Raw genomic sequence first — 144,179 nt, 5'->3', positions numbered from 1 at the left:
TGAGCCAACCGGCCAGGGCCAAAAATTCGGTATTTTATGACCAGAAGGTTATAGCTCTTCTTCCTTTTGACTTTTTTTTTTGCCCAGCAACACCTCACTCCCTTTTCCCTTGGCAACCATTAATCCATTCTCCGTATCTAAGAGTCTGTTTCTGTTCTTGGTGTTCACTTAGTGTGTTCTTTAGACTCTACGTATAAGTGAAATCACCAGGTATTTGTCGTTCTCTGTGTGACTCAATCCACGGAGCGGAACACCTTCAAGTTTCATCTCCGTCGTTGCAGAGGGCACAGTTTTTATTCTTTCATATGACCAGCATGCCATCGTAGGCAGGACACACATCTTTTATCCACGTGTCCATGGATGGGCACTTCGATGGCTCCCATGTCTGCTGGTTGTAAATGACACTGCAGCGAACACGGGGGACGCTGCTTATGTCGTTTCAAGTTTACTGCTTTTATTTCCTTCAGAGACATAACCAGAGGTGGAATTGCTGGATTGTACAACCATTCTATTTTTAATTTTCTTGAGAAATGTTCGTGCTGTCTGCCACAGTGGCTGCACCTGCCTGTGTTCCCACCAGCAGTGCAGGAGGGTCCCCTTTTCTCCACACCTTCGCCAGCCCTTGCTGGTGGTTGATTGATCGTTGAGAGCCATTCTGACGGGAGATGCCTCCTTCTGCTGTTCATTTGCATTTCTCGGATGATGGGTGATGTTGAACATCTTTTCATATTTCTCTTTACATCTGTATGTCCTCTTTGGAGGGCTGTCTGTTCAGGTCCTCTCCCCATTTTTAAATGGAATTTTTTTTTTTTGATGTTGAGTTGTATGAGTTTTTTTTTTTTTTTTTATAGAAACAGAGGGAGAGTCAGAGAGAGGGACAGACAAGGACAGACAGACAGGAATGAAGACAGATGAGAAGTATCAATCACCAGTGTTTTCTTGCGACACCTTAGTTGTTCATTGATTGTTTTCTCATATGTGCCTTGACCGGAGTCCTTCAGCTGAGGCTGTGACCCCTTGCTCAAGCCAGCGACCTTGGGTCCAAGCTGATGAGCTTTGCTCAAACCGCGCTCAAGTTGGCGACCTTGGAGTCTCGAACCTGGGTTTTCCGCATCCCAGTCTAATGCTCTATTCATTGCGCCACCGCCTGGTCAAGCGTGTGAGTTTTTTATATATTTTGGATACTAATCTGTTGTTGGCCATGTCATTTAAAAATATCTCTTGCCATAAAGCAGATTGGCTTTTTGTTCTATTTCCTCCCCTATGCAAAACCTTTTTAGCCTAATCTTGTCCCAATTTTCTTTCAATTGCTCTTGCCTGAGGGGACATACCCTCCCCCCAAAGAATAGTGCTAGGAGATGGCAAAATGTTACTACTTATACTGTTTCCTCGGATTTTTACGGTGTTATGTTCTATATTTTAAGTCTTGAACTCACGTTGAGTTTATTTTTGTGATGTAAGGAAGGGGTGTAGCTTCCCGACTGTGCATGTCTTTGCCAAGTTTTCCAAACACTCTTTATGAAAGCGACTGTCTTCGGGAGACTGAAAACGTGGTCACAGAATGCTTTGGGGGTGCTGGGGATTTACTGCCTCCTCATAGAGCAGTGGGCAGAAAGGGGAGGAGCTGATTTTTGGGCGGGGGGTTTGCATGTGGGAAAGGTCAGGATTTCGGGGCTTGGACCAAGGAGCGTGGCTGGACTTCCTCTGAGCGCAGGGAGGGAACGGAGCACTACAGACACACACAGGCTTGGAAAATAGGGTGGATAAGAGATCACAGCTCTTTTATAAGCATCTGGAGGGGGGGTGTGGGCGCATGCACCCGCCCAACTGCTGGAAATGTCCTTGTCGGTGTCATGCAAGCTGAGAGGGCAGGGGCTTACCCAGAACCTTGTGGCAACTGACTAGGGAAGGGCACGTGAGAAAACCAACGATCTGAGGCGAACCCCAAGAAGGAGCTGCCCAGCCCACCCCCCACCTCTGGTCTGGGAGTCTTGCACACACAGGGTGCGGAGTGTCCAAGACTGGCATTGGAAGTGAGTGGCAGTTTCTCGGGGTGCTTATAAAAGCGTATCATGCACAATAAACAATGAGAAATGCGGCTCACCGTGGGCAGGGGCACACAGCACCGGGGGCTCCGGCCCCTCTGCGAGGTATCGGCTCGTGATCCGGATTCGGTTCGGGTTCACAGGCGTTGACCTCCAAGGGCAGGAACACCTGGGCTGTCCTCACATGGGAAGGGGGGTCCCACAGAGGCTTTGATTTCAAAGGAATCACCCAGAGCTCCCATAGGGATAAGCAGCCCTCACCTCTTACCGCGGAATCCCACCAGCTGAGACAGGGGGCGGGGACCTTTCAGCTGAGAGAGCCATGAATGCCACATAGTTTAAAATGTCATTCCATGAGAGCCATTAAAAAAACCCGTGTACGTGATACATTATCCAATAAAAATGTGGTGTTGTCCCGGAGGACAGCTGTGATTGGCTCCAGCCACCCACAACCATGAACATGAGCGGTAGGAAATGAGTGGATTGTAATACATGAGAATGTTCTCTATTTTTAACGTTATCATTTTTTGTATTAAAGATTTGTCTGCGAGCCAGATGCAGCCATCGAAAGAGCCACATCTGGCTGGCGAGCCATAGGTTCCCGACCCCTGAGCTAAGAATTAGTTGGTGCAAAGTGTGAAAATAGTACACGTGTCTGACATGCCTTGAAGCTTTTAGACCCATGACGGCGTGACGTTGGTGTGTTCCCCAGTCGGTTGTGCTGTGGGCACCACTGCAGTTGGAGGCAAGGCAGCCAAATACAGTCGTCTGGAAACTGGGTGTTTCTTTCTGTCATGTTGAAAGACACCCCGTTTCTCTTTCCCCTTGCAGGAAACCGAAACAAATATTGTGAAGCCTTGGCGGTCACCCTCAGAGCACCGGCAGACGAACAGCCCATGAGCAAACGCATTCCGTTGGTTAATGCGACGGAAAGAGAGAGAAGGCCGTCTGTGTGTCCGAGTGGTGCTGAGAGAGGCGTGTCTGTCAGGGTCAATCTTCAGATACACAGACTCTGACTTTCAGCCGTGTTTTCTTTCACGTAACGCACCTAAGGGCGGATCGTCATTTTAATCGTGTGTGTCACGGAAGCAGGGCAGCGCTGGCGATGTAGAAACAGCGCTGTCCCCGAGTCTGTAGCCGTTTCGGAAGGTTCGCTTAGGAACAGCTACCCGGGGACAGAGCAGTGCAGAACGGAAAACAAACAATAAATGATCTGATAAAATGGTTTTGTGTCCTTGAGATGCCGTGATCCTTGGATGAGTTATGGCACCTTCCGAAGACGATGACTGGAAAAGAGGGAGGTGTCCTTTAACACCGGATTGAACAAAAGCTCTAGCAAGCCATCCACGCGCGTGAATCTTACCTTCACACGCCCGTGAGATGATGCAGACATGTCCATATTTATCGACACGTGCTCATCTGTGTGTTATCACGGTGCATGCCTGTGTCTGTGTGTGTATGTCTGGACGCTTGACCTGTCAGCCTGTGGAGACCTGGCTCTGTCGTCCCTTGTCCCAGGATGAGAGGGCATGTGTTCTCTGTATGAAGAGAGCCCCAGGGACATGCCACTGTCCGTGAGTTCCTGTTTAAAAGACGGTAGCTGAAACCATCCCAGGTTAAGAGCCAGTGAAGAATAGAAAATCCTCCTCCACTAAATCACATGCGTGACAGGATCCACAAGTCTGCGGTTTTCTTACAGCGAAGGCAGAAAGGGAACTGGGTCGCAGTACGTGATTTTCATTATCTGATTGAAAATAGAACGAAACAGGTTTTCTCCGAGGTGGTTCCTTTCCAGTGGTGCTCCCTTCAATGTCAAATCTGGTGGGATATTGCACATTTTGGAGCGCTGATAGATGAAACAGGTGCAGACGTACTGGGAGGTGTTGCTGAGTTCAGTCCCAGAAGCAAACACCCCGCGGACCAGCTGCGAGGTAGCAAATTCATCAGGTCACCCCACCCAGTGATTCCTGTGCATGCTTCTCCACACAAAACCCAGCTCCGTGCTCTGGAATGACAGACACCAGAGACAGCTTCCCTGCGGAAGTGGGCTGCGAGCTACACTTCCCACCGTGAGAACCGGGGAGACGGGGTGGCCTCTGATGAAACTGGGACAGCAGATGGGCCACCCAGGACACCCCTGGTCATGAGTCACTCCTCACAGTGGAAAGCACGGGATGGGCTTCCTACGAGAGATGCCCTAACGGGAGCCAGGGATTTTCTAGGCAGCGGCCCCTGTGCACATGTGAGGGCTGCCCTCTGTCTACGGGTCGGCGTCTGTGTTGTCCTTACAGGCTCCTGCGTCCCTCGTCCATCGCGTATTTCTTGAAAGTTGATGGAGAGGTTAAAGGTTGACAGTGCTGCTGTGTTATTGATTACTACCCTCTCCTACACAAACATCAGCTCGATAGATTTTTTTGTTGTTGTTATTTGGCATTCTGTATACTTTTTAAAAATTTTTTTTAGTTTTTTATTTAAATTAATTTTTTTTTTGCTTTATTGTGTTAACATGGATTCAGGTGTCCCGCTCAATATAACACCCTAACCCCCCCCCAAAAAAAAAGTGCGACCAACTATACCCCCTCCCTCCTGATTCACTCCTCCCTTCCCTCTGGGACCTGCTGTCCTGGTATCTGTATCTCTGTCTGGTGTATATATAATTTCCCTAATTCCTTCACCTTCTCTGCTTCCATCCCCTCCTCTCCCTTCACCCTTGACAGCTGTGCCTCTGCTCCTCGTGACCCCAAGTCTGCCTCCATTCCGCCCCTCAGTTCGCCATGTTCATACGGTTCCACATATAAGTGAGGTCACACGATGACACTTGTCCTTCTCTGCCTGGCTCCGTTCACTCAGCGTCATCATATCCAGGTCCAGCTCACAGACACTTTATTTCCATTTATTTCCAAATCCCTGTCTTCGATCCAGAATCCACGCTTCAGATATAAGCTCTCAGGTCATTCAAGGGAATGGTGATAATTGCTTTGGCCAGAGTACTGAGGTGTTTGATTGGTTTTTTTTAGGCGTTGACCTGTGGAAAAGGGAGGTAGGCTCAGAGTGCACACAGTGTGACTTACAAATGAATCAACCAGCTGCTAATTTTGTACATCATCCCCTTAATTTTTAGTAATGCCTACGGCTGGTTTTCTGGGGATTTATTTTGTTTTTTTGTTTGTTTTTTTGGCAGTTGCTAGTTAAACAAGTCGGAAGGCCCCCTTTGTGCTTCTTAGTGGAACTTGAAAATGGTGTTTGTCTGTGGGACAGAAGGACAGGGATCATGTCAGGTCAGCCTCTGTTGGTGAACCGGCACTGGGATTGCTGGCTTTCATCGGCTCCTGTAAATCAGAACTCAATCAGCTCAGATGATCCCACCACCTTTCAGGGGGAGGGTTAGGCGTCCCGAGAGAGTGGTTTTTCTCTCCCTCCCTCCACAGGAACGACCAGCTATGGTCAAACAGTTCCGTTAACTTTCAGTTAATATATTTTTTTTTCTTTTCTTTTTTTAACAAAGACAGAGAGAGAGTCAGAGAGAGGGATAGATAGGGACAGACAGACAGGAACGAAGATAGATGAGAAGCATCAATCATCAGTTTTTCATTGCGGCACCTTAGTTGTTCATTAATTGCTTTCTCATGTGTGCCTTGACCGGGGGGCTACAGCAAACCGAGTGACCCCTTGCTTGATCCAGTGACCTTCGGTCCAAGCTGGTGAGCTTTTGCTCAAACCAGATGAGCCCGCGCTCAAGCTGGCGACCTCATGGTCTTGAACCTGGGTCCTCCGCATCCCAGTCTGATGCTCTATCCACTGCGCCGATGTCTAGTCAGGCTCAGTTAATATTTTTTTACCAGTGGACTCTCTGAGTCAGAGACGTTCTCGCCTTCCAGGCATATGTGAAGAAATGAACTCTTGTGTTTTTAAAGAAAATAGCAACATAGAAATCCATCCTTTTCTCATGTCTCCTCGGACAGCAAGGGAGCATTATCTTTTACCATGACCGTTACGGTGTAACTTGTCACCATTAAACGATGACACTGACATGACCACTGATCATGATTACAATGTGTGAGGATTGTAATTAACAGGTGTGACGTCTGTCTTTGCTTCTATGCGTACTATTTCCTCTGCTTTTCCTGTTTCCTTTTTGAAGACCGTTCTTGTCAAAGCTTCCCCACCTAACCTCTCCACGGACACCTGGTTATGACCAGAGCCACTGCGTACACAGATGTTTGTGACAGACGTTGCGCTGAGTCTCTCATATATATTCCTGGAGCACCTTGGGGTTGTCCGTGCTGCAGGGACTCGACAAAGTGTATAAACACAGCACCAGAGTCACACCTGTGTCTTGTCTGCCCCCCCAAAACAGTTCATTTCTCCACCACTAGTCAGGGTTTCACCCAAGATTATGTTTTCTGCCCCTTGGCCCAAAATGGTGCCTTATTTTCTTAGTGTATGAAAAGCAGGAGCTGATTTATTATTTCCGGAATTCCTCGTGTTGACGGAAACAACCCGGATTGAGCAGGAACAATGAGAAGGGATTTGCACTCCCCCCCACACACATGTCATGGCAGTAAATCTATCGAGAAAGAGGGAGATGACAGCTTGATGCTTTCCGGGGGGCGTGACGGCAGGTGCCATGCGTTCTGACATTTTACTGAAGAAAGAAAGAATAGGTGATGGAGTGATACATCTCCTAGTGTTTTGTTTTGTTTTGGTTTTTGCTGGGCAGGAAGAGAAATTTGATGGAGCCATAATTAACTGCACGGGTGTGTTTTACAACATAGGATGTTATAAAGATTGTTTCCCGGAGCATAGATAAAGAATGCCACCATGGTGCATTCTCCTTTGAGCAACGAGAGGCGTGGGTTAATGGCTCCATCATTCACGAGGATGTCTGCCCCTGTGCTGCACCCTCACGGCCGGAGAAGCCATGCGGCCCCGTCCACGATGGTTTTGCAAGCGGTCCATGGCGTTCTGGTGAACGGCTGGCTCAGATTTGAGAACCTCTCACTTGTGCCAGTGTGGGAGGTGATGCTGTACAGCAGTGGTCCCCAACCTTTTTTTGGCAACAGACCAGTTTAATGTCAGAAAATATTTTCACGGACCGGCCTTTAGGGTGGGACGGATAAATATATCACGTGACCGAGACAAGCGGCAAGAGTGAGTCTTAGACGGATGGAACAGAGGGAATCTGGTCATTTTTTTAAAATAAAACATCATTAAGACTTAAATATAAATAAAATGGAAATAATGTAAGTTATTTATTCTTTCTCTGCGGACCGGTACCAAATGGCCCGTGGACCAGTACCGGTCTGCGGCCCGGGGGTTGGGGACCACTGGTCTACGGGGCATCAGAACACGCTCCCATTCTCCGTTTCTATTTCCCAGACAATTCGCGTCACCACGACTGTGAAATCTTTGCGAGGTGTCGCTCAGGCAGATTAAAGAAACTTCCTGATTCGGAGATAATCTCAGGGCATATCAGTGAGTTTACGGGTTGATGGTGAAGCATGTCACTGAAGAACTGAGACTAAGATGCTGGCAGGGTGGGTTCCCCCTGTAGCTCAGAAAAGGGCCCTGTGCCCCTGAGGTCCTGGTGCTCTCCTGGCATGGCCACGTGCCTCTGGGCTTATTAGTGAGTTTAAGGGTCGAAGGTGAAGCATGTCACTGAACTTGGTGGACAGCCGCTATCCTACGTGTCAGATGACTAGAGGGGTGTGGACTTAGGGAAGTCAATGACTTGGGGGCCTGAGCAGAGAACTCCTCATCTATTGAGAGAGTCACCAGACCACCCCCGCCCCCCTGATGCTGGGACATCGTGGGGGTGGGGGAGTCACCGAAACCCCGCCCCTGGCCGGACAGAACGTGAGTAGAGCTCGTCTGTGTACATAATACTTCATCAGGGTCACTAAAGTTGTTGACCTTCAGTGACTGTTTCAGTATGAAAAAAAAAAAAAAAAACATTAAATAACCGTAGTTTCTAGAAAAAGACTGAGTCGTGACTGCAAACTCTGAATGCTGTGGGTGCAACAACGAGTGCATTTCTCCCGCGGAGTCCCGTCACGCGAGCCCGAGCAATGATCAGTGCGGTTGCTTTCTGGCCCAAATTAAATGCAAAAAAAGTTCCGCAGCCTGACCTGTGGTGGCGCAGTGGATAAAGCGTCGAACTGGAAATCCTGAGGTCGCGGGTTCGAAACCCTGGTCTTGCCTGGTCAAGGCACATATGGGAGTTGATGCTTCCAGCTCCTTCTCCCTTCTCTCTCTCTGTTTCTCTCTCCTCTCTCTCCCTCTCTGTGTCTCTCCCTCTCTCTCTCTCCTCTCTAAAATGAATAAATAAAGTTTAAAAAAAAGTTCCGTCTCGGTCCAATTCGCTCGCTATTTTTTAATTGTTGTTTTTTTTTTATTTGAATTGCCGTTGGCGTTCAGTATTATTTTAAGATTGTTTCAGGGGCACATACAGCATGATGGTTAGATGTTGACGTACCTTACGGAGTGCGGTCTCCCTGTTAAGTCCGGGGCCCACCTGGCACCAGACGTCGTGATGACCATATTGTCGACTGCACTCGCCACGCTGGACGGGACATCCTGCTGACTCTTTGTAACCAGCAGCGTGTATTTCTCAGTTTGGTGCTGTGGGTTCATTGGAGGCCCCTGAGAGGCTGTGAGGACGTCCTAGGCCCTGGAGCCTGTGCCTGGGGGTCTCAGTTTGAAATGCCCTCAGGCGGATGTGTTCGGACAGAAGTGAACTCCCGCTGGACTAGAGTGACCGCTGAGCCAGTGCCTTGGACGCAGAGGGAGACTTGGGCGCACAGACGCGGAGAGAAGGGGCCACACGCAGGGGTTGGACTGCTGCGCCTCCAAGCCCAGACGCACGTGGGCATGCCAGTGGAACCCCAGGACCTTAGAGACACGGGGGTCTTTCCTGAGCCTCAGGGGGACCCCACCCTGCTAGCTAACATCTTGGTCTCAGACCTCTGGCCTCTGGAACTGCGGAAGGATACATTGAGGTCACTGGATGCCTCCGCGTAAACGCGCCTGGGTTCAGCTGCCGCGGGACTCGAACAGTCATCTCTCTGAATCTCAGCTCCACCTTCCTGCCGGGGTGCCTGTCCTATGCTGGGGATGCCGCGGGGGTCCCCTCGGCTATCCCCCACCCCCGTGTGCCCATGTGCGTTGAAGGGACCATGGTCATTCCACTTACACTCTGATGCCAGGAGTTTCTTTGCATTGGGCGCGCACAGTGTGGGACCGGCACGCAAAAGCTGGTGTCCGCAGGTGGCACGTGGCAGGGCCCTGCCCCCACCTCCTCACCCTGCAGAATGCCGGGCACGGTCCCCCTGGAGACAGCTGGGGACCAGTCTGGGGCAGCAGGACAGCAGGAGCGATCTCACCTCACGTCTGACACCCCGGAGCGTGAGGTTAAGGTGACCGTCCTTCTGAGACGCGTTCATCCATCTAGTCCAGATGAAAGTCAGGAGCGAATCGAACCCTTTCCTGATAGACAAGTAAGCAAAGTCAGCCGTTCACTCAAGACTTGGATGTTGTGACCAAGCAGAAGGGACGGAGAAGCACAGGTGGGCCGTCACGGAATAGTCAGAGGACGTCACGGCCAGCACGGGGAATAGAGTCAGTCATATGGTCATCACTACCTGAGGTTCCAGGTGGGAATTAGACTTCTGTGGACGCTGTGTTCCCAGGCCATAGAAACGTCTTAACCACGATGCTGGACACCTGCAAGGAATAGAAAATAATTTTAAATGTCAGCTATAATTGTAAAATAAAAAAAAGAGAAAAGTGGGTAAGCATCTGTCATTTTTCACATTAAAATTTTTTTTTGCCCTGGCCTGTTGGCTCAGTGGTAGAGAGCCAGCCTGGCTTGCAGGAATACCGGGTTCGATTCCCGGCCAGGGCACACAGGAGAAGCGCCCATCTGCTTCTCCACCCCTCCCCCTCTCCTTCCTCTCTGTCTCTCTCTTCCCCTCCTGCAGCCGAGCTCCATTGGAGCAAAGTTGGCCCGGGTGCTGAGGATGGCTCTGTGGCCTCTGTCTCAGGCGCTAGAATGGCTCTGGTTGTAACTGAGCAATGCTCCGGATGGGCAGAGCATCACCCCCTGGTGGGCATGCTGGGTGGATCCCGGTTGGGCGCATGCGGGAGTCTGTCTGACTGCCTCCCCGTTTCTAACTTCAGAAAAATACACACATACACACACAAAAATTTTTTTGCATTCAAGCCAAGGAACAATATTATGTTAGTTCCAGGTGTACACAGGCATCCCTGTTTTTAGTTGATGGATACATCTGAGTATTTAGAGAAGCCCACGCCCGTGGGTTGCGATGGAAGTTTTGTAAAGTCTAGAGCACATCCCAGTTTCCCTTAAAATCACGGAAGATTAGACCTGTCACTGGTGAGGCCGAGGGTGAAGTTATTACCCGGCGCTTCAGGGGTTGATAAATGTGTTTACGTTTTTTAAAAAACACACCGTGCCATATTTCTTCCTAATAGAATCTGGATAGCTGCGGCCCCAGGAGGGGGTGACCACATATCACCTGATGGTTTAATGAACTGCAGAGCATGTCCAAGGGGTGGCTGTAAATCCCCCCCAAAATTGGGCAGTGCCAGCAGAGAGTTGGCATCTACTTGGAGATAATTGCAGAAGAGAATGCCGCCCCCCCCTGCCCCCTCCCCGAGTTCAAGCGTGCCCCTTACCAAAAGCGGGAGTGACCGTCGTGGGCGGTTGGACTGTGTGACCTCCTCTCCGGAGGACGTGGGGGTTCACAGAGAGGCTCACCCCGGATTTGATGTGCGTGATGCACTGATTGGCTGCCCCACAATGGGATGTCGGCTTCACGTCAGACTCCCCGATGGTCTGGTTGGAAAGGTGCTTCTAAGTGACACACGGGAAGCCCCGGGCATCGGGCGGGTGCACCAGGGAACATAGGTCACATTGACAAATAATGCACTCACATACCCATCACGTTGTAAGACTGTTCTAACTGGGAGTAGTAATTCTCCAAATCACATAGAGGGGGGGAAACATATCACAACGGGTTTTAAGTATTGCTGGAAATTTTAGGAATTATTAAGTCTGATCTAAACTTAGCCAAATGCTCTGGTCGGATGGCTGGATTGTTTAGAGCAGGGGTCCCCAAACTACGGCCCGCGGGCCACATGCGGCCCCCTGAGGCCATTTATCGGGCCCCCACCGCACTTCCGGAAGGGGCACCTCTTTCATTGGTGATCAGTGAGAGGAGCACATTGACCATCATTAGCCAAAAGCAGGCCCATAGTTCCCATTGAAATACTGGTCAGTTAGTTTATTTAAATTTACTTGTTCTTTATTTTAAATATTGTATTTGTTCCCATTTTTTTTTTACTTTGAAATAAGATATGTGCAGTGTACATAGGGATTTGTTCATAGTTTTTGTTATAGTCCGGCCCTCCAATGGTCTGAGGAACAGTAAACTGGCCCCCTGTGTAAAAAGTTTGGGGACCCCTGGTTTAGAGTGTCCTCCCAAAGCACAGAGGTTGCCGGTTCGATTCCCGGTCAGGGCACCTACAGGAAGAGATCGATGTTCCTCTCTCTCTCTCTCTTTCTCTCTCCCTCTCTCCCTTCCTTGCTTTCTTCCTCTCTCTAAAATCAATACAATAAACATTAAAAAAAATAAACCTAACTTAACCAATATAATTAATATTTGGGGATTAGCAGCTAGAATCATATTGTCTCCACATATTTTCAAGTATTATTTCTATTATATTGGAAGGACAAATAAAATTGGAGTCAAATGGGTTTGTTTGTTTTTTGCCCCCAAATAGGAATTTCTAAGCAGGCTATTGATTATTCTCATTTTTCCCCCCATGTAAAACAGGTCAGTTGCTTCTGCTTCATTACTAGTGGGGCTATTTTGCCATCTTAAGTGGAGATGGTTAGATCTGTTGGGATCCTTTTGTTTATTGATCAAATGATTTCAGTGTTGATGGATTGTATTTAGAAGTGTTCATAGGAACCTGACAACCGTGATGTCTAGACAGGATAGATTAAAAGGGACTTACACTAGAATGGGAGTCAACACCTTTCTTATTCACGGTAGTTAACAGCGAAGACATTCAAAGTGAGATTTATGCCTGCTTTTCCCGATAGTATATCTAATGAAAATAATTTGGAAAATGCCCCAGATTCTCGCAAAATGCAGCTGCTTTTTATCCTGGGTCGATTTCACATATAAGGGGATAACTTTAGACACTGAAATGGCCTAATTTATATGTGCTTAGTATGACTGAAAATTCCTAGTGTACCTAAATGTTCTCCTTATGCGTGGGGGGGCGGAGGGCACTGATTCCTGACCTGTGCCGGCTGTTGGGAATATTTCAACACCATTCACTCCAGTGCGCGTGGAACTCTTTGGTGTGCAATGTTGTTCTCTGTGCAAATAGGAGAGTGATACAACCCTTTCCTGGTTTACCACGAGTAAACACATTAGCTAAACAAACACAGAGAAAGGGTTGCCACAGTGAAACGCAGGTAACAGAGGAAACACTTAGAGACCAGAGAAGGAGACCAGCGCCCCATCCTGGCGATCTGGGCGTTTGCTCTTCCTCCATGAAAAATAAGTGTGAAAATGATATTTCACATCCCTCTTGAGGTCAAGATGAATGAACTTTTTGAGGAGTGAGGTTTTTTTTTCATGCTCACTGACCCCCAGGAGTGAGTTATTATTTTTTTCAAAACATGAAATTATAGTTCCAGTTATAGTTTTATGAACATAAAATCATGTGTATTTGATAACCAATTTGTGGAAACAAAAGGAACATACATTTGCCTTTTTTTCATATTGCCTTACGCAGGTAGGACCGTACTCTGGAAGGCCAGAAGGCACAAGGACGTACATGAATGTTCGTACTACTCAAAAGGTTAGGGTCCTGACGGAATCTTCCATGATCTGTTTTCCCTAACATAGAATGATTCTTGGGATTTCAGTCTGTGGTGGGTCATTGTAGTGCCTGGCACATAGTGACTTTGAAGAGGCCGAGAAGTCCGGCCACAGTGAGACCCCAGGGAGAGGAAGAAGTAAGAAGATTTTTTTATATGTCCGTTGGCCATCTGTCTGTCCTCTTTGGAGAAGCGTCCACTGAGATCCTCTGCCCGTTTTGTAATTGGATTATTTGTCTTCCCGGGGTTGAGTTTTATCAGTTCCTTATAAATTTTGGATAGCCAGCCTTTATCAGAGGTATCGGCAAATATGTTCTCTCATTCAGGGGGTGGTCTTTTCATTTTGTTGAGGGATTCCTTTGCTGTGCAAAAAAACCCAAACCAAACAATAAGTAAAACCCCTCAAACAGCATGGTCGTTACCAGAGGGAAAGAGGGTAAGGAGAGGTAGTAGAGAGAAAAGGGAGACAGATGGTGATGGAGGGAAACGTGTCTTGCGGTGCGGAACACACAACACACAACACAGATGATGTCTTATAGGATTGTCCACCTGACACCTGTATACAATTATATTAACTCATGTCACCCTAGTCAATTCAATGAATAAAATAAATATTATTCATTGTATCTTGCCCACTGTACTTTGCTATGGACTAAGAGCCCCCATAAGAGATGCCTGGTGTTTGTGAAGATGTAACTGATTGGTGGAAATGGAATAAAAATTGAAGTACGTGGTTTGGAGTCAGAGATTTCTTCCTTTTTTTTTTTTTTTTTTTTTTTTTTTTTTTTTTTTTTTACAGAGACAGAAAGTCAGAGAGAGGGATAGATAGGGACAGACAGACAGGAACGGAGAGAGATGGAAAGCATCAATCATCACTTTTTTCTTGCAATACCTTAGTTGTTCATTGATTGCTTTCTCATATGTGTCTTGACTGGGGGCCTTCAATAGACCGAGTGACCCCTTGCTCAAGCCAAGACCTTGGGTCCAAGCTGGTGAGCTTTGCTCAAACCAGATGAGCCCGCGCTCAAGATGGCGACCTCAGGGTCTCGAACCTGGGTCCTCCGCATCCCAGTCTGACTCTCTATCCACTGAGCCACCGCCTGGTCATGCGACACACCTAGGGTGTTAAGGAGGAAAATAAGAAAAAAAAATTCTGTACCTAATGGTGTCTTAAAATATTGAATAAAACTATAAATACTTTGCATCTGTAATTACACATTGGCATGTAACTATATACAAAATTATGCATGATGTAGACATAGGATACATTTTATATTATAATACACATATAGATACACATGACATGTAAAGTGTATACAGTGATATAAATATATATATTTATATATATATATATAACATGTTACATAGAATATAATTTTTTTAATTGGCAAATCCAAACTGATAATTATATTTTCAGAAACCAGAAGAATTCAGGGTAGTAGTGGCTTATAGAATACACATATGAATAGCGATAGCTTTTTTATATATCAATAAAAGCTCCGATATTTCTTAAATAGTAAAATCCTATTTCCATTAGCAACAACAAAACATAAAATAGCCAAAATAACAAAAAATATGCATGTCATATAGAGAAATATATAAAATTTTATCATAATTTTTTTATGTTTGTGTAATTTTTTTTATTTACAATTTTAATTTGTGTTTACATAGATTCAAGTGTGCCACCGAATATATCTCCCCCCACTTCCCTTATTCCCCTCGCCCCCTCCCCCTGGTATATAATTTGTCACTGAAAAAATAGGAGTAAAATATACAAACGGTGTTTGAGATGACTTTGACCTTGGCTAGACATATGCGCAGCCAAGAGGCCATCTGTTCAGAGGCAACCCTCAATTCTGGTATCACTAACCCCCAGGAAGCGAGGAATTTAGAAGCCCGGTGAGCTAAGGAAATGTGGCGGCCCCAAGGGCCCAGCCTGTGACCCCATATCCACCCCGCCATGAGCTGTTGTTCCCCACTGCGGCCCTGTGACTGCAAAGACCCCGCTCTGAAGAAGGTCACGTTTCCAAAGTAACGGCAGCCCAGCCTCGGCCAGCTCAAGATTGGAGAGTTCAAGGTTCAGCGAGATCCACGCTGAGAAAGGGGACGAGAAATAAAACCCAGCCAGCAACGTCAAACCCGTGCACAAGACAGGACCTGGGGTCCGGTTTCCAGAACCGGGGTGCGGGGTGGGGACTTGCTCTCACGGCTCAGGCGAGCTCTCTACTAGGAACCCCCCCCCCACATCATCACAGCCGGGGGAGCAGAAATATTAAATTATGAGAAGGTGGAGAATGGCCTGGGACGTTAGAGCGTAACTCCACAGTGCGTTGTGTCAGAGCGGAAAATACTGTCTGTCCTTCTAGCAAACTCCATTTCAAATGCAGCTGCATTCACGGGGATTGTTTCTTAGTTTCCTCTGAGGATGAAATATTCTTTTGTCCCGGTTGGTCTCTGATACATGCTGTGAGTTTTGTGTTTCAGTTTCAAGAGAAAGAAGCACTTGGACAGAGAAAAGACCCCACCCTCCCCCGCAGTCACTGGAAAGGACTGAGAATGTTTCTCGTCACATAACTCATCAACTTTTTTAAACAGCAGTTATGTTGAAGGTTATTTCCGCTTTCACCATCATGACGACTCACCCAATCTTGCCTTCAATGTTTCTGCACAGTAGACAATGGAAAATTACAGAAAGCTGCCCTGGTTGGATACCTCGGTTGGTTAGAGCACCGCCCCGAAGAGGAGAGGTTGCGAGTTCGATCCCCGGTCAGGACACATACAGGAACAGGTCTACGTCCCTGTCTGTCTCTGTCTGTGTCTCTCTCGCCCTTCCTCTGTCTCTCCCAAATCAATAAAATAAACATTAAAAAATATTATAGACAGTAAAGTAACCTACATGTGATACTCTTTTATATTCTAATCTTGCACAGAATTAATTGGACTTATTCATTCTATACAGGAGTAGGCGCAGTGATTGTTTCCAGATGCCCATGTGGCCTGGATACTGGAACCTCCCTACTGACTGTTTTAATCTCACCATGGAGCAGAATGTTATCTAGTAACCTTTCAGTATCTGCTTCTCCTTTTTCCCCCACACGCGGTGACTTGTGCTAACTGCCACTCAGCGCCAAGGCAGGACTCCTCCTGTGGGGCCATCTCCTCACACAGCTGCTCCGATTCTCTAGAATTTAAGAGTCTGTAGAGGCATCTCATTTTCTGTCTGTCGTGTTGAGGAGGGACATCGGGTAATGTCGGGTCCCCACAGAATAGATGACATTTTCCTACAACGTTTAAAACTTCACCCTGAAAGAGAAGAGAGCTACAACTATGCCCAAGAGATTTACTCTTTTACATTTCTTTTTTTTAAAGTGAGAGTAGGGAAGATAGAGAGACAGATTCCCACATGAATCCCGACCAGGAGGCACCTGGCATCCCCACCTGGGTCCGATGCTCAAATCAACAGAGCTATTCTCAGTGCCTGAGGCCAATGCTTTACCCAATTGAGCCACTCTCTGTGGGAGGGGAACAGAGAGAGAAAGGGGAGATGGAGGGGAGGAGAAGTAGATGGTTGCTTCTCCTATGTGCCCTGACCGGATGCACTTGGGTCGGCCTCACACCAGGCCTACGCTCTACCCACTGACCTAAATGGCCAGGGCCATGTGCTTTTAATTTTAGCATTTTTTTCTTTTGAAATGTTATAATGTGTGTGCAATTTCATTTTGTATGCTTTTAGTACAAATAACGTTGAATATGTTATGTGCTTAGTTGTCAAACATTTATATATCTTTTGGTCATGTCTATGTTGAAATTTTTTTCTTCATTGGATGTTACATTGTCTTTTATTGAATATTAAGGGTTCTTATTGGATTTCGAATCCCAGTCCTTTATCAGATGGGTGTTTTTTAAATATCATGTCCCGATCCCTACCTCCCTTATTTTGTTTTCATAACATTTTTTTCTTTTGAGGATAATACCTTTTTCTTTTTTGGTTGTGTTTAGGAACTATTTGTCTAATTAATTTATGCATATAATTAGATACACTTAGGTGTGAATATCTCTGTGTGTATGTGCATGTATACATATATGAGTGTATATATATATGGGTACATGTGTTTATTATTTTTAATATATACATTTTATTCAATACATGTTTATGTATTTTGTAGTGTGTGTGTATATATATATATGATATATATATATCATATATATGCTCCAACATAGTATGCAGACACACAGATACAATATATTAAACCTTGTATATATTATATGTCCAGAACTTGAATACGAATGAGGATATACCGTTTCTGGAAAAGACAGGAACAGTGCAGCCCCCCCTGATATACTGGTTCTGCTGCACAGCTGTAATTAAAGCTTTTACAGTTTCACACGACCTCACAGGATTGCCTATATCGTACGAGTACAACCGAAATCAGAAGCCGGTATCAGACGGAAAAATAAAGAATGACAGTGGGAATTATTAAGAGCCAAAGAATAAAAATAAAGGCATCCCCCCCCCAACCCAGACGAATGCTAGCATGAACGTGACAAGCCGCTCGGTGAGATCACACACGCGGAGGAAAGGTCTGGGTTCATTCTCTATGTGACACATGCGGTCGTTCCTGAGAACAAAGGGACAATAGTCAAACTGGTCACTCAGAGCCCTTGGGGGCCACGACCTCCCCTCCTAATTTCCTCTGAGCACCGAAGCCTGCCGCCCATTAGCTACAAGTACCCCGCCCCACAGTGAAGATAAAACAAACAAATGGCCTCATTCGTCATGGACAGGACTCTCCACTCAGGGGGGACTGGCTTTAATAGCACAACAGAGCCACTTGGACCTTACTGAAGAAAACAGGGTCACCACCATGCTCCTCTCTCTCACCGTATCCCTCAGCCAATTTATCACTCTTGACCGCAGAAGACAAACCTATTTTTCTTCCCCGCCCGCCGTCTCCTGTGAAGACAACCTCTCCAATTCTTTTCATGAGCCAAGTGGTTTTCTGTTGGAGAATAATTCATACTGAGCCACTGCTTTGCATTGGGCAGTGTTACTATTATTACCAACCCCAACGCCCGCCCGAAGGCAGAGGTGATGCTAATATGGATAACGTTTTAAATGAGAGGAGGGAAGATAGAGAGACAGATTCCCACATGTGTCCTGACCAGGATGCACCTGGCAACCTCACCTGGGTCTGATGCTTGAATCAATGGAGCTATTCTCAGTGCCTGAGGCTGACGCTTTACCCAATGGAGCCACTGTCTGTGGGACAGAGACTTTATTCCTGATTGTGGTGGAGTCCACGGGGCAGAAAGGACAACCAAGCTTCCCTGCAAGTGCCTATAAACCATGAATGTCCAAGTTGTGCCTGTTTCACAACACACTTGCAAGACCATACAGTAAAAATGCTATTCTGTTGTTGCTGTTTCTATGGCATCGTTTCTTCACACGTACACTATAACTAACTTGCTTTCTGATCAACATCTTGCTTCTCTCTTGCTGCTGTTGCATGTCTCAGTGACAGAGGCTGGTGACATATGCAAAGCCTCAGGTGTGAACATAGTTGTCACAATACCTCTCGTAGAGACCCGCCCTCCTTTCTGTACCCTTCCCGCCGATGTGCACAAGTGTCATTTGCAGAACAGTTTCCATCCGTGCATAGACTTCAATAACCAGAGCGCACACCGGAAATTAAAAACTCCACGCCTCGCCAACATAATTGGTTTGTCATTAGGCAATGTGGCCGGAGGCTGTTTGGTTCTCTGAGTACCTCAGACTTTATTTTCATCTGCGACAGCAAATTGAACTGTTTGCTGAGACCTGCCCAGGGTTAAAATATTCAAGCTGCAAGTGATTCTTTTTTTTAAAATTTCTTTGTGGAATAAAAATGCTTTGCAGAGTGCTCATACAGGACCTTAGGAACATTTAAGACTTTCTTCTTCAAGCTGTGTCCTCCAAACACGTAGCACAAGGACCTGCATTTGAGATAGGCGTCTTACCTGTTTGTTAACTGTGGGAGTGGATGAGCTTGTAGAAACTGTCAAGATGTCATGCAAAAAATGTTACAAAAATGACACCTTTGTTGCATTTAGGAGCCATGCTCTGGCTTAATGAGGCTGAGATTTAGAAATGCATTCTCGGCCTGACCTGTGGTGGTGCAGTGGATAACACGTCGACCTGGAAATCCTGAGGTCGCCGGTTCGAAACCCTGGGCTTGCCTGGTCCAGGCACATATGGGAGTTGATGCTTCCAGCTCCTCCCCCCTTCTCTCTCTCTCTGTCTCTCTCTCTCCCTCTCTCTCTCTCCTCTCTAAAAATGAATAAAGAACAAAAGAAAACAAAATAAAATTTAGAAATGCATTCTCTCTGTACTATTCTGCGATTCATATTGACTATAAGCATGGTGGTTTGAGTTATGGAACCCTCATTTTTATAAGTCAGAAAAAGAGCATTCCATGGGGTTCAAGTAGATAGTTAATATTCAAGTAGAGTCAGACATTCGTTGAGCTGAGTAATATCTCCTTCTCGGTGGTGGGGAAGCAGGGATCGGTTTTAGAATTCTTTAATCAGTGTTGTCGAGCATTTTCAGGTTCTGTTATGCATTCTCAGGGACTCCTGAGAGATGGGCCAACACCCCCAAACATCCCTGTGAGGTAACAAAACAAAACATAAACCCACTGGATAGGAGAATATATTTGCCAACCTTACCTATGGGCAGAGGAGCTGAATAGACACTTCTCCAGACAGGACTCACAGATGGCCAGGAGATGTATGAAAAGATACTCAGTGTCACTCACCATCAAAGAAATGCGAAGTGAAACCATCATGAGATACCGCCTCAGACATGTCAGAACGGCTGGCGAGGGTGTGGAGAAAAGGGGACCCGGCTGCACTGCTGGTGGGAATGCACACGGGTGCAGCCACAGTGGACGGCAGTATGGAGATTCCTCAAAAGTTTAAAAATGGAGCTGCCTTATGACCCACAGGTTCCATTTTGGAAATTTATCTAAAGAAAACCAAAACACTGATTTGAAAGATTACAGGCACCCCTATGTTTCATGCAGTGTTGTGTACAAGAGCCAAGCTCTGGAAGCAGCTCACGTGTCCATCAGTGGATGAGCGGATAAAAAAGCTGCGGTCTGTTTACCTAATGGAATACTACACGGCTGTCAAAAAGGAGGAAATCTTACCATTTGTGATGGCGTGGATGGACCGGGACAGCATTATGCTCAGTGGAATACGCCAGGCAGAGAAAGACAAGGACACTGTGATTTCGGTTATATTTGGAATCTGATGAACAAAGGAAACAGAGAGAGACTCGTAGACTCGGGGAACAGAGTGACAGCTGTCTGAAGGGTGGGCGACTAGGGGAGTGGGTGAAACAGGTGAGGGGAATAAGCAAAGCAAGAAACAAAACCCACAGACACAGACAGCGGTGTGGGGGTCACCAGAGGATAAGGGGTGGGGGGTTGAAGAGAGTGAAGGGGGGACAGATGGTGTTGGACGCAGACGTGACCTGGGGCGGTGAACACACACTGCGCTATCCAGATGATGTGTCACATGCAATTGTACACCCGACACCTGCATGATTTGATCAACCAATGTCACCCCAATACGTTCAATACAATTTTAAGAAATGGAAGAAGTCATGTGATTTTCCCAGTACATGGGTGGACGCGATGGACATGCAGCAGACTGGAGTTAAGCCAGACGCAGACACCCAGATGCCGTTTGATCTCACTTCTACGTGAACCCAGAAGTCATCAGCCTCGTAGAAGCAGAGAGAGGACGGCTGGCCGGCCAGAGCGGGCGGCGTGGGCGCCTAGCAGCAATGACGGGGGAAGGGCACAAAGTCTCACTGACAGACGCAGAATAAGTGCTGGAGGTCCGCTCTATGCAAAAGAAAACCCCACCAAAGGCAGGTGTTTATTCTGATAAATATGTATTAGTTCTCAGGTCTTAGAGAAAACAGATCCTAGCTCCAAGAAATACTTAAATATATTATAGAATATATGTTATATAATATATTAAATATATTATATATTTATTATATATTTAAATATATAATATAAAATATATAAATATAATATATTTAATAAATAATAAATATATAATAAATATATTAAATATATAATATATTATATAACTATATAATAAATAAAAATATATAATATAAAAGATATAAATATAAAATATATTATAATATATAATAATAAATATATAATATAAATACATAATATATTAAATATATAATAAAATATATAATATATACAATAAATAATAATAAATATATAATATAATAAATGTCTTATATAATAAATATATAATAAATATAAAATATTATATATATATATGACAGGAATTTGAAGATGACATTGTCGGAGAAAAGGATGGGGCATTATGAAAACTCCCAGTATTTCTTCATCTATCACACAATCCCGTTTTTTAATTAGAGTTGAGCTGGAGTCCAAGCCATAGGCGTGACCCCTGGAGAACAGCGTGGCAGCTGGTTTTATCTACAGCCTGACACCATGGATTTTATTATTAAACCCATGGAAACGCCGGGGCCTCAGGGCGCGACAGTATTGTACGCATGTGAGTGACAGGCTCTGGAGGACTTCTCCACACCCCTTTGTACCCAGGCATTAGGGGGAAACCAGGGAGGGAGGACACAGCAGGGTGGGCAGGTGGCCACCGGGCACGGACTCCCCTGTGACCAGGTCCTGGACATCTTGTCCATCTCTCCTTCTGCCTGCATCTCAGAGCTCAGTGCTCTGCAGTAAAGATACTCCTTCAGGCAGGACGGAACACCTCTGGGTTTAACATTTCCCGTTGCCTCCTTAGCTGTTCTTTAATTTTTATTTATTGATTTTTAGAGAGAGAGAGAGAGCAAGGGAGAAAAAGAGAGGGAAATTGATTTGCTTTTCCGCTCATCCACGCATTCATTGATTGATAGATATCTCATGCTCAGACTGGGGATCAAACTTCACAAAGTTGGCTTGTGGGTCCGATGCTGTAACCACCTGAGCACCAGGCCAGGTCCCTCCCAAAATGTAAAAGACATCGTTTTAGCCCCAATTGGAATGGTACTGGAATGGAACACTGATGTAACCATTTTAGTCGGTACCTTTCAGGGATTCATGGGGCAGCATAGAGCTGAATGTCTAATGTCTGTGTGCCTTTCCCAGTTTGTCTTTAAATGAGTCAGAATTTATTTTATTATTAAAAAGAGGTGTTTATACATACCAGAAAGTTCCCACGTCATGAAAGGGATCTCATCTGCTTTATATACAAAAGATTTGACATCAACCATGTCACTCTTGTGCAGAGGTATTTCATGGTCACACAGTCACAGAAAACATAAAAAAAAAGGTCCAGGTACAAAATGAACATAAGTCCTGTGTGATCTCATGTGTATGTGGACTCTAACATACACAGCAATACTAATACAGAGAATAACTTGTAGTTCTTCACTCTGGCCAGTATGGCTCAGTGGGTAGAGCATCAGCCCGGCGTGTGGATGTCCTGAGTTTGATTCTGTCGGGGCACACAGGAGAAGCAACCATCTGCTTCTTTCCACCTCCTTCTCCTTCTTCTCTCTCTTTTCCCCTCCGACAGCCAGTGACTCGATTGGTTTGAACATTGGTCCGGGCACTGAGGACAGTTTTATGGATCTGATCGTGTCTGCTCAGGTGCTAAAAGTAGCTCGGTATTCAAGCATCAGCCCCAAGTAAGGTTGCCAGGTGGATCCCAGTTGAGGTGCATGTGGGAATCTGCCTCACTGTCTTTCTCCCTCTCATCTAAAAAAAAAATGTACTTCCTGATCATAATTCTCTTCTACCCAGAGTCACTGGCTTCTAGAAACTCTGGCTTTGCTCTCATCAATCATGTCCTGCTGGCATTATGTAAGCAATTTGGATGACCTTACCATGACCTTCATCACCGATGTACCTGTATACTGAAGACACTTTATATATATTCTACTGCTCACTAATTCTACTAACAACACACACACACACACATATCAATATCCAATGTGAATATGTTGTGGACCATAAATCGCAAAAAGCCGTTGTAGATTTCGAGGTTTGGCAAAAGGCTAAGTTCTCTCTCCTCCATCTCCATATTTGGCTTTGATGCTGAGTATTTGCACCCACTCCACTTGCTTCCTTGGGCTGCTGAAAGCAATATACATGTCCTTCCTCTGACTCTTTGTTTGTTTCGGATGATGGTAGATTTCACTAATGCATCCTGTTTTTGCTTTGGGAGAATTCCTGTCTTCGCCTTGGATGTGCAACTTTGTATCAGGGTCCTTGATTTGCATAGGACTATATAATAAAGCGAACTGGGGCTATGGGGCACTCAGATACTACCAGGCATGTTGAAGAGTCCTCCCGGTCCCATCGTTTTTGTTTTGATAAGTGTGTTTCCTTAATTGCGCACCATTATTAGGAGCTGCACTGGTCTGCAGCATGAAGACATGTTGGAATTATTGGGAATGGCCCCACTGGGCCATGAAAAAATAGCGCTTCATTTGTAGCCCGATCTATTTGGCATTGTAGAAATGTTCCATCATTAATCACAGATTATTTTCATCGATTGGTGTTTTATCCAATTGCCAGACACAGGGTGGGGCCTCTTCCAGGCCTGTCTGTTCACTTTGTGATTAAATTCTCCAAGTCAGGAGTAGGTGTTTTGGGATTTGACACTATGCAAAGAGAATAAGATGCCCTTTCTGCCACTTTTTTTCTTTTTTAACCTCAAGACGGGCAGGAAGCTGGACACCTCTCCCCAACAATGGCATTCACAATGTATCCCAGTTTTATATTCTGAATGATTTTAGACAGGGGACAAGGTGGTGAAAGTCACTATTGCATTTCCCCGGATGCCATAATAAAACTTTCACTGGAACACATCTATGTATAGATAAATGACATCAGCACGCACGTAGATAGCTGTTAAGATGCTGCTCTGCACTTTAATGAACTATGACTCAGAAGATGAATGGTTTACCATCATGTGGCAGAGGTGCCTGGATGGCATAGAACACATCTTCTGCTCTCTCTCGTTCTGATGCCCATGTGTTATCCCTGTGCCCAGGGGACCATTAGGCTTCTGCCGTCCATTCTGCCGTCATATACACAGTTGACATTAACGTCCCATAAAGGAGCTTGAACCATGCCCTGAGTCCTCATTTGGCCAGGTCTCAGTTTCTCTCTGTGGCTTCTCTCTGCAACTGGTCTCCTCCTGGGACTCAGTAAGACCCGTCCCCATGGATGTGACACAGCAGGAAGCATCCTACCACATTTACTCAGAGATACATTCCAAGGGAAACTTTTTACTGATACATGCTAGTGTTATTTAATCAAAATTACAATGTTGTGTGGTGAGAGGTCGGACATGGCTGATTATTAAAATAATGAATCCAGAAGAAAAAGAGACACATGCTCACGTTGGGAGCTAGGGTTCACATCACGGAAGAAAAACTTCAAATAAATCACCTTATAAGTGCCTGACTAGGCGGTGGCACAGTGGATAGAGCATCAGAATGGGACATGGAGGATCCATGTTTGAGACCCCAAGGTCTCCAGCTTGAATGCGGGCTCATTTGGTTTGAGCAAAGGCTCACAAACTTGGACCCAAGGTCGCTGGCTTGAGCAAGGGGTCACTCAGTCTGCTATAGCCCCACAGTCAAGGCACATATGAGAAATCAATCAATGAACAACTAAGGTGCCATAAAAATGAATGGATGCTTCTCATCTCTCTCCTTCCTGTCTGTCTGTCCCTATCTGTTCCTCTCTCTGTCTCTCTCTGTCTCTGTTCCCTCCATCCCTGCATACCTTCAACCATCTACCCACCCATCATCCATCCATCATCCATCCATCCATCATACACCATCCACCCATCTTCCATCCACCCACCCATCCACCATCTATCCATCATCTATCCATCCATCCACCCATCATCCATCCATCCATCCATCCCTCCAACCATCTACCCACTCATCATCCATCCATCATCCATCTATCATCCACCCATCCACCCATCATCCATCCATTCAACCATCCCTCCATTCATCCATCCACCCATCATCCATCCATCTGTTCATCCATCCATCCATCCATCCAGTCAACCATCATTTGTCCATCCACCCATCCACTATCCATCCACCACCCATCCATCCATCCATCCATCCTTCCATCCATCCATCCACCCATCACCCATCCATACATCTATTCACCACCACCTATCCATTCATCATCCATCCATCTATCCACCCATCCAACATGCATCCATCCATCCGCCCATTTGTCCATCCATATATGCATCTATTTGCACCCAACTATCTCATCTTTATGCTCCTCATAACGCTTTCATTCTTTCCCACAGCTGTTACCCGAAAATCTTATAATACAATCTGCAAGTTTAAATACCATCCCAGAGTTTAAAAAACATCCCAGATAAACCAACCTACGCATCATCCCAAATTCAAGGGACATGTTCTTTGAATTCTACAGGGTGGTCTAATAAAAAAAATAATAAATAAATCATCCACTTATTTTTATACTTACTAATTATGTCTCAAGCCTTGCTGAGTCCTGAGTTTTCCTCACCGTGGCGCTGGTGTTGTCAATGTAAAGCCCAGTCTTTGCACTCAGAGCTCTCAGAAGATAGAAGACAAAGTAAGAAAATCACAGTTTGTAATGCGATCTCCTGAGGACTTTGGAAATGAGCTGCTAGAACCATCGGAAAGGTGGGATGTTCTGTTTTACCCAGAATCGCAGTCGGATTCCTGACCTCTTCAGCTTTTACCTTTGATCAAGGCACTTAAATGGACAAGTCCAATAAGCTGGATGAGTACTTTTACTTTTTTTTTTTTTTTTTTTTTTTTTTTTTTTTTTTTGCATTTTTCTGAAGCTGGAAACAGGGAGAGACAGTCAGACAGACTCCCGCATGCGCCCGACCGGGATCCACCCGGCACGCCCACCAGGGGCGACGCTCTGCCCACCAGGGGGCGATGCTCTGCCCATCCTGGGTGTCGCCATGTTGCGACCAGAGCCACTCTAGCGCGTGGGGCAGAGGCCACAGAGCCATCCCCAGCGCCCGGGCCATCTTTGCTCCAATGGAGCCTTGGCTGCGGGAGGGGAAGAGAGAGACAGAGAGGAAGGCGCGGCAGAGGGGTGGAGAAGCAAATGGGCGCTTCTCCTGTGTGCCCTGGCCGGGAATCGAACCCGGGTCCTCCGCACGCTAGGCCGACGCTCTACCGCTGAGCCAACCAGCCAGGGCCGAGTACTTTTACTTTTAATAAAAATAAAAAAGGCCCAGGCGGTTTGGCTCAGTGGTACAGTGTGGCCTGGGGTGTGGAAGTCCCAGATTTGATTTCCAGCCAGGGCACAGAGGAGAAGCGCCCATCTGCTTCTCCACCCTTTCCCCTCTCCTTTCTCTCTGTCTCTCTCTTCCTCTCCCACAGCCAAGGCTCCATTGAAGCAAAGTTGGCCCAGGCACTGAGGACGGCTCCATGGCCTCTGCCTCAGGTGCTAGAATGGCTCTGGTTGCAACAGAGCAACGTCCCAGTTGGGCAGAGCATTGCCCCTGGTGGACATGCCAGGTGGATCCCGGTCGGGTGCATGCGGGAGTCTATCTCTTTGCCTCTCAGCTTCTCACTTCAGAAAAATACAAAATAACTAACTAACTAACTAACTAAATAAATAAATAAATAATAAAAATAAAAAAGAAAATGGGATTCGAAGTAAGGCGAGGGAAAGAAAAAGGTGGAGCAAGAAGCAAAAGGCACAGAAGGAGAAAACTGGTGATGTGAAAGGCAGCTTGCAAGGTTAAAATCCTCCAAAATAGCTCAGCTAAGTGTTATTTTAACCAATCAAAAATCTTTCAAATCAATCTCCATCTCTCCGTGTCCCAGGAAGTCATGCAACAGCTCTTTTATAAATAACTAATCAATGCATGAACAACACACGAAACAGGAAGTGATTTTTTTAACCACACAATGTGGAGGTTATATGAAATTAGGTAGCATTTGTTATTTGAGAATTGATGATTTAATAAAATCAGGTCCCTTTTGTAGAATCAATTTTGCATGCTCTCTTAAAACTGTTTATTTGTAGAAATGGAGCATTTTAATACATGAATAAATGACTTGCTCTCTGGTAAAAATATGTATTCGGCACAAGAGAATGCTTTGCCCAAATGTAATGAGATGTATATATATTTGTGAAGTCTATATTTTACACACACACACACACACATGTATGAAAAATGTGTATCCTATGTGACACTTGAAATGGTCACAAGTACTAGGTGGTTGTGTGTGCTTCTCTAAGCAGCTCCGTCTCAGAATGGGCCAGCACACAGAAAAATCAAAATATTAAAAGTTGTCATCACAACCCTCCCAGGGGTTTGCATTCGATGCCCATGGTAGTCATGGAAATTCCACTCAGAAATCACAACGCTTAAGACGACCCAGGGACTCTCGCTCCGCTCCTCACAATCATTTTCTTTCTTTTCTTTTCTTTGTTTCGATCTCTTTCTACAACTTTGAATTGGAACAGAAACTTCGCGAATAACGTGTGTAAAACCCAGTCTGCTGTGAGTCTGGTTCAGAGAGAGCGGCTTAGTACTCACGGCGGAGTTCATTTACGGGACACGGGGCTCACGTTGATGAACGTATTTTCAAAAGGTTCTCAGCACTTTTCCTCTTGACGTCTGAAAGGTGCGGGATTATAACGTTTATGCCTTGAATATATTTTGGGGATGAATGGAGGGAAAGAAGGGTATTTCTGTTAAGCGAGAAAGAATGTCTATGGAGACAAAGGATTCTATTAGAAACTCTTAGAGTGAGTAACCATCTTACTATATTTTTATATATATATATACTGTTTTGCCCATATTTAAGGCTACATCTATATATATATGTGTGCGTGTATATATATATTTTTTTCTGCAATGCTTATATAGAATTATATATAATTTTCAGCCTACAAAATGGACATTGTGGAAGAAAATGCACACACCAACCATTGGCTAAGTAATCTCAGGGCGTGAACGTGAATTCATTTACATTTTCAAAGTGTTTCTGGGCTCACGCTCACTGTACGGTGTTTCTCTCTTTCACGACCTGCCTGTTTTTTCTGTTGACTTTTCTTTTCAAATGCTGTGCCCCAGCCATTTTCGAACACTCGCAGCTTCTGACACAAGCTCAGGAGTTTTCATTTCTTTGGTGTATTTATCTGTCTTGTTCATTCTCATAAAAAATAGGATTGTATATGTGCATATATGTGTGCGAAAATGCATATAATAAATATACATACATATTTAAATCATAAACACACACACACACACACACACACACACACACACATATATATATACCTGCACACTTGTTTTATTATCTCTTGTTTTTATTTGAAATGAATGTCTACCTTTCCATCTCGAATTATATGCAAATATTCCAGTTTTGAATAATCTTCCATTCTGGGGTGAGATAAGAAACATGGCTTCTCCTCTGTGCCCTGACCGGGAATCGAACCCAGGACATCCACATGCTGGGCTGACGCTGAGCCAACTGGACAGGGCCATACATTAAAAAAAATTAAACTGTAAGTGGAATAAAGAAGTCTATCTGCAGAACTTGAAAATAAGAGTTCAGTTGCTCTTTTAACAACTGGATTTTGGGCAGTGGAATGTATTATGTATTTATATGGTTAGAAAGGACCTAAAAAACCATGTAGCATTCAAACAGTTTACAGTGATAAAAAAAAATTTGATAATTAAGCTGTCCTAAACATTATCTATTACTCATCTATTATTCATGGGTTGTATTTTTGGGGGGTTTGTTTCTAAAATTCAAGAGATTTAAACATAGACTATCACTGTAATCCATTTCCTTTAAATTTTTATTATGCTTGGAGAGCTGTGATAATCTATTTTATAGCCCTTGCTGTTTAATGTGTTCAAAATTTCATGTAACAAAATGAATGCCCATAAATACACATTTAATTATTCAAAAATCTGACACAGTAGCAATAGGAATGGATAACCCTCTTGTGTATTGATCAGGCTTAACCCTCAGATAAAACTGACTGGCAGACGATGGGGTTTACTGCCTGAGTTCTCTTTTGGGGGAGGATCCCAATTCCTCAATTTATCATGGGGACACATCTGTAAAGACAGGAGACTGGCCTGACCAGGCGGTGGAGCAGTGGATAGAGCATCGGACTGGGATGCTGAGGACCCAGGTTTGAGACCCCGAGGTCACCAGCTTGAGTGTGGGCGCATCTGGTTTGAGCAAAAAATAAAAGCTCACCAGCTTGGACCCAAGATCGCTGGCCCGAGCAAGGGGTTACTCGCTGTGCTGTAGCCCCCTGGTCAAGGCACATATGATAAATCAATCAATGAACAGCTAAGGCGTAGCAACAAAACCTAACGATTGATGTTTTTCATCTCTCTGTGTCTGTCTGTCCCTATCTATCCCTCTCTCTGACTCTCTCTCTGTCGCTGTAAAAACAAACAAACAAACAAAAAAACAGGAGACTGACCCAAATCATGTTCACACAAATGGGAGAATTACCATAGGATCTTCTTAAGTCAGATAATAATAGATATATCCAATCATGCCTTGCCTAACCATGTGGTGGGAGACCAGTATACATTGCTGGTAGTTAAACTATCGGTAAACTTAGATATGTGGACAAAAAAAAAAAGAGAGAGAAAGTAAGAAAAGACGGAATGTGTCTAAATGCTGGAGAAGAATGTAAAAGGATCTTTTGTGTTTGTGATTTTCTGAAGTGAGAAGCAGGGAGGCAGACAGACAGACTCCCCCATGCACCTGAGCAGGATCCACCTGGCATGCCCACCACAGGGTTATGCTCTGCCCATCTGGGGCATTGCTCTGTTGCAACCAGAGCCATTCTAGCACCTGAGGAGAGAGCATGGAGCCATCCTCAGTGCCCGGGCCAACTTTGCTGCAATGGAGCCTTGGCTGCAGGAGGAGAAGAGAGAGACAGAGAGAAAGGAGAGGGGGAAGGGTGGAGAAGCAGATGGGCACTTCTCCTGTGTGCCCTGGCTGAGAATTGAACCAAGGACTTCCACACGCCAGGCCGACGCTCTACCACTGAGCCAACCAGTCAGGGCCAAGGATTTTTTTTTTTTAATTCAAAGCAAAATTCTGAAAGGCCATTGGAGTAAATAAATTTACCCTGGATGAATTAATTGACTGTTGCAATGTATCACGTGCATGTCCAAGTGTCCCCTCTGTGGTCAGTCGAATGGCAGGAATGGGAGAAGTTTGCAAGGAGATTGTGCATTAGACGGTTAGATAGGACTTGGATGAGGTTTGAATAAAAGAGTAAGAACTCTCACAAGACACGTTTACTGGTAATCATCTATTCTGCATAAGGAAATCCATGGTCTTACGGACTCGAAATGCACGTCGAAACATCTGTGATACCAGTCAGACAACGTTGAGCACATATAACCTTCTTAGAAAACTGGCGACCGATTACAACCCTCCAGTAAAATTGAGAATCAGGCAGTGGTGCAATCTCCGAATTTCATCGGTTTTGTATTTTGCCATCGAATTTAAAATTCACTGGTTACTTTTCGTTGGCGTTTTTATTCCCAGAAATTAATGAAAGTGTGTGGTTTCAAATGTTTCACTGGCTTCACTCATGATCCCCTTTTATTTATTGAAAGCCACTGACTGGGGACCCATGTCAGCCACCAGCTTCCCAGGCATTCAGAGACGCCCCGATAAATACGATCTCCTCCGGGAATCGGCAGAAAGAACCCTCACCGCGTCCATTTCTACCTCAGCCACGTTCGGGACTCCAAACGTTGTTCCCAGGTGATCAATGTGTTCCCTTGGTAGCCGTCGAAACGCGCGTTGACCTGGTGTCGTGACCAAGAGAGACACGCAAGGTTGACTCCGCTGGGGGAAATGCCATCATGTTTACGAGTGAACGCAGGGCACCCTGCAGCAAAACAGTAAAAATGATAGCACCCTCCGTCACCCACAAACGAGGTCTGCTGACCAGAGGTGACAGAACCTGTGTGTCCCTAAGCCTTATTTATTTATTTATTTAATCCCTTTTTGATAAGTAAATGGAAGGGGGGCAAAAAATAGGAAAATCAACCATGAGGATTTTAAGGATGTTCCTGAATTTTCAACAAAAAGTCAACGTGAGAAAACCGAAACACACTTCTATGTATAAATCATGCAGTGCCTGTCTGCAGTAAAGTTTCTGAACCTTGAACAGGGAGATATGGAGTTTTCAAGTGTCTTCTCCAAGCTTATGGCTGTTTTTTCTTTTCCAATGTCTTTTGTTTATGAAAGCTCTTTTTTTTTTTTTTTCTTGTGGGAGAGACAGGGAGAGTCAGAGAGACACATAGACAGGGACAGACAGACAGGAACAGAGACAGATGAGAAGTAACAGTCATTAGTTTTTCGTTGCGACACCTTAGTTGTTCATTGATTGCTTTCTCATATGTGCCTTGACCGTGCGCTTTCAGCAGACAGAGTAACCCCAAGCTTGAGCCAGTGATCTTGGGTCCAAGCTGGTACACTTGCTCAAACCAGTTGAGCCCGTGCTCAAGCTGGCGACCTCGGGGTCTCAAACCTGGGTCCTCTACATCCCAGTCCGATGCTCTATCCACTGCACCACCGCCTGGTCAGATGCTTAATAAAACTCTTGATTTTAATCTGATTAAATGCGTCCCTGCTTCTCTTGATGATGATGAGTACTTTTAGGGTTGTTTTCAGGAATTCCTTCAAGGGGAGAAGTGATAATGCCCTCGGCTTTGAATAGCTAGTGCTTCAGGGTAATAGTAACAGTTACAACCCTGAGTGACATGAGCTACTTTAAAACAGAGTGGGTATCTCCTGAACTGTGGCCTGTTCTGATCAAATCATAATAACAACAACAACAAAAATACTGTAACATTTTGAGACACCAAAAATAGTTGGATAACAATATTATATGCTGTGTTAATTATAATTCACACTGATCGTGCTCATAAAGCCACAGGGTTCAGCAAAGTAGCCTTACGGTCGTAATACCAAATAAATAATACAGTAATTATTAAAGAAACAATGCAAGTAGAAACAGTGTTTTGCATACTTACAACTGTGAACCTACTGTTTTCTCCTATACAGGAGGCAAATAAATATCTATTTTTACTTTGTTATTTTTCTGCAGCGAGCATGTATCACTTCTGTTACACAAAATGCCATGCATGTTAAGTTAAGGAAAGCTAACATAGAAATGCAAACTATAATCCACTTGTAATTCCAGCCCGGGTCCTAGAAATCACCACACACTTACATTTAAGGACTACAAACTTATTTACACCTTTTCTCTTTAAAAACTTGCTGTAGGAACTTACCTAATCAACTCTGAGATAATAAAAGTTTATAGAAAGTGTAATTAAATGCCAGATTGAACTGAGACTAACCTACTCTACTCACGAGAATGTAGGCGGGGATAAATACATAAAATACAGCTGTTTTGAGAGGTAGAAAGCTAGCCACAGAGCATATAACCTTTTGTTCAAAATATTGCAGGAGGAAAAAAATATATAAAAAGTAAGAAAATATTCCACCATGTGTTATAAAGTACCATATGCTGTATTTTCAGAAAATAACCCTAAAAAGTTAATGACAGTATACAATAAATCTAACTCTTATAAAGTCAATGAGAAGTTTTATGCTGTAATATTTTACACATAAAATATTTACTTAAGCCTGACCAGGTGGTGGCGCAGTGGATAGAGCGTTGGACTTGGATGCCTAGGACCTAGGTTTGATACCCCGAGGTTGACAGCTTGAGCACAGGCTCATTTGGTTTGAGTAAAAAGCTCACCAGCTTGAACCCAGGGCGCTGGCTCGAGTGAGGGGTTACTCGGTTTGCTGAAGGCCCACAGTCAAGGCACATCTGAGAAAGCAATCAATGAACAACTAAGGTGTCGCAATGTGCAATGAAAAAATTATGATTGATGCTTCCCATCTCTCTGTTCCTGTCTGTCTGTCCCTGTCTCTCCCTCTCTCACTGTCTCTGTAAAAAAAAAAAAATTTACTTAAGACAGAAGTATCCTGTATTTATAAGACTATATATGGATTGTGAAAAACTCGCTAAATGTTTTATAATTACCATAAATCAACAAGGGAAACAGAATAAAAAAGTAAAGTGGACAATAAGGGCTTCTTTTTATCTACATTCTAAACCTAACAGTGTCTCTTGTGGTAGGACATTTAAATTTCACCAAAAAAGTGAATTGCTAATTTATTTTCGTTATATTATTTACGTTACGGTTTGGGAACCTATGGCTCGCGATCCAGATGTGGCTCTTTTGATGGCTGCATCTGGCTTGCAGCTAAATCTTTCATAAAAAAATAATTACATTAAGAATAAAGAACATTCTCATGTATTACAATCCATTCATTTCCTACCACTCATGGTCATGGTTGCGGGTGGCTGGAGCCAATCACAGCTGTCCTCCGGGACAACACCAAATTTTTATTGGATAATGCGTCATGTACACAGGTCGTTGTATGGCTCTCAAGGAATTACATTTTAAAATATGTGGCATTCATGGCTCTCTCAGCAAAAAAGTTTCCCGACCTCTGACTCACGTTATTGCCAGAAATACGTGATTTTGAAATCCATATGCAGAAGAATGTTGGTTGTTCTTGAAAACAAAAGCTATTTTAAGCTGCAAACTCTCCAGATCTGGCAGAAAAGCTTGGTGTGATGCCTGCAACTATGTGAAGAAGAGAAAAAAAGTGTGCTGAGCTTGTAATTCAGTGCCCACGGGAATGCGTGACGACTCGTATAGAATTTGCTCAAGCAGACTGAGTCTCTTGTTCCGTATTAGTCTGAGAAGATCACAGTAGCAGCAGATCTAGGAATAATGAAGATAAAAGGACACAAATAATTTCTAGGAAGCAGTCCTCTCCCTCCATGGAAATCATTGTGAAATCAGATTCCGACGTCGGCGTGGCTTATGTCGGAAACAGGATTGGGACTGGAAGAATTGTCTCTTCTGCTTGCTCTGTGGTCCGAACGCAGAAACATCAGCATCAGATATACTTTGCTCAAGTCCTATGACATCCCTACCTGGTGGACAGATTCCTGTGCTTTGGAGGGCCACCATGATCACACCGTCGTCTCTAACACGCAGGTCAGGTTCCCTAACTAACAAGTGCATGTCCGCAGTCAGGAGTGATTTATAGATCAAGACCCTCATGTCTGTCTGGCGTTGCTGAAGTCGTGTTTATTGTCATGATCTTCAGTGTCTGTTCTAGTTTGATGTCCCTGTCGGTATCGTCACCCTGTGCACAGGCTTGTTGTGTCGACAGAGCTCAGCGATCTAATCTTCCTTCTCCTTAATGACCATGTTTTTTGCTCTGTGAGATGCACCTGACCATGAGACACACTGAGGGTTTTAAGGAGGAAAGTAAGAAAAAATATATATTCTGAACCAAAGGGTGTGTTAAAATATTTAATGGAATACCTTATTTTTCACTGCCTAAGATGCACGGGCATTTTCCCCTCCACTTTTGGGGGAAAAAACTGTCTTATGAAGGGAAAAATATGTTGTTCTTGTTTTTTTGTTTTAGTTATTTGTTTGTGTGTTTTCTTGGTCAGTAACTTTTACTTTAAAAACTCAATTTCTTAACAGAGAAATTAGAAAGCTCAAATTCAGACATAAAACGGATGAACAGCTGCTATTGTCCATTTTTTTTCAAAAGTTGATGGAATTATTTTTTGTAGGAACAGGAACAACCATGGAAATTCAAAATAAATACGTTGCTGAATTCAAGGAAATAAAAATTATAGAGTATACCATGATTTTAGAATAAAAAAGCTTTTATGGCATGTAGGTGTTATATTATCCTAGTCCACGTACCTCAAATTTCAGTTTATTTGAAAAATCATTAAGGCGTTGAATGGTTATTTTCGGTGGATGGGAAAATCTATTATGCACTTGCACCATTAATATCTGCATTTAAAGGTTTATTAAGAAAAACATATCAATCTTTCTCGAATTTATCTCTGGACTCAATAAAAACAAAATCAAAGTAAATGCAACTCTGTGTGTGTGTGTGTGTGTGTGTGTAAATCAATGGTGCTGATAAACTATAATGGAAACGGCTCGTGCGATAAATTGGTAAGACGATCGTGATAAAAAGGGAGACAGAATTTACACCACTGGTCATGGCCGCAGTCACTCGCCCGCGTGTGGCAGACTCACAGGTCAATGGAAAATAACAGAGTTCAAGAGAAAGAAGGAGAGATGGATTGTCACTCAACTCACGACCACGATGGCATCTCAGGGGGAGAATCGTGGTCTAGAAGCATCACAGAAGGACACAGACTGGCGTCTCCCTCACCGTGCTCACACCTCAGTGTGTTGTATCGTAGACCTCGGAGAGAAACGTCTCACGGGACAGCCGTTCTGACTCGGACAACAGTCAGGGAACAGCTGTGAGAGCCACGCGGTCACTGACCACCCAGAATCAGCCTGGACGTGGCCAGCACTCCCTCTGCTCACAGTGACTTAACTAGCTCATGGGTCAAATCGAATTCCCCCATTTACATGAATGGGAATGCAACTAATCCGCTCCAGTTCCCAAAAACCACCAAACTTTTTGTCTTACCTGCTTTTAAATAAGAAAATGTACTTTATAAATAACAAATACATACATATACACACACAAATATATATGTATATATATGTACATATATATACATATATACACACACATATGTTTATAAATAAAATAGTAAAGTGGACAATAAGGGCTTCTTTTTATCTACATTCTAAATTTAACAGTGTCTCTTGTGGTAGGACATTTAAATTTCACCAAAAAAGTGAAGTATTAATTTATATGTTTATGTGTGTGTATATATACAGTGATACCTCGGTTCTCGAACGCCTTGACTTTCGACCAAATCGGTATTCGACCAGGAAATTCGAGAAAATTTTGTCTTGGAATCCGAACAAATATTTGGAACTCGAACGTCCGAGATTAGCCGAGTTGAGCTGAATGGCGTTCATTCGGCCGAGCGCGCCTTGCCTGCGTCATCAGTGTGAGTCACGCTTTGTCACGCTTTGTGGAGAGAGAGAATCACGTTTTTGTGGAGAGAGTCACGCTTTGTGGTGAGAGTCACGCTTTGTGGTGAGACTCACGCTTTGTGGTGAGAGTCACGCTTTGTGGTGAGACTCACGCTTTGTGGTGAGACTCACGCTTTGTGGAGAGACTCACGCTTTGTGCACGCTTTGTACACTGAATTTAACCCTTAGACATGGGTCCAAAGAAAGCCAGAAGTGGTAATGCAGACAAAGGTAAGCGGAAAGCTGTGAGAACAACGATTGAGCTGAAAAAAGAAATCATTGCCAAATATGAACAGGGCACACGTGTTTCAGATCTGTCTGCTGAGTATGGCATGCCAAGATCTACTATCTCAACTTTCCTTAAGAATAAAGCTGTTATAAAGGCTGCCAATGTTGCCAAAGGTGTTACATTGTTAACAAAGCAAAGGCCTCAGATAATGGAGGAAATGGAGAAGCTGCTTCTTATTTTCATTAAAGAAAAAGAGTTAGCAGGTGACAGCATCAATGAAGTCGTTATTTGTGAGAAAGCACCAGTAAATAGGCATATTTTTGGGGCTTGGAACAAATTAATCCCGTTTCCATTATTTCCTATGGGTTTCATTGTTTCGGTTCTCGAACAATTTGGTTCTCGACCATTCTCCCGGAACGAACTATGTTCGAGAACCGAGGTATCACTGTATACATATATATATAAATATACATATATATATACACACACACACATACACACACACATAAGAAGAGAGAATGTAAGGAAATAAACTGGCTTATGAAGTGTATTTACCTTCAAGGTCAGGTGAAGGTGATGGCAGAGGGGAGGAGACATTACCATAACATTAGCGGGAAGGTCATCAGCAACTTCACAGACAAGCTGCCTGGTGGAACTAGGGACTGATACTGTTCACGATGGGACAGCAGCACACAGAAACATGGAGAGGTGAGGATGGATGTCTGCATGCACGGAAGAAATCCACTTTCCAATGAGATGGGGGAGGTTTGATCTGCTGCTCTCTGCTGACATCTGCTGCATCTGATTCGTGCTAATAGCACCCTGGCCCAATGCATTCACACGCTGACCCCAATCTGGGATGACTGACAGTCTGGACGGCGCCTGATTTCTTCCCCAAATTGACCTTAGATGGATGCTTTTTCATAGCCTGATGTTGAATTCAGGCAACATTGTGGCTGGTTTTCATCTGAAATCTGGCTTCTGAGAAAGGCAGTAACGGAGAGATGAATGGTCAGAGCCTGTGGCTGTCATCACGACTGTGCCTTTGAAAATGCAAAAAAATAAAATAAAAATAAAAAATCCATTCTGTATTGATCTGAGGAGGAGTCAAATGCCGTTTGCACACATTTCATAAAAATTTGAAGATTCTGAGTCATCTGCCAGTTATGTTCCCATCTGCAGTTCCCGCCTGGCATACGGCTTTTTAAGTAACTATGCCTCAGCCCTCGCTACCTAAACACAGAACCTTTTTCTTTATAACAAAGTTACTTATAAATGAGAAAAAGAAGGTAGAAATATAATGAGGATCAATTCTTCTGTTTCAGGGATCTAGTGTGGCCATTACTGACTTGTTATTGAACACATTTCTCTTTTAAACATCATGGATTTTTTTTGTTTGTTTCAGATTCTCACTGAATTCTTTTATCTCCATTCAGAAAAAACGTGTGACATTTTACAGGAAGGTAAACGCTTCTTTTCTGGACATTAGTGGGGTAACCCAATAGAGTCTGTCTTGAGTTATGTCTCTGTAGATAAAGAAAATATCTGAGAAGTATCTGTTATTTTTTTTAAATCAGTTTCTTTATTCTCAGGTTGGATTTTTTACAATTGCCTGTCAAAATGTCCATGAAACGGAGCACTGTGTTTTATGAAAATGTGTTTTGCAGACTAAGAACCTATTTAATAGAAAAGATGACCCTGCACATAGAGCTCAGAGCTTTCCCCACGAAGTTCCACATAAAAATATCATCCTCCACTGACGGACACTTGGGCCATTTCCAGATCTTTGTTACTGTGAACAATGCTGCCATAAACATGGGGGTGCATTTCTCCTTTTGAAAGTGTTATGGTGTTCTTGGGGTATATTCCTAAAAGTGGGATAGCTGGGTCAAAACATCAGTGGACAAGTGGATTAAAAAGCTTTGGTCCATATATACTATGGAATACTACTCAGCCATAAGAAATGATGACATCGGATCATTTACAATAACATGGATGGACCTTGATAACATTATACAGAGTGAAATAAGTAAATCAGAAAAAACTAAGAACTATATGAATCAATACAACAATGGGACATAAAAATGAGACTCAGAGACGTGGACAAGAATGTGATGGTAACCGTAGGGGGGTGTTGGGGGAGTGGGGAGGAAGGAGAGACAGGGGGAGGGGGAGGGGAAGGGGCACAAAGAAAACCAGATAGAAGGCGACAGAAGACAATTTGACTTTGAGTGAGGGGTATGCAACATAATCAAATGTCAAAATAATCTGGAGATGTTTTCTCTGAACCTATGTACCCTGATTTATCAATGTCACCAGATTAAAATTAGTAAATTAAAAAAAATATCTTACATATAAATTATAAATTTTAAAAAATACCATCCTCCATCGAGATGGTGTTACATTTAGTGACACAGTACATTTTGGGCACCCAGTAATGACAGCGGAAAACAGTGGCATTGGCATAAGCTTCTTGACCAGGACGCAAGGAAGAAGACACAGAGACTAACACGTCTGTCAGACAAAGAGATTAGAAGTGGAAGTGTCCAAGCAGTGAGCTCCGTGAGAAAAAGGGGACTTCTGTGATTGATTCATGGGTGGCCGGGTTCTTCTTTCATTAACGAGCATCCTCCGTGCAATGCGTCAGGTGACAATCACAATTAGCAGCATCACGAGTCCGAACTCTTGCAGAATCCATTCTACTGGCGAGATCCCTTCAACGGGACCAAATTCACAAACACGAAGAGGGCCAGTGGCTCGATTTTACGATGGCCTGTCCCCTGCCCTACATAGGTCTGCCTCAGCAGGAGAAAGGGTCATATATCCACTTCCTAGGCAGGAAAAGAGGTCCCAGTGGAAAGAACTGAACTTAGGGACACGTCCTGTCTACCTGGCTCGAGATGAAGAAGGCAGGCATTCGGCTTCCAAGCACACAGTGACTGTCACCAGCCATGTTTCCTCCAGGGAACAGTGAGCTGAGAGAGGCGGTTTACATGCCGGAGAAAGAGTAACTTACATCGGAGTGTCTGTTACTTACAGAGGGGGTGTGAGGCCACGGCGCTCGGTTATTTCTGGGTCTGCCATGGCTCTCCCGAGTTGCACGGGCCACAAATGCTGGTGGACCGACTGTGTGGCCATGCCCCAAACCTTCCAGCACTGGGGTCTGCAGGCAGTGGGCTGATTTGGTTCTTTCTGGCCTTAATTCATCCATCTGAGCTCATGTCCTGATCACAGAAGACGCTTCAGAACGCCCACAGCCTCCTCGCATACACAGGAGTAGAAAACAGTAAGGTGACCGATCGGCCATCCTCCGTTAGGGAAGACAGTCCTTCTTTTGTAAGTCCTGTCCTTCCTCATAAAGTGTCCTCCTCCGTGTCCTCCTTTTTGATATTGGTAGACTCATCTGTCAATGTCTGTATTTGATCGACGCTGAGTCGATCCCTTGCGTGGGATGTGACGTATTTCTATCTAAAATGAGTACTTTTTCTGACAATGATTATTAAAGATGAACAGGCATGTAAACGTAATGACAATATAAAGTGTAACAAATGTTTTTATTCTGCATGGATCATATTCTAGCGTATTCTTGTTGCAATGAATACAATGTTTCTTTTATTGATGATACTGTTGTTTTTTTTTCATTTATTTTTTGTCCTCCTTTTCCTTGTAGAAAAGTTGGTCACCTTACCAATAGGGATGTGGGAATCTAGACGGGTGAGAGTTATAGAGGTGCCCCTGGCCACAGGACCAGACACAGGGTGTGGAGAAGCAGGTGCATTTATTGATACGTACCTGGCCAATTCTCTCCCCTGTCCTTATGGTCCACAGCTTTCTGGTGCTCCAGAGTCTCATGTCTTCCCAGGGACCCTCTCTAGAGTGTCCCTTTGTGAGACCTGCTACCCTTATGTCCTCACTGTCCAGCAGAGCCCGAAACTCACTGAGTCATCTACCAACTGCGGAATAAGCCCATTCATTCCGATCACGCCTGCAGAAAGTTGGGGAGGGGTGATCCCCACCTACATTGCTCTGTTATATTATGGCTGATTTCTTTTTATTCGCTCTTATGACATCGTAAGTGGTGTCTACCGTGTTGTGGTCTCTGTTGGGATAAAGTCGATCAACACCCGACGGTTGCCTCTCCCATGATGGCCAAAGACAGGGATATCAGAGGACAGGTTTGAAGGGCCTTTTTTTTTTTTTTTTTTTTTTTTGTGGTGGCAGAGACAGAGACAGTTAGAGAGAGGGACAGATAGGGACAGATAGACAGGAACAAAGAGAAATGAGAAACATCAGATCAGTTCTTCACTGCAGCTCCTTAGTTGTTCATTGATTGCTTTCTCATATGTGCCTTGACCGCGGGCCTTCAGCAGACTGAGTAACCCCTTGCTTGAGCCAGCGACCTTGGGCTCAATCTGGTGAGCTTTGCTCAAACCAGATGAGCCTGCGCTGAAGTTGGCGACCTCAGGGTCTCGAACCTGGGTCCTCTGCATCCCAGTCCAACGCTCTATCCACTTCACCACCACCTGGTCAGGCAGGTTTGAAGTGCTTTTGACCTTGATCACAGCATTCGAGGTCACCCCTGCTACTGGACGAAGTGCCCCTTGCAGGAAAATAGAAAGAGTGTGTGCCGTTCATCCCTCCTGAGAAGGAAAAACCACAGCAGTCCTAAGTCACAACCCCCCAACAAGGAATGTTATTTTCATGAGTCAAAATGGCATTTCCCTCTCCTCTTTTGAGCAGCTGATTTGGAGAGCAACCATCACAACGAGAGGTGTTGGGAGGAACCAATGACAGCATGAAACGGACTGGGTCTCAGGATTCCCAGGGTCCAACCTCTTCCTCCTCCCCTGGTCTCCTCTCTGCCCACCTCCGCTGAGCTCTGAGGACCTTGGAGGCAGGGAGTAGCCACCCTGTCTCTGAAGTCCGCGGACCCGGGCGGCATCCATGTCACCTTGGCATGAATTGAGACAAATGGCTAGGCTCTTTCCACCGTGAGGAATGGTGATTGCTCTAAATGAAATGCAGATGAGGAGACATTTGCTGCCTGACACTATAAATCTGAATTTAAACAGCTTCATTATACTTAGTGAAAACCTAGGATTCTCGCTCTGCCTAATGAGATATACTTTGCATAGTAAAATAATTATGGCCTCATGAATTGATTGAGAGCTTCACGTTAAAAAAAGAAAAAAATTTCTGAACATAATTTTTTTGGTTTAAGTCATTGTGTTGGTGACTGTTTCCTGTGTACTTACCCTGGCAAGAGAAAGCCATAACCTGTTAGTACCAGATTCTTTGAGCGTATGGAAGAGAAAACGACATAAATAGATGTTAACCCCCCGCCGCTCTGTAGTAAAAACTTATGATTTCATTTAAAACATCAGCCCGAGATTGCTGCCCAGACAGAAAGACGTACAAATCACAGATGTAGCGCCCGGCAATTTGGCGAAACGCAGCCTGGCTTGAGTTTGGACTCCGGGAACACGGGGCTCTGAGGACGTGCCTCCCCCAGACGTCTGACGTTGGCATCGATGTCACCCCGCTATGCTTCTCAAAACGAGGACTTTGAATTGAGTGTGATGCTCTTAACTGAGCCACGCCATTATTTTAACTTCTATCGTTAATTTAAATCAGTGTCTTTTTTTTTCCCCCCAGTTTGGGCTAGCCCAGAGCCACTAGGAGCCCAGAATATATTGCCACTAATTCATGTTTTCTGTTGTGTCAGTGGCTGCCTGTTCTTCCTGCCCAGTGGGTAGAAAGCCCTGTAGCCTCCAGCCTCCCTACCCCACGCCTGGCTGGGCAGCTGGATACCAGGGTGCCCCGTGGGGGCTGCTGTCACTCTCAGTGCAGGGGACTTTCATCCCAACTCGGCTTCCACTCCGCATTCATCCAATATTCATTGAGTTTCTGCTGCAGTGCGGGCGGCGGGCATACAGATGAGATCGTGGATGGAACCACTGTGTAGAGAGAACGAGACGTCCCCAGGGGATGTGGACATCTTGCTCTTCAGACTCCCCCATCCCCAAGAGGGCGCTGCAGACACAGCCGGCTGGCCAGAACATGCTGGACGGAAGGGTGACCGTGTCTCATAGTCACAGGGAGCCCTCAGTTAGGAGGTAGGTGACTGACAGCAAGTGCCAGGCCCCCTTCCAAGTCAAGGGAGCGGACCAGGGCAGCCTCTTCCCTGTCGCACCATGACCAGCGTCTCCTACAGGGGTCCCCAAACTTTTTACACAGGGGGCCAGTTCACTGTCCCTCAGACCGTTGGAGGGTCTGGCACATACAGTTGTGGATGCATCCTGTGCTCCTCTCACTGACCACCAGTGAAAGAGGTGCCCCTTCCGGAAGTGCGGCGGGGGCCAGATAAATGGCCTCAGGGGGTTGCATGCAGCCTGTGGGCCGTAGTTTGGGGACACCTGCCTTAGAAGGACCCTGAGATGGATGACCAGAGTCCCCTTGCATTTGGCCAAGGCAAATCCATTCAGCAATTACACATGGACTCATGCCCTGCAGAGTCTGAGCCCCCTTGCACAGTGGGGTGGGGGACCCCTCATCTGGCATTGACCCGCTCCACTCCTCTTCCAGTAGATCTTTTTTTTAAAAGACTTTTTTATATATTTTAGAGAAAGAAAGCGCACATGTGCATGAGCAAGACAGAGAAAGAGAGACAGAAAGAGAAAGAGAGAAGGGGGAAGGAAGAGGATGCATCAACTCCCATATGTGCCTGGACCAGGCAAGTCCGGGGTTTTGAACCAGTGACCTCAGCATTCCAGGTCTACGCTTTTACCCACTGCGCCACCTCAGGTCAGGCTCAGTAGAGCTTTGACTGCAGATCGGTGCCCAGGCGTGAAAAGGGAATTGGTACAGACAGGAGACTGTGGCACGTCATGCTGTATTTCACCTGCGTTGTTGATGACTAGAGCTCATATCATTTTCTTAAAGGAATGTTTATTTGCTCCGAAATGTTGCGGGAAGATAATTTTTTATCTTATTCACTTATTTTTACTTTCATGTCACTTATTGGGGTGACACTGGGTAACAAGATCACGTAGGTGTCAGGTGTAGCATTCTCTAACACATCATCTGTATATGGTATTATGTGGTCACACACCCCAAATCACGTCTTCTTCCATCACCATCTGTCTCCCCTCTCCCCTCTCCTACCTCCCCACCCCTTTTCCTCTGGTCAGCACCACACTGTTGTCTCTGTCTGTTAGCTTTTTATTTTAATTGTTTGCTGAATTCCTTCCCCTTGTTCACCCAGCCTCCCGACTGCCCTCCCTGCCGACAGCTCTCAGTCTGTTCTCTGTATCTATCATCTCTTTCTGTTTTCTGTGTTCATTTATTTTCTTCATTGTTTTAAGTATCTTTGAATACACCTCTTCACAGGGGTATCTTTCCCACCGAACAGGACATCCGAGAAAATTACAGCTTTAGCGATGCTAACTGATATTTGACTCTTATCGCCTGTTGCTTAGATAGGCAGGTTTTTACTTTATTTATTTACTTTTTAAAGCCAGAAATATCATACTATCTGATTTTATTTTTTATTTTTTTTTACAGACACAGAGAGAGACTCAGATAGGGTTAGACAGAAATGCAGAGAGATGAGAAGCATCAATCATCAGTTTTTTGTTGTGACACCTTAGGTGTTCATTGATTGCTTTCTCATATGTGCCTTGATCGTGGGCCTTCAGCAGACCAAGTAACCCCTTGCTCAAGTCAGTGACCTTGGGTCCAAGCTGGTGAGCTTTGCTTAAACCAGATGAGCCCGTGCTCAAGCTGGTGACCTCAGGGTCTCAAACTTGGGTCCTTCGCTTCCCAGTCTGACTCTCTATCCACTGCACCACCACCTGGTCAGGTGATAGGCAGGTTTTTAAAAACAAAACATGGCCACTCTGAATCTTTCCAATAAACTTTCACATCTCCAACCTCGTGGAAGTAATCATTTCCTTACAATCTGACCAATCCAGTATTTTTTAGAGTTGTCCTAACTGTGGATATAATCATTTGGGTCGGGTACGTCTTGAATTTCTTTTCCCTAAAATCAACTCACAATGCTCTAAATGAATTGGAAAGTAACAGGACAAAGAGGGGTACAAGTTATCCAGATTCCTGAGCCGTCTTCCTGTGGGATTTCTCCGGGCGTGATGGCTTCCCAGGGGGCGAGAGTTCATCCCAGGTTCAATGCTTCGTCCCTGAAGGTCTCATGCGGGACTTCTGTCTCCCTCCGAGTTCCGAGGACAGGTGACTTGAATGGCACATTATAAACATATATTGAAATAACGGCAGCAGCTTGGCGGTGACCCTGGCACACAAAGACGTTCTGTTTGTGGCCTGAACGTACTCACACATTATTTCATCGACTCTGAGCAACAGGGAGGCAGCTGACCCTTCAAGGGTTGGCCGGTTTCTTTTCTGGACGTTGAGCCAGTGGCATCATTTTCTGTTCACTACAAAGGTCATCTTTCCATGCAGGGTCTTCTCAATGCAGGACTCTTTAGATGGAGAATTCTATGAACAAGGCTTGAAGTGACACGTTTCGCCTTCCCTTCCACCCACCTCCTGTTCATCCTTACATACAAAAAAGAACTTTATTCTGAGTGTCACCAGGAATTATTGGAATGACAGCATGGATTGGACTGCTGATGGAGAAACTCATTTGTGACATCAAAAGTCAGAAACGTGCTGTAGAAACAGTGGGAGACAGACTGTGTCAATGATACCTCCTGACCAGTCATCACCTCCTGTACACCATGTTCCTCCTGCCATAGATCCTTAAACACCTTTTAGGGTGTCATTTTGAGATGAACTCGCTTCATTTAAGAGGCTTTGAGTGTAGCAATGAGTCAGTCCTTTCTAGTTCTGAGCCGAGGTCTCAGAATCTCCGCAGAACGGCCAGAACGTGGCCACTGCGTCCCCGTCCCCTGCATGTTTCCGAAAGAGGGTTTCTGCATCTGGAGGTTACAATAAATTCTTTAAAAGTTACTGTTTCATCTACTGTGGCAGCAGACATGTCTGTATATGTTACTATATTAATGTTACTATATTAATGTTATTATATTAATGTTACTATATTATTGATACTATATTAATGTTACTATATTAATGACACTATATTATTGATACTATATTAATGTTACTGTATTAATGTTACTATATCAATGTTACTATGTCAATGTTACTATATTAATGTTACTATATTGTTACTGTATCAATGTTACTATATTAACGTTACTATATTATTGATACTATGTTAATATTACCATGTTAATGTTACTATATTAATGTTACCGTATTAGTGTTACAGTATTTATGTTACTATATTAATGTTACTATATTATCGATACTATATTAATGTTACCGTATTAGTGTTACAGTATTTATGTTACTATATTAATGTTACTATATTATCGATACTATATTAATGTTACTATATTAATGTTACTATATCAATGTTACTATATTAATGTTACTATATTATTGATACTATATTAATGTTACTATATTAATATCACTATATTAATGTTACTATGTCAATGTTATTGTATTAATGTTACTGTATTAATGTTACTGTATTAATGTTAGTATATTGTTATTATATTAATGTTGCTGTATTAGTGTTACTGTATTAATGTTACTATATTAATGTTACTATATTATTGATAGTATATTAATGTTACTATATCAATGTTATTATGCCAATGTTACTATATTATTGATACTATGTCAATATTACTATGTCAATGTTACTATATTAATGTTACTATATCAATGTTACTATAGTAACAGTATTAGAGAGGAAGCGAGAGCCAAAAATGAGTTTATTCTTGAATTCACTCCATTCACCTTCATCACATTTCCTGGGAAAATGTCACGGAAACCCAGTGGCATGACAGTGACCTACTCCTCGCAATAATCAGGAGTTTAAAAATTTTTTTTTTTTTCTGGTGAGCTCCTGAAAATGGGAATGATTGACTGGAAAGTTTTATGAGCAATTTTAGAAAGGTAAACCTTGTAAACTTTCCAGTGGAGAGGGAAACATAGTTCACAAGTTGTATGTTGTTCTCTTTTTAAGATTTTTTAAAATGTATTGATTGATTTTAGAGAGAGGGAAGGGGGAGGAGCAGGAAGCATCAACTCCCATATGTGCCTTGACCTGGCAATTCCAGGGTTTCGAACTGGCAACCTCAGTGTTCCAGGTCGTTGCTCTATCCACGGAGCCACCACAGGTCAGGCTGGGTATTATTCAGTAACTCTACATGCTTGGGAAAAGTCCCAGAACTGGAAGCAAGCATCCAGTTCTGATGTCGTAGCAGTTTTCAGAGTCCTGGCGTTCTGAGTGTGAGCGTCTGCCAGACACTCCTGCAGCCATCGGTTCTGTCCGAGAAGGACGGATCTGCTGAGTGGAGCCCGTGAGGAGGGACTGGGCCACCTCCCCCACACTGAGAGTGTGGCCAATGGCTCCGTTTAGAAGACAATGGCATAAGAGAGGCTTTCTGGGGGCCATAGGTTCCCGACCCCTGGTCTAAGTCCCAGTTTTCTGTGCTGAAATTGTGTTGGGTACAGTCCCCGCCACCCTCTCTGTCTGGAGTTCGCTGAACGTCTCTACCGGGCCCCACGTGGGGATAGATGGAGTTAGAGTCTCATTTCCACTTCTGCTAGTTAGTGGCTACACACCATCCACAGTGCCAGGGAGATGACATCTTTCTTTATCCTTGAATTTCACTGGGTTGGTTTCTAAAATTCCCTTGCCCATGTGGGCACATAAATTTGGATGGAGAAAATCCTTGGCCCTGTTTGTGGCTGTGTCTTCACCCCAAGGGACCATCACTGGCCTTCAGCACCTGACGCGTGGGAGGCAGGCCATGTGGAATTCCTCGCAGAGTCATTCATCAAACTCCGGTAGTTACAGGCACGGGTGACGTGCCCGGCAGAGGCCAGGACTCCTTCGGCGACGGTACACAGAACAGCTCTCAGCTTGTACGATACTAAGAAGAACAAAACAAACACAAAACACGCATGCACACAGACACACACACAACGAGAACAACAACAGACGACCCCCGTGCTCTCAGCGTGTCCCAGAGACAAGACGCAGAGAGATTCCATCACACCTGGACTCTGACGGGCACCATCTCCTTCCCGCCGAGATTCCTCGCGTCACCAAAGGGGACGGCTTTGCGTGCCAGCCGTCAGCGTGCTCGGGGTGAACACCAGTGGCTGAAGCATGAACCGGTTCCCACAGTTGTTTCCAATCCTGAAAACATGCGCTGATTTCGAAATTCAGATATTCGAGCTCCGTCCTCAGGAGGATTTATGTCGAGTCCACTGCAATGTCTGCGATCACACTTGCACGAGTCCTCTGTCCCCACCTCCCTTCTGTCACTTGGAATGGGTCCATCCACACATCCCTGCAATTAATAGAAAATATATAATATATATGTAATTGAATCTACAATGGATCATGAAATCTTAGTGATCAAAGCAGAAGACTTTTTTTGTATTTTTTTTTTTTTTGTATTTTTCTGAAGCTGGAAACGAGGGAGGCAATCAGACAGACTCCCACCATGCGCCCGACTGGGATCCACCCGGCATGCCCACCAGGGGACGATGCTCTGCCCATCCGGGGTGTCGCTCTATTGCGACAGAGCCACTCTACTGCCTGAGGCAGAGGCAATGGAGCCATCCTCAGTGCCCGGGCTATCTTTGCTCCAATGGAGCCTTGGCTGCAGGAGGGGAAGAGAGAGACAGAGAGGAAGGAGAGGGGGAGGGGTGGAGAAGCAGATGGGGTGCCCTGGCTGGGAATCGAACCCAGGACTCCTGCACGGCAGGCTGACGTCTACCACTGTGCCAACCGGCCAGGGCAGCAGAAGACACTTGTTGAGACATCCTGGGTTGAATGCTATCTACAGACTCAATAAAAATTTAGCTGGGAGCACCAATAACTACTAGCTCCATGAAAACGTAAAGGTGTGAGACTTAATATCTCATTTAATACTACATCAGCACCGGCCACACGGTCATCGGTGGCCACTTAGAAGGGAACTGAGGTGAGTATTTAAGAAGGTCACGTCTATCAGTCTATGAACAGCCACACACACACAAAAAACACCACACCAATATTTGACGTGCATTATAATTCTTTTCCTCGTAGAGAAAAATACAGTATAAGGAAGATTTATTTGAATCTGTCAAAACGGATGGAGTTATAACTTACAGCGTCATAATTCATCCACACTGTTATGCGTGCCCTGCCTGTCACTGTACATTTCCACTGGTGGAAGCGTGAGGAAAACACTGTTGTATGTGACTGTAAATAACACGTCCCCGGTGTTTGCAGACCTGTCCAAAAGACGTTGTGTTTTGAATATTCGGTATGCATGTAGGGAACTAGTCTGCAGCCGTCCTCAAAATCATCCAGGTATTTCGTCACTCACTTCTGCACTGAACTGCGTAGACTTAGTAATAAACACGTTGAAGAGACTACAGGGGGACATTCACAGCCGCTTCGAGTTGACATCAACCTACTACTCTGTTGAGGACCTGATACCCCGCCCAACGATCCTTGTACTTAACCGTCGGGGACGCGCAGTGGACGGTAAGTCGTGCTGCAGTGACAATATCGCTGTGGAACACTGTTCCTGTCTACGTTGTTAGCCAGAACCCAGGGCTCGGTGCTCACGGCCGGGACGCTGCCCACACACAATGGAGCCGTCCCCAGGGAAGGGGACCTCAGGAGTCCCCGAACACCAAGCCTGTCACGCGGTGATTGGGTCCTATCATGCCGGCCAGACCGCCTTTTAGAATCGCGTTTGGTGGTCACAGCTTGCAGCCACTGTCCCGTGATGCCTGTGGATTGCTTTTTCACGGGTCCGTCTCAGCTGTGCCTTGTTTGGAGGGGACATTGTGACAAAAGGCAGTGCAGAAGCAAACCCGTTTGAGCATCTCCCACGTAGGGACCCACAATGAGCATGCAGAAATCCCGTCATCCTTGTCACGCTCGCTGTCCCAAGCCGGCGTCGAAGGGGCACAGGCATGGAGATGTGTGATCGTCCGTGGCCTGAGACACGCACATGTGTTTGGGTGGGAATGGGGATGCGGGGAGAGCAAGGCGCCCATGAACCAGACACGGGAGCCCATGGGGGTGAAAGGCAGGTATCCGGACAGGCTGTTTCCTTCTCGAACAATCACTTACTGACTTTGCTGTGTTTATCATAAACAAGGGGGGAAAATGGTCAACTTAGACAATTTCCCGAATGGAAATATGACATAATGGCTTTGCATTTTTTATCAAAGACTAAGGGGGAAAATGGTCAACTTAGACAACTTCCCGAATGGAAATCGCTCAGTGAGCTGCCATTGGATATTTTCAACCTCAAATACTGGATATAGAGAAATCGAATCCCAGCGTTCCACTTCTCGGAGCATACAACAAAGCCAGTATTTTGTGCCAAAATTAGATAGTGTTAAAACTGAAAGGGACCAGGTGATGGACCGTACCAGTACATGTTAAATTTATTATTATTATTTATTTAATCTATACATAAAATTGAGACTAAAGATAACGTTGATCCTTTCTTCAGAGGAAAAAAACAATCAACAGGCTACATTTGGAATATTCAGTGCTCTGGGTATTTTTTACCCTGATCATTCTAGAAACTGCAAAAACGTTTTTTTTTTTTCTTTCACTATTTTGTTTGTTTGTTTTATTCAAATATTTTCTTGTATTCCATCCTAATAGTTACTCTATTGCAGTGGAATGAAATGAGAAATTGATGAACATTTTCCACATAGAAAAATCCCCAAATATTTAGGAATTAAACGACACACTTCTGAATGATCATTGGTCAAAACAAAACGTCTTTAGGGAAATAAACAAAAGAAATTTAGACCTGAAAGAAAAGGAAATACAAATGTATTGACATCGGCTGCTTGGAAACAGACAGAAAATTCTGCCTTTTAAAATGCTTATTCAAAACTATAGAAATATATAAAATCAGCTAGGTTTTCACCTGACTTGCAAGAGAAATAAAATAAAATAAAATAAAATAAAATAAACAAGTTTCATGAAAACAATGAAAAATAAGGAGCAGGAGTGATAAAAATTCAATTGTTGAGATAGAAAACAGAAACATTAATTAATAAGATCCAATTTTTTTTTCCGCACACGGGCACAGAATGCTGGTCAGCAGTGTCGGAAGCTGAATGATGCCTATGGTCTAGTTCACAGAGCTGTTGGGTGGGTTCCAAAGTGGGTGTGAAAGATGATTTTCTTCTAGAATCAGTAAACGTTGGTGTATCGATATCGAGACATCATAGAAAAGGAAGATTTCAATATTACCAGTAACAAAAGGGTTGACATCTTTCTGACTAACAGAGAAAGGATAATCATAAAATAGGACCTACAAATTTATGCCAATACAGTAAGTCACCTACTTAAAAATACGAGTTTTCAAGACACAAATTGTGTAAAGTGACCACTAAGAACAAGAAAACCTGAGTAGCTATAGATACATTTTAAGTATTGAATTTTAAACCTGTTCACCTTCAGCAAAGAAAACCCCAGGCCCATGTGACTTTTCTGATGATATCTATCAGATATTCAGAAAAAACAATTGTTTCATTGCTACATAAAGTTTGTCAGAAATCTACAGATAAGTGTAACCATTGTACTTCTTTTTCTGATTTTCCAAGTGAGAGGAGAGTACACAGAGAGACAGACTTCCGCATGCACCCCAACCGGGATCAACAGGGCAACCCACATCTGGGGCCAATGCTCTGCCCATCTAGTGCCATGCTTGCAACCGAGCTACCTTTAGTGCCTGAGGTGGAGGCTCCATGGAGCCGTCTTCAGTGCCCGGGGCCAATGCGTTCGAACCAATTGAGCCATGGCTGCGGGAGGAGAAGAGAGAAATAGAGGGAAAGGAGAGGGGGAAGGATGGAGAAGCAGATGGGTGCTTCTCCTGTGTGCCTTGACCAGGAATTGAACTTGGGACTTCCACACGCCAGGTCGGTGCTCTACCACTGAACCAACCAGTCAGGGCCCCTGTTTTATTCTTTTTCTATGCATTTCAAATGCTGCTGAAACAACTTGGGCACAGGTGTGACCTCCCCTATTCTATATATATAATATATTTTTAAAAAGCAGTGATTACTTTTGTCGAGTTTAATCTAGATGCTTCCCAAGTTACTGAATCTCCTTCAAGGTAAAGCCATATAGCTTTCCTATTAGCTTATGTCTGGTACCATTTGGTTGAAATATCTGTTCATCTGTCTTCCGGCTTGTAAAACAAAAAGACAGTTATTTTAATTCCTCCTTATGAAACAGTGTTACATTTTGATTGAGGCTCCCAGCATGATCAGCATGTCCAAGCTTTCTGAAATAATCCTTGCACGTTCTTGAGATAAATAACATTTATTTCTGGTGCTAGTTACACTCACACTCTGTCATTGTGGGATACATTTTTTTTACAAATGTTCATTTTCTTTTTCTGGAAACAGGCTTTAACATTTTTTATCTGTTTTATTAAAAATTTCAAAATTAGATGAACACAGTCACAATAATGTATTGAATAACCACTGTTTTGTTTTAAGAAAAAATTAACCTTCTACCTTAGTTTCCACACAAGCACAAATGCATAGATGTGTATAAATGTAGATGGATACATAGAGAGGCAGATAGATAGAGAGATAGTTGCAAAGAAAGGGAGGGAGAAAGGGAGGGAGGAAAGCAGGGAGGGAGGGAGGGAGGGAGGGAGGGAGGGAGGGAGGGAGAAAGAAAGAAAGAAAGGGAGGGAAGGAAGGAAGGAAGGAAGAAATGAAGGAAGGAGGGAAGGAAGGAAGGAAGGGAGGAAGGAAGGAAGGAAGGAAGGAAGGAAGGAAGGAAGGAAGGAAGGAAGGAAGGAAGGAAGGAAAGAAGAAAAAAGAAGGGAGGGAAGAAGTGAAGGAAGGAGGGAAGGAGGGAAGGAGGGAGGGAGGAGAGAATGGAGCAAGGGAGCAAGGAGGGAAGGAAGGAAGGAAGGAAGGAAGGAAGGAAGGAAGGAAGGAAGGAAGGAAGGAAGGAAGGAAGGAAGGAGAGAGGGAGGAAGGAAGGAAGGAAGGAAGGAAGGAAGGAAGGAAGGAAGGAAGGAAGGAAGGAAGGAAGGAAGGAAGGAAGGAAGGAAGGATTATCGACATTTGAGGTCCAGTGGGTCTGTGTTATGTGGGACTGGTGGATTCAGCATCCTTGCTGGCCTCAGAGTGGGAGCCCTTAGGACCATCCCACCCTCCACCCCCCACAAAAAATACTGTTGAAGTAATAAGCCATGCCCCTCAGAAAAATATCTACCTCATAGTTGAGAAACACACACTATTAATATCATATATAAACAGATAGCTATATAGTATATTATGGATAGATCATCTCATCCGATGGAAATAACTCCAGATATGGTAGCATTTCTTGCCCCATCCCCTAAGTGTGCATGTCAGGAAAGAAAAGAAAGTTTTCGTGCTTGGTGACAATCCTGTCACCATGCATCATGAAAATGAAAAGTGACAGATGACACTCCCCATCTCAGAAATGGGAGCCAGGTGGCTTTCTGCTCAATGCACTCACCTGCAAACGCCTCTGGTCACCATTTATGCACCAACATTTTCTCCTCTGTCACTTTAAGCCTCATGGTCATAAAGGGTTCAGCCAGCCTTGCGTTCTGAACGAGTACTCAAGTACTGAACCATCTGAAGATGACAGGTCTGACACGCCCGGTGACGAGTGAGAGGTCCGGTCCCCTCTGCCAGCGCCTGACAGATCTCAGAACGATTCCAGAGGACCGTTGTCATCTGAACACAGGGTTCCATTAGGCTAAGACAGGGGTCAGGAACCTTTGTGGCTTAGAGAGCCACAAATGCCACATATTTTAAAATGTAATTCCATGAGAGCCATACAACGAACCATGGATGTGATGCATTATCCAATAAAAATCTGGTGTTGTCCCAGAGGACAGCTGTGATTGGCTCCAGCCACCCGCAACCATGAACATGAGCAGTAGGAAATGAATGGATTGTAATACATGAGAATGTTTTATATTTTTAACGTTATTATTATTATTTTTATTACAGATTTGTCTACGAGCCAGATGCAGCCATCAAAAGAGACACATCTGGCTCCTGAGCCATAGGTTCCCGACCCCTGGGCTAAGAGCTACCTTTCTCTCTAAAGAGACACTTTCGAGGGCTCCTCTGATCTGTGACAGGTGTTTCTCCCTTAATAGCATGGCTGTCATGGGTCAGGCTGACGTACTTGCTAGAAAGTTCCGAGGGATGGCTTTTGGTGTGGTCATTTATTGGATTTTTCTTTCACGATCTCTAATGTGACTGTTAAAAGTGTTAATAACTTACATGGAATATTCATCCTGCAAGTTCAGTTTGCTAAAATTCTTTACTTAGCAAAAATACATGAACGGACAGTGTCTTTCCTTGGTCACCCATGTTTAACCGCCCAAATACATTTTGCAAGAGCATTCCAGTCAGGTTTTCAAATGTCATTTCTATTTTGTTGTATTCGGCATGGCTTGCCTTTTTCTTTTAAAATCTCACTGCCCCGTTGAACAGAAGGGTAATATACAAACTTCAGTGCCAGAAACAGTGGCTAAAAATGACATTTTGTGTTCCATAGCATCGTCCTGTCTCACAAAAGAGGCTTCTCGTTTTCTCTCTTGAACATCAAGCATCTGAACAATTTCTTTAAAAATCTGTTATCAACATAATTTACTTATTCATTTACCACAAAGCCAATAAAAAATAAATTTAAAAAAAAAGAAACCTACTTTCAGCCACATTTCTGCGTCAGTACTGAACCATCTGACAATGAATAAGTCTGGATGTCCATTCTATTCTATTCTATTCTATTCTATTCTATTCTATTCTATTCTATTCTATTCTATCCTATTAACTTTGACCACTCTATTCTATTCTATTCTATTAACTTTGACCACTCTATTCTATTCTATTCTATTCTATTCTATCCTATTCTATTGTATGGTATTCTATTCTATTAACTTTGACCTCTATTCTATTCTATTCTATTCTATTAACTTTGACCATTCTATTCTATTCTATTCTATTAACTTTGACCACTCTATTCTATTCTATTCTATTCTAGTCTAGTCTAGTCTAGTCTATTCTGTTCTATTCTATTAACTTTGACTATTCTATTCTATTCTATTCTATTCTATTCTATTCTATTCTATTCTATTCTATTCTGTTCTATTCTATTCTATTCTATAGAAAGCCCAGGAAGAGGAGTTATAACATTCATGTCTAATGTGCGGAGGGACATCCCCATCCATCATGGTCACGGGCATGGGCATTACTTCTGGAGAAGTCAGGGAAACCCTCGGTTGTGGGTCCTTCCCAAATGACCATACACTTAAAGCCTGAAAACTCAAGAAATGCAGATCTTGATCTCAAAAACGAATGTGCTTGTCAAGGGCCAAGTCAAGGCTGCTGCAGGGCGGAGTGACCCCCAGAGGTGAGAGCAGAAGCTTTTTTTTTCTCTCTTCTGCCAGAGTTTAGAGACTGCCTACACGCCTGGGTGGCTAGCCCCTTCCTCCCCATTTAACCTTGATGGCTGGTCAGCTGTCTTCATTTTCCATCATGAAGGACTCCCCGTGGTTATGGTGGGGCCGCCCCCATAACTAGGACGATCTCCCCATCAACCAGCCGGGGATTAGCAAATAATTCCACCTCTCGCTTTTAACCTGACGTCGGGCACCCGTCTCAGGGCGGTGCTTGTGCGACCGGAGCCTTCTCTCATCTGGTTTTGGTTTTCTTTATCCTTTTCTTACTGAGATCGGGCGGCATCACCACGTTCAAAGGCATTTCCACCCCCTGGTCCTCGAAGGAATCGCGTCAGGCTCTCCTCCGCCGTGGATTGTGTTCATGCATCGTATTGGGAGGTTTTCAAACAGAGGGGGACGTCGAGTTCTTCACGGGAACCCTAGTGAGACGAGAAACGTCGCTTTCCAGTGTGTCACGTGGGCTTTGTCGGCGTTCCTTGTCCCCAGGTCTGTCCAGCAGGGACCCCTGTTCCCAAGCATGCCCACGGTTTCCCGGGCTGAACGCAAGGAGGAGTCAACCCACCTGCCTGTCTCACTCTGAGTGTTTAGGTTTCGGGGTGCTGGATGGGACAGCTCCCCAGTCTTGGCTTCGAGCATACGAGGAGCATGGGACCAATGCTCTGTTCTTCATCACGTGAGAGAGCTCACTCCCAGTCCCGTAGGCAGAAGCAGTGATTCCGTCGGCCATCCTGCACGAGACAGGTGGGGTTATGGAAGCCTCTTCTTCATAAAGACATCTTCATCTCTGGTGGCCTGGCATGTACAGCCTGCCTAATCCAGATTTAAGAAGAAACCAGTTGGTTCTGATTCGATAGCACAGTAGCTCAGTTGACTAGAGCGTTGTCCCAGTGAGCCAAGGTTATGTGTTTGATCCCTGGTCAGGGCACATACCAGAGTCAACCAATGAATGCATAAATAAGTGGTACAGCAAAGCTATCTATCTATTTATCTATCTATCTATCTCAATCATCTATCATCTATCTATTATCTATCTATCTGTCATCTATCTATCTATCTATCATCTATCTACCATCTATCATCTATCTATCTATCTACTATATCTATCTATCTATCATCTATCATCTATCTATCTACTATTTCTATCATTTATCTATTTACTATATCTATCTCTATCATCTATCTACCTATCATCTATCTATCATCTATCTATCTATTTATACATATATATTTCTCTTTTCTAAAATCAATTAATAAATTTTTAAAAATGTATATAAAAAAAGAACAGACCAAATTGTTACTGTTGATTGTGTCAGAGAGGAAATGCAATTTCTAACAGATACATGGAACCAATACATACACAGCTGGGGGCTTTCCACACCAACCTCCCTGAAATTCTTCACTATGTGGACATGGATGGTATGACAACAGTGCCCTTCACTTTAAGTGATACTGAGTCATCAAGAAAAAAGGTTATTTTATAAGAAATGGAAAGAGCCATTTAATTTGTCTGTAACATACCTGCTTCATCAAGAATTCTTGTCACTGGTTCTTAGAATATGTCTTTACTTTCCAGGAATATATATTTCATTTGGAGAAGTACAACAGGCCAATTTGGGATTAACTCTTTATTCTCATTGTAAAAACCTGCACTTCCTTTTCTCTTATTAAAAAAAATAAAATAGGCCCTGGCCGGTTGGCTCAGTGGTAGAGCGTCGGCCTGGTGTGCAGGAGTCCCGGGTTCAATTCCTGGCCAGGGCACACAGGAGAGGCACCCATCTGCTTCTCCACCCCTCCCTCTCCTTCCTCTCTGTCTCTCTCTTCCCCTCCCGCAGCCGAGGCTCCATTGGAGCAATGTTGGCCCGGGCGCTCAGGATGCTCTGTGGCCTCTGCCTCAGGCACTAGAATGGCTCTGGATGGAACAGAGCGACGCCCCAGATGGGCAGAGCATCGCCCACTAGGTGGGTGTGCCGGGTGGATCCCGGTCGGGCGCATGCGGGAGTCTATCTGACTGCCTCCCCGTTTCTGGCTTCGGAAAAATACAAAAAATAAGTGAATAAATAAATAAATAAATAAAATAAAGGACAGTGCTATGATGCATTTTAGTCTTAACCGAAAGACTATCTGTGATGTCTCTTATTTTAGGCAGGGATAATAACTTCCCAATTAAGTTCTACACACAGTTATTATCAGCGGTGTAGATTGAATTCTGCTGTGCAGCCTAATTACTTCGGACAGCTCATCAGCAACAGAGTTGCAAGAATTTCTGTTTTTGTTTTTAAGTCTTGTGCACATTGCCCAGGAATGAAGAACACCTTCCTAGAACATGAAACACCAGCTCAAACAGGCTGTCTGCTCTGGTGTCGACACTCCTGAAAAACAATGGTCGACACCCCTTTTCAATGATCCATTGGAAGCCGGGGTCTCCCAATGCAGCCCCTCCCGACTGTTCCCAAGTGTTGCTCTGTCACCCACGTGCTGACACCCACGTGTCAGCCCCTGGTTTGCTTTCTAAACAGCTGTGTCATCCCGAGTTTTGTTAAATCAGGGAAATACTAATCAGAAAAATTAGTTGAGAAAAACCAGAATAAGAAGACCTCTCTTTGCTATAGAAGGGCAGAATGGAAATTCACCACAGTCCGCCCAGGAAGAGGAAAAAGGAAGTGGCTCTTGAACATAAGAAACAACAGAACAACAAAGGCCGATCAGAAGTTCTTCCACCAGCCTGACCAGGTGCTGGCGCAGTGGATAGAGCGTCGGACTGGGATGCAGAGGACCCAGATTTGAGACCCCGAGGTCGCCAGCTTGAGCGCAGGCTCATCTGGTTTAAGCAAAGCTCACCAGCTTGGACCCAAGGTCACTGGCTCAAGCAAGGGGTCACTCGGTCTGCTGCAGCCCCATGGTCAAGGCAGATATGAGAAAGCAATCAATGAAAAACTAAGGTGTCGCAACTAAGAATGGATTCTTCTCATCTCTCTCCCTTCCTGTCTGTCTGTCCCTCTCTCTGTCCCTCTCTCTGTCTCTGTCCAAAAAAAAAAAAAAAGTTTCCCATGAGCAAAAGAGGGAAAGGAAAAAATAAGTAAAAATGATGAACTGAAAAACGTTTCTTTTAGGCACTGGAGTGTGATAATAAGCAATGCTGAGAATGACAGAATTATTTCAAATGCGGAATTTCATTTCTCACAGAAGAATAAACTGCAAACAAGGGTGTAAAATTATTGCAGACTTTTAAAAATGTCAAAGAGTAGATGTGTGTGTGGGGAAAAAAAGAAACCAAGCCAGCAAACAAAGAAGAAAAAAGCAAGTCTGTGTATTGAACGCAGGCATCGAAGCTTTGCTACAGCCGCTCAGCATACCCTACAGTTTAAACTCAACTCTTCTTCTTTAATTGTATCGGAAATACCGTAACAAATGAAATATGCATTACTTAGAGGCATTAAGTTTGTATCAGAAATACCGTCTTCTTCTTTAATTGTATCAGATATACCGTAACAAATGAACATGCTTTACTTAAAGGAATTAAGTTTGTATCAGAAATACTGTAACACCTGAATATGCATTACTTAAAGGCATTAAGTTTGATCTCTGATGAGATCCATCAAACCTTATATTCAAGTGTTCATAGTACATTTTCTTTTTTATTTGGGAATAAATATAAGACTCCCCGGAATTCACAAAGGTTGGGCATATGGACCCATTCCTCAATTGCCCAGTGGATTCATGCTTGTAGTTAGAACAGAGTATTAAGACCACAAATACAATGAGTATCTGTAGCTTCATGCCTTTTAAAAAATTTTTTTTTGTGGCAGAGACACAGAGAGTCAGAGAGAGGGATAGATAGGGACAGACAGACAGGAATGGAGAGAGATGAGAAGCATCAATCATCAGTTTTTTGTTGTGACACAGTAGTTGTTCATTGATTGCTTTCTCAAATGTGCCTTGACCAGGGGCTACAGCAGACCGAGTGACCCCTTGCTCGAGCCAGTGACCTTGGGTCCAAGCTGGTGAGCTTTGCTCAAACCAGATGAGCCCTCGCTCAAGCTGGCGACCTAAGGATCTCGAACCTGGGTCCTCCGCGTCCCAGTCCGACGCTCTATCCACTGCACCACTTTCTTAGGTCTCCGTGGGTCATGATGCCAGAGATTCTGCAATGCACATCTTCTGCCTTGTTGAGGGTCGTTCATCCCCTCATGAAGGCAATGAAACTCACGAGGACCCTGCATCCTGCCGGACAAGCCACTCGGACTTCCCGCCGTGCCTGGCGCGTGCAGGACAGGGACGTCCTCACTTCACGGCGTGCGGACTGTCTCTCATTGTGTCACGTTGGCGACGGCAATGGGAAATGGGCTGTCTTATGCTGAGGTGATCCCTTCTCAGATGAAGGCGATTCTCTTTTCTTGTGGAAGCCGCTCAGATGGGCGCCCCGTTTAGAAATGTCCCCTCCATGTGTCCATGTGTCACTCGTCCCTGGGACATAACCGTTTTCAAGCGGGGGATTTTTGCTGTGCTGGGTTTGACTGAGGATTTGTAGGTATAGGCTCATAATGGATATTGGTGATTTTCTTGGGAAGGTTCTGCCTGGTTTTGGAACCAGGACAGGCTGTTCTCGTGGAAAAATGGGGAGCAGATTTCTCCTCTTCTCATTTTTTTTTCGGGGTGTTATTGTTCTTCCAAAACTTGGTAGGATTCAGTGATGGAGCCATCCAAGTGGGCTTCTCTTTGTGGGAAGTGTGTGTGTCTATTTTTTTAAAGACTTTATTTATACAATTTTCAGAAAGGAGAGAGAGAGAGAGAGAGAGAGAGAGGGAGAGAGAGAGAGAAGGGGGAGGAGCAGGGAGCATCAACTCCCATCTGTGCCTTGACCGGGCAAGTTCGGGGTTTCGAACTGGTGACCTCAGTGTTCCAGGTCGATGCTTTATCCCACTGTGCCACCACAGGTCAAGCTGTGTTTTTGTATTTTTAAAATGACAATTCAGTTTTCTTGTTATGCAAAGACCCGTTCTGATTTCTTATGTCTGAGGCCGTTTCAGTCATTTCTGCCTTTCCGGAACTGTCCGTTTTATGTCGGTCGAATAATAAGAGGTTGGCTTACAACTATTGATACTTCTCTCCTGTCATTGTTTTCATTTGTCTAACATGACAGACATGTCCCGTGGGCCCGTCATATTATTGTCAGTTGAATTAAGAGTTGTCGAGTTTGTGGACCTTTGCAAAGAACTCACCCCGGACGGCACGATTTTCTGTGTCATTTTTCTAATCCTCCTTTTATCTGTTCACACGTTAATATTTGTCATTTCCTTCTCTCTGCATGCATCGGGCTTAATTGGCTTTTCTTAATTTAGATTCTTAAGAGGAACAGTTAATGGTAGTATTTTGAGATTTTCGCATTTTTCAAGGAGGACTCGGACAGCATAAATGGCCCATTAAAGCACTGTACATTTTTCCTATAGTATCTGCTTTTTGTCACTGATCACACATTTTTTCCCCTAATTTCTTTTCTGATTTCTTCCTTGTGGCATCACCAGTCACAGTTGAGGTCCAGCTTAATTTCCACACCTTCATCAATTTCCCCAATTCTCTCCATTCCAGAAAAGGAATTTAGGGTACAGCCGTTACATTGCACAGTTTAGATTCCTTTAAATGCAATGAGGTTTGGTGCTCGGGGACTTAACACACGGTCCAACTGAGAACAGGGACCCTTCCTCCAAGCAAGGCAGGAAAAATCGTCCCCCCCCTCGCACCCCGGGCAAGCTTTCAGTTTTGTCAAGTAAAATTTTAAAAAGCTGGCAAGCAGAATTTTTCCGGGGACCTTCAGAGAGGATCAAATGTCCATGAGACTCTTGGCGTGGGGCGTGTCGAGGAAAAGGGCTCTTAGCATGCTGCAGACCCCACAGCGAGCATCTTGTGGGGCCCCAAGTAGGGGGTGCATCAGAATAAAACCCCCCAGGCTACCTGCTCTGTCCCAAATTCATCCCTTTTCCTGGACTTCCTCTGTGCGTGGCACGCCTTCCTGTCATTAGCGCCATCTTCAATCTCTCCCTTGTGACCCCATCTTGTCACTGATTCTATGGAGAAGCGAATCTCCCAAAGTTTTGCTTTTCCAGTTTGAGAAGCAATTTCTCTTTTTTCACTTCCCTACCCTCTGCCTTTCTCTGGATTTATGCTCTAACCCAGGGGTAGTCAACCTTTTTATACCTACCGCCCACTCTGTGTCTCTGTCAGTAGTAACATTTTCTCACCGCCCACCGGTTCCACAGTCATGGTGATTTATAAAGTAGGGAAGTCACTTTACTTTGTAAAATGTATAAAGCAGAGTGACAGCAAGTGAAAGCATAGAATCATAATTACTTACCAAGTACTTTATGTTGGATTTTTGCTAAGTTTGGAAGAATCAATCTTTATAAAACAACTTACTATAGTTCAATCCATCTTTTTATTTATACTTTGGTTGCTCTGCTACCGCCCACCATGAAAGCTGGAGCGCCCCCTAGTGGGCGGGAGGGACCAGGCTGACAACCACTGCCTAACATCTTTCAGTTCAGTTGCTTTTATGTTAGTTAGTTTGTGATTTTGTTTTGTTTTGTTTTTGGTAACTGTCTCAGATAGTTGCCTGTAACATCAGTTTTATGGATGCAGAAAGCAAATAGGCATTACTGACAATCTATCCTCCTCCAAGCCCAAAGTTGAGGGCATCACACAAGCTTTAACAATTCTCATTTAATTATCTTGATATTTAAAGTTTTTCCTAACTGTCTGTTTTACCTCTTCCATCCCAAGGGCTAGCTAATTGCGTTTTGTTTTTTTTTGTTTTTTTCTTCTTAATTTACAAACATTTGGGGATTGTCTAGTCCTTGCGTTCACTGGTAATTTTGGCTAATTGCACTCCGGTGAGAATACCGACCGTGAGAATGTTAAATCGATGGCATGTGTTGACATTTGTTTTCTGTTCTAAAATATGGTCAGCCTTGGCCATGCTCCGCGGTGCCCTGAGGACAATATGCTGTCCACTGTCCCCGTGGGGATCAATTAGCTCCCAGGAACCTCCCAGTCATCTCCTTCTCTTCTAGTTCCTTCTCTCCCCTTCCATGTGGCCCCATAACAGATAAAATCGTCTGTCGTCAGAAAGGCTTCCAGTTCCTCTTCATGAAACGTTCACTTACTATTTAGATAGTTCAGAGTTGTTGGTGTCACTGAGAAACTTGTCATTGCGCGTGTCCCTGTTAAATGATGAAATGCCTCTCCGCCCCTGTGATCACGGTGTCTGCCGCGTGGGTCAGTCTGTCTGACCACGGCACTGCTACACAAGCGCTGTTGTGGTTACCATTCGCCTGATATGCCTTTCTTCCAGAACGATGATTTGCTTCTTTACGTATTTCTGTATTTTATAAGGTGACCGATTGTCCTCCTTTAGGGAGGACAGTCTTTCTTTTGTAAGTTCCGTCCTCCCTGGAAAAGTATACTCCTCCATGTCCTCCTTTTTGATATGGGAAGACTCATCTGTCAATGTTCGTATTCGATCAGTGCACAGTTTGATCCCTTGTGTGGGATGTGACATTTTTGTATCTAAATGAGTACTTTTTTCTGATAGTGATTATTAAAAACGAACAGGCAAGTAAGCATAATGACAATAGAAAATACTAGGCCCTGGCCGGTTGGCTCAGCAGTAGAGTGTTGGCCTGGCTTGCGGAAGTCCCGGGTTTGATTCCCGGCCAGGGCACACAGGAGAGGCGCCCATCTGCTTCTCCACCCCTCCCCCTCTCCTTCCTCTCTGTCTCTCTCTTCCCCTCCCGCAGCCGAGGCTCCATTGGAGCAAAAGATGGCTCGGGCGCTTGGGATGGCTCCTTGGCCTCTTCCCCAGGTGCTAGAGTGGCTCTGGTCACAACAAAGCAATGCCCCGCATGGGCAGAGCATCACCCCCTGGTGGGCATGCCGGGTGGATCCCAGTCGGGCGCATGTGGGAGTCTGTCTGACTGCCTCCCCATTTCCAGCTTCAGAAAAATACAAAAAAAAAAAAAAAAGAAAAGAAAAAATACTACACATGTTTTTATTATGCATGGATCATATTATAGTGTATTCTTGTTGTGATGAATAAAATGTTTCTTTTATTTACGATATTGTTTCCTTCCACTTGTTTTTGTCCTCTTTTTCATTGTAACAAAGTTGCTCACCTTAGTACTTACCGTTTGTCTCAGGGGAGCAGCCTATATTTGCATTTTATTCCCATGGGGTTTTTTTTGTTTCTTTCTTTGTTTTTGTATTTAGATTCTACTAGATACATTTTTTAAAAACATGTTACAACAGTTATTTTTCAACTTTTTAAAATTGATTTTAATGTATTGTGTTTACATAGATTCTAGTGTCAGCATTGTTCACAATAGCAAGGATCTGGAAACAGCCCAAGTGTCTGTCAGTGGATGAGTGGATTAAAAAGCTGTGGTATACACACACACACACACACACACACACACACACACACACACTAGAATACTATGCAGCCATGAAAAAGAAGGAAATCTTTCCTTTTTTGACAACATAGATGGACCTGGAAACTATTATGTTAAGTGAAATAAGCCAGGCAGAGAAAGAAACATGTTATATGACCTCACTCACTTGAGGAATCCAATGAACAATGAGAACTGAGGAACGAAACTGAGACAGAGAAGGGATCAAAGGGAACAGAGGGAAAGGGAACAGAGGGAAAGGGGATGATAGGATGGGATGAACCCGTGTGTTTTTAAGTGTACACTTTAGGTTGTCCGTATTTGTTAGTCTATTAACAATTTGGGGGATAGACCGCATGCTTTTACTTTTGTGTCCATCTGCCATTCCAAACCTGTTACACGGGTGGCTGTTGACGTTTTCTCCCAACTCGGGGCCCTGGCTCTGGGGAATACAGCCGGGCCAGTATCATTGTGGAGCCCAAGGGCCTGCCTGCTGATTGCAGAACTTGAGAAAAAACGGGAATTGTTTATGACAGCTCTTTATGATCATGGACTTCCTCTCACCTCCACTTGTACTGTGTTCATTTCCTTCCTTCCCAGGTACTTTAATTTAACCCCCTCCCTATCATGCATACTCACACACACTCGCATGCACACACACACACACACACAAACACACACAAACACACATCAAGCATTCTGGTGGACAAAAGACCTTTGAGCCGTTCTACTAGCTGAACATTATTTCTTCAAGTCTATCCAGGACCCTCTTTTTTTTACGACACAAATTCTCTCTTTGATGATTAAGCTACCTTGTAACTCAATCTCATTGTATCTCTTCCCCTTGACACACCCGACTTTCCTAGGACAATGTACTGGCCACAAACAGTAGCCAGCTTTCTGGAGACGAACGCCATCATCTTCTGAGACTGCCCTCAAACATGTTTTCAAGTGACCCGCTTTCTCGTCACTGCAGGTCAACGCGCCTGCAACGCCCTGTTCCCTGAAGACCTCTGCATTGGCATCTCGGTCCGTTCCCGTGGGGACAGGTGCACACGCCGTGGGGGTCCTCACAGGGCAGCTGCTTGTTGGACCAGCACATCCGGGGGGTGCTTGAACGGCAGCTCCTCCCGTGGGGATGGGCCAGGGTGGTTTCAAAAACACAGCCCCGCGAGCCTCGTTCAATTCTTTTTTTAAAGAGTCAAGGAAGATACACGAATACAGAGATTGTGTTAAAGATCAGGGTGCTGCCTGACCAGGTGGTGGCACAGTGGATAGAGCATTGGACTGGGGTGTGGAGGACCCAGGTTCGAGACCCCGAGGTCGCCAGCTTGAGCGCGGGCTCATCTGGTTTGAGCAAAAAGCTCACCAGCTTAGACCCAAGGTCGCTGGCTCGAGCAAGGGGTCACTCAGTCTACTGTAGCCCCACGGTCAAGGCACATATGAGAAAGCAATCAATGAACAAGTAAAGTGTCACAATGAAGAACTGATGATTGATGCTTCTCATCTCTCTCCCTTCCTGTCTGTCTGTCCCCATCTGTCCCTCTCTCTGACTCTTTCTCTGACCCTGTAAAAAGAAATAGAATAAAGTAAAATAAAGTTCAGGGTCCTGTACCACCTGAGAGCTGATGTCTGACAGCTTCCTCAGACAAAGCGGTCCTACTGGAGACCAAAAGAAATTAAACACCCATTTGCCGAGAACAGAACAGGTGTGCCCCATGCTGGGGGCTCCGCTCCCTGGGATTGGATAAGCGGAACGGGAAAATTAAACCTCAGCTCTGCCAAGGAGAAGAAGCAGAAATGTTTGCACAGGGGCCGTTTATTCTTAAACTTCCTGAAATGATTTAGCGCCGACTCACAGGATGCATGAGGCCATGTTACTGCGTGTGTGGGTCACCTCTATGCCTCGGTGGTCCCGTTTCTGCGATGTTGTGGAAGGGCTTAAACTGCGTTGGCAACAATGGCCTATACTTGTCAGAGGCTCCGTGCGGGGGGCTGTTTGCAGAAGGACGTGGGGGGATATTTGGGGCTCGTGGAAGTGTCTTTAGCTGAACCCTCTTACCCACATCTGCCCCATGGTACATCGAAAAGGGGGTGAACGTCGCGTGCGCTGAAATGTTGGCAACCCGCATTTCAACGGAAGGAGTCTCCCTAACTGAACCCTCTTACCCACATCTGCCCCACGGTAAGGGGGTGAACGTCATGTGCGCTGAAATGTTGGCAACCCGCATTTCAACGGAAGGAGTCTCCCTGACTATTTGGGACCATCACAGTAAAACGGTGACAAACAACAGATTCCCTTTAGGTGACAATTGGGCTTTGTAGGCGACGCTCCAGCAATCACGACCCCAATCCCACTGACGATTTCCTGAGTCTGGGTTTCATCTCTGCTCTTCAGTCTGTTTCGTGAACGCCGCAGATCTCTGAGCTGCAGATGCGCGTCCTCTGACTCACAATATTGAAGGCATCGCCCCCCTGCCCCCCAGGAGTTGACGTTTCACCTGCTTTGCCCGCCTCAGAGACACACGGTTTCTTGTCTTCTTTGCTTGGCAATCTTTCTGGGGACTCGGGGTGGGATTCAGCCTCCTCTGATGGGTCGAGGGGTTGCCTGTTGAGTGAACAGGATAACGTGCCTCGGGCCAGCGTCACCGTACTGGGAAAATAAATACAGTAGCTTGGGATTCCCATTCCGAGCCGCACTCTGGTTATTTAAAGCAGTGGTCCTCAAACCCTGGGCCATGAACCGGTACCGGTCCGTGGGCCATTTGGTACTGTTCCGCAGAGAAAGAATAAATAACTTACATTATTTCCATTTTATTTATATTTAAGTCTGAACGATGTTTTATTTTTAAAAAATGACCCCTCTGTTACATCCGTCTAAGACTCACTCTTGACACTTGTCTCAGTCACATGATACATTTATCCATCCCGCCCTAAAGGCCGGTCCGTGAAAATATTTTCTGACATTAAACTGGTCCATGGCCCAAAAAAGGTTGGTTACCACTGATTTAAAGAACATCTTTTGCCTCGTTATGTTTCAAATCCGACTGGAATCGAGGCTTTGTGTGGGGAGAATCAAATGGAACAAAACAGGGCGGAGTGCTGTGTGACTTCACTGTAGCACATTTTCCTCCCAGAGATGGGTTTGCAACAGTGGGGGCATCTGTTGATGTCAGCATCACGTATGCAGAATTGCATTGTCGGTACAGCAGTATTTGCTGGGGTCTCTTTTGTAAGTTTTGCAAGTCACACGGAACAATTTGACGATAACTACTGCATTGGCTTCTCTAGAGAAACAAAATATCTATGTATCTACCTATCTATCTGTATATCTGTCTATCTCTTTGTCTATCTATCTATCTATCTATTCATCAATCCATCCATATACCCATCCATCCACCCATCCATCCATCTATCTATCCATCTATCATCTATCTATCTATCTATCTATCATTCATCCATCCATCCTTCCATCTGTCCATCCATACATCCATCCATCATCCATCTATCTATCTATCTATCTATCTATCTATCTATCATCCATCCATTCTTCTGTCCATCCATCCATCCGTCCATCCATCTATCATGTATCTACCTATCTGTATATCTCTCATCTATCTATCTACCTACCTACCTACCTACCTATCTGTCTGGAGAGATAGTATATATTTTAAAGAAATTGGCTGACATGACTGTGGAGGTGGGTTCAGCTGAAGTCTGCAGGGTAGAGCAGCAGGCTGGAGATTCAGGGAAGAGTTAATGCTTTGATTCAAGTATAAAATCTGTCTGGAGGCAGAATTTCCTCTTCATCAGGGGACTTCCACCCTTTATCCTTTAAGACCTTCAACTGATTAGATGTGGCCCACTCACATCACAGAGGGCAATCTGCTTCACTCTAAGTCTACCAATGAAATTCTTTTATCTCCTCTAAAATAATACCTTCCCAGCAGCATTAAACTCATATTTGACCAAACCCTGAGGGAACACCTAAACATAACCCTCAAAACCACTTTATCACGTGTTTGCTGACATGATGAATCATCAAGAGTAGTTTCAAAAATTTTTGTGGGTGTTTTTCTACCTTTTTGTATGATGGGCACATTGTTTGTCATCATGTAGCATAACTCGGCTGAGTTTAATACTTTCTATTCTGTTCCAAAAGTCTTTTGATTGGTGACCAGGACATAACCAAATGATGAATTTCCTCTAAATATCAGACCACGTTGCCAGGAAGTTCACTTGCTTGGGTCACTGTGTAATTGGGGCCCAGTATTTAGGCTGCTTTATAAACATTATTTTATTAAATATTAAAAAATTGCAATTGGCCCTGGCCATTTGGCTCAGAAGTAGAGCATCAGCCCAATGTGTGGACATACTGGGGTCAATTCCCGGTCAGGGCACACAGGAGAAGTGACCATCTGGTTATTCACCCTTCCCCTTTCTCTCTCTCTCCCTCTTCTCCTCCCTTAATCATGGCTTGATTGATTCTAGTGAACTGGCCCCTGATGCTGATGATGGCTCCATGGAACCTCTGCCTCAGGCACTAAAAATAGCTTGGCGTGAGCTTGGCCCTAGATGGGCAGAGCATCGGCCCCAGATGAGGTTGTAGAGTGGATTCTGGTTGGGGCGCATATGGGAGCCGCTCTGTCTCCCCTCTGCTCATTTGGTAAAAAGAAGAAGAAAAAAAAAAAACCATAGTTACTAAGATAAGATACAAAGGGTGAACTGTATGGAATGTAAGCCTGTTTTCATGCCTTGGGCAACTTCATCAAAGTTTATTCCATGTCTAGAAATGTTGAAAGCAAACATATCTTCAATGTTGACATACTGTAGTGTCATCTTCCAGTTACAGTACCACTGATGCATTGCTTTACACACACACACACACACACACACACACACACACACACACACACACACATACACCATCATCATAAACACAGGGAAAATAAACTGAAACACGTAATAACTTAAGCAATGTATCATTTAAGCTTCTGCAGCTATCATATCAATAACGAGATTGAACACATCTCCCTCGGGCAGTAAATAATGTATACCTCGGAGCATAGCATCTTTTAGTGGTGTCCTTTTATAAACATATATATTTATTCAGCATGGCTGACACCTGAGCTTGCAAGGCAGAGTAGATTCGATTGAGCAGTGTGTCTGGTGTTCACTTTCCAAGAGTTTCCAGAAATAGAAAGCGCCCAACATTTTATGCTGTCACACTCAGTTCTCTAAACCTTGGTCCGGAGACAGGAGTGTGCACCTGTGTTGCTTGGACATTGTTACTCTTTTTTTTTTTTCTGTACTTTTCTGAAGCTGGAAACGGGGAGAGACAGTCAGACAGACTCCCGCATGCGGCCGACTGGGATCCACCTGGCACGCCCACCAGGGGCAATGCTCTGCCCACCAGGGGGCGATGCTCTGCCCCTCTGGGGCGTCGATCTGACGCGACCAGAGCCACTCTAGAGCCATCCCCAGCGCCCGGGCCATCTTTGCTCCAATGGAGCCTTGGCTGCGGGAGGGGAAGAGAGAGACAGAGAGGAAGGAGGGGGGGAGGGGTGGAGAAGCAAATGGGCGCTTCTCCTATGTGCCCTGGCTGGGAATCGAACCCGGGTCCCCCACACGCCAGGCCGACGCTCTACCGCTGAGCCAACCTGCCAGGGCCTGGACATTGTTACTCTTATCGACACCATCCCCAACGTCCATCTCCAATGGTAAGAAGCCTGTTCCTTCCTGTTCTGCGTCAGACTTCCTAATAGCGCGAGACCCTCGTTTTGTTACTGAGGGGGGGGGGCGGGACGCTGCCACCCACGTGGTTGCCATCCGAAATGCTTCCTGACGGGCTCTAGGGATGAGCCACCCAGGGCCCTGAGTGTTTGTTTCCTGCTGTGACAAAGTATCACAAGTGTATTCTCTCACCGTTCTGGGGGGTGAGGGCAGCCGGCTGAAGTCAAGGGGTCGGCAGGGCTGTGATCCCCAAGACTCCGCAAGAGGGGAGTCACATCGAGTTGTTTCTTTATCAAACACCCGGAAGAATTTGTCATTCCGTTCCTTCAGATCAGAGTTACTTACTTTTCGTGGAGGTTGTAAAAAAAAAGAACGAGTTATTTAAAAGTTAATAAGAGTTATTATGTTTCTGTTTTTTAATTGTCAGGTGCTTTTTGTTGTTCTTTTTTTTGTTGCTTTTTCGTTTTTTTGCCATGTATAAAATAAATATGTCCGTGTTGTCTAAATTTTTAATGACATCGGCATTCATTTACACACGGTATTCCTTTACTATGCCTTGGGTGCTAGCGGTGTGTATAATGATGTTGCCTGGGTGCTTTTTCTTTTAGGAATAGTGTTGTTTTTTCTGTGTTGCTTTTTAATTCTGACACAGTCTCATGAGGAATTTATAAATTATATGACTCTTTGCAAAGAAATAACTTTTGGCTCAGTTGGGTCCTTCTGTTAGGTTTTCTTTTTTTTTCTTTTTAATTCATCCCTTTGGGGGGGGGCTATGCTATCCACGGTGAGGCAAAAGTAGGCTTGCGGTCGTGTGTATTTTGAAGGGAAAAAAATTAATAATTAAGCAATAATAATACAAGAATAAGCTCTATGTTTGGCATACTTTAGCCACACCCTGTTAATTTTCCTTTTACATTCTTTGAGTTGTATTGGCTGTTTGATTGTGGTTTGTCTGTTGTTGTTTTTTTCTTTTGTCACATACATGTGAAAGGTGACTCGAAAATTGTTTCCGGCCTTTATCTTCTTCTGGAATATAAATAAACTCGTGTATTCTCTTTTGAACAAACCCAGCTGGAGATGCAGCAAACTTGTTTATACACATTGTGTTTCCATGATTATGTAGCCCGGTTGTTTCTAATTCACCTTGTGATTTCTCCTTTGACCCTCAACGCTGTTTAGAAATGCGTGGCTTCCTTTTGAAGTAGTTGGGAATTTTGTTTCTTTTTTCTTGCTGTTGTGATCCGACTTCCTTTCCCTCAGACTGGAGTAGAATCACTGTATTATTCAGTCCAGCAAATACTTACGTAAAATTCTCCAGGGATGCTTAACGTGAGAGCACATTCACGTGAACGTCGTTATTGCCTGAGTGTTTCGACGAAGCAAGACCTAATTCAACGATGAGTAAGCAGATGGATATTTAAACGTGTAACTAACTCTGTGTGCTGTGCAAGCGACCCATTGAAACACCAACCATTACGGACATGATTAAACGTTAATTAATTGGGTGCCAACGATTAAGAGCAGCCGTGATGGGCATGGAGAGCCCTGGGCCGCCTTATGAATGCGTGCACGTGGTCTACACATTTTAACTTCCTATCTCATTTCCAAATTCTGCGTGTTTAAAACAAAAGTTCCTGTATCATCTATTCATTGTGATACATAGTTTCCCCTCTGTTTCCGATATCAAGTAACTTTGTATCTTATCACTCAGGCATCATGAAACTAAAGTGGTGTCATAATTATAGTCATTTCTTTCATTGGAAGTTAGATGACCCTATACCCGAACTGACATCGGTCCCCTCACTGCGAATCAGTTCGTTAAATCTGGTTATTGTAACTAATGTTACAACAACTAATTTACACAATAATTAATGTATATCTCTGAAAGATTAACCATTGCCGGGCATTCTTTATATTTTTCTAATGAGGTATGTCTTCTGGGTCCTATAAGAAATGACCTGCCCTCTCTCATTAAAAATACACACTCTGATGATAAGTCGTTTCGGTGCCTGACCTGTACTGAGCTAACGAGGTAACTCAGGTCACCGTGAGATCAATTGGGATCTGGTACAGATCACCCGGGTCTGTGACCGGTCACGATGTACAGAATTTCCCCTGGAAATGAAGACTAAGCATGCCGTCCTAATTAAGCTCCTGAAACTTTTGAATGAGGCTGGCTGTTCATTCCGATGAAGACGTAAGTGGAATTTACTGTTTCACTATGCGTCTGTCATCTGTGCTTTGCTGTTCTAAACTTTCATCCTAAAAACAAATAAAAAAGAGCAGCTTAAAGCAGAATGGATTCTGGGACATAAATGTAAGATGTATGATACACTTTAGATAAAGATTAACAGTAGAATTTTGCTTATTGTAAATGGGATGTAACAAGTCGTTAACTGTATTTTTCGCTCCATAAGACGCACTTTCCCCCCAAAAAAAGTGGAGGGGAAAGTGCCTGTGCTTCTTATGGAGCAAAGAATACAGTATTTTATTAACTGTTATAACACATCATTTGGTTTGGATTTTTTTTTTTCTTAAAATTTTCCTTCTTAAAACCCCAGGTGTGTCTTATGGTCGGGTGCGTCTTACGGAGTGAAAAATACGGTATGCTCTGAGGTTACTCTGGTCACCTTCATCTGTAGTGTATTGCTCCTAACACTCTCTTCCCCTTCCTGCAGCTTGGAGAATTGATTTTAATTTTAAAAGGAGATTGACACTTTTTTTCTTTCTTGTCTTTCTCTCTCTTACCTGTTGGTTCATTCATTGCTCTGCTTGTTGAAAGCTTTTTTTTTTTTTTTCCTGTAACAGAGACAGAGAGAGAGTCAGAGAGAGGGATAGATAGGGACAGACAGACAGGAAGGGAGAGAGATGAGAAGCATCAATTCTTCATTGTGGCACCTTTGTTGTTCATTGGTTGCTTTCTGATATGTGCCTTGACCGGGGGGCCCAGCAGACCGAGTGACCCCTTGCTTGAGCTAGCGACCCTGGGCTCAAGCTGGTGAACTTTGCAAAAACCAGATGAGCCTGCGCTCAAGCTGGCGACCTTGGCGTTTCAAACCTGGGTCCTCCGCCTCCCAGTCTGACGCTTTATCCACTGCACCACTGCCTGGTCAGGCTCGAAATCTCCCTCTCTAGACTCCTTAAAAACAATCGTAATTCAGCGTGGTTTGTGACATACACCACGGCCCATCTCCTAACCATCTTCTTCTTGCCCAGCTGAGCCGTGGTCCTCATGAGACACAAGCCCTCCACTCCCTCCTCTGGGGTGTGTCCTCACCTCTGTGGGTCCACACCCTTCCTGAGCGTCTGAAACATCCCTTCCTGTTTCCCACCCAGCGAGGACAGCACCCCTGTCTTCTCTGAGGGGTAGCTTTACTGGGTTAAATAGCGACTGTCTACATCCAAGTGGGCACACAATACCAGAATGTGACCCCATTTGGAACTAGGTCCCTTGCAGATATAATGAAGTGAGTTCAGGAGGGGCCCTGCTCCCAGTGACAGGGACCTTAGAAGAGACGGAGGAGGAGACACAGACACAGAGAAGAAGCCACGTGGGGACAGAGGCAGAGACGGGAGGGAGGTGGCCACCAGCCCGGAAACACCGCTTGAAACCCTAGGAGCTGGGGGAGGCAGGGGGGACCCTCCCTGGAGCCCCTGGAGGGAGCAGGGCTTTGGGGTCCCTAGGTTTCAGAGTCTGGTCTCGGCTCCAAATAACGGTGCGGAATTAAGGAAACACACTTTGTCAGAACAAAACCGATGGGACCGGGAGGACTCCTCAAACTGCCTGGCAGTATCTGAGTGCCTCATAGCCCCAGTTCGCTTTATTATATAGACATATGCAAATCAAGAACCCTGATACAAAGTTGCACATCAAAGGCTAAGACAGGAACTCTCCCAAGGCAAAAACAGGATACATTAGTGAAATTTACAAACATCCGAAACAAACAAAGAGTCAGAGGAAGGGCATGTATATTGCTTCCTGCAACCCAAGGAAGGAAGTGGAGTGGGTGCAAATACTCAGCATCAAAGCCAAATATGGAGATGGAGGGGGGAGAACTTAGCCCCCTGCCAAGCTCGAATCTATAATGGCTTTTTGCCATTAACGGTCCACAACACTGGTCCCCAGGATGGGGAGAAGATGAATTCCTATTGTATTAAGTTGCCCAGAGTGCGATTTATTACTTCAGCCCGAGGACGGTGATGCTGTAACCAACATGCCAGTCTCTGCATTCATCCTTGGCCTCTCTCTCTGTCTGCACGCAACATGATTGCAGACCCCAGAACCAACTGACTCATCTGTTTTCCTATCCAATGACCTTTGCGCTCAGAGGATGACAAGGAACCCAGAAAGATGTGGGTGAAAGTTTGGAAAAGGCGGTCATGTCAAACAGAGAATCATACAAGAAGGCCTGGTGACATAAGCAGAGATCATTGCAAATGACATTTTCACCGTCATCCCCTCCTGCAAATGCATCAATGCATTAAAATGCCGTCCCGTGTACATACTATGCTTGAATACTCGGCCTCCTCATGGTGAACTCTTGTGTCCCGGGGTCCTACCTTCCTGATCACAGCGATGGAGACTATTAATGTACAGTGGATGTCCTAGGGAGACTCCCCTGCTACGCTTTCCACATCAATGTTGAGACAGATGATATTGTCCTAGGACAGGGGCAGTCAACCTTTTTATACCTACCACCCACTTTTCTATCTCTGTGAGTAGTAACATTTTCTCAGCGCCCACCGGTTCCACAGTCATGGTGATTTATAAAGTAGGAAAGTCACTTTACTTTATAAAATTTATAAAGCAGAGTGACAGCAAGTGAAAGCATAGAATAATAATTACTTACCAAGTCCTTTATGTCGGATTTTCGCTAAGTTTGGCGGAATCAATATTTATAAAACAACTTACTGTAGTTCAATCTATCTTTTTATTTACACTTTGGTTGCTCCGCTACCACCCACCATGAAAGTTGGAACGCCCCCTAGTGGGTGGTAGGGACCAGGTTGACCACCTCTGGTCTAGGAGGTTTGACCTGTGCGACAGGTGTCAGAGTAGGCACCGGGCTAAAGCGAGTTATATTACCCGAGTGAAACCTTTTACTCGACTGTGTTATGGAAGAATTCAGTGTCACCAGAGCTGTTTCTTTGTGAAGGATTCCCAGCGTGCGCCCAGCGCCATCTGCCTGCGCGCTCTGCGAGTGAAGGCAGCCCTTTCCTCATGGGACTCACTTCACGGGACATCAATGGTTGATACGTTCCATACTCATCTTTGAATCCATCTCATTCTGCCTCCGCATAATCCCCAATTGAACCGAGCACCGGAAGCGGCTTTCTGCTCGCCTGTTCCTAACGCGGAGATGGACCGTCAGTGTGCGCCCAAGCTGTTGCCTGCCTGCCGTATGACCTCTCTGCGTTCTGTAATCATCACTAAGACACTGTGTATGTATGTGAGCTGCTCATCTATTACCCACATTGGCCCAAATGCCATCATACAAGTGGTTTATGATGTTAATCTTTCTTTTGTGAGAGTGTAGATAGATACATGAAAATATAGATAGATTGATGGGTGAGAGATACATGAAAGATACATAGATGATAAATTGATGATAGATAAATAAACATATAGATGGGTAGGTGGATGGATAGATGGATGATGCATACATAAATAGATAGGCAGATAGATAAATAGATGATAGGTTGATAGACAGATACATAGATATATAGATGGAAGGATGGATGGATTGATGGATGATGCATAGATAGATAGATGAAAGATAGATAGATGATAGATATAGATTGATGATAGATGATAGATTCTTAGGTAGATAGATAGATGGATACGTGGATGGATAGATGGATGATGCATGCATAAATAGATAGGCAGATAGATAAATAGATGACAGATCAATTGATCAATCAATTTATAGAAGGATGGATGGATAGATGAATAGTGCATATATATATAGATAGATAATAGGTAGATGATAGGTAGATGATAGATACATAGATGATAGATCAATAGATGGATGATGCATACATAGATAGATAGGTAGATAGATAAATAGATGATAGGTTGATAGACAGATACATAGATATATAGATGGAAGGATGGATGGATGGATTGATGGATGATGCATACATAGATAGATAGATAGATAGATAGATAGATGATAGATAGATGATAGATAGATGGATGATAGATAGATAATAGATAGATGTATGATGCATACATAGATGGATAAGGAGGTAGATAGATAGACAGATAAAAGATAGATAGATGATAGATAGATAGATAGATAGATATGTAGATACATAGACGGAAGGATGGAAGGATGGATGGTGCATACATACATAGATAGGCAGATAAATAGAGAGATGAAGGATAGATAGACAGATAGATAGATAGACAGACAGACAGACAGATATCCTATCACTAGGACAGGTGGCGTGCATGCCATGTTTAATGGCTACCTGCTTGGGAATGGCGTCCTTGCTGTCGGCCTCCTGTCTCTGAGTCCTTCAGTCTGCAGACCACGCGTCTCACAAACACTCCTCCGTCCAGCACAGGGCGCGGCAGACGGTCTGTGGTTGCCATGGCATCTTTGCTTTGGCTCCAGGACAGGGAGGCTGACCTTCAGGAACCATCCGGGATCGTGAAGCGTCCTAGCCCCCGCGAGAGCCAACCCTTTCTTCCTTCCACCTACTAGACAAGTCAGTTCTTTCCTTCTTTGTGTGTGTGACATTTATCAGAGATGAGAGAATAACACCGAATCTGAATAACACCGTGGACTCTCAGACGCCTTTCGACCGTCCCGCGTGTGGCCTGATTCTCTTTCCCCAACCGCCCACGTGAAGCCCGGAATAATTTCTCATCCCACCTGCCGGAGTCTTCAAGGGGCACGCCTCTGCGCGTCACTAATCTTTCCGAGTCACCAGCGTCCCCTTTGGCTTTCTGCTGGTTCTTTGGCAAATATTTCTGGAGGGCGGCCTGGGCTAACCCACCTGTCCCTGTCCAGGGCGTGGGGTTCATCCAGAAACAAAACCAACCTATGTAGAACGGTCCGGGCGAGGGTGTCTCTCTCATTCCGTCTTCTTGCCGATCTTCTCCCCGTTTCTTTCTGTTTGCTTTCCTTTACGAGGCGATCTCGCCAAATATCGTGGCTTTGGGTGGCCTTTGCCTATGGATTTACCCGCGTGAGACTTCTCTGCTCGACCCCGATCTGTCATCTGCGCTGGGGGCTCACACGGGTCCCCCCTGGGTTGCGCAGCGGGTGTGCGCCCCTCGGCACGGGGGAGACAGCTGACTGGACCGTGCTTACAGCCCGAGGTTCTGTCCGCACGTCCTCACTGTCTTATTTCAGGGGTTCAGCCCTGTGCTCTCTGCTCCTGTGTCTTAACTAATGACTGGTCCCGAAACACCGCCCGCCTCTCACCTCCTGTGACGTCCTGCTCACAAGGCACCCTTACAGAGACCCCCTACCCTGGTCATCTCACCTACAACCCCCCATGCTCCCCCCATACCATTCCTGATCACTCCCACCCTTCTCTGTCCCTGCGTCCCCATAACTCTCACCCCCTTTGGAAAACACTCCATCATTCATTATACCCTCTGTCTGCCCAGGACAAAGCCATTTCCATCAATGCACTGGCCACGGCAATGTTTATTCCCCCCCTTTGATGGATCCCTGCTGGACAGAGAGCCGTGGTTCCTTCAGTGTTGTGGAATTAATGAAAATTTAATCAGAGAGGATTTAATTGAGGGAGAGAGTCGGCATCGATTAAAATCTCTTTCCTCACAGTGGTACTGTTAGGAGTGTGGAGACCAGATACATAAAAGAAATACTGATGGTTTCCTCAGGAGCATATGAATTACATATCCTTATAGAAAAAAATCACCTTAAAAATATAAAAAAAGAGATTCAGCCCTATTAGAAAAATCAAATAGTGCTTCTTTTCTCATTAACAACTAAGTTAAGTCCTGATGGAAAATGAACACTGTCAGGTACATGGTGGTCCAACCACAGTGCTATATACACCTGAAACTAATATAAAACAATTTTGAATGTAAACTCTTTAAAATAGAGAGACTAAAAGTCAAGTTTAAATGTATGACACAGTCTTTGTACCTATGTGTACAAACAGAACATCTAATTTGGAGCAATCATTTTGATTGTACGGTGAGCATCTACATCAAACATACATTTAATAACCATCATTTTACTCATTTATGCAATTTGGGGACAGCTTTTATCAGTCCCATGTGCCTCCATTGTCTATTTCCTCCCTACAAAAGAGATTCTCTTTTCACTTAGTATTTAACCTTTCGGTGAACAAGCCATTTTCATTGGCTTGTAGTCTGCTATCACCAGTATTTTTTTATTTATGTTTAGTTTATCTGTATTTGAGTAACAAGTTATATTCAAAGGTGTGTCACTTGTAAAAAAATTGCATATATATATATATATATATATGTAGATATATATATCTCCTAGAATTCTGTCAAAAAGAAACCTTCCAAATAACAGCTGAACAAAACAAAGCCAGTCACAGGTAGGGTGCAGAAAAGAGCTAAGCTTAGAGGGAACTTAAAAGCATTTGGTGTATAGATTAGAAAAGAAGAAATACCTTAAAGTCAAGTGTTCACGTTAGGAACGCATTGAAAGACGAGGAATTTAAATCCAAGGCAAAAAAGGTGGAATATAATAATACAAACTAGGGCAGAGATCAATAAAGCAAATAACAGGGAACCCATGGGGAAAAATATCAACAAAAAACAAAAAAAAAAACGGGTTATCTGAAAAGATCACTGTAGTTGGTAAACCTGGAGTCAGGCTAACCAAGCAGAACAGAGAGAAGACAGAGTCTACTGGTCCCACAGAGGAAAGCAGGTCTGCACTGATGAGCCCATGGACGTGAAAATGTAACCAAGTGATGGGTAACACTGTGTCTACTAATTTGATCATTTCAATGGAATAGATCAACTCCCCGAAAGACAGAAATGACCAGAATACATACAGGAGGAATAAGTCATGTGAATAGGCTGTATCTATTACAGACATTCCGTCAATAATTGATGGAAGCCCTGGCTCCATAGCCCAGTTGGTTACAGTGTCATCTCAATAAGCCAGGATTGTGGGTTCGATCCCCGGGCAGGGCAGGTACAAGAATCAACCAACGAATTGCATGAATACACGGAGCAACAAATTCGTGTTTCTCTTGGTCTCTTTTTCTCTCTCCCTTGCTCTCTCTCTAAAAAATCATTCAATAAAAAATAAGCAAGTTTCATCCAATACCATTTGCTTATAAAGCTAGAAAAATGAAAATAATGCATACTTGAGATGTGAAAACAATTATCAGAGCAGTGCCCCCCACCTACAAAAAAACCCAAGAATATTTTTTCCATAAAAAGTAGAATGCTTTGTTTGCAGGTCGAATAAATTGTAGTCGCCCCATGATAAAAAATTACCCCTTCACGTAGGACGCGTGAGGAAGGGTTCTAAACCCTACTGAATAAGCAAGGTTGTGTAGACTGTCTCAGCTCTTACGGCCAGGGATGGGATTTCTGCGAGATAACTAGCATCCTCACCTTTCCCGCAGACAAGGCCCAGAGGATTAGTGCCCAGCGGGATAACCGTCCACGGAAGATGGAGTCAGATTGAACTTGATCAGCGGCCTCTTAAGGGCCCCCGCTCCTTGGCATGCGGACGAAGTCATTTGCTATTCATAAAAGCAAGTAAAATTGTATCCCAATGAGAGATATTGTGGAGAAATAAAATATTATACTCAGCATTATTCCAGAATATATCATTAGGAGGGCCATTTCCATATTACGGAGCGATTTCGGCACCTTGGTCAATGACCCATAATTACAGTGATTTGTAGAACTTGTTATAAAACCTCATAAAGAAAAAAATCCCTGTATTCATACTCCATCCACTGCAACAGGAATTCATTAGCTGGTTTCACTCCCGTCAGCAGGTTTAGGAGTGAAGTTTCACAGCAGAGGGTTTTAGAACGGCCAGGATACTCCTTCTACGGTGAAAGGGAGAGATAGAAATACTTAAAAAGAGTGTGTGTGTGTGTGTGTGTGTGTGTGTGTGTGTGTGAGAGAGAGAGAGAGAGAGAGAGAGAGAGAGAAAGCAGGACTCAGGAAAGGATGGTGCCGGAGACTTGTGGGAAGCTGAGGAATTGCAAAAAATATATATATAATAATAAAATATAAAATAAAATAAAGGTGTTCTTCTTTTCAGACTGGATCGAGCAGCAGTGACTATGTGGGAAGATGAGGATGTGCAGTCAGTCACCCTCGATCGAAGATGATGATAACCATTTAAACTCTAAGTCTCAGTAAGTTGGGCAGAATGACTTTGTAAATCTATCAGCATGGGACTCAACCAGAGCTTTAGGTCACTGACGCCAGCTGGGATGCCGGAATAAACGTTTCCATTTTCACTATGGGTCCTAGGATCGCGTGGCAGGAACTTGGGACATGGAATAGGGCTTTGCCTCCATGGTTTTTCTCAATGTTAAGTCCCAGGAAGGGAGGTGAAGGTCAGCATTCCCCCGGACCCAACAGATGCCTTCAGACACCTGTTTGTAGCACGTCCCCCGACCTTAAACCTCCCCTGCCTGGGAGTCGGTCAGATGGTTCCTGCCACACAACGTTGAATTCTTACCTACCTGGCGTTGGGGTTCCCACTGTGCCATAGAGCTGGTGTGCACTGCAACCAGCTAACGCAGGGGTCCAGAACCTTTCTGGCTGAGAAAGCCACGAACGCTACATATTTTAAAATGTCATTCTGTGAGAGCCGTACAATGACCCGTGTACGTGACACATTATCCAATAAAAATGTGGTGTTGTCCCGAAGGACAGCTGTGATTGGCTCCAGCCACCCGCAACCATGAACATGAGTGGTAGGAAATGAATGGATTGTAATGCATGAGAACGTTTTATATTTTTAACGTTATTATTTTTTTTTATTAAAGATTTGTCTGCAAGGCCCTGGCCGGTTGGCTCAGTGGTAGAGCGTCGGCCTGGAGTGCAGAACTCCCGGGTTCGATTCCCGGCCAGCACACACAGGAGAAGCACCCATCTGCTTCTCCACACCTCCCCCTCTCCTTCCTCTCTGTCTCTCTCTTCCCCTCCCGCAGCTGAGGCTCCACTGGAGCAAAGATGGCCCGGGCGCTGCTGATGGCTCCTTGGCCTCTGCCCCAGGCGCTAGAGTGGCTCTGGTTGCAACAGAGCGATGCCCCGGAGGGGCAGAGCATCGCCTCCTGGCGGGCAGATCGTTGCCCCTGGTGGGCGTGCCGGGTGGATCCCGGTTGGGCACATGCGGGAGTCTGTCTGACTATCTCTCCTCGTTTCCAGCTTCAGAAAAATACACAGAAAAAAATTAAAATAAAGATTTGTCTGCGAGCCAGATGCAGCCATCCAAAGAGCCACATCTGGCTCGTAAGACATAGGTTCCCAACCCCTGAGCTAATGGAAAGAAAGTCACAATCAAACTATGAGGCTGACAGCAGAGGGAACACTGCGAACAACAACTTTATCGATCCCCGAGGTATTCTCAAAACAGAAAGAGTTAAAAAGAGAAATAAAGAGAAAAAGGACATATAGCATGCTATGTAAAAATTAAATAATAAAGTGATCAGTATGTTGATCTGATGAAAATAAAAAAATTGAATTAATCTCAGCAGCTGAAATAACTGAATTAGATACATATGAACAAGTGTGTGTAACAGTTACTGGTGCAGAAGATCATCTGAATGCAACAAAGACCTGCAGAAATTGTATGCGTGATTGTGCAAATGAACAGCGGTGTGCTCACAAGGACTTCAAGGACGCAGGATGGATTTCAGTCTTGCCCCAGGATAAGGGATGCTTCATCACATTTTTTAATATAAAGATTTTAATAGGAAACATACTGTTTAAATTTTAAATCTTAAATTTTAATTTCCGTTCCTGCTGGAGTTTGGCTGCAGGAATTCCGTTCTTCTTCTGGTTTCATTTTCTGAGACTTGAAATATTTTAAATATCAGAATGTATGTCCTACAAGCAACCAGAAAACATCAGGGTACCCTATGAATAAAACCCACAGGCATGTGACATTCTGCAACCTTAGGAATTCTAGTGATGAGATCATGTCCTATATGCCTTATTTTTTGCTCCATAAGACACACTTTTGTGGAAGGGAGAATGCCCGTGCATCTTATGGAGCAAAAAATATGGTATTTTATTAACTATCTTAACACACCATTTGGTTCAGAATATTTTTTTTCTTATTTTCCTCCTGAAAACCCTAGGTGTGTCTTATGGTCAGGTGCGTCTTCTGGAGCAAAAAATATGGTATATAAGAAGGTAACCAGCACAGCGATCATAATGTTTGGGGGACAAGCACAATCAGAACCATGTCCTCTGCATCCAAGTTCAACAGGAAAGTTGGACAACATCCTGCAATGTGAGCTAGAAGTTCAGACTACAGAATGACTGTGACCCTCACTACATTAATTACTTCTGGAAGCCCGAGGTCCCTTCTCTGTGAAATGTGGAAAAAATTAATTCAGGCTTTATCCAGTTTCTTTAAAAATATACTAGAGGCCCTGGCCGGCTGGCTCAGCAGTAGAGCGTCGGCCCGGCTTGTGGAAGTCCTGGGTTCGATTCCTGGCCAGGGCACACAGGAGAAGTGGCCATCTGCTTCTCTACCCCTCCCCCTCTCCTTCCTCTCTGTCTCTCTCTTCCCCTCCCACAGCCAAGGCTCCACTGAAGCAAAGTTGGCTCTGGCACTGAGGATGGCTCCGTGGCCACCACCTCAGGCACTAGGAGGAGCTCAGTTGCTGAGCAATGGCCCAGATGGGCAAAGCATCTCCTCCTGGTGTGTATGCTGGGTGGATCCCGGGTGGGTGCATGTGGGAGTCTTTCTCTCTGCCTCCCTTCTTCTCACTTCAGAAACATACAAAAAAAATGAATGAAAATATACTAGAGTCCATATGGACCTGATTCCTGAATGAGGGGTCCCATAAATGTAGTTGAATCCCCATCATACAAACGTGTCTAGAAACCATGAGGACCCAGGGTAGGAATGTGAGTGCACCCATCCTAGCAGATTCCTGGGAGCAGTTTATGCCGCAGACCAGGCCATCCAATCAGCATGCCTTCTGTTTATGACATCACTCTGCTTGACGATGTCATCACCCATGTTAGGCATACGGCTTGGGTCGGACCCTGCTCTAACCGAATCGCACTCTCCTCCTGGGCACCCCTAACCCCACATGGTCCTGCAAATTCCACTCAGGGGGCGCACGGTGAGTGCACAATGACATGAGTATCCAACTCATTATTCTTGGCAACTTTCTACGTACATGCTTTTGACAAGAATGCTAAAGAGAATAGTGACTGTCATGGTGTTGAGGTGATATTAAAATAAAATTAAAAAAAAAAAACAAAGGAAAAGGAAAAAGAAAATCATTCATTATATGGAGCAGGATTAGGTAGGAAAGTCTTACACGCACTGAAGAATGCAGTATCAGAGACTGACCTTTATTAAGTATACTTCAGTAGAACACAGTCAGTCACCGAAGCGATCGCAGAAGTCGGGAATTCAGTTAGGTACTTTTTAAGCGACACTCACAAAATGCCAAGTGGTGTTTAAAACACAGTTTTGGTGTGAAGAAATGCTATTTTTTTTTTTTTTTAGAATCTCCCATGTTTCACTATTTCCTGCCCATGTAACTAACACAGAAACGTGCACAGACATTACGTGGGCAGCAAGGATGAGTCGGGCTTACGGATTGCACAGACAGATGGTTACTTTGATTCATTCTTTTTGACAATTACCAGAGACCTTTTTTGTTGTTGTTGTTAGTTTTGCATTTGAGTGAGTCACATTACAACACTGTATTGACGTATCTGTGTATGTCAGCCATTACTTAATTCTGTGTGTGTGTGTATGTGTGTGTGTGTGTCTGTGTGTGTGTCAGAGACAGAGTCAGAGAGAGGGACAGATAGGAACAGACAGACAGGAACAGAAAGAGATGAGAAGCATCAATCATTAGTTTTTTGTTGTGACACCTTAGTTGTTCATTGATTGCTTTCTCATATGTGCCTTGACCGTGGGGCTACAGCAGACCAAGCGACCCCTTGCTCAAGCCAGCGACCTTGGGCTCAAGCTGGTAAGCCTTGCTCAAACCAGATGAGCTTGCACTCAAGCTGGTGACCTTGGGGTCTTGAACCTGGTTCCCCCACGTCCCAGTCTGACGCTCTATCCACTGCACCAGCACCTGGTCAAACCCTGACTTAATCCTGAACTGGAATGTTATCTGAGGAATTGACAGCTATTTTCAGTGATATCTGAAAAATTTAAAACTCCTCTTCACTCATTTTATATTTTCCCCATAAGGACCGCTTCTTTATGGGAAACCAAATCCCAAAATGCTTCTTCCGGAACCCGTTGCCTGTGGTGTGGAGTGTTGTTGAAACCACACACCCTTAAAGGAAGGTTAAAATTAGAACCAGTGTGCAGGAAGCACCAGAGGGAAATAGCTCAGCGATGTGACTACCAGTGAAGATTTCCCTGTTGTCACTTTGTCTCCAGGGTTAAAAATATATAGACAGGCACAGCCTACACCCGTTTCTTTGTTTAGGGAGTTTCGCCTTGAGACCAGGAGGCTGGCTGTGTTTCTAAGAAGCTGGAAAGCCTTGGTGAGCTGGGGTGTTTTTTTTGTTTCTTTGTTTGTTTGTTTTTATAAGTATGACCCTCTAGAGTAATGTCTAGAACAGGGGTCAGGAACCCAGATGTGGCTCTTTGGATGGCTGCATCTGGCTGGCAGACAAATCTTTTATAAAAAAAATAATAACGTTAAAAATAGAAAACATTCTCATGTATTACAAGCCGGGATTCTGGGTTCGATCCCCGGTCAGGACAGGTACAAGAATCAACCAGCGAATGCATGAATACACGGAGCAACAAATTCATGTTTCTCTTGGTCTCTTTTTCTCTCTCCTTTGCTCTCTCCCTAAAAAATCAATCAATAAAAAATAAGCAAGTTTCATCCAATAGCCCAGGAGTTGGGAACCTATGGCTTGCAAGCCAGATGTGGCTCTTTTGATGGCTGTGTCTGGCTTACAGAAAAATCTTTAGAAAAAAAAAATAAGGTTAAAAATATAAAACATTCTCATGTATTACAATCCATTCATTTCCTACCGCTCATGTTCATGGTTGCGGGTGGCTGGAGCCAATCACAGCTGTCCTCCAGGACAACACCAGATTTTTATTGGATAATGCGTCATGTACACGGGTTGTTGTATGGCTCTCAGAGAATTACATTTTAAAATATGTGGCATTCATGGCTCTCTCAGCCAAAAAGTTTCCCGACCCCTGGTCTAGAAGATAAAGCGTGGACGTTGCTCACCTCTGTCACTAACAGCTGCTTACAGAATGCACACCTCCCACATCTCCTCCAAGCTCACCGGCTACCGTCACTGGGACGCTGAGGGGCTTGATATTTTTCCTGTCACTTGGATCGCTCCATCTCCCTGCGGTCCCACCTGGTGGCTTTTTCGTAGTCATCACAGCAGGTGGAAGACAGGCTGACAGAGGCCAAGAGCGGGATTGCACAGCATTACGAAAATCCATTAGAGTGACGCGTCTCCTTCAACTCACCATTCCCGCAATTCAACCCACACGTAACAACACATGCCTCTGGAGAAGCAGCGGCTTTAGATCACTGTTCGGAAATTTGGAGGCGTTTCAATTTGGGGTCACCTAACATTTTATGATGGATAGGGTCCCCTGAAGGATTCCTCTGGGGGTCATCTTGCTGAATGACCGTAGAGAGAAAATGTCAATTCAAAACTGTAAGTACATCTTTATTGAAGTGTGTGAATAGTTTTATTTTACGATCAAGTGCACTGACACTTTTGAAATTCCTTTGTACCTTTAAAGAGCTATGTGTCTTTTGTTACTCTTTTTTAAAAAAATAATTCATTAAATGAATCGGGGTGACATGAGTTTGTTAGATATATAAATTTCAAGTGTACAGTCTTTCATATGTCAGCTTTATGTTGTATTGTGTGCTGCATTAGAGTTGTTTGTTTGTACATAGTTTTTATTTTTTATTTTTATTATTTTATTAAGTCAGAGGAAGGGAGGCAGAGAGACAGTCTCCCGCATGCGTCCTGACCAGGATTCACCTGGCATGCCCACTAGGTGGTGATGCTTTGCCCATCTGGGGCATTGCTCCATTGTTCAGCAGCTAAGCTCTTCTTAGTGCCTGAGGCAGAGGCCATGCAGCCATCCTCCGCGCCTGGGACCAACTTGCTCCAAATGAGCCATGGCTGCAGGAGTAGAAGAGAGAGAAAGAGAAGAGAGAGAGAGAGAGAGAGATGTGAGAGGGGGAGGGATGGAGAAGCAGATGGGTACCTCTTCTGTGTGCCCTGACTGGAAATTGAACCCAGGTCATCCACATGTTGGGCTGACGCTGTACCACTGAGCCTACTGGTCAGAACCAGCATTAGAGATTTTAATAGAAATTTTTATTATTGGTTTGAGAGGCGCTCTAAACACTCAGTCAATTTAGATGTTCTAAAGGCAAGGACATTGGAGTAAGTCTGGCCCGGGCTTGAATCCTTGTTTGGGCGTCCTCAGGTGTGAGACTGAGGACCTCGGACCGGGTTAGTTTTCTCTCGTATCCGCTCTGAATAATCACGGTTTCTAGCTCACAGAATGCTGTTTTAAATCGCTTTACCGTAAGCTCTGGCAAACAGGTTCCAAAAATGATGTCTATTCTCATGATGTCTTAGGATGAAGGTTTTTAAAACATGGTTGCTGTACTCGATGTGTAATGTAAAACTTGCTGTTTTCATTGCCTGCCATGTTCAGTGACTTCTGACAAAAAGGAATCAACTTGATGATAGAATAGGAATTTAAAACCATTTCTTAAGCCCCCTAATTGCCCTGTTCTCCATGGTCAACCCTTCGCCCAGCCTCAGCCCCTGGGACTCCTAGTCTGTTCTCTCTCTATAGAGTCCTTTCCTATAAAGGGATCATAAGACATGCACCTCGTTGACATGACCTTCCTTTACTTAGTTGAACTCATTTGAAATTCTCCCAGATTTCTGTACATATTGGCAACCCCTTCCTTTTTCAGTGCTGTGTACTATTCCATATCATAATGTCTTATGCTTTGCTTACCATCATCCATAAAAAAATATCTAGCTTTCTTTTGATTTTTTTTCATTAGTACACATCAACCCATGAGATACGTTCTTGGCTGACAGGTTTATTTAATGAAATGTAAGGTTTTTTTTTTACATTTCTTGGGTAAATGCCTCAAGGTGCTTTCTGGTCCCTATGGTAGTTAGATGTGTTCTTTTCTTTTCCACAATGGTTGGAAATCCTGCCTCCCCACGAGCAAGGAAACAGTTCCTCATGACTCCGTACTGCCAACCTTTTGTGTGGCAAGACTTTTTTAAAATATGTCTTCTGCCAAAGCAGGCGGTGGCGCAGTGTATAGAGCATCGGACTGGGATGCGGAGGGCCCAGGTTCGAGACCCCGAGGTCGCCAGCTTGAGTGCGGCCTCATCTGGTTTGAGCAAAGCTCACCAGCTTGGACCTCAGCTCACCCCACACCTCCGCCACCCCTTCCGGATGCCTGCCAGGATTTTAAACAGAAGTTCATTGCCATGTCTCCACCCCCTTTGGTCTTCCTTGTGACCTTGACCATTCCGAGTGCAGACACAGATCGAGGCCGCCCTCTGTGTACTTCACGGTAGAGTCAGCACAGAAGAAAGAAGGGCACCCCTGGTGGGGACGGGAAGTTATCCACTCAGTCTCTGCCGGGCCACGCCGTAGTCACTGCATACACAGTGCTCAGGGCAGCACAGGTGGATGAGGAAGTGGACGGACGAGCAGATAAATGAATGAACACGCCCATGCCTACAGTCCCGCGGGGCGTGGTGGAGGCCCCAGCCAGCACAGTCCCTGTCTTGTCTGTTGTCTGTCCTCACATGCTTGTACGTCAGATGCGAACCCGTGTTTTTTGTAAGCGTTCTGACTGGTTGCCATCCTGCTCAATCTGACCTGGCCGCCTTAGCCACCTGAGTTGACCTCGGGCCGGGGACGCTCTGCTTCTGTGTCCCCCACTATTTCTTGGTGGCCGTCCATGTTTCAAAAGACGGGAACGAGAAGACGTGGTCTGAGACATGGCAGGGTCTTTTAGGTTAATAATCAGGCTGCATGCATTTCTTTCTGCTGCATCTGACTGCCAGCCTGAAGCGTGCGTGAACACACACACACATACATCTCCCCTTTTTGTTACACACGGGAGAGTGCTTCTTCCCCAGACTTTTGCTGGTGGTCCTCTGTGCCTCGACACCCCGTTGCAGCAAGCGCCTCTTCTCAGCGTCCACCATCAGGCATCTGGAAAGAATGCACAGATGTGTCTCTTTTTCCCTCGCACACGCCTCAGAGCAAGTGTGCACAGATCGTGCCCGTGAACGCCTCCTGCACACACACAGCCGTGGGCAGAGCGAGGCTGCAGCAGCTCAGCCTAGGAAACGCTCATTATGCGTAATTAACTCTCTGCTCAAGCATCAGCAGCTGCAGGTGTAGTTAAAACAAACCAAATCCCTTGGGGGGACGGCGAGGGAGGGGGACAGGGACGAGGCTAGATTGCAAGAAAGCCACGTGTCCCAGGTCCCTGGAGCTCCTGCAAGTCTCAGCCGTCAGCACAACATCGCCCCCTGCTGGCTGGACTCTGGAACTGCATGCTGCGTGGCCTTGGACATGGTCCTGACCGGTCAGCTGGCTGCAGACGGTCCTGGGACGGACATCACCAGCAAAGCCGTTCCAAAGGCTTTGTCCATCTTTCCCGCTGTGCTTATAGATGGCCTCATGCGCAGTGCATGCAGGACACATACGGTTCCTGCAAAAGGCACCTTGCTGCATCTGAAAATCAGCTGGACACGTTAAAACACCCAGTTTCCAGGGCGGCGTGCCGGTGAACTACACACCTCTCCGAGGGTGACACAGAGGCCACCGCTGTTCTGAAGGCTCTCTGGTGATCGTAGCGGGCACCCGAGCTCGCAGCCACCGTGGACCTTTCCCTGTGGCTTCCCCGAGAGCGGTTTGCTGTCACGGCGGGGGGTTGGGGGGATTCCATAGTCGGGGAGCATTGAAAGCAGCTACTGGAAACCTGGAGGACTTGACAAGTCAAGCCACATTCTTAGTCTCTTTTCCCTGAGTTGTAGTTGCTTAACTGGGGAAGGGGGGTGGCAAGCCACACTCCTGATACTCCCGTTTCCCTCTGCTTAAGGGGTTCGGGGCTCTGTGTTCCTAAGCAACTGAACGACACAAACTTCTGCCAAACCCTCTCTGGGGAAAATGCTTACCGGCACCAAGTCACAGCACAGAGGACGGCGGTTCTGTGTCAGCCGGTTTCTGGGTAGGTGAATTTCAGAGTGCCTCCTTCTCGGGCGGTGGTCGGACGTTGTGACAGAAAGGAAGGGCAGGTTGTTCATACTTTTCAGCATTATAGAGCATTCTCTAAGTAAATCAGGCATGTTGCAGCTACTTAACTTTATATCTATTATTTTTTTTAGTGAAAGGAGGGGAGACAGTAAGACAGTGTTCCCACATGTGCCCCAACCAGGATCCACTTGGCAACCCCTGTCTGGGGCTGATGCTTTAATCAACCGAGCTATTTTTAGTGCTTGAGGCCAATGCTTGGACCAACTGAGGTATTCTCAGCACCCTGGGCCTCTCTCGAACCAATTGCACCACTGGCTGTGGGAGAGGAAGACGAAGAGATGGAGGAAAGGGAGGGAGGGAGAGAAGCAATGGGCACTTGTCCTGTGTGCTCTGACTGGGAATCAAACCCGGGACATCCACACGCCGGGCCAACACTCTATTCACTCAGCCAGCTAGTCAGGGCTTAACATTATTTAAAAAAAAAAAAAGATACAAAGAGTTCATTCCACCTCAAGTGATTCATGAGTTTCCCTCCGAACAAACCCCACAGCTACAGTGAACATAAAATTACCTGACCTAGTTCCTAAAATAAGACAACAAAGGGAGGGGAATAAAAAAACACCCTGAAATACCCAACTGCTCAGTAGCAGTGGCAGTGCAGGAATATATAAAAGTCGGCTCCTGGACCGTCTTGTGTGGGAATAAAAGAGAGAATGTGAACCGGGCAAGTTTCCAGCCCGATTCTCCTGTGAGCTGTGAGATTAGGGGATAGTCTCTTGTACTGCTCGTCGCCCTGAGAAAGAACACACCTGTGAAACGTGGCTCAAATGTATGAACAGAACCCAGCTGCCATTTATGCACAGGGGTGTCAGCCGCCACGCGCACTTTATGGAGAATCCCGCACTGCGCTCCTACCAGCGGAGCAGCCCTTATAACGGAGTTCCTGGAATCCTGTTTCCACCAATAGGACAGAGGCTCTCCCCGTCCAATCAGATCTGCCATCAGCATCTTCACTGTCCAATCGGTGCAGCTCATTTCTGACCAATCAGGACAGTGCCTTCTAAACCAATCAAATGGTGAAGATTGGGAGTCCTCATTTGCATGAGGATGGACCAATCAGGCAGCAGGGGCGGGGACTGCTGTCCATATAAAGCAGCTCCCATCTGGCTCAGCGATCACGCTGTTCTTTCCCGGTGAAGAGTGAAGGTTGAGTCTGCTCGCTTGTAGCTGAAACATGAGGATGTTTCTCCGCGGCGCAGCCACAGCAGGGGGGACAGAGGCAGGTGGGCCACCCTGGACTAGAGCTGACCGGAGCAGAGCCTTCCAGCCAGAGAGAGTCCCTCACCCACGGTCACCTCTCAGCCCTCTGCTCCGTGGCCACGTTGCTTCATGAAGGACCTGTCACCTCTGAGCCGGCCGTCTCACAACTGTGCTGTCTGCGCTGACGACGTTCCCGCACCCCAAAGTGGGGCTTACCATCGGCAAGGAATGGGCGCCAGTGACCATGGGTCAACACGCCGGATACCCAGATATTCCTTAAAATAAACTTAAAATGCTGCCACTTTACAAGGAGTTTCTGGGCACATTAAACAAAGGAAGGACTGGGTGAACTGTCCTTATATAAGAACTCTTCACGTACACAATGGTATTCCCGGAGGACGGAACGGAAGTGGACACACTCATATTTGGAGGCGTACCAGCCGCGTCGTCTATGCAGCATGCCGGGATGAGCGGGTACGAACAAGAATTGGTTTCGTCTCTTCAGAAGCATGTTATGTGGATTGAAGCCATCCATCCGTCACAAGGTAGGCTGTTATCCATCCAGCTTATCCAGTCCCGTCAGTGGGTGCAAGACAGACAGGAAAATGATGTGAGGTTGACGTTTGATTGTAAGATATTAATATGTGATATATATGTTTTTTGGGGTTTTTTTTATTTTTTTGTATTTTTCTGAAGTTAGAAGTGGGAAGGCAGAGACAGACTCCCGCATGCGCCCGACCGGGATCCACCTGGCATGCCCACCAGGGGGCGATGGTCTGCCCATCTGGGGCGTTGCTCTGTTGCAACCCCAGTCATACTAGTGCCCGAGGCAGAGGCCTCAGCGCCTGAGCCAACTTTGCTCCAGTGGAGCCTTGGCTGCGGGAGGGGAAGAGAGAGACAGAGGAAGGAGAGGGGGAGGGGTAGAGAAGCAGATGGGCGCTTCTCCTGTGTGCCCTGGCCGGGAATCAAACCCCGGACTTCCACACTCCAGGCTGACGCTCTACCACTGAGCAAACCAGCCAGGGCCGATATGTATGTGTTTTTTTGGTTTGTTTTTTGCAATAATTTGTACCTATCAAGGCAGTGAAATTTTTTCTATGTAAACAAGTCTCATAAAATCTCGAAATTATTTAATAGGCATATAAATATATGCTCCCACATCCCACTATCTCAGAGTGCACCAGCATGTTACCGTGCTTAGACTTTTGCAAACCTCTTGCAATGTTTTCACAAGCTCCCTTCTTGCTGCCTATGGTCCTGGCAAAGGCAATTTCCAAAATGAGAAGCTCACCCTCAATTTCTGCAGCATAATATATCTTTGACAGATCCATTTTTTTTAACCAGATACTGGAGCATAGAATGAGAACATGCTTAGACTTAGAGAAGCATGCAGCAGAAAAGAGGGTTCTTTACCATTTGCCTTTAAGTGAGGTCCGAGTTGTAGGACTATTACCCAACAACCCCCCACACTTCTCAGTCCCCCCCCCCCAAGATCTCCAATATCCCAACACCGTAGTTCAGATAGACCGGGCTGGGGCCATTAACCAAGGTCTGTCTTTCTCAATATTGACTGTAATGGGAATTGGCACACCGATCATTCATTTACTATTAGGATCTCATTCAATTAAAAAAAAAAGTATTTTGTTTTTGTATTTTTAGAAACCTAAGTCTTTGCCAAAGTTCTTCCAGATGCTTCAGACAGCTGGATTTCCCAACAGCCTTTCAGAGGACAGGTGTTCAGTATGTGTTTGATGAGTAAATGATGGGAAGAAGGAGAGAGGGAAGGAATTGGAAAACAGCTCCCTAAGAAAATGGCATGAATCTCTCTGCTCCCTTATCTGCATATATATAGCTATTATTCATTCACAATTTACTTACGTATTTAAGACTTACCCTGATGGATAGAAAATGCTATCTGATCACTCCTAAAGGAGAGAAATTTAGAAAGAATGAAAATGTTCTGTTATCCTTAACCTTGGACGTAAAGATTATGATGTTCATAAAAGATTCCTTTCCACTGTTGATTTTCTTCAACAGGCAGAGCTGAGATACTGTCACTCCTCTAACACATCATTTCCTTTCTCTTGAACAACCCCAGATGTGGGGCTCACAGTCCAATGAGCTTTGGGGTAAAAAAATGTAAAGCCCAAGTGCTGCATTCCCAGCTTCTCACAGTTGGGTTCTCCGACTCAGGCCAGCAAACAGCAGTGGGGTCGGCTGAAATCCTTTGCATTGTCTGTTCTCTTAGAGGATAACGGGACATAAATGCCCACTGATACAGAGCAGCCACGTCTGACCTTGTGTCCATGTAGGACCCGAGGCACAAACCACGGCCCCAGGGTGGACGTTGGGAGGGTACACGTAAAAAATGCACCTCCACCTCGGTGATTTAAGCATCTGATCCAAGGCCTCTTACAGTCCTGGAAAGGTAGGGAGTGTTGCAAAATTAAAGGCTTCTTGCTGGGGCATTTGGCTTGGCGGGGTTTTTCCTAGAAGGTGGTGACTGTATTTGTTTTTTGTTTGTTTAATGGAAATGTGTTTGACAAGTGAGTGAGGGCAAATGTAAGCAAAACAGCAGCCTACGTCGATACATTTATGCATTGTTACATGATTTTACCATTGCGTGGAAATAATATGGAGGTTCCTCGGAAAATTAAAGTTGGATCTACTACATGATCGGGCAATTTCACCAATGGATGGATGGATGGAAAGAAAGGTAGGCAGGCAGATAGATAAAGACAGATGATAGATACAGATGATAGCTATGATACAGATGATACAGACGATAGATGATTGATAGATACATACATAGATACATAGATATACAATGAACATTGAAATAAGATATGGGAGAGATACATGCATCCCCAGGTCTATTGTTATTTCATTTTTGTCATGCTAGTATAGCAAGTACTGTGTCCCCAAACCACGAGTCACATGTGGAGCATGTAAAGTGTTAGCTTACGTTCTTGGTGCACAACAAGACCCAGCACTCACCATGGACACTGCAGGCCAATCAAGGCACTTGCAGAGACATCCTGTTCTGGACTGGCTTTATTTATTGCTGGGGTTCTCACAGAGGAAGGTGACATCTTCACCAATTCGCCCATCCGTCAAATGAAATTTCACCAAGCAACGTAAAATTCCATGTTTAATCAGGGCCGCGTTGACCAGCAAAAGAGACCCTGGAGGTGGTGAGAAAGTCTCGGGGCGTTTTGTGGAATGAACGCTGTGTAATTTCTTGGAGTGACAGACTGGGCGCCTCACCTCTTGAAAGAATGGGGGCTTTTGTATAAGGAGGTCCGAGGCGTGGATTGTCGCGTCCTGGTGCCATTACAACTTCTGTTGAGCTTGGATTTCTGAGGAAAAGAACAGGACAGAAGGCAAAGGTCGGAGAGCGACGTGCTTCAGAGTGAGAGCGGGGAGGTGTTTCTCGTGGCAATCCATGAAACAGCAGGAGGAGGAGCAATGGAAAGAAGTTTCCTGAGGAAACGCGATGGAGGAACTCAATGGCATCCTGCAAAGTAAAGACAAGGGAGAAGAGGACAGTGAACCAGGAGTGAGGAATGGCAAGCTGTTCAGAACAGAGATCTTGGTTTTCCCAACAGTTGCAACAGGGCTGACGGTGAGACCCAGTTGTGTGTGGATCAATTGCAACAAGATGCTTATGAGCCTGACCAGGTGGTGGCGCAGTGGATAGAGCATTGGACTGGGATGCAGGGGACCCAGGTTCGAGACCCCGAGGTCACCAGCTTGAGCGCAGGCTCATCTGGCTTGAACAAAAGCTCACCAGCTTGGGGTTACTGGCTTGAGCAAGGGGTCACCTGGTCTGCTGTAGCCGCATGCTCAAGGTACATATGAGAAAGCAATCAATGATCAACTAAGGTGCTGCAACGAAAAACTGATGCTTCTCATCTCTCTGTTCCTGTCTGTCCCTTACTATCCCTCTCTCTGACTCTATCTCTGTCTCTGTAAAAAAAAAAAAAAAAATGCTTATGAGACCAGGTGGCTGATCATTGATTGCCACCCAAAACAACGAGAACTTGAAGTTTACGGACTACAAAAAAGGTGATCTGAGCCCTTGCCATTGGTGGATGATTCCAGCAGGGCTCACGAGGAGTCCTGCTCTGGCGCTCATCGGTGATTGCAGTCACGGTGATTTTGAGACCACAGTGTGGAGAGATGGTAGCTTCGAGGATGACTCCAAGCAGGGCAGACTGTGTTGTTGAGATTCTAAAGTGGGGGGCATTGAGGTAGAATATTCAGGTAGTGGTTTCCTTGAAGAAAGGGGATGCATTCCCCTTCGTGGCTGGGTACACTGAGGGTGGAAAAAGCAAAAATAATACAGCTCCATACGCCATACGGAGGCCCCCGTGGAGCTAATTCTAGGATGGAGGAGAGACAGGACAACTTCTAGGAACCATTTGCAGCTGACATTAATGGGCATTCATTGGTCAGCACATGTCACAAAATAAGATTCTATAGCCCTTAGATTGGGCGTTAATTATCTCTGTTGGAATCCGGGGATTACCATAAAGATGAAAACTATGAATTTCATTTCTTTGACATTTTGCATGCCTTTTAGAAAAATACAAGCTTTCCTCACACTGGCAGCAGCGTTCTATGCATTTAGAAACACACGGAGATGTTATTTACGAGTTTAAATTTCCCGAGATGTGAGTAACAACTGATCTTACCGTTGCACAATGGAGGGGCCAGTGTATCCAACAGTGGTCATAAATAAATGCACACGTATCCACTCACACAAACAAATGTATATAAACATACATTACCTACACGTCTCAGAAACAATGCTGAGTGGAAGAGGCTATTTCCATAATAATGTGTGTGGATCGACACCACTTTTTGGAAACTATAAAAGCAGAACACGTGAATATTTGTTTCAGGTTTGACTGTAAGGTAAAATAACAGGGTAATTTAAAGTTGGAAATGAATATGTATTTACAGTCTCGCAGTATTCAGATTAAAGATACATGGCTCAATGACGGATGATAGACAGATGGACAGATAGATGCTAGATATTGTTCACAGACACAGAGCGATACTATCAGATGTGTTCAGTCTGTCCAAGTGTTGGAAATGATTATGATATAAAATATTTTGTTGTAGAAAGCAAGATACAATCTGGGTATTGTGTGTGTGTGTATGGCTTTTATTTCATCTACTACGATGTTTTTAATATATATGTTCTGGAAAAGTATTAATGTAGTGATGACTGGCTCCTTTGTGCTTTGTGAATTTTATTATTTTTTTGTATTTTTCTGAAGTTAGAAGCAGGGAGGCAGAGAGACAGACTCCCACATGTGCCCGACCGGGATCCACCTGGCATGCCCATCAGGGGGCGATGCTCTGCCCATCTGGGGTGTTGCTCCATCGCAACCGGAGCCATTCTAGCACCTGAGGCGCAGAGGCCATGGAGCCTTTCTCAGCATCCAGGGTCAACTTTGCTCCAGCGAAGCCTTGGCTGGGGGAGGGGAAGAGAAAGAGGAAGGAGAGGGAGAAGGGTGGAGAAGCAGATGGGCACTTCTCCTGTGTGCCCTGGCCAGGAATCAAACCCAGGATTTTCAGATGCCAGGCCAACACTCTACTGCTGAGCCAACCGGCCAGGACCGTGAATTTTATTTAAATTCTCCAATATTAAGCCACAATAGTATCCAATGTTAGACACAAATCTATTCTGAAACATAGCAAACTTTTTCTCTCCATGATTAGGGTGGATTTCTATGTTATCCTCACAGCTGCATGGCCTAATCTGTACCCATCTGTCAATTTTATTTTTGAAATACTCGTCATAATGATTTAGTCGATTCACAACCCTAAATAAATTACTTCTCAATCTTCAGAGAGGAAGAACTAGGTTCTCTAAACTATGTTTGAGCTTTTTTCCTAAGGTCTGAATAATGAATTTAAAAACAAACAAAAATATATAGGTCTAGTATTTTAAAATCTTGAATCTATGTATCAGTTGAATTTATTCAACAACTCTGTATTTTCTCTGGAGGCATTTGATCCTTTGATGATATAGCAGCATCTGACATAAAAGCCAATTCTTGGGTAAGGAGAGGGATCATGTTAACATACTTGCTAACTAGAGATCCATCAATCTGATTACAAAAACCAAAAAACTAATTAAAAAATGGGAAGTCCACATAGATTCAAAAGCCCAGGAGATTTTAAATGCAGGCAAAAAGGAGTTGAGCACATGAAGATATTTTTATGCCATAGTTACTAAATCCTTATTTATCCCTTACCCCATTTTAATGAAGAAATAATACGTTCCATCCTTGAAGTGAGAAGTTTCATGAATATGCTTCCACGGTAACCACTAGGAACTCCTCAGATGGAGAAGTCTATGAACAATGCTTGCAATTACACATTCAAACCCTACCACTATTAATTCTCTTAATTGTTTATATTGACCTTGCTTTTCCAAGAAGGAAAAAGAAAATGCTTCCCATAGAAAGCAAAATGTAATCTTTCCTTGGCTAATGACCACTCCATTAGGTTTAATTTGTCTAATCAGGACCATCAACAGAATGTAATTTGCATTACAAAAGTGAACACGTTTATTAAGCATACTTCTCTGATGAAATATCACACTAAGTTCCGCACGAGAAAGGTAGCTCAGTGTGCCAAAATTGTTGACTTAAAATGCTATTAATTCATCTCCATATGTTGGCCACCTCTGAAAACAGTCCTAAGGAAAATCAACAGCCATGCCTAGCATGGTGAAGTTGGAGTTATCGTGTCAGTGCCTAAAACGACATAACCCTATGTCATTAAATCCTCCCTCAATGATCTCTCTCTTCATGAGGCTGTGATACCACGAAGCAAGTAATGGTGGTTGTCAATAAATCATTCTGAAAATCATGGGAACTGCGCCTTCTGCCAACGTGGGTTTTCATTTTAAATGATCTTACAGCGCAAACCGACACCTTTAAGAAGTCACACACAAATGATGTCCCTGCTTCCTGGTTTCACACTAGTCCACGAGGGTTTTGGACTCTATCATGATAAATAACAAATTAGAGCATCATGCAGGAAAATATGGAGAGAAAGAAGTCGGAACATGGGAAATAAGTCATCATCCTCCAAAATTATTTATTGCACCGCAGCTGCACGGAAGGTTACGGCCAAGTTGATTATTGAGTTCTTGTTCTTTTGACATATGCTGTGACCATTTAAGAAACCAGGTGTTTTGAAAATACAGATTCAACCTATGTTTTTACAGGTCAATGAAGAGAGCCCATCTACTGGAGATGTGTGTTTGCAACGTTAGCCCGTGAACTCTGACTTGTGTATTATAAGCAATTTTATGGTCCTTGGAGAAATTACACCTTGGTGTACAATTATTGTCAGGTTAAGCACTTGGCTAATCATGTGTACTTAATATAAATGATATTATCGCACATAAGGAAATTAAATTCTAATTTTAAAAATTGGTTAGGTTTGCGAAGAGCCTCGTTAGCAGTTTATCACTATCTACCAGCCTTTCTAATCCGGTGTCTAAAACGTATCCAGTTTGAACATACTCCATCATACAAGCGTTCAAGTCCTCTCCTGTGTATCTAGCGGAGACACGGAAACCTAGGTCCACGTGTTGACTTCCGCATGAATTCATAGCACCTTCATTCTGGATAGAAAAAAACAGGCTGAAAACCAACCGTATGTCTGTCGACCAGTGAATGGGTAAACATATTGTTTACCAATTTGTACAATGAATAGCATTCCTCAGTCAAAAGGAAGAAGGCGTTAATAAATGTGATAACAGCACTATATATGTTTTCTCTTCATTGCTCTACCCTCACACCCTCTCCGCCAGGAACCACTGCACTTTTATCCATGACCATTTCCTGCCTACGTGTGACATCATACAGCTCTTAGCTTTTTCTGATTTACTTATTTCACTCAGTATCACGTTCTCAAGGTCCATCCATATTGTTGTAAATGGCACTATGTCATCATTTATGGCTGAGTAGTATTCCATTGTCTATATGTACAACATCTTCTTTATCCAATCCTCTATTGAAGGACACTTTGGTTGTTTCCATGTTTTGGCCACTGTGAATAATGCTGCAATGAACATGGGGGTGCCTGTGTCTTTACATACCAATCTTTTCAAGTCCTTGTTGGGCAGATACCCATTAGAGGGATTACTGGGTCATATGGTAGTTCTAGTCTTAATTTTTTGAGGAATCACCATACTTTCTTTCATAATGGTTGTACAACTTTACATTCCCACCAACAGTGGGTGAGGGTTCCTTTTTCTCCACAACCTCTCCAACACCTGTTGTTACCTGTCTTGTTGATAATAGCTAAACATAATCAGTGGTCCAAATGGTATATACTATAAATGTTTACCTGAAATTTACTCTTATTGACCACTGTCACCACGTTGAATTTAATTATTTTTAGATTTTATTTATTTTTAAAGAGAGAGGGGGGAGAGAGAGAGAGAAGGCAGGAAGGAGCAGGAAGCAACAACTCCTTGACCAGGCAAGCCCAGGGTTTTGAAACGGTGACCCTCAGTGTTTCAGGTCGACGCATTATCCACTGCGCCACCACAGGTCAGGCTAAACCCAATGATGACAACAATAATAATAATAATTGGAGGATACACTCTAGCAGTTGCTTTTCTCTTAAGTCCAATCATTTTTTTGTTGACTGTATATTGGTAATTCTGTAAACAGCTAAAAAATCTCCACGGTCTTTTTTAATAAGGAAACCTTGTCCGATGTAGATTTTAAGTCATTTCATCGTGGGGCAATGGGCTGTAAGGCATTTCAGATTATCCTCTTTGGGAAAAAAGGCGAAATTTCCACGTAAAAGAACAGCAAAAAAGTTTCAGGCACTGCCAGGCCCTGATGTGTGGGTCACAAATAAAACCCCAATTTCTGCTCAGAATTGCTTATTTGTCTCCAATTCTGATGCCTCTTGGATCACAGAGAGAAATGGGTGTACAATAAGAAACACTACAGACATTTCATTTGGGATTGTAGACATTTCACCTTTCTTTTCTTTTTCTCTTTTTTTATTGTGATATTGCCCAGCTACCTTTCCTAGTAGTATCCATAGCACTTTGATGTCTGTTGCTGCATTGAGCCGGCACCGGGAATTTCATGTGAAAATTCCATGTGGTAAGGATTGTAGTGTTAACTTTCAGGGCAGACATGACCAGAAACCTCTTCCTTACCCTCAAAATATGTACCAGACAGACGAGAATCTCAAATGAATGACTCAGAAAGCACCCGTGAGGGACGTGGTTAATTCAGCTCCAGGAGAGAAATAAATTGCATCCGGTGCATTCTAATAGTCTGAAGAGATGAATCGCATTACCGCACCCCGAATTATTATTTAATTGTGCAGACGGAGCAGGCCACCAACAAGAGGGAGCGTTCACTGAGGGATCTGAGCAAAACGCAATTTTCTGCCTCGAAAACGAAGGCATCCTACATTCCCCCTCATGGCCAGCGATGCTCTCGTTCACCCTGAACTTCGATAAATCGGCAACGCCCAAAAGCTGTGTTGCTTATTTTTACCTGACGTTGGAAAAGGCGGACGTCTTCTGGGGGCAATACACGTTATGAGACAGCCACGCAGAGAAAAGTTGCAAGCAATGAGCTTTATTCTTTTGGAAGAATGAAGAGGAAGAACGCCGTCAGAAAAGTTTAGGATGTGGAGACTGGAGGGATATAAATAAAAATATCTTTCCTGTATGGGCTGGAGATTGCAGGGATTCACCAGAGGAATTCCCCTGCGGAAGCTGCTATATATATGTTTTGGATGGAGAGAGACGGCAGAGCCTTGGCACACTGTTGACTTGGTTGCAGAAGTCCCCATCTGTCCCCTTTCACTTAGCTAGCCATCATCATCCCTGGGCCTCTGTCCTTCCCCCCAGCTGGATGCTGATGACCACCCGTCCAGGTGTGCGAACATTTTCACGGATCGAATGCACCTGGTGGTCGCTACACAGCTCTCCTTGGAAGCGGGTTCACCTTGGGGGCTTGTGACGCTATAAACTCTGGGCATTTTGCCCCTCCCGTAGACTCCTGGAACACAATGCCAGGGTCTGTGTCTTTACCATCTCCCCAAGTGGCGCTATGAACCCCACATTTGGGACAACATAGTCCGAATCGTGGTGCATTTTCTGCCTCCGGCTTGCAGATGTGTGTGTCGCTGTCCGGGCCATTTGGACCCACCAATGGGGGGGAGGGGATGGGGCAGGATAGGCGTATAAAATGAGCTGGCCCAGCCAGGTCCCCTTTGTGTCTAGGAATTTGCGGTCCCCTCCCCTGGGAAGCAGGAATGAGCAAACTGCATCGACATTGCCCGCCGGGTAAGGCACATCTGTGCTTGACAGGGCAGACATCATACAACGGTATTGACGTTGACTTTGTTTTTTCGTTTGCACCCAGCGCCGGTCAGTCTTCTCAGGGTGCCCAGCAGAATGTGCTCTGTGTCGGTGAAGTGCATTATTTTTTCTGTCTTGTTTATTCATTCTCTTCTTTAGATTCTACATCTAAGTGAAATCATGTGGTGTTTTTCTCTGACTCACTTATTTTTGTGTGTGTGTGATAGGGACAGAGAGAGGGACAGATAGGGACAGACGGGAACAGAGAGAGATGAGAAGCATCAATTCTTCATTGCGACACCTTAGTTGTTCATGATTGCTTCCCCGTATGTGCCTTGACTGAGGGCTACAACAGAGCGAGTGAGCCCTTGCTTGAGCCAGTGACCTTGGCTCCAACCTGGTGAGCCTTGCTCAAACCAGATGAGCCTGCGCTCAAGCTGGTGACCTGGGGGTCTCAAACCTGGGTTCTTCTGCATCCCAGTCCGACGTTCTATCCACTGCACCACCACCTGGTCAGGCTGACTCACTTCTTTAAGCATAAAACCCTCTTGGTCCCCCCATTGTTTTCAGAAATGCCAACATTTCATTCTTTTTTTAGGGCTGAGTAGCATTCCACAGCACAGATGTACCACCACGTTTTTTATCCACGGGTCCCCTGGTGGGCACTCGGGTAGGTTCTATGTCTCCGCTGCTGTGGACTTTTAGTGACGGCCACTTACCTGCTTGAATTGGACATTACACCTGTGTCCTGTTTTCCTGTCCTGGAACCCGGTAGACCTATTCAAACATTTGTGTTACATACTCAGTGCACATGCTTGTTCAGAGGTAGGTAGCCCTGGCTTCATTTATCTATAAAAACGAGGAGAAAATGATTCATCCGATGACTTTGAAGTCCCCATTGGTCTGAGGGGTTTCCTGTGGCCAGAAACACACTTAAGAAATGGAAATGCTCTCAGCGTGTTGAGGAAACTTCCTATGGGCAAACACTGCTGTGCGGAGACCCACAGAACACATTGTCTTGGCTACTTTACAAGCCTGCCTTGCCCGTTATTTTCATAAATAGCAACTTCAAGACAGAGTCACCAAAAAATAGTCTGGTTTCACAGTGATTAACTGGAAAACCTTTGGAGGAAGGAAGCAATTTTTTTTTCATTTCCAAAAGTATAGTTTGGGGAGGCCTTAATAGTCATATAAATGCATTCAGCATTGACTAGGCATCTTTTTCTTATGCCCTTTTTTTTTTAAACCCAGCTTTTCCACAAATCTGCAGGAGGGAAAATACTAAAAATGTGAGAGGCTTGACTGTTCACCCCAAATAATTGCATGTGGCCTATGAGCTAGGGCCCTAGGGCCGGGCTGAGCACCGGGACGTCCCCTCTGTACCTGTTCTGTCCACAGGGACATCTCTCTGCTCTCCCGAAGTCTAGTCATTTATAAACGAGGCTCCTGGCCAAGCCAACAGCGTGCTGTGTGTCTGGAATCTGCAATGAGAGAGCAGGTCCCCTGGACAGCTACGTCCTGTGTCATCCAACGCTGTGGGAGATGTTTGAACAGGCTCACGCTGACACACCGATGGCAGAAGCAGGGGGGCATCACCCTTGCTGGGTCCTGTGCCCTGACTCGTGGCTGGCTCTGTAGTGGGTGTTCTGACCAGCATCTCCTGTTACTCAAGTAGTAGTTAGCTACTACGGGGAATAGTGTGGTCATCGCGTGCTGCCTGGCACACGCATGCACACGAATGCAGAAGCAAGACCAGAAAGTTAATTTATTCAAAGAGCTCCGCCCTCACCCACCTCCCTGTCACAAGAGACGTCGCCGTGGTGCGTGCCTTGTCGTTTTCTTCTCATACTTAAATGCGGTATTGTTTCTTTGACATGTATGGAAATGAGTACTTGTGTAGATAGATAGATAAATCAATAGACAGTCTATACATATGTTTGCAGTGCACTAAGATAGATTAGATAGATGTGGGTAGATAGATGATAGATAGATAATAGATAAATATATGATAGATGATAGATAATGGGTAGGTAGGTGATATAGGTAGATGATAGATATATGATAGCTAGCTAGCTAGATGATAGATGATGGGTTGATAGATAGGTGATATAATAGGTAGGTAGGTAGATAGATAGATAGATGATAGATAGAGATAGATGATATAGATAGATGATAGATAGACATTTAAAAATTTTTTTCATTGGATTTTACCCTAAGAAATGTTAGCGTGGTCTGGAGGTCTGGTATCATCTTGGATGCCTGATGCCGTCGAGTCCTCCCTTCTCAGTGCTCCGCTAGGGCTGTGTTCACACAGAGAACGTGGTCGCTCGACACAGGTTCTGTGTGTGTCCCCCATGAGGAGGTCAGTGCTAGCCTTCCTCCACAGTGGTCCCACCCCTCCCCGCCCCTCTGCGCGCACACAGTTCACGTGAGAGATGCTTGGCTTTCCCGTCCAAAGCTGCCTCTGGTCTCAGTTCTGTCTGCTGAGCTTGGGAGGGTGAAGTATCATCGTGGCTTGGTCCTCTTCTGCGAGAACGATAGGCCGTTGTCTCCTCCGTCATTCTCTCACGTTATTTTAACCCCTTACGGAATGTCCATTGCATTTCCTCATCACAGAGAGGTTTCATAGATGAGAATCAAATACAATCACTGTTTTTTTGTTTTGTTTAGTTTGCTCCTTTCTTTTGTCTTGTTTCATTTCGGTGTTTCTATTTTTCATATACAATCCAAGTCTGATCAGTCATGTTTCTGAAATTTCTAATAACCCTGAGCCACGGCAAGGAACACACCCCGCTAGGTCACGGTGTGATCTGATTTTTGTATATTCAGCCATGAGGCTTGTTAATAACGTGTTTAGGGCTGTGCAGCCAAATTTATAAGTTTAATCATTCTTTGCATTTTTGTTTTCTTCTGTTTTTCACCATCTCTTTCTCCTGTTGGAGTGTTGAGCTCATATCAGCCTGGCAGAGGGAATTATTTGTATGGCTTTTCTTTATCTTTCTTTCTTTTTTATCGTAAAATAGAGATGAGCTGTTCTTGAACACCACATGAGAGTCACCTGGACCAGTGTAAGATGTTCAGTCACAGCTGTGGTATGTTTCACACGTAAGACTTGCAATCTTTGTCCCTCGGTAAGCTAGCCTTTAGGTCAGGGGTAGTCAACCTTTTTATACCTACCGCCCGCTTCTGTATCTCTGTTAGTAGTAACATTTTCTAACCACCCACCGGTTCCATAGTCATGGGGATTTATAAAGTAGGAAAGTCATTTTATAAAATTTATAAAGCAGAGTGACAGCAACTTAAAGCATACAATAATAATTACTTACCAAGTACTTGACATCAGATTTTCGCTAAGTTTGACAGAATCAATGTTTATAAAACAACTTACTCTAGATCAGGGGTCCCCAAACTTTTTACACAAGGGGCCAGTTCACTGTCCCTCAGACGGTTGGAGGGCCGCCACATACAGTGCTCCTCTCACTGACCACCAATGAAAGAGGTGCCCCTTCTGGAAGTGCGGCGGGGGGCTGGATAAATGGCCTCAGGGCCCGCGGGCCGTAGTTTGGGGATGCCTACTCTAGATCAATCTATCTTTTTACTTATACTTTGGTTGCTTCACTACCACCCACCATGAAAGCTGGAGTGCCCACTCATGGGCGGTGAGGACCAGGTTGACTACCACTGGTTTAAATAATCCCTAATCTTTATTTTATAAACTTCTTAAAAGGTTGAAGCCTTTGATGGTGGCCATATTCTCTCCTCCTTATTACATGAACTTGATCTGTACTTCTGACCCCTCCTACATTTAAACAGTTCCTTTGCGGTGTTTTCTCCAGTGTTACACCAAAATAATTGACAAATATCACCATCCCTTTCTATGTTGTCTCATCTCCTAGTATTTCCACAGGCGCATTTTTTTCTAGTGTGTTTTTTTATTTTTTCCAAAGAAGCTTGCCTGCGTTGAATTTGTTCATTGTACTTTTATCTTCTACATTGTATCTTTTTGATTTATATTTATTCTCTTGACCTCTGCCGTCTTGGGATGTACGCTGTTGTTCTGGTAATCATTCTTCCGTGAACACGTAGGTCAAAAGCGCTGAGATTCTTTGTTTCCACATTTAAATTCTTGAGCACGCCATTCCCTCCACGGCTGGATTTTGCTTCACCATGTGCGCTCCTGGTGAATTCTAACAGCGCTTTAGAATTCCAGTGACGCTGTCTTTGTGACCCCGGAGGTATTTACCTATGCGTGTTTTCGTGTTTAATTAACTATGCAGGGGCTCGTTATCCGCTTTCTTATTATTAATTTATAAATTAATGTCAAGCCATGTCAATAGAATACGCATCAAGACATAAAAGGAAAGTGTGTACTCAGCGAAACTTTGATATTTGTGGAAGGTTTCTATGATCAAATTCACAATCAATGATTACAAAAGTCTGTAAAGGCTTAAGAAAAGATGCATAATTTATTTTATTTTATTTTTTGTATTTTTCTGAAGCGAGAAGTGGTGAGGCAGTTAGACTCCTGCATGTGCCCGACCAGGATCCACCAGGCAGGCCCATTAGGGGGCAATGCTCTGCCCATCTGGGGTGTTGCTCTGCTACAACCGGAGCCATTCTAGCACCTGAGGCAGAAGCCATGGAGCCATCCTCAGTGCCTGGGCCAACTTTGCTCCCATGGAGCCTTGGCTGTGGAAGGGGAAGAGAGAGATAGAAAGAAAGGAGAAGGGGAAGGGTGGAGAAGCAGATGCGTGCTTCTTCTGTGTGCCCTGGCTGGGAATTGAACCCAGGACTTCCATACACTGGACCGATAATCTGCTGATCCAACTGGCCAAGGGGACCCTTCTGGGCTGTTTCAATGTCCATGTGCAAACTTCAGCATCGTTTAAACCCACACACTTAACCAAAGCTGCAGGTGCCCGTGCCTACTTCTCAGGACAAACAGGAAGAGTGAGCATCTGGAGGCGTACAGTGACCGTGCTTGGAGCGTGCATGATGGAAGTCTCACATCAGTGACTCCCCCATTGTGTCTTTGCATCTGCACATGGGCAGCTCTGAGACCCAGTTCAGCTGCTGGAGGGCTTCTGCCCACCACCTCTCGTTCTCAGCATCCTCAGGCGCAATCTTCCAAGCTCCTTGATTTGAGCCGGGAGACAGCCTGCCACAAAGTTTTGGTGAAGACAGATTAGGACAGAAGCCACTGTGGGAGACAGACCGACGCTGAATCCCTAGTTCCTTCCCTTCCTTCAGCCGGCAGAGACCTGCAGGGCCGCCCCAGGCTGACTTGGCTAGAGTGTCGCCACCCACGCCAGCCCAGGCTCCCCGGCCACACGTGGGCGGGCTGGATCACCACCCGCCTCTGGTCCCCCCTCTGTCTTCCTCGGGGACTCATCCTGGAGAGGCGGCTTCCAGGGGCCACCTCTGGTTCCGAACGCCCACTGTTCTTTGGGCCGACGGTTCTTCTCTGTGGCTTCGTAGACCCTGTGGGAAGATGCCTTTCTCCTGTGCCCTCCTGCTCAAGTCCCCTGTGCAGGCGGCCCAGGAAGCCCTCTCCTTGTGTGGGTGGGCAGGTCCCTTCCGTCTGTCTGCAGTATCTCGCTGCCTCCTGCTGCTACATCCCATTTCTTTTTCCTTTTTTAATTATAACAGAGACAGAGACAGAGGGAAAAATAAGGATAGACAGGAAGGGAGAGAGATGAGATGCATCAATTGTTCATTGTGACACCTTAGTTCATTGATTGCTTTCTCATATGTACCTTGACCGGGGGGCTACAGCAGACTGAGTAAGCCCTTGCTTGAGCCAGGGACCTTGGGCTTCAAGCCAGCATCCTTTGGCTCAAGCCAGTGATTATGGGGTCATGTCTATGATCTCACACTCAAGCCAGTGACCTTGGGGTTTTGAACCTGGGTCCTCCACATCCCAGTCTGATGCTCTATCCACTGCGCCACCGCCTGGTCAGGTGCTGTGTCCCATTTTTGTCTTTTCATATAACGTCTTCTCAAGGGCAGCTAACCCCGGCCCCTGGAAACTGCATGCAAGGCTGTCTGTGGACATCATTTGGTGGGGGGAGAAATGAACCCCAAGCTGCAAGCATTGTCCGGCCAGAGGTTCATTAATTTGTCTTGAATAGACAATCTCTGGCCCCCAAAATTAAAGCTGTTGCTTGATGGCCATGAGAAAGCAAAGTGTCCGCAGGACGACATGCCCTTTTCATATCCTGGGACCCTGGGACTCATTAGCTGGTGGCGTGAGGGGCAGCTTCTGTCGTGTTAACCTTTTCTTCCTCAACCTTTCTCTTGGTTATTTTAAGCACACTCCTTCTCTCCTTATGCTTCTTGTTCTTTCTAATCCAAAGAGAGAGAAATGGGGACCTACTTTAGGGAAGCAAACCAGAATCCTGAACGGGGTAGAAGCTCGCATTCAGAAAGACACGGTGATCGCCTCAGGAACAAAAATTTAAAAAATAAAAAAAAAAATGCATGAGAACATTTATTTTAATATTTTACAAATGAAAAAAAAGAAGCCAGAGATTAGCAACTATGCCATCAATTCCAAGTCTTAACTTTGCACATTTATGATGTCCACATACGGGCAAAATGATAGTATTTTCAGCCCATCCTAAATCGTAATTTAAAAATAAAAGATAAGGTATAGAAATGACTGAGATAGAAGACATTGTATGGGAATCTTTTTTTTTAAAGTTCAAAATTCACCTGTTGTTTTTTTTTATTATTGGATTCTATCCTACACCATCAAGCTGTGAAGTCAACCCTCAAATCTCAGAGCTGAACCTCTCCAGAGATAGACGATGTCTGTTTCAAATACTCGCTGGGCAGTTTCCCCGGAGAGCTATTCTGTTGATTTTGGTTTCTTCCCTGCACTGCAGTGTTTTTAAAAAATGTGAATATAGTGGATTATTTGTTAAGTAAATATACCTGAGCCTACACCTTGCAGAACAACCTTCTCTCCGCCATATTGGTTTCTCGATGGCAGTGCAATATCATTCACTGACCCAGTCAAGAATCAGAAATACGGAGGCTTCCTTCAGATGCTACATTCTGATAACTCTGTGTTCTGTCCAGGGCCCCTGCAGATCACCTCGTTTGGGTTGTATGCTTCTATTATGGAGGGAAAGATAGTTAGACTTCGTTTGCCCTTTCAAATTCCCACAACTTGTATCATGGGTCCAATGCAGTGTGTTCTTGCTGCAAATGGGTTAGGGGCAAGATAGGGTTGTCTGTCTCATAAAATCCACAGTGTTTTCCAGTATGGCACTTGGGTGACACTAAAAAGTCAGGGGCAGGCTCCTGAGGGAGACACCTTAGCCATGAGCAAGGGGTTCGTTACCTCTCCTGCTTCAGGATTTAAGCATCAGATTATTTCCCTCCCAGTTTGGGATGTATCTCTTCTCCATTTCACATGCAAAGCTCTCCAAATTCAAATTCTGCCCTCACCCATGTGCACCTGCTTTTCCCCAAAGCCCATGCATCAAGAGGAAATACAGTATTTAGTTATAACTGTACTGAGTGATGGCGAAACCACTGAGACAGAAGACCAGGGCTTCTTGTTGAGCGCTCATGATAGCTGAGCGGCAAGGGCCGGCCATCGGGCATTGTGTGCTTTGCCGCAAGGTCAGTCAGGCCAGGCCTGCGAGCCGCACAAGGTCATTGGGGTCACAGCGGATGGACCAGACCGCCAGACTCATGGCGGCTTGCCAGTCAGGACGGGACTCTGAGTGAGCATACGTTTGCTCCTGGACAAGATCTCTTTCTGCTCCAATGAATAGCATGCCCGATGCATGAGTGGCCAGCAGGTCCTGGACTTTGGTCACATTCCTCAACTGCCTACCCACAGTAGCCTGTCCCCACATGCTTGGGGCAAGAGCCCCTCTGTCCCCACCACAGCAGACAGACCCTGTCCTTGTCACTATTTCCTTTCTCCGTGTAGTTAAGTAAATATACCTGAGCCTACACCTTGCAGAAGAACCTTCTCTCCGCCATATTGGTTTCTCGATGTCAGTGCAATATCCTTCTGGAACTAGGAATGACCAAGTCCCACTCGGCCAACAGCCAACGCCTAGCCATACCTGAGTCCAATCCTGTTCAGTAAAGCGAGACACTGCCCGACTTCATGTTCCTGTTCACGGAGGCGTTGAACCCATCAGAAAAAAAAAACAACAAAAAAAAAAAAACTAGAATGAGCCATTATTTACAGAATCTATTTTTTTTGTAGTAAATGAGCTCCCCCCTTTGACTTAATGACCAATCAAGACTCTACCACAAGAAAAAGCCAGAGTACTACGTCATCAGTAAGAGACTGCCTGGTGATCAAGTCTCTTCTTTAGTTATTCGAGGAAAACTCTGCTCAAAGGGGACCGTCCTGTACACAGGGCTGGAAGACAGGACGCATGGCTGTTACTGGGAAATGTGGAAACACCTTTATGACGTCCAAGGGCAGACAGGCCACAGCGCCTTACGCTAATGGATTACTCAGAATGTGGGTACAGGCACCTCATTTGCATTGGAATGGTCTTCAGACATATACTTTCTGCTACGAAAGTGAAAGGCTTAAAAGGTTGTCTCCTGAATGTCTCCATTGTCCTGCTTTTGGCTTTTCTAACCATCATTAAACAGAGACGCACCAGACAAAAACAGTGAATAGCTGTGCTCAACGACCCGGTAAAAGAACTTAATCGTCTACTTGGGCTCTTCTTCACTGTGTTTCATAGATACAACGTTTCTTTTTTTTCTTTCACAGCCGCCTAACGCTGTGGAGTTGGTTTCACTGATTCACGTGTTCCCAGTAAATGTAGAGGTCTGGCTTTCTCTCTGTTTTCTGCCACCGGTTAGAAGATGCCTGGGTTCAGACCGCGAGAGATGTGGGCCAACAGGGACAAGACGCAGACAGAGATGCTACAATTTACTGTTTCTAGTGGCATTCGAGTGACTTGATCCTACACCAGGGAGGACTCAGAAGTGGTAGGAAGGCCTGACCTGCGGTGGCGCAGTGGATAGAGCGTCGACCTGGAACGCTGAGGTCGCCGGTTCGAAACCCCGGGCTTGCCCGGTCAAGGCACATGTGGGAGTTGATGCTTCCTGCTCCTCCACCTTCTCTCTCTCTCACTCTCTCTAAAAGTGAGTAAATAAAATCTGAAAAAAAATTAAAAACCAAATGCATTAAAAAAATAAGTGGTAGAAACTTTCCTCTGTGGACCTGCTTTAGAACCACGACATTTCAGACGCACTCAGGACAGAGAAAGGTCCCTGTTCCCATCTTTGTCTGACGACAGGTGTTTCAGGACACCCAGAAACTGTTACTCACTGTGTGGGGTCACGGACACGTGATCACATCCAAGCTGGACAGTGTAGTCTGAGAGTTCTGTGAAATCCTCTCTTCCCATCCCACTGATTTGCTCTAAGAAAACAACCACCCGTCAACAGTTTAAATGGGCTATTTCTCATTGAAAAAAGGAAAAAAAAATCAGTAAACCCATAGGCATTTTTGTCCTGAAATAAAAACCCAACGTATATTTTTGTTTCATTTTTCATTCCCAACTCAGATTTCTCTCCCTCCCTCAAGGAAAACGACGTTTGGAACAACGGACTTCCGCGTACGATTCCGGCCATGTTTTCACTTCACAGGAAAATAAGAATTTGTATTTTCATCCTTTATTTCTATTTTCTTTCTTGCCTTTGAGAACAGGAAGGAGAGAGAGTTTAGAGGGTGGTTCCGATCAGAGAGTTCTAACTCAACCCTCTCCAGATTGTATCATTAAATTACAGCACAGCTTATCACTCACTCTCTCTGTGTTACAACTTGATGTATTATTATAACTCAACATTTCCAGACAGGAGGGACCCACACCTTTTCAACACGGGAGGGGAAAACAATATGACATGCCTGTGTAATACCACATAGTCGCCAAGGAACACGTCAGTCTGTTCCAGCTTCTTGGGGACGTTCCAATGACCAGACTATTTCCCTAAGACTGTTTCCAATTATCTGATTAATACCCTGACTTCTGGGTGTGCTTCCAGCCACCGTCATCTTAATCAATCACAGCAGAGGGCTGAGGCCATGACAGGAGAGGTGACTGCAGCCCCTGCAACGACTAATAGCAGCCACAGGAACATGAAATTAAAATAATAAAAATGGAGACAGAGAGAGGGACGGCTTCGCTGTAATCTGAGGACCCTGCAGCATGGGATGGCCGTTTTATGATATTGACACGCAGTCGGAAGACTCGGGTTTCCCCATTAAGGTGAGCAAGGGCGGCCTATGGAAATGTCTATCGCTTGAGAAGGTGTACGTGGATACGGAGGTAGACACGGCCACCATCCGTTTCCGTCCCAGACCGCCCGGCAAGTTCCTTCAGGAACCACGTGGGTTTCCTCAGAGACTCTGGTATGGCAGGTCTCCGAATGACGCACAAGAATGGATAATTTTTTTTTCCCTCGATGGCTCCTCAGATGTGTCCGTAGATCCGCTGGGCTTGAGAACACTTGCCTGAGGACAGTATTTCCCAAAACGACGTTTTTCATGAGAAAAAAGTTCGAGTGGGCTGGTGCTGTCAGTGTTCGAGGTCACAGACATTTGAGAAGCCCTTTTTTTTTTTTTTGCTTCCAACTCATCTTCTCAAAGATTGTCTGATTGGTGCCCCAAAGCTCCTGGGGAGAAAACAGAACCAGCAGAAAGAGATGTCAGGGGTGTTTCTTCTTCTTTTTTTTTTTTTTTTAACTGCATGTCTTACTGTCCGACCAGAATATCCCTGGCAGAAAGCCTCCTTCTTTGAGCATGTGGTCCCTGGCCAGGCTTACTGAGCTGTAGTGGACTTTCAGTCATGAGATGAGTAAGATGTGGGCATCTAATACCCAGCCTGGGGACTTTAATAATAATAGAATTGTGCAGTTTTTGCCTCATAAACTCCAAGCTTCTTCCCTCATCACGCCCAGGTGTGAAATGGGACCCTGTGGGGACAGGTGTCCAGGCCAGCACATGCATCATCTTTGCCTAGAACTAACTCAGAGTCAGCATAAAGAATCCTAGAAACCAGGTTCATCCTTGACCTCTGCACTTTTAGGAGTGAATGCAGCTGGCTTGTGAATGTCTAATCAAAAGTTCATCAGGCCTGGCCAGGCGGTGGCACAGTGGATAGTGTCAGACTGGGATACGGACGACCCAGGTTAGAGACCCCGAGGTCGCCAGCTTGAGTGTGGGCTCATCTGGTTTGAGCAAAAGTTCACTAGCTTGAACCCAAGGTCTGGCTTGAGCAAGGGGTTACTCGGTCTGCTGTAGTCCCCTGGTCAAGGCACATATGAGAAAGCAATCAATGAACAACTAAAGAGCCGCACAAAGAGTTGATGGTTCTCATCTCTCTCCCTTCCTGTCTGTCCGTATCTGTCCCTCTCTCTGTCTCTCTAACAAAAAAAAAGTTCATCAAGTCATTTTCATTATAGCTAAGAACTACATATAATGGCACTTCTCATTTTCTTATGAGTATATGTGTATAAAAAACATTTAAATTTTAATACATATGTGCATACCTGTATATGCATGATTTTATAGTATAGATAATACAATGTATGTACATTATATCCACACATAAATAGCTTATATAGATGTTTCAATATATAAATATTTGTGTGTGCATGTCTGTATCTGCATGCATATATCTGTGCATGATGTATGTGTATATCATAGATATGAAAAATTCCAGAATTGTCTAGCAATGCAACGCACCTTGATCTGTAATATTTGCAGTTAAAAAACAAATTCTCCCCAAGGAGATCAATCGTAGATAATTGCAGTGGGAACAAGAACTGAATAAACATATGGAATTTAACAACAAAGATGTAAAATTATTTTTACCAACAAAGTCAATAAAGTATATACTTAGAGAAGTATTTTTAAAATGATAAAAAAAATTTTGTATGCATGGAGTACTACTATATTTTTTATTATAACCTCAATGGATATTATACTTCTGATCTGTTAAATTTATTTTGCATTTTTTTATTTTAATCGGGTGACATTGATCAATCAGGGTACATAGATTCAGAGAAAACATCTCCACATTATTTTGACATTTGATTATGTTGTATACCCCTCACCCAAAGTCAGATTGGATTTTGTCACCTTCTAGCTGGTTTTCTTTGTGCCCCTCCCCTCCCCCCACCCCCTCCCTCTCCCACCCCAACCCATAACCACCAAACTCTTGTCCATGTCTCTGAGTCTCATTTTTATGTCCTATCTATGTAAGGAATCATATAGTTCTTAGTTTTTCTGATTTACTTATTTTACTCTGTATAATGTTATCAAGGTCCATCCATGTTGTAAATGATCCGATGTCATCATTTCTTATGGCTGAGTAGTATTCCATAGTATATATGTACCAAAGCTTTTTAATCCATTCGTCCACTGACGGACACTTGGATTTTTTTAATTATGTGAGAGGAAGGAAGGAAAAGAGACTTTCGCATGCACCCTGCCTGAGACCTCCAACAAGCTTCCTAGTGGGGGATGCTCTGCCCACCTGAGGTGTTGCTCTGTTGCTCAGCAACTGAGGTATTTTTAGAAACTGAGATGAGGCCATGGAGCCATCCTCAATCAATGCTCAAGACCGAGTAGCTCAAACCATTTTAGTCATGGCTGTGGGCAGGGAAGAGAGGGAGGGAAGGAGAAAGGAAGGGGAGAGGGAGAGAAAGAGAGAGAAGGGGAGGATAGAGAAGCAGATGGAACTTCTCCTGTGTGTCCTGACTAAGAATTGAACCTGGGACATCCACATGTCAGGCTGATGATTTGCTGAGCCAACCAGCCAGGTCTGACTTTGCATTTTTAATTTCCTTTTATTTAAATTTGTACTTTTCAATGGATTACCCCATTTTGCCTGGTTGGCTGATTGAGTATGAGCGGCGTAGCCTGTCAAACACGTGATTTTGCGGGGACATTTGAACATGAAGCCGGTTGTATATTTATCTATGTGGTATCACTTAGCTCAGGGGTCGGGATCTTATGGCTCGCGAGCCAGATGTGGCGCTCTTGATGGCTGCATCTGGCTCGCAGACAAATTTCTAATAAAAATAGTAACGTTAAAAATAGAAAACATTCTCATGTATTACAATCCATTTATTTCCTACCACTCATGATCATGGTTGCAGGTGGCTGGAGCCAATCACAGCTGTCCTCTGGGACACCACTAATTTTTATTGGATAATGCCTCACGTACACGGGTCGTTGTATGGCTCTCACGGAATTACATTTTAAAATATGTGTCGTTCATGGCTCTCTCAGCCAGAAAGGTTCCCAACCCCTGGCTTAGTTTATGGTTTCCTTAGGGAAAAAGAAAAAGTCTTCCTTCACAAAACCAGAAACAGCAAAGAATTCCCTGCCATGCGCGTCTTCCCTCAGAGCCTTGAGTTGATGGATGACGCCCCAGAAACCATTGTCAGTTGCGTCTTGTTTCCTCCAACGTCCCTGGGGCCACCCCCCCATCATTTTTGGAAGCCCCCCCTCCAGCATCCTGCAGAGCGTGTGGGTGTCCCCTACAGGGGGGCGTGGCCCGGTTTCATTCTGCGTGTGGTGGCGTCTCCCCCATCCGCTCATCCGTGTTCACAGGTGCCGTGAGCAGTGATTGTGTCGGGTGTGGATGCCCGGGGTCCATGTTGTATCCGGGCATTGCTTCCTGTTTACGTTCAGTTGATCCTGGCCTCTGTGTTGGGAGTTGTAACGTGTAATCCCTTAAATGTGGTTAACTTTATAAAAAAATTCACGGGGAAGACCTTCCCTTCTGTTTTTTTTTTCCTTGTTCTCTTCAAAGAAGTTTTCCCTCATGGAGGAAGACTCTAATCAAAGAGCAGAATGCTAATTGTGGAATTGGACGTGAGCTACTGCGTGTGGGGCAGGGGTGTGCCTGTGCATGTGTGGGTTTGTGTGTAGGAGACTGTGTGTGCATCCGTGATGGGGTGATCTTTCCCCTAGTCACGTGCTCTGTTGTTTCATGGAGCATTTCTCCAAAGAACAAGTCAGCAGGTATCTCAGATTCCTAGAGATGCTGAAATAAAGTATTAGACAGGGAGCCTTAACCAGAAGAAATGTGAGTCCTTCAGTCCTGAAGGCTGGAGTCCGAGACCCAGGTGCAGGCATGGCCGGGTCCCCCTGAGGCCTCTCTCCTGGGCATGCAACCGGCCGTCTCCTCCCTGGGTCCTCATATGGCTGTCCCTCTGTGTGTGTCTGTGTCCTCACCTCCTCTTCTTTAAGGATCCCCGTCCTGTGGGGTCAGGACACCCTCCCCCGTGACCTCATTTTTCCTGAATCCCTTCTTTATAGCCCTGTCTGCAAATACAGTCTCATTCTGAGGTTTTAGGGGTTAAGACTTCAACATGTAAAAATTTTTAAGGGGACAAAATTAGATCCGTGAACTGCGGGAATTAAAAAAGTCTAGATTTTCACCCATGAGCTGTGTTGACTTAAGCACATCTGCTTTGATCACCTGATGGGTGTGCATGAATGCTCTTTAGCAAACCTGAGCCACCCCCCCCTAAAAATAATGAAGACAAACAATGCTGGCCGCTTCCCTGTCATGAAATATGTAGTAATCTACATAACTGTCTTGATGACACCCCTTAGTTCCCCAAAGTACATGGCTTCTCCCAACACCAGTTTAAATGGTCATGAGCGGGAAATGTCTGTATGTCTTCATTATGTACACTCCAATGTAGGCTTTGCGATTTATATATTTCTAATAAACACAATTCTGTACAGTTCTACAAATCAAACTGCTCTAAAAAGGAATTCAATCTTCCAGTTATATATATGTTTCCTTTCATTCACTGTGTGTGTGTGTGTGTGTGTGTGTATAGTGTGTCCGTAAAGTCATGGTGCACTTTTGACCAGTCACAAGAAAGCAACAAAAGACGATAGAAGTGTGAAACCTGCACCAAATAAAAGAAAAACCCTCCTAGTTTCTGTAGGATGATGTGGCAGCATGTGCGCGTGAGCAGATGATGACATCACACCGTGTATACAGCGGAGCAGCCCACGGCAATGCCAGTCGAGTTGTGGATAGTACAGAGGAAAGTTCATTGTGTTCTGTGGCTCGCTCAATTCGAATCCGTGATCAAAGTGCCACGTGAATGTTGACGCGTTTAGAATGAAGAGCCACCACATAGGAATAACATGACTCGGTGGGATAAGCAGTTGAAAGAAACCCGCAGTTTGGTGGAGAAACCCCGTTCTGGTAGGCCATCCGTCAGTGACGAGTCTGTAGAGGCTACACGGGATAGCTACCTAAGGAGCTCTAAAAAATCTGTACGTGAGCCCACATCGAACTGCACGGAATAGGTATGAAACTGGGAGAGTTTTCCTTTTATTTGGTGCAGATTTCACATTTCTGTCGTCTTTTGTTGCTTTCCTGTGACCAGTCAAAAGTGCACCATGACTTTACAGACACACTGTATTTCTAATAAACACAATTCTGTACAGTTCTACAAATCAAAACTGCTCTAAAAAGGAATGCAATCTTCCAGATATATATAATTATATATATATATATTTTAGTGATATAATGAAAGTATTTATTGGTGGCTTCTCTTACTGTACTTAGTTTGTGTATATCTCTTGGGCAAATTTGTGCTGTAAACATAAATCCCATTGTTCTGTGTATTGTCATAGCAAAATAATTCTCGGTGACACCCGGTCTCAAAACGAGGAGCCCACCCAGGATGGTTGGCAGGCTGTGTCTACGTACTAAGTTTTCTGTCCTCAGGTTGGCGCAGGAAGAAGGAAACACACGAGAATATTTTGTAAGTTTATGGTGATCACTTACTCCGCTGCGTCACGAACATCAGAAATTGTTCGACTTTGGGTTGCAGTTAAGCCAGGGGCTCTACCTTCTCCCTCCTGCTGGATACTCTGCGTCTCTCTGTTGCTCTGTCTCTTTGTTTTATTGTAACATGATTTCAGCGGCATGTGTAGATGGGGGCCCTCATTGTCGGGGTCTCTGCTTTGGGGACGGCTTGCACAACCAGAACGAGGACGACATGGAATATTCACGGATTCTTCCTCAAACCTCTCTCTCAGCTCGAAAGCACTGGAAAGCCCGACGCAGACGGTGTCCGGTGTCCTAGACATGCCATCATTTGCCGCAAAGCCAGTGCCGAGCCTGGGAGGTTTGGTAAAAGGATGAGCAGCTCAGGAAACATCCCCCCCCCCCATGTCCCTGTTTTATCAGCAACATGGATCATGAACGGATGAGGACCTGACCCTGCATGCCGCTGAAGAGACTGTTTATAACGGGTTTTGTTTTTTCAAGTGGAGATCACCATTAGCTGCTGCCCCTTCTGAAATCTTAGTCCTTGTTGTCAGTCAACAAACCTTCACTTTGTAGACTTTTATTTTTGGGGGGGATGGGATGGGGTGCTGTATATTGTTAGGCCATCTAAAGTTCGTCTTTTAATCACTTAAATTGAATTAAGGGAAAAGTACTGGAAGGGGGGCTCAGCATTCCTACCAACCCAAAAAGTTCTCAAGGCGTTGCCAAGCAACAGGTGTCTCCAAGGAGACTCGGACCCTGAGTTCCAAAGAGGGGCCAGGGCTTCCCCTGTTCTGTAGGTGGGATTGTACGTTTGCTGGTCCGGGGGTCCCAACAAAGTCTGACCTTGCAGGTCACTGTACTGGTAGAACTGGCCACCCCACTGGCCAGGTGTTCGCACACGGCCGTTGAGAAATGACCCAAGTCACGGACTATCTCACGTGTCATCTGCACTGTGCCTTTCAGAATGCCGCCTGGCTGTCTCCTGGCTCTTCTGTAGGCAGCTGTCCTAAAATCAGAGTTTAAGGGTTCCCACCGAGGTCCTCGGCTGACCAAACTGCTGTCTCCTGACCCCGCTCTGCCCGGACCTCAGACAGCTGAGGCCAGAGAGAGTCCCAGCAAATGGGCCAAACCCGTGCTGAACTCACCCTTCCTCGTGTCTCTGCAAGAAAACGTTTCCTCTCCTGTCGGGAGAGACCGTAATGGTGGCCCATGAGAACTACCCAGATTTCCTTTCCAACTCAACTTCCCAACGGGCGGATCCCTGGGGGAGCTCAGGAAAATGCCTCTCTTCTTTCTTGTAACTTGTCTACTCCCTCCCTCCCTCCCTCCCTCCCTTCTTTCCTTTCTCCTCCCTCCCTCCCTCCCTCCCTCCCTCCCTCCCTCCCTCCCTCCCTTCCTTCCTTCCTTCCTTCCTTCCTTCCTCCCTGCCTTCTTCCCTTCTTTCCCTCCCCTCCTTCCTGCCTCCCTGCCTTCCTCTCCCTTTTTTCCTCTCCCTTTCTTCCTTCCCTCTTTCCTTCTTCCTTCCTTTCTTCTTTCATTCCTTCCTTCCTTCCTCCCTCCCTCTCTTCCCTCCCCTCCTTCCTGCCTTCCTCTTCCTTTCTCCCTCTCCCTCTCTTCCTTTCTTCCTTTCTTTCTTCCTTCCTTCGTTTCTTTCTTCTCTCCCTCCCTCTATCCCTCCCTCCCTTCCTCAATGCTTAAATACATACTGAGAAGCTGCACATATCTCTAGAGCAAGAGTAACAAACACTATCCCCACCGCATTGAACTGTGTGAAGTTGGATCAAAGTAGGGAAATGCCCAAACTACTTCTTTTAAAGTTTCTGTCCAGGCTAAGATGCACTATTTGCCGCAGAGCTGGGCATACTAAATATTTTAGGAAAGAACATTATTATTCAATCAGCATGACAGACAGATGCCATCTGAAACTACACAGAGGGCGGGACCCCCAACAAACCAAAAACCGACCTTCAAGCAGACACGTGAGGTGGAAGTTTGCAGGCTGACGGTCACCACAGATGACCTGGCTCAACACATGTCCTTTCTGGGGATCGGTCTCCCTCCCTTCCAGATGTTCTCAGAAACGTGGGATTCCTGGTGAAATGTGCGTCCCAAATCCTGTCCATCTCTACGAATAGAATATTTTATCGCCAAGTATTTTATTTACTGCTAATCTAAAATTCTCCCTTCATCTCTGTTTTCTTTTCTTCCTGGAATATCATGGTTTGTGATAGTTTACATTCCACACCATTTATCATTTATTTTATATATATAATATATATATACTATATATATATATTATATATATCTTTTTCTCTATCATCATCACCACACAGAGTAGCCCTAAATAACATCTTCATTGATTCTTGAAAAGTTGTAATAAATGTTAAAAAAATAATAATAAAAAAGAAATGATCTGAGTGAAGTGTGCCTTTCAGAAAATGTGTCACTAGAATTTCATTGACGACTCTGCCCCCTCCCCCATGATCATCACAGGGCCAGCAGGGAGGTGACACACGGTAATCAATCTGACCATCCTCCAGGGACAAGAGAGAGGTTCCCCTGGGGGTGGCCTTTGACTATTACAGGTTTATACTCTCAGAACAACTCATGCTTTCTCTGGAAGGGGCGGAGGTATTTAGAGCTGACCCCCGGGGCTCTCGGGGTATTATCTTATAGAAGGCTATTGATTAATTACCATGGCGCTCAGCGGCTCATTGAAGCACAGCTTGCAGCTGAGTTGATTGAAAGCCCGTGTCCCCTGCAATTACCAGCGTGTCCATCCCTTGCCTCAGAATAGAACACAACTCGCAGGGGACTGGTTAAATACTCACATCTGCCTCCATTGTGATTCCCAACGCGAATACTGTGGGTCCCGGGAGAAGTTCCACCCCTGCATCAAAAAAATGTTTTAGTGTGTACAGGATTATAAACTACACAGAAAAACAAAGCACCTGCTTTAAATTTAAATTATACTTGATTAAATTCTGCAATAAGCCCTGGCCAGTTGGCTCGGTAGTAGAGCGTCGGCCTGGTGTGCGGGAGTCCCGGGTTCGATTCCCGGCCAGGGCACACAGGAGAAGCGCCCATCTGCTTCTCCACCCCTCCCCCTCTCCTTCCTCTCTGTCTCTCTCTTCCCCTCCCACAGCCAAGGTTCCATTGGAGCAAAGTTGGCCCGGGCACTGAGGATGGCTCCATGGCCTCTGCCTCAGGCACTAGAATGTCTCCAGTTGCAATGGAGCAATGCCCCAGATGGGCAGAGGATTACCCCATGGTGGGCATGCCGGGTAGATCCTTGTCGGGCGCATGTGGAACTCTGTCTCTCTGCCTCCCCGCTTCTTCAGAAAAAAATAAAAATTGTGCAATAGATGCATCTAATCGTAAACATTAAGAAAATCTTATGCTTCCTGGAAAATTTCTGCACAGATAAAGGAATACACACAACGTTTCTGTCCGCATACACAAGTAAAGTGTGATATGGAAAAAGGAAGTTTTAAAAATGTGAAATGCATAGTTGCAATGACTTGGATTTGGAATGTTTTCAGTCACTAAAAAGTCACGTGAAAATAGCATCGTTGGATTCTGCAGGTGAAGTGTCATGTCAGTGAAACCCTGTGCATAAGGAAGAATAAAAAGAAGCATAAGAGATATACCTATAGGGACACACACACACACACGCACACACACACACATCATTCACAACAACATAAACTCGTAACTCAGTCTTCATTTCACCCACCTGCCTCCATGGAATCAAATTGTCTCAGATCTGGGTGTAACTAGCTATTCTTTAATATATGTTTTACCATAAAAACATTTTGTGCTCCTTGAAGTAAGGAAGGACTGACTTTTAAGACAGTACACAATTTAATGAAAGTTACTAGGTTGCGTCCTGGCGGGATTTCCTGGACTGCTACGTGACATTTTGTTGCACTGACATGTTACAATATTCCGCCTGTAATCCGCACTGAGCTCTAGCATATGGGAACTGCAGCAAACCGCGAATGTATGGAAAGGAGAGGATTTGCAGGGCGGCCCTGCTTCAGGAACATAAATGTCCCCACAAGTTGAGACGCAGATCAAGTGGTCTTTTCAAAGGTGCTAACCCAAGGCATCCCGTTAGTAAAGCATACGAGAGGTCCGAGGCGGTCTTCCTCAGATGGGAACAGGACTCACATTGCAGAACACACAGCAGGAGGGACCAGAGAAACCAAACAGTCACGTAACAAAGTTACCATACAAGACACAGATTTTGAAGAATAAAGTCGGTGGTTTGCGGAGGACACGTGACAGTTGCTTTCTCTCTCCTTGAATATAAAAAAAATTGTAAATAGGATAAAACATCATAAGGTCAATGGCTAGCAGAAAGATCTCCCAATCATGGACTTACAGCGATTCCTGCTGCAGAAATAGCAGCAGGTCTCACAAGTTTCTTAAGAAAGAAATGACACTCATCGGCATTTAGAGAATGCCTACGGGAAGCCAAAATGGTTCACAGTTCCAACTGTCCTTTAAAACTAACCATGAAATTGTCCATTTTCCTTTCAAACGAACCAGTAGATTGTCCCTGACCCCGAGAACAGCTCTGGTCACGTCCGAGCGCTTAAGACATCTGTTCTTCTCCGACCTAAGGAACACCTTCGTATTTATGAAGAAGGGGAGTCCAGACTTTTCCGTGCAGCCACTCATATTATATAAAACCTTGTGTTATCAGGTGAATGGAACTGGGATGAGAAGAAGTCGTCCACCATGCGCTGGGATTTTACCTCTATTCCTTCCTCATGGCTTCGCTCTTAGGGGCCTTCTGTCCTCTCCTTGGGGCAGAATATGAGATAAGCTATGTCACCGATGTGTAGAAAACATCGGTGGGCCCAGTGGACACACCGTTCCAACCGTCAAAACCAGGAGCTCGTAAGGGGGCAAGGCTATAAACGTCCTGTGTAATCCTCGACAGGAATGGACATCAACATAAACACGAAGGGAATCTCAACAAACCCACACTTATGTGACTAATAACCTATCGATATGGAGACGTTCATTAGAGATGCCCCCTAGAAGATGTTCATATTCAGGATAACCAGGCTTTGTGAAAAGTCCCCGTACATTTTCCATGATGAGTGTATTTTTTGCTCTATAGGACACACCTGACCATAAGACACACCTAGGGTTTTAGGGGGAAAATTAAGAAAAAAAAATATTCTGATCCAAAGGGTGTGCAAATATTTAATAAAATACCATATTTTTTGCTCCATAAGATGCACAGGCATTTCCCCCTCAACTTTTGGGGGGGAAAGTGTGTCTTATGGAGTGAAAAATATGGTAATCAAAACCTCTAATGTGTAGAAAGCAAAAAATGAAAGGTCTGAAAAATAAAGTGCTTTCTTCTTTCTAAACCAAAAACAAAAAAAAAAAAGCATAGAATTTTCCTTCTCTTGTATGTAGAAATGTTCCCTTTTATTTTTATAACTATAAATCATTATTTTTCTCTACGAAGACGGCCTCATCAGTTAGTTGTGTGTGTCCGTGGAAACGGATTCCACCCAAGAGAAAAGCAAGGTGAAGAATGACACAGGAACCGTGGCAGCGTTCACAGGGACTTACCCGCAGTGGTGGCCACGGGACCACCCCTTATCTGGGCTGCAAAGACACCCCAAGCTCCAGAAGGGTGCACTGAACTCTCCCTGTCAGGCAGCCGTGGAGAAAAGCCTGCATTTATCTCACACCTCGTTTCCCACAGGCCCACTCGGGGCTTCAACTAATCCCAGGGCACAGAGGAGAGAAACAGCTGACAGCGGCCATCAGATGGGAGCTCGGGCAGAGTGTCCTATCTTACGCCCCATCTCCGGGGGTGGGGGCCCACTGCGGGGCAGACTGAAGTCTGAGTGTCCCACAGGGCAGACAAGAGCTGAATTTGAAAGTCTGGTCAGTGGCCCATTGCGAGGAGCCACCCGGAGCCAGTATCTCTAGCCTCTGGTCTCGCCCTTTCTCTGCAAGCAGCTGCATCTCTGGGCGCATCTCTGACAGATGCCACAGAGGGATGACACCCCCAGGAGGCTTTATCAGAAGCGCACTGCCCTATCCTCCTGGCTAGGCACCCACAGATAAGCGGGTTCCTGCTCCCACGACGGCCTTGTGAGGGCCTTGCCTCGATTGTACTGAAGAAAAGATGGTGAAATTATACCTGACTCGCATTGAAGAGGAAGAAAATTGAAAAAAAAAAAAACCCCTCTCTCCTCAAAGGGCCAGGATTGATTTTTTTCTTTTTTCACAAATGGGAGCATGAATTGTGGACCCCAAAAGTCCACTGCCTCTGTCCACTGGCATAGTTGTTCAGGACGCTGTGTTGGGATCTCACCTGTGCCCCGCCCTGCAAAGAGGGCCAGGGCGGAGCTGTCTCGTGCCCCACCCTGCATCTGACAGGCAAGCTGTTTCTGAACATCGTCCTGTCTCTACTGAGTGGTTCTCCTGATGGCTGGGACACGCTCTTCTGCCAGTTGTGTCTCTGTCCTCTGACCTGCTTGGGGCTCCACTGACCCATGGTCATGATCATACTTCCCCTGTGGGGGTCCGAGCGCTGTTTCTTCATTCACTGGGAGTCTGCCTGCCTTTTTTTTTCTGTACTAATTGATTTGAGAGAGAAACGTTGATTTGTTGCTCCACTTATCAGCACATTCATAGGTGGATTTCTTTTTTCTTTTTTTGTGGGAGAGACAGAGAGAGTCAGAGAGGGGTATAGACAGGGACAAACAGGAAGGGACAGAGATGAGAAGCATTAATTCCTTGTTCCATCTCCTTAGTTGTTCATTGATTGTTTTCTCATATGTACCTTGACTAGGGGGCTACAGCAGACTAAGGGACCCCTTGCTCAAGCCAGCCACCTTGGGTCCAAGCTGGTGAGTTTTGCTCAAACCAGATGAGCCTGTGCTCAAGCTGGCCACCTTGGGGTCTTGAGCCTGGGTCCTCTCCATCCCAGTCTGATGCTCTGTCCACTGCACCACCACCTGGTCATTCCATAGGTGGTGGATTCTTGTATGTGCCCTGATCGGGGATTGAACCCGCAACCTTGGTGTATTCAGATGATGCTCTAACCAGCTGAGCTTCCCAGCCAGGGCACCTTCCTCCAACTCAAATCAGATGCTTCGAAGACACAGGTGCCTTCAGATTTTCTCCTGGAGAAAGAGACTCTGTCGGCCAACACTAAGCATTCTTACACTCCCTGTGCGGAGGCTGAGTGTACCCCTGCACGTTGTTGTTCACACGAGGTCAGCCTTCTACAGATGCACAGAAAAGAACCGGACATCTGTGGGCTCATCAGCCATGAGCACAGGGCTCGGGAACCTTTTTGGCTGAGAGAGCCATGAACGCCACAGATTTTAAAATGTAATTCCGTGAGAGCCATACAACAACCCGTGTACGTGACGCATTATCCAATAAAAATCTGGTGTTGTCCTGGAGGACAGCTGTGATTGGCTCCAGCCACCTGCAACCATGAACATGAGCGGTAGGAAATGAATGGATTGTAATTCATGAGATTGTTTTATTTTTTTAACATTATTATTTTTATTAAAGATTTGTCTGCGAGCCAGATGCAGCCATCAAAAGAGCCACATCTGGCTCACTAGCCATAGGTTCCAGACCCCTGCATTAGCATCTCCAAGGATCTAAATGCCCCAGGGGGACATGGAGAGAAAACCACCAAGACCTCCCTCTGCGTCCGCATATGAATGCAAACTCAAACTTGGAGCCATAGCATTAACTACTTAACAACTATCCAGGCACAAAATCACATTTCTATTGTGAAGATAAAAATATCGACTATAAACTGAAATCGAAAAAGAGAAAGACCATAGTCACTTCATCAGTCATGTGGCAGTGGCAGGGCCCATGGCAGAGGTCCCCAAACTTTTTACACAGGGAGCCAGTTCACTGTCCCTCAGACCGTTGGAGGGCCGCCACATACAGTGCTCCTCTCACTGACCACCAATGAAAGAGGTGCCCCTTCTGGGAGTGCGGCGGGAGGCCAGATAAATGGCCTCAGGGGGCCACATGCAGCCCACGGGCCATACTTTGGGGACGCCTGGTCTACAGAAATAGACCGCGGAGAACACCGTTCGTCTCAAAGATTGCTGTGCAATGCACATGTATTTTGATGAGTTTTTTTTAAGGCTGTTATTATCGAACTAGGTAGGGAAAGACATCCAAATAATTGCAGATCGGAATAAAAACAAACTTGAACTGTTTGTAATCATGTGGAAAATTAATCAGAGTTAGATAATGAGGCCTCTTTGAAACAGGAGGCTGTTTCATTTAAAAATTCATTAATTTGTGGATAAAGACAATCTTTAACTTAGTCACCGTTGTCTAGCCTGTAATTATTTTGGATGCGTCTCCATTTTCGAACTCCGCATCTACCCGCATGGGTTCACTTGGTTTCTGAAGAATCCGAGGACGAATCCGTGATATATAGGGCAAAATCTCTTTAAAAAACAAAACAACAAGAAACAGTTCCTGAGGTCATTGGCAAAATCTGTGGCAACAGAATATTCCTAGCCTGAAAAAAAGCATCTGGCCTGACCTGTGGTGGCGCAGTGGATAAAGCGTCAACCTGGAAACTCTGAGGTTGCCAGTTCAAAACCCTGGGCTTGCCTGGTCAAGGCACATATGGGAGTTGATGCTTCCTGCTCCTCCCCCCTTCTCTCTCTGTCTCTCCTCTCTCTCTCTCTCTCTCTCTCCCCCCCCCTCTCTAGTGAAGAAATAAAATCTTTAAAAAAAATAAAAACAAACAAAAAAAACATCTGGTGGCCAAGCATTTGTTAATAATATTGAAAATGACATGAGTGCTGGTGGTTGGAAAACAGGTTTTAAAGATGTTTCCCTGGTCATTTTAATCACAGGTGGAAGTCATTGGCAGTGTAGGGGTGAAAATGCTTATTCGAGGTGAGGCAGGGGGTTTCTGAGCTTTTTCTGCGGTTGTGAGGGTGTCACATAGAACCTCACAACCTCACACAGTGCCCAGGTTGTGTTTGTCTAGAACAGGGGGAGTCAAACTTTTTATACCTACTGCCCACTTTTCTATCTCTATGAATAGTAACATTTTCTAACTGCCCACTGGTTCCACAGTCATGGTGATTTATAAAGTAGGGAAGTCACTTTACTTTATAAAATGTATAAAGCAGAGTGACAGCAAGTTCAAGCATACAATAATAATTACCAAGTACTTTATGTCGGGTTTTCGCTAAGTTTGGCAGACTCAATCTTTATAAAACAACTTACTACAGTTCAATCTATCTTTTCATTTATACTTTGGTTGCTCCACTACCACCCACCATGAAAGCTGGAACATCCACTAGTGGGCGGTAGGGACCAGGTTGACCAGCACTGTTCTAGAACGTCAGTCACCCGTGAGCCTTGTTAAGGGTTCAGGGTTTACAAATGTTCATATGCCGTGCCTGTGACATTCAACTCCGAACCATTGATTTGGAAGAAAATAAAGTAGACATTTTTCCACAGCAATATTATTAATAATGAATATCCCAGACGACTGTGTAGTCATAGTCATCTAGCCTGCTGCGCGCGCGCACGCACACACACACACACACACACACACACACACACACACAATGTAACATGCTAACCAGTTTCAATTGATGACCCTAGAACATGACATCCTGGTCGTCGTGACTAAATAAAATAGGTTAGCATTTCGTTTTAAAAATTAAACTGTCTTTAAATCTTCAGTGATGTCAGCCCCGAAAAGGAATCGATTCTAGTTGGAGGATGATAATATAAACTTCAGATATAATATTTCCAATCTTCGGACTTGTCGGGGAAACTTGGATGAGTGTGGTGGACAGCTGACCCTTGAAGACTAAGGTTTTGAACTCTGCAGTCCCGGTGACAAAAAGATTGCTTTTCCAATAAACATATTACAGAACCTTCCGGTGATCTTCTTATTACCACGAAGCAATTGCATTGATTTCCCTGGGTTACGCGCAAGCAGGCATATCGCTGGCTTCTTTGTTACCAAATGCGTGAGCCGTTAGACCTGTACATAAATATAAATGTCTTTTTCACTTTGTCTTCTCATTTTTGATGTCTAGTGGTAACTATGTATAACAACGTCTACGATGCTTTGTATCCTATGAGACAATATTGATGTTGGTGCTGATGGGTAATTCATCTTGTAAACAGATGAGATAAATTTAGAGTGTCGATAAATACCAGTGTTTTCTGTTCCTTATTTTTTAAATAACAATTTTTTTCCCTAGCTCGCTTTGTTGTGAGGATTCACATACGCACAACAGGTGTTTGTTGACCGTTTTAATCGGTATGAGTTGTAGTCGACAGTGCGCTATTAACCCTTAAGATTCGTTGGTGTCAGAAGCTACAGACAGATGTGTTTTGACTAGGGAAGAGGAATTAGTGTCCATAACCCTCATGTGGCTCACGGGTCCCCTGTATTGGATTTCTTCAGGTGCCTGCAAGAGAATTTTGGGGGGTTGTAGAGAATTGAGGGCATATGGTCATTCCTGGAGACAGAAGGACCTCGCTGTCCCTGGAAGAAACCAAAGAGGAACAGAGGAGGGCTGGAGGAGTCATTGTGTGTGATTGTCACAAACGATGCAGAACGCGCCCTGTGTGACGGAATTGTGAGACAAACCCTTGGTTGAGATGCAGGCCGAGAATGTGCAAAATAACAAAAATTTTAAAAATGGTGGACAGAACTCATTCAAGGTCCATAGCCGGAGAATGAGATGCTGGGCTCAACTTCCAAAATGCATGCCTGTAATATAAGGTCACACTTGGCTGGCTTGCTCATCTGTTCTCTGAGTTAAATATTGCTATATATATAAGTATAAATATGTAATATTTATATATAACATTTAATATACATTTTAATATATATCATATATTTTATATATTATATATTTATATATTATATTCAGTGTGTCTGTAAAGCCATGGTGCACTTTTGACTGCTCACAAGAAAGCAACAAAAGACGATAGAAATGTGAAATCTGCACCAAATCAAAGAAAAACTCTCCCAGTTTCATACCTATTCAGTGCAGTTCGATGTGGGCTCACGCACAGATTTTTTAGGGCTCCTTAGGTAGCTATCCCGTATAGCCTCTACAGACTCATCACTGACTGATGGCCTACCAGAACGGGGGTTTCTCCACCAAACTGCTGGTTTCCTTCAACTGCTTATCCCACCGAGTCATGTTATTCCTATGTGGTGGCGCTTCATTATAAATGCAACGATATTCACGTTGCACTTTGGTCACAGATTCGAATTTAGGAAGCCACAGAACACACTGAACTTTCCTCTGTACCGTCCACATCTCGACTGGCATGGCCGTGGGCTGCTCCGCTGTGTACACAATATTACATCATCATCTGCACAAGCGCACATGCTGCCACATCATCCTACAGAAACTGGGAGGGTTTTCCTTTTATTTGGTGCAGGTTTCACATTTCTATTGTCTTTTGTTGCTTTCCTGTAACCGGTCAAAAGTGCACCATGAATTACGGACACACTGTATTTAATGTATATTTACATATATATTTATATATAAATATTAAATATATTAATTACATATATAATCTATATATATGTAAATATTTATACACTCACATACACACACACACCTCATGGGAATCAGAGTAGTTTTGTAGATATCCAAACCATTTTCTGACATGCAAAAATAACTTAGTGGCAACTGCACTCAGTGCAGCTGCATTGTATTTAACTTAAAATACGCAAGTTTTTTCTTGAAAAGAAGCCATTTTTTGGGCTTCTGTTGATTCCTTGCACATTAGAATGAAAACTTGGGAGACTCAAATTCAAATAAGTGCATATATTTTCTTTTATGATTTCCTTCTTCCAGAAAGTGTCAGCCTCTCTCTTTCCTCCTTTTCTTTCTCTCTGTCTCTCTCTCTCTCCCATCCTTTCCTTCCTCCCTCCCTCCATCCTTTCTTACTTCCCTCCTCCTTCCTTCCTCCCTTTCTTTTTTCCTTCTTTTCTTCTTTCTGTCTCTCCTTCCTTCTTTCTTTCTCTCTCTTTCTCCCTCTCCCCTTCCTTCCTTCCTTCCTTCCTTCCTTCCTTCCTTCCTTCCTTCCTTCCTTCCTTCCAACAACAACAAATGCCCCCTACTGATGTGGATAAATGAAACAACTAATGGTTTATCACGTGTAGAACCTTGGTGAGCACAACTTTTCTCATACATAGACCACTCATTGCGTAACTCCTAATATAATGTTACTCTGAACTCAGCATAGCTTAAGAATTCCAATATCTGATGCCTGTGTTTGCACAGTCACAGAGTAAATCCCATTTCTTTTCATGACTTTTTTATTTTTATTTTTTTGAAGGGGCCATTACAAGCTATAAGTGAACAAAGCATTCCTTAAGCTTTAGACCGGGCTTGGGAAACTTTTTGGCTGAGAGAGCCATGAACACCACATATTTTAAAATGTAATTCCGTGAGAGCCATACAACGATCCGTGTATATCACGCATTATCCAATAAAAATTTGGTGTTGTCCCAGAGGACAGCTGTGATTGGCTCCAGCCACCCGCAACCATGAACATGAGTGGTAGGAAATGTATGGATTGTACTACATGAGAATGTTTTCTATTTTTAACGTTCTTATTTGTTTTTATTCAAGATTTGTCTGCCAGCCAGATGCAGCCATCAAAAGAGCTACATCTGGCTTGTGAGCCATAGGTTTCTGACCCCTGGCTTAAGAGGACATAATAATATATATTTTACAGGTGGGTTTGTACAATTTCAGCAAAAGTGGTCTGTCTTTTAATAAGACATATTAAAAGCCATTGTACAATAATATCCCTTCCTTCTTCCACACAAATTGAAAAACAGGCTTCAGGGAAATAAAGACTGAATCTCATGCTCTTTGTCATATCGCAAGGAATGCCTTAGCGTTAAAATGACGTTTAGACTATTAAGGTTTTCACACATTGGATGGTAGTGTTATCCAAAACCACAAGTTCTAGTAACATATGTGATTCTTGTGAAGATGGGGAGCAACTCACTTCTCTAATCTAGCCTTCAATATGATTTTTAAAAATATAAACAGCCATAGACAATTCTGAGCTGAAGAGACTTAGAAACCTGTCAAGTTTGGCAGGTTAAAGTCAAGAACAGAGAGTCAGTTTTTCCCATAATTGGGCATTTTTCCCCCCTAAAAGGATGGAGGTTAGGATCTGGGGCAGAAATGATACCAAAAAAAAAAGAAGGAAGGGAGGGAGGGAGGGAGGGAGGGAGGGAGGGAGGGAGGGAGGAAGAAGAAAAGAAAAGAATTGATGCTGAGGATAGCAGGGGAATTTCTCAGCTAAACAGAAGTTTAGATCGCAACAATAAAAAGGACCATTTATAATGTGAAACTGTATCATTGTAAAAAGACGCCTAGATGTGTGGGCACAGCATAGATTGCTTCTGTTAACAAACTTTCATTGTTCGCTTCTTTGAAGCACACTGAGCCTATTTCTAAACTGTTAAGGGCATCACCTGGCTGAGAAGTGGAATGTCACTGGCCGTGCCTTACAACCCCAAGGGTTTTTTCTACATTTCGATACTACATACCATCGTTCCTCCATAATGGCGACCCCTCCCCTTACAGATCAAACAGTCCGTACCCCCCCCCCCCCCCCCCCGGCTTGGACCTCACACACGAGAGGAAAAACAGAAAATGAGATCGTTCAAGAAGGCAGTTCAAACTTGCCCAGAATTCCATCGAATCAGCCGTGGTAAACTGTCTTTGGAAAGCGGATAATAACTTAGAAACGTCTGCGTGGTCCTACTTTGAGGCATAGTCTGAAGGTTCCTTTTTGGGGAAAACGTGAGTGATGTCACGGTGGTCTGTCGTGTCCTGAAGAGATGCGGTTTCGACTCCAACGTAAAGAATTTTTTTTTGTGGAAGGATAGGAGGGGTCGTAGGTGAAGCATTCGACCTCAGCGTCCGCAAGTCCAATGACGAAGTCCTGTGCATGGCCGTGACAGCCCGCGGAGGAAGGGAGAGGTGAGGCCATGCGTGCATCAGCCGAGAGAGAAGCTCGTCATTTTAATTAGACGCTCAAAGGCACCGTGATTCCCCCAAATATTAATAACCAGTCATGGTCCCTTTCAGCCCAATTTTTTCTTCTTTTTCAAATGACTGAAGAAGTGCTTTGACTTGAGGGTCACTGAGAGCTCTACCCCAGCACGCTTCTGTGAATTTTGAGATAACTTCTTTTGGAGGGGGGTAAAATATTTATTTATTATTATTTATTCTTTTGTATTTTTCTGAAGCTGGAAACGGGGAGAGACAGACAGACTCCCGCATGCGCCCGACCATGATCCACCCGGCACACCGACCAGGGGCGATGCTCTGCTCACCAGGGGGCAATGCTCTGCCCCTCTGGGGCGTCGCTCTGCCGCGACCAGAGCCACTCTAGCGCCTGGGGCAGAGGACAAGGAGCCATCCCCAGCGCCCGGGCCATCTTTGCTCCAATGCAGCCTTGGCTGCGGGAGGGGAAGAGAGAGACAGAGAGGAAGGAGGGGGGGGTGGAGAAGCAAATGGGCGCTTCTCCTATATGCCCTGGCCGGGAATCGAACCCAGGTCCCCCGCACGCCAGGCTGACGCTCTACCGCTGAGCCAACCAGCCAGGGCCAAAATATTTATTTTTAATTGATTTTAATTTATTGTGTTTACATAGATTCTAGGGTCACTCTGAATGCATCCCCCCTATTCCCCTCAACATCTCCCTTGCCCCCCTGCCTACAATGCCCTCCCCCTTCCCTTCAGGTTTATCCCATCCTATCACCCCCTTTCCCTCTGTCCTCTTTTCCTCTGGTCCCTTTGATCCCTCCTCTGTCTCAATTTTGTTCCTCAGTTCACATTATTCATTGGGTTCCTCAAATGAGTGAGGTCATATGATATTTTTCTTTCTCTGCCTGGCTTATTTACTTAATAGTTTCCAGGTGCATACATGTTGTTGCAAAAGGTAAGATTTTCTTCTTTTTCATAGCCCCATAGTATTGCATTGTATAGAGAGGCAAACTCTTTTTTTTTTTTTACTTTAAATGCTGTGTTTACATAGATATTGAGTGTCTCTGCCAGCAACTGAGTCATCACCACCCAAAAAAGATCAGCTCAAAGACAGAATTTTCATTCTCAGTGCCCCCCATTCACTGCTCTGTCTCGAGGATGTGTCTGAAACCATGGTTTTATAGGTCATAGGAAAATAGTGCTTAGAAATAATAATTTTTTTTAAAAAAAGGTCACGTAAGCCATGGGATAGTGTCTTTTAAAAAAGAATCCGGTCAACTAAATCAATTCAGGTCATGACGTGTTGCTTTGGTGTGATTTCGTCCAATGCATCGAGAATTTGCAACGTGTCTATTACAAGTCTTCCAAAACGCATCCTATATATGGCCCATTTTTATGGTGGCCCTTTTTATTTACTTATTTATTTTAGCAGTGATTCTCGCCCTGATTTAAAATCATTTTGTCGTCATTCGCTGTCACGTGCGTCTAGACCAGAGGTCAGGAACCTATGGCTCACGAGCCAGATGTGGCCCTTTTGATGGCTGCATCTGGCTCACAGACAAATCTTTCATTAAAAAAAATAATGTTAAAAATATAAATATAACATAAATATAAATATAACATTCTCACGTATTACAATCCATTCATTTTCTACCGCTCATGTTCATGGTTGCGGGTGGCTGGAGCCAATCACAGCTGTCCTCCGGGACAACAACACATTTTTATTGGATAATGCATAACGTACACAGGTCATTGTACGGCTCTCACGGAATTATATTTTAAAACGTGGCGTTCATGGCTCTCTCAGCCAAAAAGGTTCCCGACCCCTGGTCTAGACCGAATCACATCCGTATGAGAAATGAGAGGCCGTCTTGCTCTGCACCTGGGGGCAATGCGGGGAGTGACAACCCCCAAAGCCGTAAGGTACCAGGAAGGCGTTTGCAGACAGAAGGGACTGGGGCAGATCGGGTTGAGACTCAGGGCAACGAGTGCCAAAAAAAATGGAATATTCGCAGAACTGGAGCTGCAGGTAAAACCAGACTCAGGGGCTTATTGCAGACAGGCAGCTGAGCCGGAATACACCATGGGGAAACTGGATGGCTTGCTAAGATTTGCCCCCAGACATAATCTCTGTAGGTGCTGAGGGCCACCGTCCGGAATCACTGGCTCACGTTTGTGTCCCTTGTCCCTCTCTTCTCCAAACTGCTCGCTCACATGTCACAGTGCTGTCCCAATATACCGGGGTTTCAGGCTCCATCCCTGGTCAGGGCACATCCAGGAATCAACCAGTGAACGCATAAATGAGCAGAACAGCAAATCCAGGTTTCTTCTCTCTCTCTCTCCATATGTGGTATTCTTCGCTCTTTAAGACGCACCTGACCAGAAGACGCACCGAGGGTTTGAACGAGGAAAATAAGAAAAAAAAATATTCTGAACCAGATGGTGTGTTAAAATATTTAATAAAATATACCACCATAATGTTTCAACCATGTAAACTCAACAGCAGAATTAACCATTATTAGCACTGTTATGAACAAATGAGAAGACACTTTAATGTTCAAATCCTCTTCAGGTTGTGCGGGAACCCGCAGCAGCTAAGAAAAAAATGAACATTTGCTCCGTAAGATGCACGGGAATTTTCCCCACTTTTGCGGAGAAAAAAGTGCATCTTACGGAGTGAAAAATACGGTACATATATACATGCATACATATATATGTAAATATATACATGCATATAGACATACGTGTGTGTGTGTCTGTTGCTATTGCTGTGTTGTGGGCTTTGTTTTGGTTTTATTTCTGTGGGAAGGAAATGGCGGATGTTGGCGAGCTATCAGGTCATGAGCCCAAGAATGTTCCCGGTGCGTCAGGAGTCCACACAGTCACTCAGCAAAGAAACAGAGAGAACTCCACAGGCCGGACGGTTGGGATCCCCAAACGCTGCCCTGGCAACGTGGAGACTCGCACTCCAAGCACGTGGTGAGGGGAACTCCTTCCTGTCTTTAATGTGGCTGGTGTCCCATGACCACCAGCCCCCCGCTTTGTCACCGTTCATAAGAAGAAGAGAAAAAACCGCACACTCACGGTCCCCGTGGACATCTTAGGAAGGAGCTGTTGAGACAGAACGGGATGTGACTCAGGCAGACGTTGGACCTGGGACCAGGAGAGGAGACATTTATCTATAAATTCACAACTCTCTTTCATCTGGGCAAGGACATAAAATTTTTTTTAATTTTTTCATTTTCTTTATACTAATAATATATCTTGAATTTTATTTTTTTTTTGTGTGTGTGACAGAGACAGAGAGATGGACAGACAGACAGGAAGGGAGAGAGATGAGAAGCATCAATTCTTTGTTGTAGCACCTTAGTTGTTCACTGATTGCTTTCTCATATGTGCCTTGACTGGGAGGGGGGGGGCTACAGCAGAGCGAGTGACCCCTTGCTCAAGCCAGTGACCTTGGGCTCAAGCTGGTGACCCTTGCTCAAACCAGATGAGCCCACGCTCAAGCTGGCGGCCTTGGGGTCTCAAAACTGTGTCCTCCACATCTCAGTCTGATGCTCTATCCACTGGATCACCGCCTGCTCAGGCAATTATTTTTAAATTTTTAATTGAATTTATCGGGTGACATTGATTCATTACATTATACAGGTATCAGGTGTACAATTCTATAACTTCATCTGTATGTTGTAATGTGAGCTCACCATATGGTCCTTGTCTTTCTCTGCCTGGTTTATGTCATTGACCATAACACTCTCCACGTCCGCCTATGCTGTCAAAGAAGGTAAGATTCCCTGCCTTCTTTAGGGCCGCGTAGTATTCCACTGCATAACCATACAACTGGGCTGTACGAGTTCACCAACGTATTTCCTTTGGACAGCGCCGTTATTTTTAAAAGGACTTCAACACTACGATCCTTCAGCCCAACACAACCTTCCTTTGTCGGCGATGTTCCCTGACAATTTTCTTACTGTTACCCCTGGCCCTGAGGGAATTTAAATTTCCAACCACTGACAAGGGTCCCGGTCTCTCACACCCAGTAATTCTGAAATCTAGATGCAGGCAGTGAAGAGAGCAGAGAGCTTCCTGGTTAAAAGGCAGCCTTGTGACTTAATAGAATTCTCACATTTCTGGCTTTGCTCTAGACTTTTAAGTCCTTGCCTGGTTAGTATTTTTTTTTTCTTCTTTAATAAACAACTAAGTGATTTAACCCCCCTGTTTTTTCTTCTTTAAGACGATCGATTTATCCATTTCTGAACAGCAGATAGGTTAGACATGTGTAAAGCACCGGTGATGGACTCTTAGCATATCAGAAACGGCCCTTTGCCGAAACCCTGAACAGCGCAGCCCAGAGCAGAAGGCGTCTTTATCGGGAGATAAGGTTTTCATCCGCCAGTCGGATGTCTGAAGCGAGGTCGTTGACCTTGAACATCCTTCAGATGTGCGGGCCATGGCCGCTGAATATTTAATAAGACGTAACTCGATCAAACCACCTCCTTTGAAAACTGCGAGAGAATTGCACGGCCTCTGATCACAGCCGTTCTTTAAGCAGACCTGTCAGGGGAACCGTCTGCCTTAGAGAACATAGACTTTGAAGCTGTGAAGTTTATCTCACACACACACACACACACACAGAGTGGATGATGAGTAACAGCAGAGAAATCAGTAACCTTGGGCAGAGTAAGCATTTAAGATCTCACTGGGGGGCCCTGGCTGGTCAGCCCAGTGAATAGAGTGTCCACCTGGCATGCAGGTATCCAGGATTCGAGCCCTGGTCAGGGAACACAGGAGAAGTGCCCATCTGCTTCTCTTCCTCTTCCTCTCCTCCGCCCTCTTCCCTCCTGAGCCAGGCTCATTTGGTCTGAGCATCAGCCTCAGGTGCTAAAAATAGCTTGGTTGATTGATCATCGGCCCCAGACAGAGTTGCCAGGTGCATCCTGGTCAGGGAGCGCATGTGGGAGTCTGTCTATCTCCCTTCCTCTTCCTTAAAAAATAACCTTAACTTGGGTTCACGTCCGCCACCTCTCCACAAACCTTCAGAGAACATTCCTCAATATGCTGTCTTCCTCTCTCCTCAGCCCAGTGAGCATACTATAAAGAACTGTGTCCAGACGGGGGCGCTATGCCTGCCTCATCGCTTACTGGATGTTTTGTCTTTTTTTACTGGATTTTTCTTCTCTTGGGGGCCCCGAGCTTACAAACTTTTTGCCGTTCCTCCCAGTCTAAAGCCTAGCAAAGCCGCTGACTTAACTATCTGCAAAACAAATAAAAGACAAAATGATCTCTATCATGTCTAACCTTGTAAGCTGGAGTTTTTCCATGTAGCTTAATAGAATCCACAACAAAATGAGTTGCTGTTTTCACACTTTGTCTTCAAGACAATAGCGGTAATTGCCTAATTTACAAGCGCATGAAGAGTCTTTTGTTGTTCTTATTAAAAAAAAACCATGTCTCCTGTTATTTAAGTTTTTCCGAATGAGTTGGAAAATTCCATCTCGGGTTTGCAAATGAAATATGTAATCATTGCTTTTCGGTTTGGAGTCTCTCAGCCCCTGTTCCACATTCACTCTATATTATAAAAAAAGTGGTCTTTAGATATTCTGATGCCAGGAGACAGCAGTTCCTTTTTTATTCTCTCTTTTCCGTCTCGGGAACTCAGACCTTTTTAAATAAGTTGTCAAGTGCGGCACGGGGAATACAGTCAGTCATATTGTAATCGGTCTGTGTGATGCCAGGCGGGTCCTGGACTTCTCAGGGGAAACACTCTGTAAGGGACACAGACGTCGAACCCTTCTGCGGCGCACGGAAACCGATATAATACTGAGCGTCAGCTGTCATTGAAAAGAAACATCTTTTTTCATGAATTTCAAGGAAGATGTCACCGTATCCACCACCCATGGAGGACGCTCTCCTCATGGCCTGTTACCCACAAGGTAATACTTGGAGTCGTTGCACCTGCTGTTTGCATAGCTGGGCAAAATCTCATTTCAGTGATTTTTAGCTGTGTCTAAACACGAGTCACACTGTGCGCTCCAATTTCACTCCTTTCATTAGACAGTTTTCAGCGGCACACCGCTCTGTCAGGATGCCGAGGGCTTGGGGGGGCCTCATGTTTGTGGTGTTTTGTTCTCCTGGACTGGTCCCTAGGTGTTTACCTGATGAGACCCCCCTCGATGTTCAAAGCCAACACAAACAGCCCCCTGTCTGAGCTGGTAATATTCCCGCTGAAATGGACCGCAGTGTCCTGCCAGGGGCCACCTCCGCACACCTGGGGACGTCTGTTTCTGATAAAACATTGCCCGTAAAGGGTTCTACACCATGTAAGAATCGTGGCTGCTGCACACAGGTGTTTTCCTCGGGTACCTTTCTGTGTCTGCGGGTGCCTGACATAATTCCTTCTTGATGTTGGCTCTCCCGTCCTAAGACACAAGCCCCTTTTCCTTGAAAACCCTCCCTTCTTCGCCACCGGGTTGCCGTGAGTTTTTTATTTTGAAAACACGCCAAACAAAGTCAAGAAGTGGGCACAACGTCATGGTGCCAACTGCCCGTACCTTATGGGGAGTCCACTGTCTCTCTGAGGGCTGCACCTGCCTGTGGCTTCCCAATCATTCTTCAGGAAAACAAGGGTCTCCACTGGGACCTTTCCTGTAGATGGAGCTGTAGCTGAGCCTATTTAAACCTCACGGGTCTCTTTTATTATTGTTGTTATTGATTTGAGGGAGAGAGAAAAATGGGAGAGAGAGAAAACACAGATTTGTTGTTTCACTTATTTATGCATTCACTGGTTGATTCCTGAATGTACTCTGACCGGGGATTGAACCTCCAACCTTGGTGTATCTGGATGATGCTCTAACCAACTGAGCTACCCGGCCAGGGCCTTCCTGTTTATTCATGATGTCTGTGTTGCCATGGTTGCTTTGCAGCTGAGGAATTACAAGGCAATCAGGAGATGGGGTAAGTCTCCCCAAATCTCACAGTTGCTTAAAGAAGTGAAGCCAAGATTCAGTGCCCACACTGGCCCACTTGGCAGGCTTACCGAGCAGGTTCCCATTGCAGCTGGACCATCCAAGCGCCTGAGGCGGAGGCTGTGGAGCCATCCTCAGCACCCAGGCCAACTTTGCTCCAATGGAGCCTTGGCTGTGGGAGGGGAAGTGAGAGACAGAGAGAAAGGAGAGGGGGAGGGGTGGAGAAGCAGATGGGCACTTCTCCTGTGTGCCCTGGATGGGAATCGAACCTAGGACTTCCACACGCCGGGTTGATGCTCTATCACTGAGCCAATTGGCCAGGGCCCCTGTCCATTTCAGGAGCTCCTGGGAGCGCAGCTAGTTAGTACAGAGCTGGCCCACAGTGGGGTCGCAGTTGAGAGTCTGTGACACACAGACTCTGTTCTTGGACTATGATGCGGGGATAACTGTGTGATTTTTCACACAGACAGTGGGAAGCCTCCTTTCCCCCCACCCTGCCAGCACCCCTTTCTTCTGTAGCCTCTGCTCACCGTGGGGGGGGGGGGAGATTGACCGGGAAGATGCCCAGCTCTCCATTTGCCCTGCTTAAGAACTCACAGAGCCAGGCAGGGGTTCGCCACGTGGACCCCACAGGGACCGGGCATGACTATGGGACATGGAAACTGGCTCAGGAAGGGTCTCCCAGGATGGTCAGTCTCTGCCCTGCGAGCCCATACTCATCCACGCAGCCGCAGACCCGGGTGTCGATGCCAGCCAAGTTCAGGTTAGCCCTCTGTGTCCCTTTCACCAGGGACATTGGCTTTAACAAAGCCTATATCACCAATGGCTGTAGACCAGGGGTTGGAAACTTTTTGGCTGAGAGAGCCATGAACGCCACATATTTTAAAATGTAATTCTATGAGAGCCGTACAATGACCCATATACGTGATGCATTATCCAATAAAAATTTGGTGTTGTCCCGGAGGACAGCTGTGATTGGCTCCAGCCACCAGCAACCATGAACATGAGCGGTAGGAAATGAATGGATTGTGATACATGAGAATGTTTTATATTTTTAATGTTTTTTTATTAAAGATTGGTCTGTGCCTGACCTGCGGTGGCGCAGTGGATAAAGCGTCAACCTAGAAATGCTGAGGTCGCCGGTTCGAAATCCTGGGCTTGCCTGGTCAAGGCACATATGGGAGTTGATGCTTCCAGCTCCTCCCCCCTGCTCTATCTCTCTATCCTCTTTCTTCCTCTCTAAAAATGAAGAAATAAAATAAAATTAAAAAAAAAAAAAAAGATTGGTCTGTGAGCCAGATGCAGCCATCACAAGAGCCACATCTGGCTTACGAGCCATAGGTTCCCGACCCCTGCTATAGGAGAAACTCAATCATCCCAACACCAATATTCACTCTGTTTCCATAGAGACTCCAAACTAAACGAGTATTTCTTCCGTCACCTGATGGCTATCCGTTAAGTGACACCACCGGGTTTTATTTCCCACATGTAAGAATATATTGCATGGCGGCTTAGAGTGAAAAAACAAATTACTACTTAGGAAAAATATTTCAAGGGCGGTCCAGAGAAGCCAATTTCTCTAAAGCGTTTGTGTTTTATTTTCTCACCGGTGTGTAGCTTCAGGGACGGACCAGCGAGGCCAGGGCTCAGGAACCAGTCGGACACCCGCCCCTCCCGACAGCCGGGCTCTGCGCCCGCCCGTGACGACAGTCACCCACATTTTTCTCGCAGCCTGGCCGTCGCCAGGACTCGGGTTGTTTAGATAACGACCCAGCCATGGCTGACGTGAGCTTATCCCGGAGACCGGGCTGCAGGTTTCCAAACATCGTCTGCAAGAGCATGACATTAAAGGACAGCGCATGTGACCTGCACCGTGCTCCCTGTGGTGGTGGCCATGGGTCCCACACTTGTCACGTCCCGCGGTGCCCCTGGGGGAAGACAGCTGAGCTGAACACACGATACACCCCAAGTTTATTAACCAGAATCACTTATATAACTTCCTGCGTGAATGAAAAAGAAGAAAAAGAAAAAAAAGAATGATGTCTGCAAATCTGCCTGGATTCCCCCTTTTTTTCCCCCTACACTTGATGATTTTTTTACTTTAAAAGTCATTTTGCAAACCCCCTTAGGGAAAGTAGGACGTTCTCTATTTGATCACACGCCACAGACTTCACTGTAATTCACGCCCTCAGAGCTTTGCCGACTTCCAGAAAGATGAGAACGTAGACAGTAAAATGTAACGAGCTTCTGAAGTTCTTCCAGGAGGAATTTCATTTAAAATTGTCTTGAAGTTTTGGAAGCTCCCCCCCCCCATTTTTTTAATTCATTCAAATAATTTTTTTATAAATTTTTAATATACACGATCAAGAAAAATAGTCCAGAATGCCTTCGATTTGCAACTTCTGGTTTTGATGATAAAAATGAAAGCATGATGTAAAAAAAACCCAAAAAAACCCAAAATTCGAAGATTTGATTTGATTTTGTTCAAGCGGAATCTTGAAATAAAAATGATTTTATTGCGTATGTTTACAATAACATCATGACTAAATAGACGGGAAAAATGGAAAACTTAGAGTTTCCAAATTTTAATTCAAGTATTTTTTAAAAGCTGTTTTTGATGTTATAGCAATAGAATAACATCAGTCCATGGATGGCATTTTCAAGACTGAGTCCTGAGAATATCTATGTATAGCAAATGGGATAGCCCATAAACTACTCAGTTAAACTATGACTAAAAGGTAATTTTCAGGGGAAAAAAAAATTCTGCGTGACAACGTTTGTCCATAGGTGTCAGTTCTGATATCTAATATCCATGCCCTAATTTTTTTATAGAAAGCATTTGGCTTGATGTCCTTTTCTTTAAAGAAAAAAAAAATCATCCCTTTTGAGACCTAGTTTTTGTTTTATAGAAAAATTAAGAGGAAGGGACAGAGGCTTCCCGCCTGTCCCCTGTCCCCACAATCACAGCATCCCACATGGGCAACATCCCCAACTGGGTAGGACATTTGTTGTCATCGATGGACCGGAGTTCAGGCACTCGACTGATTTAAAGTCCCTAATTTGGAGGGATCGTGGTCAGATGAACCGAAGCATTCGGTTTGGCCAAGGTCAGGGCAGTCCGCTGTGCGGGTGTGAAAGGAAACTGATGAGGAGGAAGAGGAAGTCTCCCCTCCTCGGGGTCATAAAGAGAAAGGGACGTTGCTGACCACCGTCCATCAGGATGAGCTGGCTGCTTGCTTGGGGGTCAGCAGGAGGCTCCCGGCTCAAGGGCTGCCCACGGACTGGTGCCTCCGTGCACCTGTGAGGACACCCGTCGTGAGAGTGGGGTTCAACAGACTCCATTCAACCCGTAATAGACGGAGCAGAAGCCAGCATGGGGCCAAGTTCATGGTTCATAAGGGGGGGGGGTTCACCGCCTCTTCCTGGGTCCGTGGTTAACTCGGACTCACATGAGGGCATGGAGCTCCCCAAGTCCTGTGGACCCCATAACCAGGGCGTTTTGGGGTCATTCCCAGCAGGAAATCTGCCTTTAGCTCCCCAAGCCAAAAAGCTGTGACCCCGTTTTTAGTTGAGGCAAGTTCTCTCTCTCTCTTCCTGTGACGTGTGAACGCTACCACAGAGGCATTCTGGGCTTATTTTCTATGGCTTTTATTTTTCCCCCAGCTAATTTTATTTTATTCTTCATCGTATTTATTGGGGTGACATGGGTTAGCAAAACGACATCGGTTTTCAGGTGTCCTGTTCTGTATATTGTCTTGTGTGTTCACCACCCCAATTCAAGTGTCCTTCCATCAACATTTCTCCTCTGTTGATCGTTTGCTATCTACGCCCCACCCGTAAATAACATGGCAGAATGGGATCAATCAGTCTGGCTGACACAGTCTGTCCTCTCTTCTGCACTGTGGCCGAAAAGAAAAAAGTCACCTTCACGATGGCAGATGGTGGACACGCTGCAGCATCAACTGTCCCCTGGGGGGGGGGGGTCCCTTTTCTCAGACAAACACCATCATCATTGTTTCAATCACCTGGATTTTTCTTTCCGTGTGATGATCAGTTAGCGAAGCACTATTTCGGAGAAAAATGACTTGATAAAAGGAAAAAAAAAAAGAAAAAAAGTTGAGTTTGTTAAGTCTCGGAGCCGGGAATCCGACCCAGCAATCCCCCCGGTATTCAAGCTCACCAGCGCGGAACGCAAGAACCAGCGGTTGTCTTCCTCGGATAGATGCCGGATCAAGTTATGACAGTAAAAACAAACAAAACAAAAGAAACCAAAAAAACATTGCTTCTTTGAAGCCTTCCGGTTCTTTATTTTTTCTTTTCTTTTCCCCATCAGTCTGACCAATCTGCACCTCTGCTCCATGCTGGTGACGCCCCGTTAGGAAAATGCCTCTATAATATTAATACATAGTCCAGGTGCCCGGCCAGCTCGCTGTGACAAAGGGTCTCTATTCTCTGGGCTTCATTAACCCCTGATAGGTCATCACATCCGTCCCTTCCTCATTCCGCCTGGGAAGCCAACCCCGTCCCGGGGCTATCTAAGATGAGAGCCCATCTGTTACTGCAGGAGGTGACACGAGCCCTTCCTCTCTGTCTCACGGATTTCTCGGTCCCCAAACAGCCTGGCAACTCAGCCGGCCCCGGCCACGCTCCGGAAAGCTCCATACCCCCCACACTATCCCCTGGGGGGTGAGGCCGGCTCTGCCCTGCAGATGCAGAAGTCACCCTCACAGGTTCAACCAACACCCATCGCATCTTGTCCCCCTTTTCTGGGGGGGTGCACCCCAAATGTCACGGCATCGATGACGTTCCATCAGACGTGCAGAGACACCGGGCACGTTCCTGTCTGAGAGCCGGAGGTAGGAATCATTCTCACATCTGGAGGCGGATGGCAAAACGCTCGGTGGCAGAAACATCTCCAGTCCGGAATCACAGGGGTCGCTCACGATGATGTCAGCCTGGTCATTGGGGTGGCTAACAGCCCCCCACTTTGTAAAGCTCTCCCTGTGGCCGAGGTGCAAAGAAAACTCTCCTGTTTGTGTCCCTCTCTGACAGAGACAGAGCCCCCTCCGCTCCTGTCTCTCAGCCCCGTGGAGAACTATGAGGCACACGTGGAAAAGGTCGTTTTTTTACCTCCACTTCTGAAAATCGTCATCCAGTCCCCTTCCTCCAAACCTGATCCGGCTGTTCCAACAGGAAAGGCAACCACAGGACAAAACGATGAGCTGAGAGTTTTTCTCAGCCGCCCGCCCGGTAGAAAAGGAGGAAGAAATCCGGCTGGAACGGCAGGGGACACAGCGGTCATGTGTCTGAAAGGTCCACCTGCCTCAAAACGGAATTGGCCACCACAGGCGAAGGCAAAAGCCCACGGCCATGGCCGGTCCAGACAGCGGGACGTAACCTAGTGATACAGAAGCAGGGGCTCTCCAGCTGCGTCAGGACACAGAGAAAGCTTAAACGCATGTCCCTGAGGAAAGGGGACAGACGGGAAAGGGTGTCGTGTATGGTGGCAGCCCTGTCACGTTCCGTCCCAAGGGAAAACTACAGAGACCAGAAGGCACAGAGATGGGAGGGTGTCAGGGGCTGGGACAGGGAGGAGAGGATAAACAGTGATACTATTCTGGGTGATGGTATCATTGTGATTACATCTTCTTTAGGCGAGCGAGAGAGTGGGGGATGGACAGAGACAGACAGACAGGAAGGGAGGGACATGAGAGCATCAATTCTTTTTTGGAGCACCTTAGTTCCTTCATTGCTTTCTCATGTGTGCCTTGACCGGGGGGCTACAGCAGAGCAAGTGACCCCTTTCTCAAGCTACAGACCTTGGGGTTCAAGCCAGTGGCCTTTGGGCTCAAGCCAGCAACCATGGGGTCATGTCTAGGATTCGACACTCAAGCCGGCCACCCCATACTCAAGCTGGTGACTTCACGGTTTGAACCCTGGGTCCTCTGTGCCGCAGGCCAATGCTCTGTCCACTGCGCCCCCACCTGGTCCAGCTGGTTACATCTTCTGACAGTTTCCTGCAACCCCACAGGGGTCACAAACCAGTCAAACGTCACATCACCTATAAACCTTCGTTTATAATATTGTGTTATTGGTTCATTGATTATCACAAATGGAACCCTCTCCCCCCCTCCCAAGGTATGGTGTTAGTCACAGCGGAAGTGTGTGAGCAGGGACAGCGTTCTGTGGGGACTCGGAACACCCACTCTTTCTGTGCTCTATAGCCCAGGGGTTGGGAACCTATGACTGGTGAGCCAGATGTGGCTCTTTTGATGGTTGCATGTGGCTCGCAGACAAGTCTTTAATTAAAAAAATAATAACGTTAAAAATAGAAAATATTCTCACGTATTACAATCCATTCATTTCCTACCACTCATGTTCATGGTTGCAGGTGGCTGGAGCCAATCACAGCTGTCCTCTGGGACAACACCACATTTTTATTGGATAATGCGTCACATACACGGGTCGTCGTATGGCTCTCACGGAATTATATTTTAAAATATGTGGCGTTCATGGCTCTCCCAGCCAAATGTTTCCCGAACCCTGCTGTAGCCGCTCCAAAAATTGGAAGTCTAGTCGTATTTTAGTGGAATTGTGGTCCTGGGAAAAGATGGCGTTTGCAAGGGTTTGGGCTTTGCCTCGAGAGGGAGGTCAGGTAAAGTCAGTCTTCCCGTTTCCCTCATGAAACCAGCATGGTCCTCTGTGACGTGTTGTTTTTCTTCGCACAGGCTCTGGGCCACTGTCAAAAGAAACCTCTACAGTAAGTCGCCTGTTGATTTTATGAAGGCTGTGCAGAAACACGCCTGTCTTTGGAATGAAGTAAATGCGTTATCTCAGGATGAGGAGAACGTGACGTTCGCATGTGGCATGCTCACGACAAACCCACGTGTGCGGACATGTGAGGAAAATGTCCCAGGAATGGGTGATGTTTGCGATTGGTGATCGGTGATGGTAGGTATCTGTGTGAGCCCCCGAGTGGTGACTGTTTTTCGAATCTCAGTGGAGTTCAGGAATCGTGAGTCCCTCCTGATGACAATCGGGGGTGATGGAACAGGTCCCAGCACGTGGACGCCTTTGTCTCGGGGTGTCATGGGGGAGCACTCTGACACAAGGACCATGCTCGTGTTAACGTGTCCTCTGAGGACCCTGTGACTCGGAGCTTCCTATTTGATTTTGTAACAAAAGGTCGGTATAGGAGATTTA

This window comes from Saccopteryx leptura, chromosome X (genome assembly GCF_036850995.1).
Source record: "Saccopteryx leptura isolate mSacLep1 chromosome X, mSacLep1_pri_phased_curated, whole genome shotgun sequence".
NCBI classification, from domain to species: Eukaryota; Metazoa; Chordata; class Mammalia; order Chiroptera; family Emballonuridae; genus Saccopteryx; species Saccopteryx leptura.
Note: the sequence above shows the minus strand (reverse complement) of the source record.